At 28.0% G+C, this 125,377-nt stretch overlaps 2 protein-coding genes across 4 annotated transcripts; both read left to right on the forward strand.

The window, feature by feature from the left end:
* The first annotated feature begins 4,589 nt into the window (after window positions 1–4,589).
* On the forward strand, window positions 4,590–82,199 carry Klp31E (kinesin-like protein 31E). 3 transcript variants are annotated; one of them, XM_016075031.4, is made up of 36 exons: window positions 4,590–4,803; window positions 8,176–8,355; window positions 10,213–10,255; window positions 11,489–11,671; window positions 12,541–12,597; window positions 14,573–14,665; window positions 15,598–15,726; window positions 21,010–21,156; window positions 24,811–24,926; window positions 25,016–25,211; window positions 25,404–25,593; window positions 30,519–30,588; window positions 31,523–31,732; window positions 33,666–33,741; window positions 37,786–37,891; window positions 39,341–39,532; window positions 40,193–40,392; window positions 42,205–42,466; window positions 46,829–46,902; window positions 48,118–48,186; window positions 48,982–49,053; window positions 50,564–50,683; window positions 51,146–51,247; window positions 52,640–52,802; window positions 53,406–53,451; window positions 54,753–54,798; window positions 55,995–56,251; window positions 60,542–60,700; window positions 62,065–62,184; window positions 62,988–63,127; window positions 63,204–63,387; window positions 64,925–65,089; window positions 68,857–68,977; window positions 69,728–69,898; window positions 73,422–73,627; window positions 78,635–82,199. In XM_016075031.4, exons 1-36 carry the CDS (start codon window positions 4,775–4,777, stop codon window positions 78,714–78,716), a joined length of 4,776 nt encoding a protein of 1,591 aa, XP_015930517.1. In that variant the 5' UTR covers window positions 4,590–4,774; the 3' UTR covers window positions 78,717–82,199. The 3 variants fall into 3 exon arrangements, with proteins under 3 accessions (XP_015930517.1, XP_015930518.1, XP_015930519.1); XM_016075032.4 differs by having other exon boundaries at window positions 54,756–54,798; XM_016075033.4 differs by lacking the exon at window positions 60,542–60,700.
* An 8,441-nt stretch (window positions 82,200–90,640) lies between these two features.
* Window positions 90,641–117,089, forward strand: LOC107457010 (epithelial sodium channel subunit beta-like). Its single transcript, XM_043041507.3, has 11 exons — window positions 90,641–90,855; window positions 93,215–93,360; window positions 94,763–95,019; window positions 96,628–96,844; window positions 99,408–99,532; window positions 101,234–101,493; window positions 102,762–102,879; window positions 106,952–107,024; window positions 110,044–110,169; window positions 112,422–112,497; window positions 116,772–117,089. The coding sequence occupies exons 1-11, from the start codon at window positions 90,667–90,669 to the stop codon at window positions 116,928–116,930; spliced, it is 1,746 nt and encodes a 581-aa protein (XP_042897441.2). The 5' UTR covers window positions 90,641–90,666; the 3' UTR covers window positions 116,931–117,089.
* The last annotated feature ends 8,288 nt before the right edge of the window (window positions 117,090–125,377 follow it).

Consider the following 125,377-nt stretch of genomic DNA (forward strand, 5'->3'; position numbering starts at 1 on the left):
ATCTGGCTATAAATATCTTTGGTTTCCTTTTTTATCCTATTGAATATATGTATTACTAATAATGATAAGTCAAGAATATACAAATTTATTCCAGTTCGGTAAATTTTAAAAAAAATTTTAGTATATATATTTTTTACATATTTTAGTATTAAAAAAATGTTTAAAAATAGATATTTTTTATAATTTTTTTAATATTATAAAATTATTAATCTTATAATCTGTAAATATAAAGACAAGAATAAAAAACATTTTTAAATTAAGAAGCATACAGATACTTTGCTATTCTTAAAATTCGGTCCTAGAAAGTTTAATAGTTGTAGTTAAGCTGGGCATCCATGAATTAGGAAAGGTCATCAACTTTATATTTTAACATGAATGAGAAAATTATTAAAACTTCATACTTAAGCATATTGATTAAAAAGAAATATACATTTTATAAGATTTAAACCGGGATGAGGTCAGTAGGACTATCAATACTGACATATTTTTAATTCCCCGGGAATCCTCTATGAATAAGCCATTATATACATTCTCCTCAAAGCGGACACTCCTGTAACCAGACACGGACTGTCATCTTTGCCCTGAAACATTATTTTCTATTTCTTAAAACTGGACCCTACTTTTCCCAAATTTGAAAAAAAAAATTCTGCTTTAAATGCAAGGAAAAAAACTATGCAACTTCTCAGCATTTTTAAAGCATATGAATTTTTTGCCTTAGTCATAACTAAAAATATTATTAAGCTATTTCATGATTAAGGAATCAATCTTTCTCCTGTCACCTTGCCTTATAAGAAGATTATATGCAAAGAACGGAGAGAAAATGATACTGTTCTTGTTATATAATTCGAACAGCAGTATTTTTTGATCTTTTGAACAACGCAGATTATGAGACTCCTCAAGTAGAAATTACGTCTTAGTTGATTGACGTGAGATGCTCTCAATGCTTCTTCCCCACTGAAAATTTCCTTCATTTTCTTATCTATTTGAAGACTATACGTAACACAGCAGGAGTAAAAAAAATCCCCCCCTTCTCCAATGTCAGACGAAATGTCGTTCTGTCCATTTTATTGATTTTCTAACAGCTCTATGTCCATCATACCGAGTCCCGCAGTGGACTGATCGTTAAGACACGGTTCCCAGCAAATCACCGAAGTCAAGCATCACTGGCTACGGTCAGTGTGCGGGTGGGTGACCACTTGGATCAGTCTGCGTAGGGACCGAGGGTGTGCGGTATTGGTCCTCGTTAAACTGTGCTACCGTAAAGTGCTCGACTTCACGCGCAGGTCGTCGGGCTACCGAAACGGGGGTGCCATCCCCTCCACAGAGGATCAAAATTGTGATGGCATGTCTTCGGATCATCCTCCGGGATGTTTCCCAGACCGTCGCCAATAGCCCGTTGTGCAGCTCTAGTGCGACGTAAATTAACAAGAATAACAACAACAACCATCATACCGAATGCAGTTTTCTGATTGCTAACTTCGTCATTTAACTGTGGAAAATTCATATCCTTGCCGATATTAGAGCGGAAGCTAAAATGTCGAAATTACGATGGCTCAATTAAGCCAATAAAAATCCTGTATTTTTGTAAACATATCGCATTTTGCAATATCTGAAAATACAGGCTTTTTATTCACCAAGTTTGTCCATGGTAATAGCGAAAATTTTGCTGAATTCCATCCTAGAAAGCCATGGATTTACGAATAGATTGTGTTGATATGATAGATTAATGAAGAAGCTGACGTAAAACTAACGGATTTTACATTGTACTGATAATTTGTTTAAAAAAAATTCATTAAAGAAGGAAATGTAAACTAAATTTTCTATTTGATTTGAGGCCCCTCTGATGTGGGGGCTGAGGCAACTGTCCCGTATGTCCCTGCCTTTGCCAGGCTCTGTTCACTTTCGACCCGGTATTGAAAGGTTGTTACTAAGGGAGGTGAATACAGGGCCGGCTTATGCATGTCGCGGCCCCTAGGCAATGCTCGTCTCGGCCCCCCCCCTACCGTCTTCTAACTTCCTAATATATTTTTTCGCTAACACAACACTTTATTCATAATTACGCTGTTTTTTACTACATAGGTATATTATCACATTATTCAATAAAAATATTGAATCAAACGAAAAGAATATAAGTAATTAATATATGCATTTTAAAAAAATCATACAATAAGCTTAAATATTAACTCTTCTAACTTTTTTTGTTACAAAATCGTTCAAGACATCCTGAAAGTTAACATTTTCCAATACATCATTTTCAATTGCCATTATGGCCAATGAATTTAAACGGTTTTGAGACATAGTTGAACGAAGACAGTTTTTAATTAATTTCAATTTGGAAAAGTTTCGTTTTTCAAGCATGTTGTGTTAAAAAAGCTGCTCTTGCTGTATAGTCATCTGATTAGTCGGCATTAAAATTACCGCGATAAAATTGCTTGCGATTATATAACTGCGTTATATATGAACTAACGACCATAATATTAATATCTAATTTGGAATGTGTTCAGAAATGTACTAAAATAGCGTCGATGTAATGTACAGAGCAAGACAATCGTCATTGAAATTTCGAATTAAATTTTTACTGTTTAAGAAACATTGTCAATTTTTTTCTCTGTAGCACAGGGCCCCTGAACGTGGCGGGGCCCCTAGGCAGTTGCCTACAGTGCCTAATGGATAAAACGGCCCTGGGTGAATACATTATTGATTAAAAATAAAATCCTGATAAAATATCAAATGCACCGAAACGACATTACTCTTCGGCCCCCCTAATATATGTGTATATATACACAACAAAAAATACAATTTAAAACAATATAATTAATAAAAGAAATCCTTAACTTTGCGCCTAATAGCATCTGTTTGGGATAAGAAGCATTCCACTAAACCCAATACCGAAATAAATAAAATAAAAATAAAAAGCCCGTGCCTTAAATATTGAAATCTGGATACTTTAAAGAAAGTCAAATGATTATACTTTATTTACGGTGCAAGAAGAAGAACAAAAAATATAGTAATTCTTTCTTATCGAATATCTATCTGAAAAACCAGTCACAAATTTTTGCCCAATGGCACTCTGCTGTTGAACAAACTTCAACTGAGACAGGCATCGCATAAGAACGTTAATTAAAATATTATTAACACCCCAATTGGAACTATACTAAGTCAGTGATATTTTCATCATGGCATATAAAGTAAGCAAGAGAAGTACAAAGAAATACAAATCGAAACAATTAATAAAGCAACCCTCTTTAACTGCATGAAGTAACAGGGATAAGAAACATTCCAATGAACATAAGACTACTGAAATAAATTAAAACAAAAAAATCTATGCTGCAAATTTTAAAATTTAGTTCCAGTTAATTAGTTTTAGTTAATTAAAATTTGCTCAACAATCATTGTCAATAAATTATTCATTGTTCAAGAAGAAAAAAAAATGGCAATTCTTTCTTACCGATTATCTACGCGTAAAATCAATTACATAATGTTTTGGCCTAATTTCATTCTTCTTGTTAACAAAATTTCACCTGAGAAGGGCTCCAAATTAGAATGTTGATTCAAATATTGTAAACACCCCTGTTGAAGCCATATTAAGTCAGTGATCTTTTCCTCATAGCAGATCATGCAAGCACCTAAGTAGATTATTATCTACAAATACATACATGACAAAAAAGAAGAAAAAACTTGAAAAAATATATTTGATAGAAGCAATAAAAAAATAAATAAATCTCCGGAAATACCACTTTGTTTCATTCATTTGAAATAACAAACATTTCACTGAACATAATACAAATAAAAAAAATCTCATCTTATTAAAACACAACTTCAAACTCAAATAAGTTTGTATGCAACCTTTGCAATATCATATAAGTAAATTTAAAAATAAAGTTAAGCAATCTTAATGTTTTAAACTTCTGAAACGTATTTTTTTTTTTTTTTTTTTTTTGATTTCAATTTATCAAGTTCCACAGTGGGTTGATCGTTAAGACGCGGCTCCCAGCAAATCACCGAAGTCAAGCATCACTGGCTGCGGTGAGTGTGCGGGTGGGATGGATTAGTCTGCGAAGGGACCAAGGGTGTGCGGTATTGAACCTCGTTAAACTGTTCCATCGCAAAATGCTCGACTTCGTATGCAGGTCGTCGGGCTACCGATGCGGAGGGTGCCATCCCCTCCACAGAGGATCAAAATTGTGATGGCATGTCTTCGGATCATCTTCAGGGATGTTTCCCAGACCTTCACCAGTAGCCTATTGTGCAGCTCTAGTGCGACGTAAATGAACTACAACAACAACAATTTATCAAAGCAAACACTATTAAATATAAATACTGTCATAATTTTTTGAATGGAAATTTTAAACATATGAATAACAAGCTTTAGTCAGCAATAACAATCGGCAACATTTGACATCGAAAAGGAGACAAGAGGAAAAAAACTAGTCATCAAATTCCTTAGCATACAAACGAGGCATATGAAGGGTTATTTAAAAGAAATACAAACAAAAGATTCGTGATTAAAATATACAACTGCCGCCAGTGGAATGAAACTCGGCCTGAGAACAGCCTTGGCGCTCCCCGCGCCACAGATTTGTAGGGTTAGTGTAATAGAATCTCTGGTGCTAAGACTGTTCCTTTCCTTTATTCTGATTAATAAAACTGGCAACGTCTGTCAATTGTCAACCAACAAGATTTTGTCGTTTGAAATTTCGATTCTGAAATATATCTTTAAATTATTAGTAATGTTTGCTTGTATTTGAACATTATATTTAAATATATTCGAAACATGGAGTCTTCTGTTCGAGTAGCAGTAAGGTAAGAAAATTTTTTCCTATTTCTTAAGTAATTTTGAAAAAAAAAAAAAAAAATAATATCCTCTGCTTAAAATATACTGTATTAATATTAATCATTTGTGTTTATTTTTCATTATATTTTTATCATATTTTTCTTAATTATAAATTGAAATTTACTTTACATCTGCGTAAATATGTGCATTTGATTACGAAAAAAAGCGAAAATTAGTTGATTCTCTATTTCAATGTTAACCTTAATATTTTTTATTTTATTTTAATGAATGACTAACGAAATGCTAAACTAAATTTCCCTTGAATTTTAATGAACGAAATAATGTTCTTCAGTCCGCGTTTGTATATTTAACTGCCAATCAATCAAATGTGAAAATGAACCATTAAACGTTTTTGTACCATTGACTAAATAGCATTAACTGAGAAGAAAACAAATAGTTTTCTTACGCACATTGAGAATCCATATTTCTGTATATTATGTACATTTTAATACATAGTATTTATATTATGTGTCATATGTGTTTACTACTAGGTAGAGTTGCAAACATTCGGATTATTTCTATTAACCCTTTTCTTCCCAATTATTTGTTCATAATATTTTACTATATTTAAAGTCTTGTTTTCCTGGAAGCCCCCAAATGTACCCATTCAACAATTAAAAAAAATTTAAATAAATGCTGTTTATCTGTTTCAGAATTTCTTTTTTAAAATTTGTTATTTTAATCGTTGGGCAGGCAAATTTATTTATTTCATTTAATTCATAAATTAAAATTGCTATAATTCATTAAAATATTAACATCAACCTTCAAAAAATCAGAAATATATACTAAGTAAACAAAATAGAGTTTTTCAAGTAGGCCTGTTGTAATCCGTTTCACATACACTTGTTTTGTTATTACATTCTACATTTACACATTCTCTTTTTTGTGTCATTCATATTGGCAAATTCGGTCCATTCTTAAAGTACACAAGAAAAAATAAAATAAACGTTTACAAAATAGAACACAGACGTAGGACTGATTCTGAGTGTCGTATAAACTATATATTTTACATTAAAATGAATAGGAATGAATTGGGACCACACTAAAATGTCGTATGAACGATGCTTCATTGTATATATGTATATCTATACACATATTATATATATACTATTCATATATCTATATACATATACACATATATATTATGCATGAATATATATATATATTAGAATGAGAAGAGAAAACTCTTACCAATAGGAAAAATGAGTCATATTATATTGAGGACCACAACTTCACTATAACATGTAAGCCATAATCTCTTATAGCTTTCTAAAAACTTGTTAAATTCACCAACAAAATTCAGCTTGTCTAATTTTTATCTTGTAGCTAATTTTTATTTGCTCTAAAATATACCATGTAATAGTTTTAGTACTTTTCTGATAGTTCGGGTCAGGGTTGGCAGGTTTTTGGCATGTGACAGTTTTTGACAGTTTAAACCATGGTTTAAACCGTCACGTCAAAAACCTCACTGTCAAAAATGTCGAAAATGTCAAAAACCTATATTTATATGTGAAATTTAATTAATACATAAAATTTATATATTTTTTATAAAGGATAGTGTTTCTAAATATGTTCTAGAAAAAATAAATTTAAAATTTTGAAGAAACACTTATATTTTGAATAGTAACCAAAATCTTGTACTTTTGAAAACTCACATCTTTTGTAGTATTATGTATTCATTTTCATGTGTTATTGAAAATCTGCAGTGATATTATTAAGAAATTTATTTATAACCAAATTTAGTGTATAGTATAGATTATACTAAAAATTAGACATTTTTAAAGATAAACATTAGCAGTTTTTTACATTAGACATCTTCTTTTAAAGAAAAATCTTTTTAATATTCTTTTAAATCTTCTTAATAATCTTTTTAACATAAGACAATACAAATTTAAGTGCTTTCTGTTAAATACACAGAGTAGTTAGTGTCGATTTACAGTATATTCAGCCTATTCATTTACTATGCTGAAAATTTAGTTTTTTCAAATACTTGTGAATTTCATTTTGCTGAATACGATATAGTTTTGTTGAATATCTAAATATTCAGCTGTTGATATGCATTATTTGATATATGCATTAGATTTATGCAAGATATGCATTATTTGTATTCTTAATACAAGTGGAGAAAAAAAAATTAAGAGATAAAAATTGTTTTAAAATGATAAGTGTAATAATTATAAATATATATAATAAACAATATGAATTATATTTATCATTATTCATAAATATAACTACTTTTAAATTCAAATGAACACACTGGATAATAAAGATATCCGGTAAAACATTAAAAAAAATTTTTTATACACTTGTATCAAGTTTGTATTTATACAACATAACTTGTAAGTTCCTTATAAATATTAGTTATATGTTCCTTATATGTCAAGAATGCATAGTAATAAACTTTTAATTTTCTTAAGTATCAAAAAAAAATTTTTTAAATATAAATATTTAAGCAATTTTTGTGCAAAATTTTTCTGCACATGCATTTGAATATAAATTTCTGAGATTTTAAATCTGTTATTTTACCTTAATTTTAATTAAAAAATATTTTAAAACCTGCTGATTACCTATAGTATAATTAAATTTCAATGTAATGCATGGCAACTGTTGGTAGTTTTGAAGTTTATATATTTTCTTGGCAAACTTCAGTTTTTGACATTTTTGACGGGTTTTTGACGGTTTAAACCAGTATTATACCCTTGTCATGTGAAAAACCATTTTTTGACGTCAAAAACCCAACCCTGGTTCGGGTCAAGTGCAAGCTAATTCAATTAGGTATTTATTTATTTGTTTGTAAGCGTAAGGCAAATAGGTATTAAAAAAATCATAAATAAAAAGATTTTGCATTGCACCTGCCAGACCAAAAAGCACTAAAGTTAATAGAAATGAAGTGTTAAGCAGTTAATTTTTGATAGTTTTTTTTGCATCATACTCAGGGGTCTGTCCAGGCCGAATTTACTACCGTTTAGCGGCACCTTCACAAATTCAACTTTAGGAAAAACGGTAGTTTCACAAAATACTTTTTCTTAAAATTTTATTTTTGTATCCCTCCAGAAACGATAAAGCCATATTTTTGTGTTGATTTTTTACTATAATTTTTAATTTTTCACAAATTATGTCTAAATTTTCACAAAATAGGTACCTCTCTGAAAAACCTAGACAGACCCCTGATACTTTCTATTCTTGCTTCTAAGTACCTTTCAAAATTTAAACGAGCAAAATGCAATAACATAAAGTTGAAGACTTAAAATGTTGTTTAGGATTTTAGAATATGAGACTTAGGGAGATATTTACTTTTAGTTTTTAAACAACCACTCTAACACGTACTTAATTTTTGCCAGAATCCGTCCGCAGATATCAAGTGAAGTTTTTGATATGTGCCATGTTTGCACATCTGTGACACCAGGGGAGCCACAAGTGTGGTTGGGAAACGATAAAGCCTTTACTTTTGATCATGTCTACAATATGACTACTACCCAAGAAAGTGTGTATCTTACCTGCATTCAAGACTTGATTGAAGGGTTTGTATTCAGATCTTATTATTATTTAATTATTTATTTGCATTTAGGATTGCTTAATTTTTCATGTCAGCTTAAGATATGCGTATTATTAAATTTACATGATTAAAATTTAAAATGTTTTTGTTTTTTTGTAATTAAAATCAGTTTTATAATAGATTGTTCTTCTCAGAAAGCTATGAATTTGAAACATGTTTATCTTTGTTTTTTTTTTTCCTTTGACATTTCGACTTCCCAAAACTTGAACAGTTGCTAAGCTGAATTAGAACTTGTATACAACTTCATACTAAGCTCTGTCTCATGTATTGCTGTACACATATTTTTTAATAAAACTGCACTAACTTTTGAATATCAATGACATAAGAGTGATAATTTTTGCTAATTCTGAAATTTAAAAAAAATACACATAAAGTATGCAAATAGATTGTGCTAAAATTTTGCTTCCTTAAGTTTTTTTACTTTTAATATTCTTCAATATGCTTTTAATTACTCAGATAGAAATATACTTTGTCATGCGTATTTCTAGCCAAAAGTAAATAAAAACCCATGAGCTATAACATCTTGGGTAACTTATATTTTAAAAGTATAAATTTTCATTATTCTCTAACTTCTCCACATTATTTTAATTATTTATGTATTTTTTTGAACAAATGGAAAATGCATGAGCTCTTAAATTTTATTCATGTCTGACCATTAATTATTTAATATTATAAATACAATTCTGTGTAATTTTTTTTACTGAAATTTAATTATAAATTTTTTTTCTCTAATTTATTTGCTATGATTCTCTTACATTGCATGCAAATCACGAACACTTGCAGGGAGATATTGCTTAAAATATAAATTTATTTCATTTTATTTTTAACTCTTATTGATAAAAAGAGATTTTTCTGAAAATAAAAATAAGATAATCAAATGTCAAAATTTTTTATTAAAGTTTATATTTTTTATTAAATCTGCTAGTAGTGGTCCTATTACGTTTGATAGCAAGGCCTTGCTTTATTCTCCGCAATGTACAGAATGAATATGCTTTATACAAGTGCGCTAAATTATTTTTTAAGTCAATAATTATTTTCCTTTGCAGAAATTTCTATTACTTCTAGTTGTATTATTTTTAAAATTAGAACATCTATTTTTCTATGTATACTCAAACATTTGTAGCTTGTTTAAATTAAAAAAAAGGAAAAAAAATTGTGGTTAAAAAGTTTTGTTGCTACCAAATTTCATTGTTTGTAAATCCTGAATTTTTAATTGTGAGGTTTGTGCTAACTAATGAAAATTGCATTTCAATTTTGCATCAGGCAGCATAATTATCTATCCCTGTAAAAATATCCGTTCACACTTCTTGAATGACTTGCAAAATTGATTTTTTTGGGTGAAACTTTCATAGTTTTGAATTAAAGTTTGAATTTGTATGATAATATAAAAAATGGGTATAGATTTCAGAGTTCAGATTTCATGAAATAAAAAAAATTTTGAAAGTGGAAAGTAATGTGATGCATATTAAGACCGTAGTTTGGTCAAGTATTTTTCTTCATACAATAAAATAATAAATAAATAAATCTGCAATACCACATTGTAGTGAAGTTTTCTTTAACAAAACTCATATTTCATTAGAGAGAGCATAAGGTTTTACCAATGTTTTGTTTTCTTAGGTTCTAAAAAGCTTTTGAGTTGGTTTACTGAGCACCCAGTTTTAGTTCATTACGAAAATAGAGTGAATTTTTTTTTCTTCTTAATTTTGTCTTACTTATTCTTTTTGGTTTTGATTACTTATCACTTATCATTTCTTTTAATTTATATATAATTTTAAGTTTGTGTTACAAAGACTTATCTTTTAACTACATTTATCTTTTACAGGTGTTTCCAAGGATATAATGCCACTATTCTCGCATATGGTCAGGTAAATGTCAATATATTATATCTTCAGATTTTTAATTATTTTTAACTGCTTGAAGGGTTTATAGTTTTCTTGGTTTTGGGATAAAAATATTTTTTCCTTATTCGTCCTGATTTTTAGCTTTTTTATGTGTTCAGAACAGAACTTTCACCTTTCCAAAATACAATTGGGGATTTTTTGAAAAATAGATTGTAGAATTGGAAGGTTTGAATCTTCGATCAAACTTCATTTTAAGTAAAGATCACAAAATTTAATTGTTTAAATTTAGGCTCTGTCTACTATACTTTACCTCAAGATTCATTGTTTAAACCTTTTTGATAATTAAGTCATTCTATGAAAAATTATCTCAATTAACAATTTTATTTTATCAAATTATTATGGCTAGGATTTAAAGGGTAGTATTTTCAACAAATGCAGTAACGAATTTTATAGGGTTGAAATCTTTTGTAGTTTCATAATTATTCATTCGTCTCTTTTATTTGACTTTAAAAATGATTGATTCCAATGAACAATATAGTAATTATATTTAGAGGTGTAATATTCTGGGTGAATAATTTAGAAGTTACTTGCAATTGTGACAAACTTTGGATGTTTTGTTGAATTTATTTATTATTTTATGCAATTTAAAAATAAAAATAATTTATTAATGCTTTATGGGAGATAAAAATAAAGCTAATATTTAGCTTAGTTATTTGCTAACTAAATTTCACTGAATAAAAAAGTTCAGAATGGCACTCTAAATAAATTTTAAATGCTTAAAATGGTCCTTAATTACATTTCATTCTAGGCATAAATTATTTTAAAAACTGATTATTCACATTATTTCTTTTTCTAAGAAAAAATAGTATATTTTATTCTCTTGCAGTAGAATTTGCCTTTATTACACTTAAGTGGGACAAATTATCCTCTTTTTAATTTTCCTTTTTTTAAAGTAGTTTACTATATGTATACATGCAAAATGTCCTGATTTATTTTGTTGATCCATTATGAAGCCTGTGCTTACATTTTGATGAATTGCATGGTAAATTTTGCATAGTTAGCAGTTTAGTTAAAATTTTACTTATTGAATGTTGTTCTTAATATACTTGAACATAACATTTTAATATATTTTTTTTTTTTTTGACGGATCTTTTCCCTCCTTGTTAGTCTTGCAAGGAAATTTTTCAAATCAGTTTTATTTTTCCCTTTATGTAATTTTTAATTTTCTGAATTAATTATTTTATTTTTCCTTTTCAGACTGGCTCTGGAAAAACCTATACTATGGGTACAGGTTTTGATGTCTCTACCTCTGAAGATGAAACTGGCGTAATACCTAGAGCTGTTAATCAGTTATTTAGTGGTATAGCCAAGTTACAAAATGATGCTCAAAACAAAAAAATTACTCCTCCAGAATTTAAAGTTACAGCACAGTTTATGGAGGTAGTATTGTTTCCTTCATATTTTTGTGAATTAATTTTTATGCCAGTTTTTTTTTTCTAATTTCAAACTATCCAGTACTTCATGTATAAATTAATGATTTAAAATCTGATAATATTTTCTAAAAAATACAAAATTTATTAAAGACGGAGGAATTTTCTTACCATGTAAGGTAGGGATGAGCAACCTGTTTAGACATTGTTCTTGCAAGGCTAATTTAAATGCTGTCCTTCAATAATAAGTGCAACTGATAGCCTTGCCATCGAAAATTTATTTGAGACACCTATATTTATAGCATAAGAAATAAATAAGTATTTTGTAACAAATTTTAAAAACTTTAAAAAAAAAAACCTTAGACAATAATATTAAAATTCCAAATTGTTGAGGTTCTAATACATGGCATCCAAAAAAAAAAATTATTTTTGTTTCAAGAAAACATTCTTTCACTAAAACAACTGTAGTTCAAATATAATTAAAAAATTATCGAAGTAATTTAAATGTAGTAAAAAATTTTTAGTAGGGAAAGCTTCTATTTAATTTTTTAAGGACAATTCTAAGTATTTTTTTTTAATTCAAATATATACATATTCTTTGTAAATACTTTGCATAGTTTAATTTTTATGGCAAATTCAGTGTTAAAGCTTTTAAATCATAAATCTGAATTTTGTTAATTAACTTATGCTCATAGCAAGAAATGTTTTATCTAGTAGCAAATTAACCTGAGTTAAAATGGATTTTTATTTATTAAGGTGGGATTGGGTTCACATCTAGTGGAAAAATTTGAATGATTAATTTTTATGTTTAGCAAGAGTTTTTTGCATTACGCTTTATTTACATAGAATTTTTTCTAATGATAAAATTTTTTTTATTAGCTCTACAATGAAGAGTTAATTGATCTACTTGATCCAGTTCAAGATAGAGAAGATAAAGTAAGCAAAATCTTATTTTCAATTTCTTCCATTTATTTTCACATGATGTTTTTGAACAAAACATTAACTTGGATTGTATAAAGTTATTTATATCAGTAAAGCTTTTATTGTTTTAACTTCTTCTGCCAGTATTATTTTGCAGTTTAAATTGTATAATAGACCTTTTGTAAAATATTTTGTGTTCTAGCCAAGTTTTTTTTCATTAAAATGTAAATATTATATTCTCTGAAAAAGCTGTTTTTGAAAGACTTTTCAATATGAGCCTTCTTTAAATTATTTAACCTCCTTCCAAAAGTGCCAACATCTATGGAACTCCCATAGTTTCTCTGGAATATGGGCACGTTTTTGTGAAATCTGGCAATTGTTACTGTAATTCGGGATTTTCCTTTTACATTTTTACAAAGTCTGACATTTATCCTTTCTAGGTGAAAATCTTGAAAGATAGCTATGCTACTATATAAGATATGAAGAACCCTACTATTTTGTTTTAGGAGACACTAAAAATAATTTGTGTCATTTCACATGCGAATTACGAAAAAGGCATAGATCACAGATAAAACCTATTTAAATCTGATTTTATTTTCATACGCAGGAGTAAGTAGATGCAGCGAGATTGATGCCTAAGCAGTTTACATTGTTCTCAGCTGTGAGAATTATTCCTGAAAGAGGACATATTTATCGATCGATCATGAATATAATGACATGAACTGATTATTAGTTCTTGTCTTCCTGTAGTAAGGTTTACAAGAGTATAGTGTGTAATTTTGACCATTAGATATGGCAGGAAAGAAGGTTAATAAAAAGTATTCAATTTCTATTAGGGAGAGTTTTTCCGAGTTTTATATCCTCTAAAAAGGTAATTACGCATTTTGAACTTATTGCATGATGAACTATTCAATCCTGCCATGAGGAAGAGTTTTAACAGCATATTTGAAGTTACAAAAAAATGTTGAACTGTAAAAAAAAAATGCTCGAGATGAAATTTTTATATTTTTTAAAGTTGATTATAAAATTATTGGAATAGAGGCATTATTCTCTAATTTTATATCTGGATTCATGTATGTATTGAAAATTGTAAATTAAGTTGTTACAGGGATGAGATTTTTTCGCTTAGTAGTGGATTTCACTTTTTTTTGTTTTTTCTCTTGAATTTCAGCCTTTTTATCAAAAACTCCGATTCTCTAAAAGTTTTGGTTTTCTTTTAAATATTCCGCTTTTTCTGAAAATTCAGTCATTGGAGTAAAATGATCTTTATTTCCAATTTGCAAAGATGAACAGAAAATTCATACTACGTAGCTGCCAACCGTTCCACATTTTTACTTATTTCAGCTATTTTCTCCCCTTTAACTCTCAGAAAAATAGATTTTCCGTATTTTTACCCTCCCACTAGTTGTATTTTCGTAATTCGGACGTTGCTGCTTCTTGTTTGCTGGCGCAAAAGTAGACGAAGTAATAATGAAAGAAAAAAAAACAGCGGTGGACTTGCCAATAAAATATTTATTTGCTCATTTAATTAATCTTGTAAATTTTTATTATTCTGGTTAAACAAAAACAATACAAACAAGTCTTTTAGAAATCCCAAGTCCAGAATCTGCTAACATCTCGATTCTTATTCACGTGATTTTAATATCAAACATCGATCTTCATATTTACCTGATTTAAAAGTTGTGCACTGCAATTCTTATTCGCACAATTTAAATATAGTACATTGCGATTCCTATTTGCGAGATTTAAAATTCCAATATCCCGAATTTAGTATTAAACATTGATTTTCCAAACATCAAACATTGTTTTACACTTAATTTTATCTGCTCCTATTCCTCTTGGCCTAATAGAAATAGTGCCCTAAATCTATAAATTTCTATTTGTTTATTTTCTGCATTCAGAATGCTCATATTGTAATGTGATTTTTAAACTTAATATAAATAAAATGTTAGATCTGTATTTTTTATTTTCTTTACTTGTTTTTAATTAGAACAAAAAATCTGGAGTTAAAATACATGAGGATGCAGATGGGCAAATAATAACTGTTGGTCTGACTTCTCGAGCAGTTTCTACAGCCAGTGAAGTGAGCATTTTTCTCTCTTAATATTTGATAATTCACTTATACAATTATTTAAGATTATTATTAAAACTTATGAAATTTCATATAAAATTGTTTGTCAAAGCTGTTTTACGTATAAAAAACCCAAAAAGAGCTATATTTTAAGCACCCTACGCTTGATGCAAAGTGAACATTTTTAAAAATCATCATTATCCACCAAGGATGAAAATCAATGAATAATTTTCGATTTTTGCAAATTTTTATGAGTCTAGAAAATACACTATTGAAGTAACTTTTTAAATATTTAAAAAAAATAGAGTTCACAAATGCTTTTCATTTTAAAAAATTCGGATTTTTCTTCAAATTAAAAGCATTTTTAGAATCAGCACAGAGGACTTTGACTAAAGATTGGCAAAACTTAACCTAATATACATATATACCTGTTACTAAATAATAACAGTAATGATAATAACACATTATTTTCTAGAATTTTTTTTTTTTAATGAGACTGCTGAGCCTTTGAAAAATAGCTTTAATTATTTGAACCGAAATAGGTTTTATTTATCTGAATTATTATTTTTTTAATGATTATAATGAACTGATTTTATTTTCTCAGATATTTTGTTTAATTTTAATTTTCCTGGCCAACGAAAAAAGGTAGATTGTTCTATATAATACATTGAATAAAGTATTACATTTCTTTTTTCTTTCTATATTAATTGGTTGATTTAAATGTTCTTTTCTTTTAAACAATGTTTCATCAAGCAAATTTGTACTGGGCTTTCTGTTTGAGGGAAGGTGTAAAAAAATTGTAACCTTTTTTTTTTAATCAGTTAAAGTGTTCTATGTAATTTCTTTTTATATATTTCAACTTATTTCTTTCTTTGAACTTCATTTCAAGACAATTTCATTTTACAAATGTGTTTTTTTATTTACTTTTTTATTATTTTTTTTAGACTTTACAGTGCCTCAAAATAGGGGCATTATCCCGTACTACTGCCAGCACTAAGATGAATGTCCAGTCTTCTAGATCACATGCTATATTTACCTTGCACATAAAGCAACAAAGAGTTGTGCAGTTTGAGGTAAACTTTTTTGTTTTCAATGACCTTTCTCTTTATATTAATGAATGATTTAGTACTAAAGTTTTTTTTAATAAAAATATTCATGCCATGCAAATTCCCATTTGTGGACGTCTGTTTATCTATTTTTTAGTCTAGTGATCCGTAACTTTGGTGGGAAAAATAATCTATTACTAAGAGCTAAACATTAATGGTGTTTGAAAAGAATATCGGCTGATATGATTTGTTTCACTTTAAATTACAGATGTTTTCATTTAAAAATCTACTCAATTCTGTTCCTAGTTTTACTTATATATATATATACTTATTTTTTATCGTTAGATTGATATACTTTTGGAGTTTTTAAATAGCTTGCTTTTTAATGTTATTTTATTTTGATCTTCTGTGCTACGAATTCTTTATCATAAGGAAAAAAAAGAGAGGTGTTAATTGAAATAGACTTTGAAAACAGTTAGAAAATTTCTTATAAATTAAGTAGTTTTTTTTTTTTTTGTAATTGATTTTTGATTGTTGAATTGAAGGGCAAGGAATCATGCATTGGCTATTCAACGATATTTGGCCCCATAGACCTCCAGCAATGCATCCTTAGTGTAGCATTATATATATTATAATAGCAAACATATTTATAATAGCTGTTTCGATTGGTAAATCTTTGTTCACAAAATTATCTAATATTCTTTGCTGCTAAAAGAAATATAATTTATTTGAAAAGATTACTCATTTCTGGAGACCCAGGGAAGACACTAGGCTTTCAAAATCCCGGGTCCCTGGGACCCATGACTTTTAAAAAACTGGGTCCTTTTGAAAAAAAAATGGGTCCTTTACATAAATTTTTAAACAAATATAATCTTTCTGAAAAATACTTAATAGATTATTAGTACATGAATTATAACAATTATAATGCTGTAATATGCTAATATTGAAATATAATAGAAAAATAAAATAAAACAAAATCTAAATTTATGTAAAATATTTTTATTAGTGTGCTTCCCTCTCTACTTATTTACACTGCTTCCCCCTCTACGTATTTTACAAGACTGAAATATCTTATGTGCTCTTATAATTACATCTTGGGAATTTGACATATCTGGCCCTTCAAGTGTAATCATCATTAATGTTTTCAGTTTTCCTTCAGATATCCTATTTCGAGCACATGTCTTTATTCTTTTCATGGCTGAAAAGCCTCTCTCAGCATCAGCTGATGAAATTGGCAATACTGAAGCTATCTTTGCTAATTTAGAAAATTCTGGAAATTCATCACTATACTGTTTGATGAAGATTCTAAGAAAGTCTTTCATACTCATAGATTTAAAGTTTAATACGATCTGTTTAAAATACTGAAAGTTATTTTTAAGTTTATCACCAGAAATCAATTCTCCAAATGTTCTAATCAATAAATCAATATCCTCTGACCCATAATTCAGTAATTCCTCTGAATTCGTTGGATAATTAAACGGGTTTAACATCGAATCTAGTGATTTTAATACATCTAATGACTCCGCTGGGAAACAAAACTTTAAATTACCTACAACTTCAGATATAAAATTAGACTTAAAATGTTCATTTAAAGTTTGCTTTCCAAGTTTTATATTCTGATAAACAACATCATCTTCATCATTAGTACAATTTTCAATATAATTATTTTCATGCTCCCCCTTATTACCTTTAAGATTCTCTAAAACACTTATACAACTGGATACCATTACATTCACCTTAGAGAAAATCACATTTTGATGCTGAAATAATACATTTAATTTTTTTACTGGCTCTAAAACGTCCAGTATGATCGCAAGTAAAAATGGGAAATTGGCATTCTTTATTTTTGACAACAAACCTTTTGCTTTTACAGAGTTTAAATCGTTCTTTTTTTCGGCGATATGCTCAAGTGCCTCTACAATGGACCCAAAGCACTGTATTACAGCGCTCACCGCTTCATACAAGCTCAGCCATCGAACATTTTTGGGTTCTTTCAATTTTATTTCCGATATTTCATTTATTTGAAAAATTTGACTTAGCACAGATTCTCTGACAGGACTATCATCGAAAAAATGGTAAAGTTGCTGCAAAGTATTCTCCAGGTCTTTAGTCTGTTTAATATTTTTCGCTGCTTGTGACAAGGCCAAAGAAACCCTGTGAGCAGAACAGTGAATTTGCAGCAAATGCGTTGCACCAGCAGTCTTTAATCGCACACCAACACCTCCTTTACAGCCAGTCATTACTGCTGCACCATCAGTGCCAAGACCAACAATTTTATTTAAATCAATGTTTAATTTTTCCATTGTAGATTTTAAAGAATTGACAATTTTATCAGCCTTTCCATCATTTATGTTTAATATGTCCACAAACGCGGTTTTACCATACCCATCTTCATCTATGTAAGTTAAATACACAATAAGTTTTTTAAAATTTGAAACGTCACACGACTCATCACAAATAATTCCGAAAAAAGATGATGGTTTAAATTTCTGTATCAAAAGTTCCTCAATAGCTTGGGCGGATGCTGATGTCATATCAGAGATAGACTGTTTAGATTGGTAAGTACTAGTCTGAAAATTCACCCCATTCATTTTCTGAAATAAAAAAATATATATGAATATTTAAAAAAAAGGGGGGTTTTAAAATTATTTTATCCAAACATGTGTCGTAATAAATATAAAACAATCAAAATAATAAAAAAATTTTTTAAGTGTAAGTGAAAAAAAAAAATTCTATTAATAAAAAAATTACAATTCTAAAATTGAATTATATATTTTGCAGTGTACAAAAAAATAATTAACTTTAAATTTCTTATTCATTGTAGTCAATTTATTAAAATTTAATCTAATTCATAAGTAGTTGCAAACCAATTATTGACTTTTTTTTAAAAAAACAACTTTTTTTTAATCACAAAAATAAAATGACATAATTCATTTCTTAGAGGAATAAAACTATTATAAGTTTTTTTAATCAATTATTTTATTTAAACTATCATTAAATGATGTAATCTACACAGAATCTATAAGCACTACAACGAAGATAAAAACGGTAAAACCATCAACCTATCAATAAATCCCACGAAACTAAAATTCAAACTTTTTATAGAGAAATCTTAGCTAGAATAATCATACGCATTACAGAGAAGAAAAGATGGTGAGATTCCATTCTTATTTAAGTATTATAAATGATCGGCCCCTTTAATGAATCCCACAAAAATAAAATTCAAAGTTTTTATAGAGAACTTTTAGCGAGAATGAAAATACAAATCACGTGTAAGACAAAATGGCGCAATTCCTTTATTTAATTATTGTAAACGATTTGCCCTTTTTAAAAAATCCCACAAAAAAAAAATCCAAAGTTTTATAGCGAAATCGTAGGGAGAAAACAAATACGCATTACAGCAAAGACAAAATGGCACAATTCGATTCTTATTTATTGTAAACGACCGGCCCAATCAATAAACCGAACAAAAAAAAAACTCAAAAATTAATAAAAATACGCATTACAGAGAAGACAAAATAGTGAAACTATGTTCTTTTATAATTAATTATTTTTGAAAACTATCTTTCTGTTTTTTTTTATAAGGAAACCCTAAAAGAGAAAAAGTGGCGCTTATTTGAATAATTGAAAGCTGAATTCCGTATCACGGCCTGTGGTGCGGAAATACAAAAATAATTAATATTTATAGCATTAAATAAAATATATCCTATTACACTTTTCTAATTTATACTTAAAATGACCATTTAAGTTAATATTTAAAAAAGAAATTTGACATGTGGTCACGACTCAAACCGTATAATACGGCCCTTGCGTAACTGTTATTTAATTACTTGTATAAACATAAAAATTTTTGTAAATTATAATTCTTTAATAATTAAAATAAAAGCAATTCAATTAATGCGGGGAACTTAGCTTCTGCTATTTCTTCTTTAGCCATCCAATAGACCGTTCGCATTTGTGAATAATCTTGAACACAATTAGCAATTTGTTTTTCAGATGACACTTTAAAAGACCGTTGCTGTTCTAATATATTAAGAGCATGTAAATGATGAGCAGAAGAGTCTTTTCCCGATGTGTCAATATGCCGGACTAGTGCGCTACGTTGAAAATTCTCACAGCCAGTGGTGAATGCATTTTTTATTCGTGCCTTGCGGCATATATCACAAAACATTTTACCATTTTCGTAGACTAACCAATTAAATTCAGTTTTCCACCTAATATTAAAGTTACGTACTTTAGGCATCGTTTAATTATTGCACATGTATTAATTATAAAACAAAATTAAAAGTTTGGATGCGTAGGTCAGGTCATTAAAAATGTTTGACTCTAACTGAACTAAAAGTAACATATAGCTTAATATAACGGTGCGTAAGTACCTCCTTCGAAAATAAAGGGTAAGGGGCCACTAAAAATGTGATTGCATGACGTAGGTATTAAATAACCAATCAACCCTAATCTTCTACGTGTGTACTATGATATTTTGAAAATAAACCCCTTCAATTTTTCCCACCCCTTCAACCTCTTTCTTTCTACTTGCTCATTCGAGGTCACTTAAATCCGGTACGGTCATTTCCCCCCCATTCAATAACACCTGCGTCCCTCAGTTCCGATGACGTCACTGTTTTCAGCAGAGAAAAGAAGTTTGGGGGGGAAAGTCTTGTAGGATGTTTCCTGCTATAATGGTCAACATTTTGAGTCATAGAACTGGTTTCCCACCTGTGTGTCTAACATGTGTTGGTCTAACTCTGGAGACAGGTTTTTTTTTTTTTTATACCGAGGATGCATACCGATTTATTTTTTGCGTCCCAATTTTTCGATTTTATTAAAATGTTTCGATATCAAAAATTAAAAAGTCTGGAAATTTATAAACTTTCTTCAAAAATTTACGCGTCCCGCGGGACGCGTAGCGATCATTTTTTTGCGTCCGATTTCAATTTTTTGCTTATTTTACGCGCTATAGCGCGTAAATGTCTTCCATGAGACCAATATCTAGAACTGTGACTTCAGTTGATTTATTTCAGATGGTAAAATTTAATTTTGTTGCACCTTCAATTTCATGTTGACTTTCAATTTATCACTAAATTCAAACTGAAACTTTTAAAATGAGAGAAATATATTATAAAATATTAATGTTAAATCTATTATAAGTTTTGATATTTGCTATTCACATTAACTTTATTTTTCGTAATTTATCTAAAGCGATTTTAATTTATTTCTTTGTCTTTTAAAGAACAAAATTATGTTGTTTATTTTACACAATCACTTTATCTGCCCTTAGACAGTGAAATTTTAATGTTCCAATATTTTTAGTCATCTGAAAATGAGGAGGCAGGTGAAGAGTTTGATACCCTTTATTCGAAGCTTCACTTTGTTGATCTGGCAGGATCAGAACGTTTGAAACGTACAGGAGCCACCGGCGAAAGAGCTAGAGAAGGCATCTCTATTAATTGTGGCTTGGTAAGTTTTTTGTTTTATTATTTTAAAGTTTTATTCTTGTTATGCTAATTATGTCGTGTGTTAGGCTTATGTTAATTGTTCAAATGTTGGCTTGTAAAAATGTTTTTAAAAATATTTATTTCAATGCGTATCAGTGTTTTCTTCCCATTAAATAATTTATTTTGAATTATTTAAATAAAAATATTAGCTAATATAAATCAGCTTATATTGCATTTCTTTAATACTTGACTGCATGTTTTGCTACTAATTTTCGAGTTTTGAGTTGTTTTACTTTAGTAGAAGAAACTCATAATTAGTGTAGTTTCAGTTGAAACAAAAATCATTTTTTCCCCTCCATTTTTTAATATTTTTGGTTAAAAGTTTTTTGAGAAAAAAAGTACAACTTTAATTAGTAACATTAGAATCTCAATAAGTAAGCAAACTGAATATTTATAATTCAAAATGTGCTCTAATTTTTATTTTTATTTTTAAATTTTTTATTTTATTTTACACTTTGAAATGGGCTCCTACCGACAAGAAAGTTGATACTAGCTACTTTTGAATAAGCTTGTGACCATCATGCTGTCTAAATTGTGGCCAAAGTTTCTTTGTATTTTTTCACAATTCATTTAATCAATATTTATTGAAAACATTACATTATTGTTGTTTATAATGAGCAGCTTTACCCCACACTTTTTAGATAAACAAAACTTTTTTATGATTAAGTGCATGCAGCATTAGCAGTATGAAATTCTCTTACATGAGTACTTCATTATTCAGGGTGTGTAGCGTTTGTAAAAAGTACTTAAAGATGCTTTTTGGGAGATTTTGTTTTTAAAAGCTTTTAAAGGTGCTTTTTTCAGCCGGCGTTTTTGAAAAGTGCTTTTTTTTCACGAATATTTTTTTCCCCCTTCAGTGATATCTGGCGGATCCCTTGCATTTCACGAAAAATGGGGCGTTTGCTACGTAATCATTCACCCGGACTTCATGCCATACCCACGTTATGACTTGCGCATGCGCGCACACTCGAAACTGAAACCCGACTGCTCCAATTCGGATAGAGTCAGATCCTTATTAAATGTTTTTCTTTTTAATTTATAATTTTATTCTTGTTTATTTTATTTTACTTCTAACACTTTTTTGATGAAGGGGGTAAGGGTACTTTTGTTCAGAGTCAAGTTGAATTCACTCGGTGATGTGGGAAAGTACTGATCGTTTCGATTTACGTCCGTTTCTTTTTGAGTTTTTTTTTAATGCTAAAACTGTTCATAAAAAGTTTTTGTTTTTCAATAATATCATTGATTCAATATGAATTTTTTGAGTGCTTGAAAAGTTTTTAAAAAGTGCTTATTTTTGATTCAAAGATTTGGCTATGCACCCTGTTATTTTATTAATTTTGCTAAGTAAGCAAATACTGCATAATTTTTTCCTGTTTGCTTTACATGATTATATTTATTTAAAATGGTTTTAGATGTTCAATTCAACAAAGGAGAAGTTAAATATACGCATAGTATTATTCTATTCTGGTTAATCAAAATTTTGAACTTTAATGTTTTAAAAGAGTAAGTGACTTACTTTCATGTTTCTTAATGCTAATTCAGTGATGTGGTTTTTATGCATCTCAAAGTTATCTAAGTTGATTTTACTACTGATGAACTTAGAATAGGCAACTAAAGATAAATAATTAATGAAAACATGCTATAAACACTTTGACTTATTTTTAATGAAAAAGAGCTACAATTTAGCAAAATATTGATACGAAAATATTCACTTAATCTTGTAGAAAACTTATATTACTCCGTTATCAGAAAGAGTTCTAAAGTAGACAACGATGATTTTCAAAAGAATATACTCTAAATTTGGTGTAATTTTGTTTAGAATTGTCGATTTATGTAGGGAACATTCATACTGAGATTTTATATGAATGTTTGTTCTGTAAATATAAGTTACTAAAAATTCAGAAAGATGAGAACACAAGAAGATGAGAAAAGATGATGAAACTTTAGATATTTAATAATATTCAGATGTGTTCTTATATGATCTCTTGCAAAAATACTGCCTCTCTTGAGTTTGTAATACGTTAAGTCTTTTAAGCATCAAATTTAAAAACAAAACGCAATAACTTATTGGTATTTGCTACTTTTTTTTTAATCCCTTTTCATATTTCAGCTTCTTTTACTTGCTAGTCTATATTTAAATTTTTTTATACAGCTTTTGAGGCATTAAAAATATTCATATATTTGAAATATACAGAAATTTTCATTGCTATATGTATTTTATTCATACAGTTCCTCTCTATTAAATGTTTTGTTATTTTTACAAATTTAAATATTTAAACTTTTTTTTTTCTTCCACAAATGTCTTTTTATTGTTTTATGCATTCTGTATTTTGGCATAATATTTAAGACGGTTTAAAATTTCTTACAGTTTAAAATTTTATTTTAAGCTATATTTTGCATGTTTCTGTGTTTGTACTTTTCTGAACTCAGAGTTACTGAATCACATTGCTGCATTTTTATTATGGAAGATGCTGATATGGATGGTTATTTTAGCCTATGTCCTTATAATATTTGTAATTATACTCTTTATTTGTCGAAAAATCCTATAAAAATTGCTGCTTCCTGTAAGCAAATTAATTATGAGCTATTAATTTTCATTTATATTTGGCACTTTTTGGTGAAAATGTTATGTTCTAATTGAATGCATTCTACATAGGTAAGTTTTAATGCCTAAAGACTAAAAAAATTTAGCAACAAAAATCATTATTTTTTAAAGCTATTAGTAAATGATGTAAACAGATTGTTATAACCTTGGTAATGCTAAAAGGTTAGTTTTTCTTCAAGTATAATTTGATACCTTGAATGTTATATAAGCTATTTCTTTTTCAACTTTGAATTTAAGTCATAATATTGGTTTACCAGTCTTTTAGTTTTTTGTCAATTTTCATACTAATATTTGAAGGGAAAAATATGAAAATTTATTACATGATTAAGTAATAAATATATGTTTATTTATATTTTATATTCAGGGGTCTGTCTAGGTTTTTCTGAAAGGTACCTATTTTGTGAAAATTTTGACATAATTTGTGAAAAATTAAAAGTTATATTAAAAAGTCAACACAAAAACATGGTAAAAATATAGATTTATTGTTTCTTAAGGGATACAAAAATAAAATTTTAATAAAAAGTATTTTGTGAAACTGCCGTTTTTCCTAAAGTTGAATTTGTGAAACTACCGTCTTACCTAAAATTGAATTTGTGAAGGTACCGCTAAACGGTAGTAAATTCGACCTGGACAGACCCCTGATATTAAATCTAAAATCAAAGTGTTTTGTATTTAAAATGAAAATGCTTCTTGTGATACCTTATTAATAAAGAATCATTTTATTGTTGATTGTTTTCACAAAATTTCTTGAAAATGGGAAACAAAATTAACAACAAAATGTGTTTTTACCAAAAAAGGCAAGCTTTCAAAATAAATAAATTCTTTATGCATAGCATTTATATTAATAGTGCAGTTTCAAAAGTATAGACATCTTAAGTCTGAAGCATGTTGTTGGTTACTTTTCTCTGTCTATCTGCTAATGTAAATTTTAATTCTTCCTTAATTATTTCTGAGTGTGAAAATTTTATTTATTAATTCAAAAATTTATATTAATCAAAATGTTTTATTTAGTTGGCTCTTGGAAACGTAATATCAGCTTTGGGTGATAAAACTAAAAAAGCTACTCACGTGCCTTACAGAGATTCAAAACTTACCAGGCTATTACAAGATTCTTTGGGTGGTAATAGGTACTTATCATTTGTGATTAGGTAGTCTTATATTCAACTTTATTTTATGTATAAACATGGAAATGATTTTAAACTCCTTCTCTTTCTAGTCAAACACTGATGATTGCTTGCGTGTCCCCGTCAGACAGGGACTTCATGGAAACTTTAAATACTTTAAAATATGCTAATCGAGCTAAAAATATAAGAAATAAAATATCCATAAATCAAGATAAGAGCAGTCAAACTATATCACTGCTAAGAAGAGAAATTCAACAACTGCAGCTTGAATTGATGGACTATAAACAAGTAAATATAAGAAAAATGCTTTTTATAAAATTTATTTTTCTTGGAATTTGTATTCTTTTCCAGCTTTGAATAATTTTTTTGAATTGAAATATTTGTTCTGTATTTTCGGTGTTATTTTAATTTCAAGATAGTGATTTCCAAATTATATTTATTTCTGTTACTTTTACTGAAGTAAAATTATTTCTGTCATAGGGCAAGAGAAAAATTGGCGACGATGGGGAAGAACAGATCAATGACATGTTTCACGAAAATATGTTCCTAGAGTCTGAGAACAATAATCTCCGGTCTCGATTAAAGGCTCTCCAAGACACATTGGACAGGCAAACTCAAAGGGTTACTGAACTCTTGGCTGAAAAAGCTGCTGGTGCATGGATAACTTCAGGTATACAAAATGAGTTTTAGATTGAAATAACACTCCGATTGAAAGTTATGGCTCCTTCAGAATTTTAAATCCATGGCTTCCTTCCATCTATAAACATGCTTCCACCCATGTTGTTTTCAGAGGCATAGCTATGGTTTACAATACCTGGGAGAAGCTTCTGCGCCCCTCCTCTAGCGAGGTGTCATGTTTAAGAAGACTTTTCAATACTTGTTTAAGTTTTATATTATGTAAAAACTGAAATATACGACACTTATTGAATGAATTGTTAAATTTTACATTGAGTAAGATTTTGAACCTTTAAATGATATTTTTTGATACAACATAACTATAACTTTACAAATTTTATTTTGATTCGCCTTAATTTATCTGTGCGTGTTATTATATTTTAAAGTAATTGCAGGCATGTGATTCTTCTGCTAATTTGCGAAGTTCCGCAAATCTCAAGACCGTTGTTTCGCAGAATTCTGGGAATCAATTCTTTATATTTTGACAAAATTTTCTTGGAGCTCTACTAATTTAAAATTTAATTTTTGTTACTTAGTTCATAGTAACAGTTCTCATTTATGCTCAATAACGATTTTTCTTCTTCGCACGTTTGTTAGAGAAAAATGTGATTTCGGATTAACTTGGAGAAAAAAAATATTATTTAATAACTTTAGCTAGAATTAATAAAACTGCTAAGGCAAATGCAGAAGTATAAAATTGTCTTAAAAGTTATTCCTAAAAGGTAAACATTTAAAAGATTTTTCGCTAGGAAATATCAGGGATGAGATTCTTCCGCGGATTCGCGGATTTCCGCTTTTTCTCAGATTTTTCCATTTTCCCCTCTAATTTCCGCTGAAATTTTTTTTTTGCTCAAGTTAAAATATTTTATGAGGAATTAAATTTTCCGCGGAGCGAAATTATTGAAGTCCTCATTCCTCCCTCTGAAGTTTCTCCAAAAATCATTTCCTTGGGATAAAACTGGTTGATCTTTATACAGGGATGAGATTTTTTTCGCTTTTGTCTCTCGAATTTCAGCCTTTTTATCAAAAACTCAGATTCTTTAAAAGTTTCGTTTTTTTTTAAAAAATTCAGTTGTTGAAGTCAAATTATTATATTTATTTACGATTTTCAAAGAAAAACAGAAAATTCAAACTACGTCCTAGCTGCTAATCCTTCCGCATGTTTACTTATATTAGCTATTTCTCCGATTTCACGCACAGAAAATAAGATTTTCCGTATTTTTTATCCGTCGGCGAGATAGCTCGTATTTTCGTAATTTAGACGTCGCTGCCTCTTGTATTCTGGAGAGAAAGCAAACAAAAAAAGCGAAAAAAAAATAGAGGTGGATTTGTGGTGAAAATATTTATTTGCTCATTCAATTAATCTTGTAAATTTTTATTTATTGTGTAAACAAAAAACAATTAAAACAAGCCTTTTAGAAATCCCAAGTCCAGACTCTGCAAATATCTCGATTTTTATTCACGCGATTTTAATATCAATCATCGATTTTCGTATTTACCTGATTTAAAAGTTGTGCATTGCAATTCTTATTTACGCTTTTTAAATATCGCACATTATGACTCGTATTTACGAGATTTAAAAATCTAATATCGTGTTTTGTATTTTTGCATTTTTAAAATCGCGATTTTATTATCAAACATCGATTTTCGTATTTACCTGATTTAAAAGTTGAACGTTGCGATTCTTATTCAGACCATTTAAATATTGTACATTGCGATTCTTATTTACGAGATTTAAAAAACCAATATCACGATTTGTATTTACGAGCTATTAAAACCCTATGTAGCTACGCGTGCTTAAAATCCAATGTCGTGATTTGTTTTTGCGGTTGTAATATCGCGCGATTTTAAAATTATGCATCTTGATCTAAAAATTACGCATCATGATTTGTATTTTCGCATTTTTTAAATTCGATGTAGAGTTTCATATTCACGTGATTTAAAAGCCTCATTCGGAATTTATAATCACATGTATTACAAGTTTAAACAAAAATTTGACAAAAAAAGTGCGATTTTTATATATCTATATATATTCTTGGATTTCCTCTTTTTTACTCTCTGACTACTCTCATCCCTGAAATATAGTGTTTTTTTTATTTATTTTTTTTAACAACTTATATTTGAATGAGTAACAATTTTGTGAAAAATTTCGATTTGCAACAGAAAAATTACTTAATCTATGTTATATATATATGATCCTTTTTTATTTGGCTACAATTAGATCAAATTAATTTGAATTATTTTATAATGACATGGAAATCTCATATTTCAATAATCACTTTTCAACACACTCAATATCATCGTAAATCTGTGTTTCAATCTTATTATTAGATAAAATAAAAAAATTTCTATCTTTAAATTTTGTAAATGTTACTTTTGTGGATAAAAATGGCAGTCTCTTAAAAATCTATGTACAAGAAAAAAAAAAAAAGTATTGAAAAGAAAACTAAAAACTAAAAAAAATTTCAGATAATTTCTTCCAGCAATCCATAATTATGTTTTGAGTATGCTTAAATAGTGTTCACATTTATTGTATTTGATTAATTAATTGATTGATTAAGAATTTTTATTCAGTATATTGCCAATATCTTCAAGATAATTAAAAAACTAAACTATGTTCAAAGCTAGGTATTGTAATAATGGACATCCTGTTCAATTTTTAGATAAATCGGAAAGACATTTGAAGTTGTGAGGCCCTTAATTAGTTTTAGAAACTGTGAAAATTTTAAACGAACATATTATTCTGGATTTCCCTTTTCATGTATTTAGCATCTGTCTGAAGCTTTACCCACAGACAAATATTCTATGAATGATTATTCTATGGGAAACTGGATAATATAGTTTTGTCTGAGATTCAAAATTTTGAGGTTTACATGCATGCAGCATGATTATAAAGCATTTTTTTTTTTTATGATTGTTATCCATTTATTCCTTGCATCTCACACATTTTGTTTGTTTTCAAATTTTAAAATAATAAACTAATTTTGAAATAACAAGCAATTCATTGGATATCTTTCAATGTTTTATAGTTTGTTTAATAATTTTAATGAAAATTTTCTAATTTGTTCCATATAATTTCTAATGTTTGTAAAGTAAGTATTATGATTTTGATCCTAACTACTAACACTTTTATTTATTAATTTTTAATTTTATAACAAGCATAGAGCATTTTATATAACATATTCTTAAATTACAATTCTATGAGTGATTTAGCTCCAAGCTAAACAAAAGTTCCGAACACTAAGTTGCCTGTTCTCTATAATTTTATAATGAATTTAAAGTTGAGTTTTGATGAAAAAATTATTTTAATTGTAAAGGTGTAAAAATTGTGCGAAATAAAGTAACCATAATGAATTATATTTCAATTAAAAGTCATATTTTGTTACCAAATTAAAAGTAGAAACCAAGAAATTCTTGTTATAAAAAACTATGGTACATAAAAAGAAGTATTGTTTTTTTTAGCAATTTAATCCAAAACAATAAATACGTTGCATTTTTCTGATACAGCCTTTTTCAAATTTGGAAAAATAAAAACAAATCAAATGTCTTTGATTTTGTGTACAACAATTAACATACATATTTTTTTTCTTTAAAATAGTTACTATGTGCTCTGTATATTTTTACATAAATGATTCAGCTATAAAATTAAGACGAATTCCAAATATTTTGTTTTATTTGTTGTCAAAATTTATAAGTTTCTATAATTTATTTTAGTAAACTCAGTAAACAGTAACTGTAAACAAGAGTAAACTCGACTGAAAGTTTACTCACAGTCACAGTTATATTTTATCACTATCAGTTCATAACAATCCAGACATCATATAAATATTATAACAATAATTTTTCATTTAGTTATGTGCTTTTTGAAATATCATATATAGCCCAATTTTCAAAGTATTCCTATTCTTAGCATGAATGTGCTCATTGCCACTGAGCAATTTTTTTTAAACATATCATCTAAATTCTCATTTCTTGCCCTACAGAACCTTAAAAAAATATTTTTCTTATGAGGCAGTTTTTTAATCAGAAAATTTAAAACCTTAATCCTTTAAACATATCCATAAATATAAGATCCACTATAATTTTTTTTTATAAAAACGAGTCACTCTCTATTAATGATAAAAGAGATCTAAAAATTATAAATGTAATATCTAAAAATTATAAATTAATCATTTCCATGCTTTTCTTTTCAACTTTAAAATAAACCTTTGATTTTATTTTTGTATATTTATCTGCAACATGTGTATTGATTCTTATTTCAGAGAGACCAGGATTTTTTTTTAATCCAAGATTACAGAGGTTTTTATTTTTATTTAAAACATATTGCTCTTTTTCACATTTTCAATTAATATAAATAAACTAGATTATATTTTCATTTTGAAAATGTGTACTTTATAAATATTTTTTACTTATATAAATATATTAATTACTTTACTTTATAAATATATTTATTACTTTACTTTATAAATATATTTAATTTTCTTTTAAACCTTGACAATATTATCCATTATCTTTTTGACATTGTTTTAACAGTAATTAAAAGCGTTAAATAAGCACAGAAATTTAATTTTATAAAGGTGTTTTTCAATTTATTTAAGCTTACATAATGTAATTTTATAATTTAATTATGTCTTAGTAGATAATGATTATGAGGATGTACTTGTATGAAACTGTGTTATAAATAATCTTAACTTGCACCTGCATTTAAAAAAAAAAAATCTTTATATTTAATACTATTTACAGTATGCTTTCAGTTAAAAAAATACTGATGGATTGCTTGAAAAATAATATTGATTGCTTTTTACTTTTTGTATTATCTTAGTATTTTACTAATCAGTTTTTGCCTGTTATTACTCTAATGTAACTCACTAATTTTAACTGCTTTATAATGCAATATTTTTAATTAAATTGTGCATGCAGGAGAAAATAAACAACAGCCTGATTTAACAGAACTTATACAAGGTTATATGAAGGAAATTGAAGAACTGAGGTAATTTATTTATATTGACAACCTTCTTAATTGCTTCAAAGTTGAATGTTTGAAAATTTGAACAGTTTTCTTACTATTTAATTTGAATAATTAATTTTGATTTTTTAACAAAACTCTTTTACAATTATTGAAAATTGTGTCATGTAATAACCATTTGTGACTGACTAACTCAGTCAAAGATAACTATAGGTTTCTACTGTTTATTTTATTATGCATAAAAAAAAAAAAAAAAAAAAAACTATAAATCATGAACCTGCATTCAAAGCAGTACTTTAATACCTGAACCTCCTTTATGGGAATTATACTCTTAATTAAAATTAAGACAAATGTGTTTTTTCTACATATGCATAGCTATTTTTTCCCCCAATTTCAATAATAATGCTCATTGTACTGCATGAGTGCATGTTTTGTTAGTTAGTGAAGTTAGTTGCTTCAGTTTTGTGAAAGATATATAAAAGTTATCATTCTAGTTCTTTTACATGTATTTTCCTTATTGCTTCAGTAGGCAGGTTTGACTATTGTGGTTTTTACTATTGATGTCATTTTCGAAGAAATTTTGGTCAGCTAATAAACTTTTCGCAAAAAGTTTTTATTGTTGAAATGGAGCATTTCCAAAATATTTTAATATGTGTCTATTTAAATTTATCTAAATTATAAATATAACAGAGGTACTAAGTAACTCTAACCATAACATGGTTTTGTTAAAAAGTGTGAGTAAGTTTTTGATGATCAAAGTTTAAAAAGTCTAAAATAATAATTTATAAATCATGTGCAGATATTGTTTTTTTTATTTAAACTTTATATTATAGATTAAATTTTGACAATTACTTTTATATCTTCTATTGTTCATTCTATCTTTGATTGTTTCTTCTTCTATTGTTCATTTATATTTGTTTCCTTTTTTAAAATTAAGATATTTTTTGCATAATTTCAGAGTACAGCTTGTTGCAGCTGAAGAGATGTGCTCACAGCTTCGTAAGCAAGTCCAAAGAAATCAATCTCAAAGCAGAATGAGCAGCTCTCCTATGTTAAACAGGGACTATCATTTTGAAGAATCTGTTAAATCACCATATGAAATTCTTAGAGAAGCTAAACAAGATGTCAAAGCTTTAACTAAACATGTCCGAGCCCTTGAAAAAGAGGGGTAAATCTTTCATTTTAAGCCTTAAATACAGTGAAATCTATTTAGTCAACCGCTAGTATTCAACAGTTTTAAATCAGTTGGATTGCTAACTTCTAAAATGGTCAATGATATAAGAAATATAGCTGAAACTAAACGTATACCAATAATACATAATCTATTTTTTTACTCTAAAAATAAATAAATAATATAAATGAATGAGTAAATTAAATATCTTTTGATAAAAAATTTTATTTACCATTCTCATCCTTATTCGAATTTTTAATCTTTTTATTCCCTTCATAACATATCGATAACTTAAACCATTAAGAAGAATTTTCTTTTCTTAAAAACTTCAAATGAAATTGTAGAAAATAAACTTCTCAACTCAGATAAGCATAAATCAACTCATTCCTATTATTCAGAAATTATAAATGACAATTATTGTACTGCCATCTGCTGATGATAGAGAGAATCCCCTTCGGGGATATGGTGAATAAGATAAAATTTTTTTTTTAAAGGCGTATGTCATAATCAGAACAAATATTCAAAAACTTTTAAAATTTAAAAAGAAAATCAAAAATTTAATTATTTAAATAATTGTAATTGGAAATATATCAGTTTTATATAAGCCACAGATGACATAAAGTAGCCAGGCCATATATTAAAAAAGACAACTAAAGACGGGTATTTTAACTAGTTTTAACCCACTGGCGGTTAAGGAAATGGGCAAAATTGGGAGAATGTTTCTCCCCTACACACAGTTCCCCTATCAGTTAACATGGGAAAACCGGTTTTGCTATGCAGAGAAGAATGCAGGTTAAAATGTGACTTTTTACGTGCAGAACCGTCAGTGGGTTAAGCAATTAATCTCTTCCAAATGATCCTATTTTTTCCAAATGTTCAGCAGATTATTTTATGGTTATAAAATTCTAAGTTTCCTGATATTAAAAGTTATTTGATGCAGATTATTGTGTAGTTTAAATGTTACCTCAGATCAAAATTTGTATTGATTACATAATATTTATTTCAGCGTAATTTTTAACATATATTTAAAATAATATATATGTTCTTATTAATAATTTTATTTTATGGATAAAAAAAAATTAATTAAAATGCTATTCGTTATCTTCATATCTAAATATTGCACATTATTTTGCCTGTTCATCTCTAAACTATTTTTTTTTTCTGGGTAAGATCTATCATCTTGAAAGATATTATCAAAATCTATAATCATTTTATGGATTGTATTCTTCTTTTTTAAATTTTATATTTTTTCAAGCATCGATTGTTTCTTTTCCTTTAAAAAAATAAATAAAAGTTATCAAAAGTGTTATTTTTAAAAACATAAATAAATAAAAAATTGCCTACTGCTCAACCGCGGTTACTCAAACCAGGAATATCTTCAGGTTAAAGTTAGTTAACTCTGGGTTGCAGCTACGTACATGGTGAAATGAAATTTTGGAATCTAACCTGGAGTTGCACTCATAAAACCTGTTTTGAACTGTGACTGAGGGTTAGGGTCAGTGGTGAATATGGGCTTGATGAGATTGCGTATGATTGACTCTCGGGGCATTGGTAAGCGTGGTAATCTCTTGTACACTTAGTGCAATCAAAATTTTGAGATGGATAGAAATGTTTCTCATAGAAAGAATTATTTAAGAATTATTGACCTATACAGTCAATAATAGCCAGCTAGAGTGTTAAGCAGTTGACATCCAAGGACTAAATTTCTTTTAATGAAGTCATATATTATTTTATTTTCCCGTTTTGATGTAGTTATAGTTATGAAGTTGATTAGTTTTGTCCTTTTATTTTTTTTGTTTCAATTACATTGATTGCTTTGGTTTGGGACTGATAATGTATAACTTTTGCTATAAAAGAAAAATTATCTTAGTGGATGAATATTATTAAATTTTCTTTTAAACTTTAATTTTAAATTTCCATTTATTTTTAGTATTGAAGAAAATGGAAGTAAAGAAGAACTTAAGAAAGACAATGAAAATGAAAAAGAAAAGGACAGTGACACTCAGGTAAAATGCCTGTATAGTAATACTCCTACATTTTCCTAAAAAGATAGATTTTACAAATTATTTTACATTGTAGCAAAAGATTATTATTACTTCATGCTTTGCGTTATTCTTCAAATAAGAGTTTATATAATTAAAAGTAATACCTTTTCCATAGTAAAATTAAAAGTAATTAAATAGTTGAATTTCATCTTGTCGAATGCAGTTTAATTATTTTTATTTTTACGAACTTTAAAAAAACTAACATTTTAATTATGTGTTAGTGTATGCTTCTTTTTAATGTTTAAGTTCATAAAAAATTTTTTTATTTCCTAATGCGAGGAAGGTACCCAAAGTGACACTCATCAAATAACCTGAAATTTTTTTTTTCTAGTCTGATTTTTTAGGTAGAAAATTAAATTTGGAAGAAAGTAGGTTAGAAATTTAGTTTGTTTTCAAGTAATATAAGTTATAAATTATAAAAATACCTTTTTTACAAGATCAGGGGTGCTACGCCTGCGCCATTTGCGACAAACTGAGACAAAACGGCATTACTGCGCCATTTTGCGACATTCAGCTCAGTTTCTGCCAAAGCTGCGCCATTCTGAGACAAACGCCCAAAATTTGACAAACCTGAATTCAGTTTCAAATATTAATCCGCATCGCCGTGAGTCATTAGAGAGCATTTTGCCGTTCACGCCTCCTACATACGTCATTTAAATGTCAGAAATTCCGTTTGGCGAATCAGCTATTGGAATGCATATAGAATATGCGTTTCGTGTCTACAATTGGATTATGCACAACAGTGAGTAGCAATCAGTATCGTATGCCCATGATCTTGTAAAAAAAGGAGGGTATTCTTCCCTTATACTATTGGTTATTATCTTGCTTTTTTTCTTAGAAAACTGTACAGTGCACATAACAATTCAGGGATGAAAGACTTTCGCAAAAAAGCGGAAATCCGCATTTTCCTCCCAATTTTTAAAATTTCTGACCATGTTCCAAAAACTAAAATTTTTAGGGAGTCCAAGTAGAGAAACCCAAGCCGCCGGAACGGTAGTTGGATTACCGCGACTTCCGCTATAGAGTGGAAAGGAGTCTAAGCGTTTCGTTTCGACCGTCGATATTTGATTTTTTTTTGTTTGGCTGATTTTCCGAATTTTAAATATTAGGGAACTGCGCTGGAATATGCTAAAATCGCGATTTTTGATCAGATGATTTTAATATCAATCATCGATTTTCGTATTAACTGATTTAAAACTTGCGTTTTGCTATTTTTTTACGCTATTTAAAAATCGTACTAGCAATTCCTATTCACTCAATTTAAAAATTCAATATCGCGATCTGTATTCTCGCGAGTTTAAAATCCAACGTCGCGATTCGTATTCACGCATTTTTAAATCCAATATTGCGATTCTTTATCACGCAGTTGTAATATCAGATCTCGTTTTTCGTAATTGTACGCTATTTAAAAATTACTCATTGCGATTCGTATTCACGTGATCTAAGAATTAATCATCGTGATTCTTATTTACGCGCGTTAAAAATTCAATATTGCTATTTGTATTTTCGCGTTTTTAAAATCCAACAGAGCGATTCATATTCACGCAATTTTAAAATCCAAAATAGTGATTCATATTCACGCAATTTTATAATCCAATATCGTGATTTGTGTTTTTAAAATTCAGCAGCGCGATTCATATTCACGTGATTTTATAATCCAAAATCGTGATTCATATTCACGCGATTTTAAAATCCAATATCGTGATTTGTATTTTCGTGTTTTTAAAATCCAACAGCGTGATTCATATTCACGTGATTTTAAAATCCGATACCGTGATTCATATTCACTTGATTTTAAAATCAAAAATCGCGATTCATATTCACGCGATTTTAAAATCCAATATTATGATTCATATTCATGTGATTTTGAAATCCAATATCACGATTCATATTCACGCGATTTTAAAATCCAATATCATGATTCATATTCACGCTATTTTAAAATCCAATATCGTGATTCATATTCACACGATTTTGAAATCCAATATCGCGATTCATATTCACGCGATTTTAAAATCCAGTATCACGATTCTAGAAAGAAGTAGAATTAAGTTTTTTCTTGAATTAGTTACTGTAAAGATATGATATATTTTCCTACAGTTGTTGCATTTAAACAATTACTAAGTGCATTCATAATTACATTTTATGATTGTATATTTAGCTACATAAATTAAAAGAACATAGTCAACTAACTGATCTTGTGAATGCAAGAGAGTACAATCTACTAGTCAATGCCAATTAACTAAAAAGTTTACTTTTATACTTAATAAAGGATGCGAATCATTTTAAAAAGAAAAGTATATTTATATGTGTTTTCTTTTAATTGTTTATAATAGTTTTTATATATTTCTGTTTTGATATAAAAATGTATATATTCTAATTTTTGGCTCCCTAAAATTTTCTTGAAAAATTCCTACCTAAAATATTTCAAAATTTCACTGCACCTCCTGAATTCTATCAAAGAGTGGTTTTTTTTGGGTTATTTACATTTTCTTAAACTCTCATTATTTAATTACTGAATTTCTCTTTTAATTATTGAAATCTGTAGACCTTCCATTGTAACTGAATAGTTATATGTTTTGAGATGAAATTTGAGCTCAAAATAAAATGGGTATTTTCCCTTTTGAATTACCAAAACTAAATAGATATTTCTTTTTAGAAAGGTTACACCATTATATTTTAAAAAATAAGAAAGTTAAAATTTACTTTGTAAAATTCTAGAACAGATACTATTCATTGGCATAAATGATAAATGCAATATATATGAAAACAACAGAGTCCACAAAACAATTTTGTGGACTCTTATAATCAATCATATGCAGGTTTTTTAAAATCCTAGAAATAGTGAATGTATGTATAATTGTAGTACTCCTAGTATGCTATTAATGGTTTTATGGATCCTGAAAATTATCTTTATATTGTTATCAAACTGATTAATAGTCATTTTAGCTGAGATAAACTGAGTCAAAAAATAATTTTAGCTGAGACAAACTGAGCCAAAAAGAGATTTTAACTGAGACGAAATGCAATTTCTGGTGAGACAATTTGATATTTTGCGAGTAGCACCCCTGCAAGATCTATTTGTCCTGCGGACGAAAGGCATTGTTGGCTATGAAAGGTTACTTTTAATTAAGACTATTTTTTCTTTATTCAAACACTTCATTTGTGTTTTAAAATAGAGCTTAAACTAAAAGATTAAATTTAAAAATCTATTTTTCTTGGTCTTAAAGTCTAAAGTTCATGCAAATATTTTTTAAGGTAAAACTTATTGGCCATGTTTGAACTTAGAGAAATTGTTTGAATTTCATATTTAAGTGCCTTAAAAAGGATTATTCCAATTCTATTTCTATGGTGCTTTTGGAAAAAATTTCAGCAATTTTTCGTAAATTTTTTTATTTGAATTTTTATACAATAATTTATAACACTGTAACCAAAGCAAATAAGGAAAAAAAAAATTGTATACATTATTTCCTAATCAAGTAAACTAGCTGTATTGTCAGTGACAATTTGATTTTTAAATCAGTTTGTTTGGTGCAACATGTCCTTTTGTGGACTACGTGTTAGTAAAATCTGCATTCATTTCTGTGACACTTTGGATACCATTAAAATAGTACTTTTTTATTTTTTTTCCTCTATCTAGTCATAAAATTGTGTTAGCAAACAAGATTTTCAATTGTGATTATCAAATATTTTAGATATGATATTTAATTACTTGTAGTTTAATTTGCATAATTTTTTTTTAAAAAAGATTCAAATTAAACCATTCATTTGTATAGATCAATCATAAACAAGATTTTTATTTTTCATATGCTTTTGGACTGACTACAATTTTTATAAATCTGAAATAAACTGATGAAAAATTTCTTAAACCTTTAAAATTGAGTAACTTCTGATCTGCCGATCCAAACTGTCTGACCCATCCTAAAACTCCATGTCTAGAGTTAATTTAATAACTTTAATGTAAATGTTTTGATCTTATAATAATTTACTATTGTTATTTTTTAGGATACGAATTGCAATGTAAATGGTGATCTTATGAATGGAGTTAGCTCAGATGACGATGATGATGATAGTTCTGAAGAGTCCGACTCAGATGAGATGAATACTAATGGTATTAATAATTAAATTTGAGATATTATGATGATGCTTGATGAATTATGGTGCTTTTGATGATTAATCATGCTTTATAAGTGGAAATAATAACATTATGTAGTTTAAATACAAAAGTAAATTTTCTTTTGTTCTCATGGTTAGAAAAAAAAAAAAAAACTGGGAGGGACTATTTTCCTATTATAGGATATTTATATTTTGTAATTATAAAAATAGTAAATATTTTCTTACCTTTTCGTACAGTCAGTGTATAAATTTTTATTTTAAATTAATGGTGCTGTGTATATTCATGCCTTGAGTGCTATTCGAGGTTTAATAAAAGAAATAATTTAAAACTTAATAATAAAATGATTTTTTAAAATTTAAGACGAGTCTGTTACAAAATAGTTTAAAGGCCTTTTTATATTCAGGCACTTCAATTTCAGGATAACATGTGAAGTACCATTAAAATGTGTTAGTAGAATTTTCAAAGTTTTATTTATGTATTTTTCTTTTGAACATCAGTAAGGATTCTAATTTTTTTTTTTTTAAACTTTTTCTTCTGAATTATAACAAAGCTACTTCTAAAATAATTATAAATTTCTCCAGTACTAGGAACTCTCTGACAGTACTCGGAGACTTTGATTTCCTACTTTTATGATTGCTTCTCATTATTTTTGTTTCTTGGTGATGAGCAAATTGTTACATGAAAATTATTAAATGAAAAGATCCCAAAAAAATTTATGTAGTGCAAACTTAATATCTACTTAGGTAAAATTCAAACCCAATCATTGTGCTTGGTTACTTATTTTATTTAAATATTAACTATTTTCTTTAAATTTTTTTAAAAATAAATTTGAGAAAAATAAATTTTAAAAAATTTTTATTTACAAAAAAAAAAAAAAAAAAAAAAACATTGCATATTTTTCATTAAATTCTTATATTCTCTTTCACTATAATCTTATTCAATAGATTCTTTAGCAACAGTATGAAAAGTTGATTCTTTATATTGCCTTAAAATTTAATATTATTTTGTAAATTTTGTATGCTGGGTGAAAATTTATTTCCTTAACTTTTTGCTGTAAACCTTTTATTTTAAATAATCAAAAAGTTACAATAGAGACAAGTATTAACACTAATGAATAAATATTACCAGTAAATGCAGTTAAATCAGGTGTAAATATGTAAATAACAGGTAACTACCATTATAAATTTTATTAATTATGTGCCAGTGCCAGCAAAAAATATCTGAATCCTTGATTATTGTATGTGATTCGTTTGTCTAATGAGAATTAAGGAAACATAAAGACATTTTTTTAAGATATATACTTTTATTAGAAACAAACACAAAAAAATTAATGTGATTACATAAATCAAAGGTATTTTTATTCATGTTGCTGAGCAATGACAACTTGTTTTAGATTGCTAAATGGAATTGTTAATGCTTTTTTCTTTCTCCTATTTGCAACAGATACCTGCACTGCTGACTTAGCTCAGATTACTAACGATATCTCAATAAAGCAGAAATTAATTGAAGCTTTAGAACAGAGTCAACAACGTTTACGGATGATGAAACACCACTATGAAGAGAAGCTTTTAACTCTTGAAAACAAAATTAAGGAAACAGAATCTGAAAGAGATCGTGTTCTTGCTAATTTAAGTGGTTTGTATTCATTTTTAGTGAATTTGAATTACCATTTGTTTGATTTTGAATCTTACAGAAAAAAAATAACATTTATGGCTTTATAGTATATTTTGCTTTTTCAATTAATAAATTTAAATTTGTTGCTTTATAATATACTTTGCTTTTTCAGTTATTAAATTTAAATTTGTTGCTTTATAATATACTTTGCTTTTCAGTCAATGAAGGCAATAAATTTAAATGTGTGGCTAAGTAATATATTTTTCTCATACAAAGAATAAAAGCTACAGATATGTTGCTTTATAATTTAATTTAATTATTAAATTTTTGGCTTTATAATTCATCTTACTATTTCTGTCAATGAAAGGAATGAAATTAAATTTTTGTCTTTAAATTTTACTTTTTCAGTAAATAATAGTAATATATTTAAATGTGTCATTTTCTTATACATTTTTCTTTTACAATCAATGAAAGTAATAACTTTTGACTTTTAATATGTTTTGGTGAATAAAAGCAAAAATTTTAAATATACAAAAAAATTTATATTTCTTTAAAAATTAATAAAAGCAATTAATTTTTAGTTTGTAATGTTTGTATTATATTTTGCGTTTTTAATCTATAGTGGAAATAAGTTTAAAATTTATAATAAATTTTTGAATTTTTTATTTTTTGGCTTTTCAGTCAATAAAAACAATAAATCAGAAGAGAAAGTAAAAAAGGCTAAAGAAGAGTTTGCTAAAAAATTGAGTTCTCTCCAAAGTGAACTTCGTAAAATGCAGGTCATTAAAAAAGAACATGTTCAAGCAATGAGACATCAAGCCCAGTCTGAGAGACAAATTCAACAGCTTAAGAATGAAGTTACTGAGATGAAAAAAACAAAAGTGTGTATTTTTTATTAATCTTGTTTCATCTTATAGTCAATATATTTTTTGGAACAAACCTACATAATATTTCATAACATGGGTTCTTGCTCTTATTACCATTTTTCTTTTAAATAAATTCCTTGTATTTAAGTTGAGATATTATTATCAGTGAAAATTTTGTTTTAAATGTTACAATTGTGAGTTCACATTTGTATTTGATTTTATTTTCCTCCTTCTACTTTAGAGTCAACAATCTTTTCCGAAAGAATTTTTGTTTAAAAAAATAGTTTTAAAGGCTATAAGGAATTTTGTTTTTTCATAAGCTTATAAAATCTTAATTTTTAAAGAAACTAGAGGGCTCCGCCCCCTGCTCGCTGACGCTCGCCACGTTTACGTTTTTCCCGCTTTCGATTAGCTTTCGCATTGAGTTGCGACTTTTTAGTAATGTTAGGTCTTTTCTTTTTAGGCATTACTTGCAAATAAACAAATCGAATTAAGATTTAAAACCAGATTAAACTTACGAATTAACGTTTTAGAAAACAAATAATCAGATTAATCAATATATCAATACGAAATAAGTTGAGATGTTGTAAAACTGAAGAATGAAATTCTAACTATTTTGTGATTGGTTGCATCTCTGAAAAAGAAAATTCAGACTTGTAAATCGCTTTTTTAAGCTTGCCGTTTTCAGACATGTGATTGGCTGTTGTGAACGGCGGTTATTCTTCATTATTAACTGCAAAATCGTGCTTTAAAACTAAAATAAATAAAAATTTAAAATTATGTAAAAGATTTGAATGCCCTAAATGTCTTCCCTGAAAGATTCTGAATGAATTGATTCCTTAATCTTAGATTTTCATCACGTAGTTAAAAAGTTTTTCAGGGGACAAAATTAACTGCAAAAACTTTTTTTTAGAATAGAGAGAAATGTCAGCTTGTTTTAAAGTTTAAAAATGAAGTGCATTATTTATAAGGGAAGTGTATTATTTATAAAGGATATTTTCAAATTTAAAAACATTTGAAGTCTTACACACTTGGTCTTTTTTTTTTTTTAAAAAAAAGAAAAAGATCTAAATGATGAGTGGTTTTTAGCTTTGTGGGACAAATTTTTTTTTATTTTTAGTTCTTTTAAGTATTTAAAAAAAATCTTTTAATTTTATTTGTTTTATACTTGTTTTCATTACAGAAAATTTTGAAAAGCATAGGAATGTCCAATTATTGAAATCATTTTAACATCATTTGAAGGAGTTTTAATGTTCTAATTTCAGTATTTTTTTTAAAAGTATTATTTTTAATTTTCTGTATGGGACTAACAAAAATGAACTCTTGTTTTCTATAAAACCCATTTGAAATCCTCATAAAGATTTTGGAAACAAGGCATTTGCCAAAGGCCCTGTATTTCCCCAGAAATACAGGGCAAAGGCCCTGTATTTCTGGAGCTGAATGGAGCACTGCGCCAATGATATTTAATAATGAAACAATCTTTTTAGTATTTAAACGTTTCAAGATGCTTATTTCTACGAGATCCATAAATGCAAAATCCTTCCTTTTCTAAAAGCTCCATGCTTAAAATCTCATCGTAGAAAGAATATTACAATATAAAATTTTAAAAATTAATAAATAAGCACAGAAAAATGTCGAATTATTCATTCTTAGAAATAAATGGTGGAAAAAAAATTGCAAACTTTTTCAATAAATTAATCTTGGAAACCCTGTACAGGAAGAGGATTTTTAAAAGACCCTGCTGAAACTAGTGACTTTTCTAAATCAAATAATTAATCTCATGAAGGTCTGGAATTATCATTTGTTATTTTTATACTTGTTTTATAGGTGCGTTTGATTAATAAAATGAAAGAGGACACTCACAAGCACCAACAGGTTGAACAAAGGCGAACCACAGAAATAGCTCAGCTTAAAAAGCAGAGTAGATTGAAGGAGAATAAGATTCGGAGTTTAGAAGCTGAGAAACGGTTGAAAGAAAATGTTTTGAGACGAAAACAAGAAGAAATTATTGCTCTGAAAAATTCAGCCAAACCCAAAATGTCTGATCGTGTTGCAGGGCGTGTGGGTCAAAGGAGAGAGATCAATAATAGTAAGTGTGATTTTTATTTAAAGGAAGAAAAAAAAAACAGCTAATATTTTATTTAGAAGTGTGTCAATTGTAGAACTTGATTGCCCACTTTTCAAGTTATCCAGTTCACAGTTTTCAGGTAATTCTTGTATCAAAACCATGGAAAAATTCCTTAATTTATCTGCAGAGCATGTGGTAAAATGTATGTTGTATCCAAATGCTGAACTCAATAAATTGCAAGTTTTAAAAAGCAAGAATATCTAGTACTACGATAGATTATTAGCAGTATTATTTAAAAAAAAAAGAACAAACTTCTAATTAATTAATTGAAACCTAATCCCAAAAATGAACAGTAAGTTTTTAACACAGAAAATATAAGTTGTGTTTTAAGTTCTTATTTTTACTCAAATTAGATTCTCAAATTCCCATTGTATAGACAGGGTGTCCGCGCACCTGGAAAGTCATGAATTTTAGTATTGAACAAAATTTGTCATGAAATTTATTATTAATTATTTTAACTATTTTTTAAAAGAAATCACAGAAAGTCATGAATTTAGGTCCCTGAAAAATTATATTATTACAATGGAATTACCCACTCCAATTTTTTGGTGTTCCGAATATCTGAATTTGTGAATTGTGAATATCCGAATATCTGAATTTGAACGTGTTGCAGGGCGTGTGGGTCAAAGGAGAGAGATCAATAATAGTAAGTGTGATTTTTTATTTAAAGGAAGGAAAAAAAAACAGCTAATATTTTATTTAGAAATGTGTCAATTGTGGAACTTGATTGCCCACTTTTCAAGTTATCCAGTTCACAGTTTTCAGGTAATACTTGTATCAAAACCATGGAAAAATTCCTTAATTTATCTGCAGAGCATGTGGTAAAATGTATGTTGTATCCAAATGCTGAACTCAATAAATTGCAAGTTTTAAAAAGCAAGAATATCTAGTACTACGATAGATTATTAGCAGTATTATTTAAAGAAAAAAAAGAACAAACTTCTAATTAATTAATTGAAACCTAATCCCAAAAATGAACAGCAGGGTTGCCACAGACTACTAAAATGCGACTATTTGCTACTATTTTCGGCCTTAGGCGACTATGGCGACTTTTTTTACCTGAAAAGGCTAAAAAAGCAACTATTTTCAGGAATAGGAGACTATTGGGAGACTTTTTTACTCTTAGCGAAGTTATTTTTATACTTATACTTATTGTTCGTAGACCTACTGTTACTTTGCAATTGCTGCCCAATCGCTGTTATCTTGAATTTTCGTTCTGAGCTCAATAGATCAACGAAAAGAAAATATAAATAGAAAAAAGATTCTTCATTGGTTTTTTTCAATTATTGTTTTTAATTTCAAGCGATACAATTTAATAGGGGTATTTTGTATTTAACTTTGTTATAAAAAGTTAGTTTTTTCAAATTTATTTATTGTAGGTAAGTATAATAATTTGATTGTTTTTAAACTAATAAATGTTCAGTTGTTTTTAATTATAAAAAAATTAAAACAAAGCTTACCTTTATTTAATTTGCTTTTATTTTTGAGAAACTGAAAGGAAAGTTTTAAAAAAATTTGATTGTTAAAACGAATTTTTTTTAAAAAATTAAATAAAGAGTTTAGTAATGTTTTGACACTTTTTAATAATTTAACATTAGTACTTGGAGTATTTTTTTTTCAATTTTTATTAAAATTCTTTCAATACTTGTTTGTTTTATAATTTGTTAGATAGTCAGTGTCATTTTTAAACAAAAATCTTAAGTCAATTTTATTTTCAAAAACGAAAATAATAATAAATAAGTAAAAAAATTTTTTACATTTATTAAGTACAGAATAATAGATTTATAGAATAATAGATTTCCCATAGGTAATTTCTAAACATATGCTAAATCGCGATACATCGCGATGTCTAACGGATGATGTATCACGATTTAAAATTTCTGACAGCAACCAGTCCTAATCATAGTATTTGACAATTAAACTACAATTTTAGTTTTTTGGCTACTATTTTTGATAAATTTTTGTTCCTGTTCAGGCAACTATTTTCATAGTTTTAGGCAACTATTTTCATGCTTGAGGCTACTAAAAGCAACTATTTTGGTTCATTTTTTACTGTGGCAACCCTGGAACAGTAAGTTTTTAACACAGAAAATATAAGTTGTGTTTTAAGTTCTTATTTTTATCAGCAATTGTTTTATTTTTATGTTTTATTTGTCTTCTACATATTTTTTTTTTTTATATAAATGTTCGCTAGGCAGAAATAAATCTGCTGTGCCTGCCACTCTGTTCTGCCTTACAAGTTCTGTTATTGAACGCGCGACATTACTATTCTTTAATAATATACGATTCAGGATTTTTGAAACATCCTGACTAGATTTATTTTGACCATTCTGCTTGAATTACTCAAATTAGATTCTCAAATTCCCATTGTATAGACAGGGTGTCCGCGCACCTGGAAAGTCATGAATTTTAGTATTGAACAAAATTTGTCATGAAATTTATTATTAATTATTTTAACTATTTTTTAAAAGAAATCACAGAAAGTCATGAATTTAGGTCCCTGAAAAATTATATTATTACAATGGAATTACCCACTCCAATTTTTTGGTGTTCCGAATATCTGAATTTGTAACAAAATCTCCAATCACAGTCATATTTTATTACAATATAAAATGTTTTTATCATGTTCTTTAAAAATTTTGGTGTTCTTTCAAAAAATGAAAGAAAAACCTTTCTGGAGCAAATTATCTTTTAAACTTCTGTGATTACAGAATTATTATAATTATTTATTTATTTTTTTATTTTATAAATTTAAAATTCTAGCTGAAGCAAGCCTGTAATTGGCGATTTTTTTTAAATTTGAAAATGAGAGCAGAAAAATCAGGATTATTTCTTTTTTTTCGGAGGAACTAAAAAGAGTATCTTTAGAATGTAATTCTGCAGAAAAAAATAAATAATTATTTGCTTTTGTATTTTTTCCCCAGCTATTTTATTGCTTAAACTCTTTCTTTATTCTTTTTTTTTTAAATTTAAAATCTATAAACATAAAGATGCAGAGTGTAATAGTTTTGTTTGTACCTATCATTTCAATTAATGTCATTATAATGCTTTTTTAAATTTATTGTTGTGTTTTTGTTGAAGAAAATAGTAACTTCATTAAGTCATGAAAAATTCTTGGAAAGTCATGAATTTGAAAATCTAAAATGTAGCAGATACCCTGCACATACTGGTCGTCCAACAACTACTGATGACGACAAAATAAAGGCGTTAATCGCAGCTAACCGGCTTATGACAACTCGAGAGATAGTAGAGAAGCTCGACATATCGAATTCAACCTTTTACTTGCATTTACAACAGCTTGGTTACGTAAACAAACTGGATGTTTGGGTTCCTCACAAATTAAAGGAAATCCACCTCACCAAACGCATTAACATGTGCAAATCTTTGCTGAATCGTAACAAAAACGACCCATTTCTAAAAAATGGATTGTTTATGATAACGTAGTCCGAAAACGATCATGGACCAAGCAAGATGAACCCCCACCATCGACATCTAAAGCCAATATAACCAAAATAAGATTATGCTTTCTGTGTGGTGGGATTGCAAGGGTATAGTCTACTTTGAGCTGCTTCCAAGGAATCAATATATTGATTCAAATGTCTGCTGTCGTCAACTATTGAAATTGAACGAAGAAATCAAGAAAAAACGACCTGAACTGGCCAATTGCAAAAGAGTTATGTTTCATCATGATAACGCCAGCCCCACCACACATTTTTGATAACCCGTCAAAAATTAATTTATGTGTATAAATATATATATATATATATATATATATATATATATATATATATATATATATATATATATATATATATATATATATATATATATATATATATATATATATATATATATATATAATTGAGCAATTTTAGTTAGGAGTATTATTTATAATAGCAGTAGTAATTTTTATTAAATTATAACCATATAAGTCAGCACTATTTGTAAAAAAATTTTTTAATTAGATTTAAGCAAAATTTTTATGTACAGTTTTTAAGATAAAAATTTATAGTTAATTTTTTTTCTTTTTTTCGTGCTATAAAAAGTTTTTTTTTAGAAATAGTGGTTGTGTGATTTGTTACATATATGTGTGTGATACTCTTAAGAGATAAAAAAAATTTTGTTGCTATATTTATAATTATTAGTTTCCAATTTTGTTTTAAAGAATGCATTTATTCAAATATCTTATTTATTAGAAGATCAAATTTCTATTTATTATGTTATAAGCATAGTAAAAGAGTTAGATTCTTTATTTTAATATAATGGCATTTTAAGTTTATTTATTTATTTCTTTGCTTTAATGATTTTTCTTACATATTTTAGCATTTATTATTCCAAAAAGACTCCGTGAATCTCCGAAAGTTGCAAAATCACGTTGGCAAAGCCTTGAGAAAAGCGTAAGTTCTAATATTGTACCTATTTTTTTTTTTTTTACGTTATTGTTTTCTCAGCATGTATTATAAACTTAATTCAAGTTACGTGAGTATCTCAAAATTGTTTTTTAATTTGATAACAAAAATTCTTAGTAATCTTTTATTTTGGTTTTGGGTCAAATTATTCAAAATGCAAAATGTTAGATTATTTAATCATTTATCAAGTTGAAGTAAGCTATAATGAAAATGTTGTGTTAAATGCTGCGATTAATTTTTTTTCCAATTTTCTGAAATATTCCAATAACTATCACACATTCTCTATTTTGAATAAAAGTAAAAGAGTCAGGAACGAAACTCCTAAATATAATGTCTAGAATACCACTTTTAAGTTTTTAATAATACTTACTGATAGACATGAAAATTTAAAATTTCAGTTTGTAGCCAGTGGCTGTATATTCGAATAATTTAGTAGTCACTTTTTTCTAAAACCTAATAATTTGGTGATTATCTATAGGTCCTTTTTGCAATCTTTTTTTTTTGTTGTTGCTTGGATTAAATTATATGCCTAAAAAAATACACGTTAGAAATATTCTATGGCAAGTCAATTCAACTATAAACTGCTTTTTTCTGTGTTGATGTACTTTTATCGTTAAACTACTTTTAAAAAAGAATAAATAATATGTAAGCAATGGGAAAAAGTGAACAGTTGCTTATTTAAATAAAGTCGCTAGTTTTATTGTTGACTCGCCATTTGGTGAGTGATTATTTTCAGGTCTACTTAGTGAATAGTCATGAAACACATAATCGTATTAAGCTATTTGAAACATTTCAGGTAGTATAAAATATTTATAATAATTAAAGATTAATAAGGGTTTGCTGACCCCTTACTTATTCCTTTATCCATGCTAATGTGAAATGTTTGTATGAAAAAGAACACAACAATTTTCTAACCTTCTTTTGGGTTAAAGAAGTCTTTAGCCTACAATTCATCCTTTCCATTTATCTTTATCAGGAATTCTACCTTATGTAAAGCTATATTATTTTTAAGCTTTTATAATTTTAAAATTGTACTCATAAAATTTTTTAAAAAGGAAAAATAAAAAAAAGGGTTTGAGTGGTATTGAAACAGACTCCAATTGATATTTTAGAATTAGATAAAATTAAAATATCTATAATTGTATAAAAAAAATATTTCTATTTTTAATGACTCATATCTGTTTTTTTAATTATCATTTTTAGATCAACCAGCTAGTTATCAATCGACAAAGCATAAATAATATGGAGAGAGATATGGAGCGATATCTAAAAGTAAATATTTTAATTTTATCATTATATAAATGAGTATAAAATTATGTGTATGTAAGGATTGAAATTTGAGTCACCAAGTAGGTGCTTAACTTATTCCTTTTCATTTATATATTAAGTAGTAAATTAGTAATAAAGTTATTATTACTATTTAGTACTTTTCAGTTGAAAGTAAGTTTTTAAAAGTTTAAGGGGAAATAAGTGAAAGAAAGAAAAAACTTACTATCGTTTTCCAATGATACCTGCAGCCATTAGTGATAGAAATTAATTTATTACAATTACAGCTAAAATTCTGAAATAAAATCTAGAAGAATCAAATTTGCCAATTTAAGACTTCTTTAGAACAGCTCTTGTTAGGCTGGCTTTAAATCTTATAGTTTTTCATTAGATGCTTAACAAATAACAAAAGCATTAGAAAATCTTAAGTTTTATAGTTTTGTAAAAATTTAATAAATGTACAAGTTATAATTCTGTCTCCTCCAGTTCTCTAGTCTTTACTGATATTTTATTGTTTAATAAAGGCACAGTTCTGACTAGTTTTATTGAGAAATTCTAGATCTGACTAATATATATTATTTTTATTGTGTTAAAAGTGTCTAAAAAATCATCCATTAAATAAATGTACACACATTTTGATAAGTTTTATTTTTTTCTACTATCTAAATTTTATTACCTTTAAAAAGTCCCATTTTGGTTAAAATATTATGTTTTACTATATTTTATTCTTATTTTTTATTCAATTATTCCTATTATCTTCTTTGTGTAAAACAAAGTATTGGTTTGTTTGTGTTTTTGTAGGAACGGGAACATTTAATTCGTAAATTAGAACAGTTTAAGCAGAAAAGAAGTGATGCCATTTTGAAAAAACAGGTACAATTTCTCTTTTGTTTTTTAAAGTGTCTCCATTTTTATGTACTGTAATTTTTCATATATCTTCCACAAACTCGAGCTTCAGAACTATGATACACAATCTTCATCGACGATTAAGTTAGAAAATATTATTTTATAAAATAAGAATAAAGTATATAAAATGAGATGAAATGATAAAAGCAGGTACAAAATGTCCTTTTTTTTAAAACGCTATATTAGACTGCTTTTTTATTTATTTTTTATTCATCTATTTATTTATATCAATCTAACCTTTTTTTTTTCTTTACTTCTAAACCACTCTTTACTTAGTTTTTATGGGAATTTAAAATAACACATTGCTATTTGTGTTCTCAATGAATCAAACATTACAGTTTATATTCCTACAATTATGTATCTCACTTCTATGAGATTTAATAGTTCATTTTCAGGTGATTTAAGAATCATTATTATTACTCATTATGAAGAATCCTAATAGAGGTTGAAGAAAATTAAGAATGTATTTCTGGAGTACTGTTAGATATTTAGGGATCGATTGTACTTTTCTTTACTTTGTATGCACTCTTATTTTCGTGTATTTCTTTTTGGTACTATTTTTTTAAATTTTATGTAAAAATTTTTTTTTTACCTTCAGGTATCAGGGTATCCGCGATACTGGATATCCGCGCACCTGGAAAGTCATGAACTTCAGTATTGAACAAAATTTGTCATGAAATGTCATGATTTTAACTATTTAAAAAAAAAAAAAAAATCATGGAATTAGATTGCTGAAAAATTTAATTTTTAAAATGGAATCCCCCCTCCCATTTCATCTTGTTCCGAATATCTGAATTCATAACAAAATCATCACAGTCATGTTTTATTAGAATATAAAATGTTTTTATCATGTTCTTTAAAAATTATGGTGTTCTTTCAAAAATGAAAGTTAAACATAATTTCTGGAGCGAATTATCTTTTAAACTTCTGTGATTTAAGAATTTTTATTATTTATTTATTATTATTTTATTAATTTAAAATTCTAGCTGAGGCATTGGGGAATTTTTTTTTAATTCCGAAATGAAAGCAGAAAAATCTGGAGTATTTCTTTCCTTTCTGATGAACAAGAAAAGTATCTTTAGAATAAAATTCTGCTGAAAAAGGAGAAATTTTTTTTATATGCTTTTGTATTTTTTTCAGCTATTTCATTGTTTCAACTCTTTCTTTACTCTGTTTTTTAAATTTAATATCTATAAATATGAAGATGCATAGTATATCAGTTTTAGGTATACCTATTATTTAAATTAATGCTTTTCTATAATGCGTTTTAAAATTTATTGTTGTGTTTTTGTCGGAGAAAATAGTAACTTTATAATAGTCATGAAAAATTCTTGGAATTAGTCATGGAAAATCATGAAAAGTCATGAATTTGAAAATCTAAAATGTAGCAGATACCCTGTACCTTTTTATTACAATTTAATAAAAATGTAATTTTAATCTTGTTCCATATTTGCTCAATTAAATTTCATTTGTTTAGAAACCAGAAATTATTCAAGATTATGAAGATCATATTGAAACTTTAAAAGCTAATATTGATTACTGTCAAGCAAACATAACGGAGTGCCAAACAAATATTGTTCAAATGGAACAAGCCGAAGTAAGTTTTCATACTATCATAATTTTAATATCTTGTTAATAATTTTTTAAATAATAGGATTCAGTTATTTTTACCTTTTCTTTATTAGAAATTTTGTTATTATAAGGTTTGTTTTAACAGGTTATCAGGAAATTTTTTTTATTGTCTTCAGCGAATTTCATTGTTTTACACTTAATGACATTTTTATATTTAACTATAATTTCATGCTTAATTTTTTAAAATATATATTTTTATTTAAACTATAAATTTTTTATTTATAAATACTAAGAACTTAACATTTAAAGCAGTACACAGTAGTTCTAATTTTTAGCAATCTAGTATATAATGGGTTATTAAAAAAATTATGTGAAGTGTTCCAAATGGTTGCTCGCAAATTATTTCTTTTACTTTTTAACAAAAAATCTTTTTTTATTTTAACATTATATTTTATTTAGTTGTCATTGTTTTATTGAATTTTTTTAGGATGATATAGACCTACAGGATGTTGAGAACTTTGTTTCGAAACTTGGTGAACAGGAGTCTAAGTATTTATTAGCAAAACTTGTGAATATGGCAATCAACCAGGTATTAACTAATCACTCACTATTCTCGTCATAAACATTTTCAAATGTATTTATTTACTTTTGTTTTTTATTTTTTTAATGTAAAAATTTAGCAAAAGAACCTTTACATGTTAAGCCAAAGCAACTATGTTTTATACATTTTAATAATAAATGTCATAGTTTGTGTAAGATTTTAAATCAACATTGCAATTAAGTGGTAATTTTTTTTCTAATAATTTGTAAAATGACCATTATTTCTTTAAGGTTTTATGAACATGTTTATATCTTTTTTATAAATTTAATTCATTGCAAAAACAGTGGCTTTAAAAAAATTATCTTGATTAACTATCATTCAAATGTAAATTTTTGTTTGTGACTGTTAATGCTATCAGAACCGCAAGATATTAAGTACGTTGTCTTTTATCCTCTGTTTTCTATTTAAAAGAATCTTACCAAAATTGGGGAAAGTGCTGAAATATATGTTTGAAATCTGTTATTCCTCTATACCATAGTAGTGTTAAAATTGTAAAAAAATAAAATAAAATAAATAAATATTAAAATTTTAGTTGTAGTTTATTAATACTAAATGGTAAATTATATATGCTTCCAAATTAATTGAAATCTTTTTAATATATCATCACTCTACTTATACATTGTAGCATATTAAATACGCCGAAAATTGCAGATAGGATGCAAAGGTGAAGTTATGATGAATGAAATTTCCCGCAACAGGAAAAAAAAATTAGCTCCATAGAATTTATTTGGTTTATGCAAAATTAAACTACCTTTGAAAAGGGAAGAAAAAAATTTTTTTTTTCTACTCTTATGTATGAACAAAACTTCAAATATAACTCATTTCTTGATTTGTTTTAAGATGGAATGTCTTTAAATGTGCATATTAGTTAGTGGGATAAAGAGGTAGAAAATTTATTATCTTCTCAATATCACAGATCATTTCTATCTTTTTTTAAAATACATTTCCCCCTTTTTTCTACATTTTAATTTTAAAAAAATATTAATTTTAAAAACATTGTTTAAATTGCAAATTAATTTTATTTCACATGAAATTTGTTATTTAGAAAATTTTAGAAAGTTTTAAACTAACTTTTAGTAAAAATAACATCTTTTGATAAAATTAAAATATTCACTCTTCATGTGGATCTTTAAATTAGTTATAATGTAATTAATTAACACCTGCTTTTGATGAAGACGGATGCAGAAATATAAAAGTCCTGAGGACCCATAGTTTTCAAAAATTTAGCAGAATCATTGTTCAGATAATATAGCCTGTAGGTATAAATGAAAAATAAATTCTTGTAATGTACTTTCAAAACATTACATTATTTTTATGTTTACATTAATGAACATTAATTTTATGACTGAATTTGCTGTTAAAAAGATACAATCATTTCAGACTACTCAAGTGTTCCAAAAAGAAAATTCCATCAAAGAGCTTGAAGTTAAATTAAATCAATCTACTAACAGTAATAATATTTACCTTATGTTTCTGGAGCGTCTTGTTGAAGATGGAAACACAGAGGTACTGGATTTTGCCACTTCAAATTATCTTGATGAAGGTAATGTTACTTATTTAATTATTTTATTTTTGTTTAGTTGTATGTTGCAAATTTTTTATAGCTTATTAAAATTTATGACTGACAAAAGAAATTGTTTTTTTTTGTTTTGTTCTGTAAATTTGTTTTCCAAGAACAAATATTACATTTTAACTACTTAGCAACTTGTCAATTACAAAAGATGTTCAAAACTAAAATGTGTTCCTTGCTTAAAATAACTAAAAACTTTCTTTGTTTTGTGAAAATGAACTATTTTTAAATAATTTTAATTTTATTGAATTTTTCAACTTGATAAGGAAATTAAATTATTATCTTTTTATTTTTGTTCATTTTTTCTTTTACTGTTATAAGATAAGCCATAAAAATGGAACTACGTGCTTGACTATTGTTGGTTGATGATAATGATAAAAATTTTACTGAAGCCTCATGTTTAGCATTTTCAAAAGCTAAATCATTTTTATATAAAAATTTTTAACAAATTAACACTTCTCAAAATAACTCTGCCAAAACAACTGCGCTGAATTTAATATTATTCTAAATATAGTATTTAATCTATCATTATTTTAATGTATTAATTATATATTTAATTTTCTTAAAATTGTTTAGCGCCACGCAGTCAATCTAGTACACGCTCCTCCTCTCCCGTTGATAGGTAAGTATTTCTTGCTTTTTATTAAGAATTACTTCTAATTTTGTCTTTTGCATTTTTTTTCTCACTGGAAAACTATAAACTATAATTTCATTTATATTCAATTCTTAATTTTTATCATTACATAAAATAATACATAAACATAGTTTTTCTATTTAGAATCAAAGACTGAATTATTGCTGAATTATTTAAAGGGGTATCCCACTTTTTAAATATATCAAGTTTATATATATATATATATATATATATATATATATATATATATATATATATATATATATATATATATATATATATATATATATATATATATATATATATATATATATATATATATATATATGTGTGTGTGTGTGTGTGTGGTTGCATAAAAATTGGGATCTTAGTACTGAAAACAAAACACATCTTTATTTTAGCAGAGCTCAAAATGTTGAATACCTTTTTATTTTTTAGTTCTTTGTGTAAAAGTTCTGTCTAATTTCTTTTTGAAAAAAAGTATAAAAAAGAATTATGTTAAACACAATTTAGTTTTTCTTTTCCTTAAAAAACTTTTAAATTTCTATATAGTTAGCAGTTATAATGTTCTTGTATAATTCATGTATTTAATTTTTAAAAATATACACAGATAAGAGAAATAAAGGATCTAAAATGTAATTTGTTTGAGGTAACATTTTTAATATTGTATATAGCTTTCAGTATTGCTCAGTTTATTTTGCTGCTATTTAAAAATAAAAAGGGAAAAACATAATGCTCAGAATTGAATTGCCTTGAGTACCTTTTTATTTGTTTATATGTATTTTTAAAAAACTTTTGCAGTTCATAGAAGTTCCATACATTGCCATTTTTACAGCACTTTGAATTTTAAAAAAAATAGCTTACATTATTTTGCAATTTTATATTAACTGGTAAAAACTAAACCATTTATAGGTTATTTTTTAAAAAACAAAACACTTAAAACATGTAACATTTTAAGGTTTATCATGTTATAGAAAGGTTTTTCTTCCACCTCATTTTAATTGCTTTACAGTATTTTATTAAGATTTATAAAGGTGAAAAACTAGTTTTTGTTATTTTATTGATATATATATATATATTTATTTTTTAATTCAAAATAAAGTGTTTAAAATTACCAAGAAAGAAAATCATATTAAAAAAATTGCAAAATGAATTGAACTAATCGAAAATAATTTTAATGCTGAAAGCCCTTAAGAGAATGGTATTATATTTTGAATGCATTGCTTGCAAAATTTTTTTCTTTCCCTTTAACAAATCTAATTTTAATTTTGGTGTAACTTCTTCTCCAGCAGTGTTTCAGAAGCTCAGCCAGTGTCTGATTCTTCAAAAACTAAAGTAAGTTTTCTTTAAATGGTTAATACTTTTTTTTTTTGAAAAAAATTCATTTGATTTTATTACTATTAAATGCTATGCTTTTTTGTTCTCTCAGACTTCATCTGCCTTAAAGCAAATTTTATTCACTATACAACTAAGTCTTATTAGTTATTAATGTTATTTCAGATTACACATAAGATGCCTCATAAACTGAAAATTTCTATATCTTTATGCTGTTTACTTTAATATGTTTCCACCTTCCTAAGTGATATGGTTTTGAGTAAGAACCAAACAAATTACAACCATATCAATAAGCATGACTGGTTTCAGAATACTATGATATATATTTTAGATCTGTAGAAAAGAAATTTATTCCTATAAATTATTTTTTTTTCTCTTGTGTAATTGTGGCATACAGATTTTTCCTTACCTGCTTAAAGTAACAAATTTTGTTAAATGGGTATTGTTAGAGTTTTATTCTTTTCCATTCCAACACTATGTGTTGATTATTACATCAATTTTCTATAGAAGGTTTTAAAAATTAATTACTTTGAAGGCTGTCTTTAATATTGAGCTGTTAACACAAGCTTAACAATCTTAATAAACCTTGAAGACTTTTCCTATTAGATGTTGTTTTAAGCACAGTTTGAGTAACCTATTTTTTTTACATGATGGCTACACCTATGCATTTTGCGGAAACTTTCCGCTTCTTTGCCCAAATTACTTGAAATGATCATGGTAGGGGTTCTCATTTATAACAAAATAAAGTTAAATTCATTATGTAATCAGTCGTTTCGTATTAAAATAAAATGACAAAATGGAAGGCTCATAGACATTTCATGATTTAATATTTTAATACTTAATTACTGTAAATTTACAATAGATTTGAACTTCATGAAATCTTCTGTACTTTATGTGATTTTTTTTTCCTGCAATTTTAAAAATTGGGATTGGCAGGTATGATGTATAAAGTTCAGGTACACAAGCATCGGTGCATCTGAACCTACAATCGAATTTCGGTGATATTCTGTGTTAGAAGAATTGAGTTGGTTACTGGAAGTATCTAGCAAATTAAAAATGATTTTTATGTTTTTCTGTATAACATTCAGTGAAGGTTTATAATGTTTATCTTATTCTTTTATTAGTTGGCTTCTATTTCAGTTTTAATATGGTGTCATTTCAATACAGCCTTTTTACTCTAAATTAAATTTTCCCAGAAACGTCCCAGGAAGACAGGTCTGCCTTCTGAGTTTATGAGTTTGAGCTTAGATCAGCAACAGCTAACAACACCTGCTGGTTCTTGTCCATCTGTGAATGATCCTCCTGAAAAACCAACATCTTCAAGGTTAGCTTGGTCATTGCATGGAGCTCAACTTCAACAAGAATTAGATTTGGATAAAACTCTAACTAGCTCTTCCAATCACTTGGACCAGCGTGGAATAGTTAGAGTAACCAGTGCTCCAACCTCTCTTCAGTAAGAAATTTCTTTTAAAGTGAATTCATTTTAGTAAAGAATTTAGATATAAGTAAAGTGACCATTTTGAAGCATGAACTAGCGCATTTTGCAAAATAAGAAGCAAAACAGCTTTATAAATTTGGATCTAGTTATCGGGTTTCAATGTCATTACATGCACTAACTCAATATTTTTTAAGTTAGGAAATTGGAACAAAAAGGCTCTTTTGCTTTATCAAAGGTGACCCTCTTCTGCGTTTCCACGGAATTCCACTTTTTTTTTACTCGTTTTTAATTATAAATTAATTATTCTCAAGTGTCAAATATTTGGTATGTTAAATTGGAAAAGCATTCACAAATTGTATAAAGTGATTGAATTGTCTTATTTAGGCATTCTACTTAATTAGTTTCAGTTTTTTTTAAGGGGGCGCTTGAAAAAATAGGAAAAAATTAAAATTAATCATTTAAGTTCTTCTTTAATGACATTTTATAAGGGTGAATTATGGCCATATACATTCTTACTATTTATAGAATGTGAGTTCCTTCTGGTTGATGGAGTTAAATTGTTTTTAAAATTATGATTTGAGCTCTATTTGCATTTTTTATACAATTAAAAATCCAATGATCTCCAGTTTTATTATATAAACCTCTTATAAGATCAATTTTAACATATGCTTGTGAAACCTGGACCATATCTTGTACAGATGAAGCTATGTTGGGTACCTTTGAGAGAAAGGTCTTGTGAAGTATTTTTGGAGGAATTAAAAAAAAAAAAAAGTGGTTTGTGGGTTAGAAGATCAAATCTAGAGCTTTATCACTCATATAATGAACCTGACATTATTAACTTTGTAAAACGACAAAGAATAAAATGAGCAGGCCACATTATCAGAATGAACGAAGACCATACCACAAAAAGAGTTTTCAATGCCAGACCAGTTGGCACACGAAAAAGAGGCAGGTCGAATTTGAGATGGATAGATGGCCTAGAGAAGGACCTTTTGGTCTTAAAACATAAAAATTGGAAAACACTAGCAAAAAAAAAAGTTAGCCTGAAAAAAACTTCTTGAGAAGGCCAAGGCCCACCCTGGGCTGTCGAGCCATTTTGATATTGAAAAATCCAATGACCCCAGAATTTTTAAGAACACTGAACTGAGGGATCATTCTCAAATTATCATTTTCTTAATGTTTTGCAAAATGGACTGCCAATTTTCCCTAGGTTTTTTAAATTTTTTCTTCTTTTAATATTATAAGGACACATGAAAATCTCGCACATTTAATTAGCTAATCTTTTGACACGGTGATACCACTACTTTTTCGATAGACTTTTTCACAGTTATTGTTCCTGATTTCTTCATAGTTTTTAAAATCCTGCTATATTTATTCCATACCATATCATTACAATTTTAAAAAATTCTAATTACACACTTGATTGTTTTGTATTTTACACAATTATTCAATAGATCTTTCAGAATTTATTGTCACTGATTTTATATGATTTTAAAATCCTGATGTTTTTACTAGGATATCATTTATTAAAACACAAAAATTTTTAAACTTGCATTTGATTAATCTCTTTCTGGCATGTCCAATTTGTTTAATTTCATCATGAATATGGATATCATAAATCTCTTTTTAGCAGCAGATTTCACTTATTTTGGAATTAAGTTTTTTTTTTAATGCGATGATGACTTGCAAAATGCGAAAATGGAGGAACATGTAATTTTGTTTTTCTTTGAAATTCAGTAATGTTACCCTTAATATTAGAATGTATATTATTTTCTGAAATTGCTAAGCATAACTTTTATTGGTTAAATCTCCCTTTGAAATTTATAAATAATACTTTTGTGTTACAAAATAGGTAATGAAATTTATTTGAAAGTGAAACTATTTAACCATAAAGTTTCTAAATAATTTCAGATAATTTCTTTTTCCAGCAATCACATATCTGATTAGATTTTCGAAGGATATGTCACTTTTCCTTCATTGAAAAGAGATTCAATGTGATTTATATTTATTGTGTGGTAACATCCTAAAAATAAAATGACTAAATTTCAGTCATTATATTGAGCTAAAAAGGTTCAAGGCGTGCATTCTAACCAACAGTAAAATAACATTGTATATAAACATAAAAAATTATTTAAGCATAGAATTAGGGATAAAACAGTTTTATAATTCAATTGTGATCAAAATGTTTTTGTTTTCTTAAATAGTTCTATGGATATAATGAATTACTCAAAAGCTGAAGCTATTGTTAATTGGCCCTAATTTTAGATCATTCTCCTTTCTAAAATTTTAAGGCCATACTTTCCAAATTTCATTTACCCCATGTATTTGAGGGTTCAAATCCGCATAAATATATATATATATATATATATATATATATATATATATATATATATATATATCTTTATTCAGCATGCTTAGTCATGAAGGTGAGTCATGTTCAGCTAAGCATATTTTCATTTTATTTTCCTTTCCAGTTTACAGAGGGTTTATCATTAATGGTATTTCTAAGAAGCTTCCCCGTTGGAAGTATCATTGCTTTTTGATAACAATTCATAAATTACATAGTAGATATTCAAATATGCATTGCAGTGATAAATCTAACCAGGACTGCTCCTCCCAATTTATTTTTTCTTTTAGTGATTTTCTGGTACTTGCACATTCATAACATAAAATATATGTGTAATTAACCAATTTATGCATTTACATAGTGGTTAGAAATATGATTCAAATGTGCATTATTTTTTAAACCTGCTTTAAAAAATAGTTTCCTTCTTTAATACTTCTGTCCTGTCTTTAGCTAAACTCCACCCTCCTCCTTTGCCATCTATTAATCATATTCTAATAAAACATTTTCCTTCCTGTTGTGTTCAGATGTGTAAAAGAGGGGAATTGTTTTCATTAATGTTATAAACTCAAAAGAAAATTCATGCACCTCACAAAATATAAAAACTTAAGCATAACATTTTAATGTTTTCGAATCAATATGAAGAGGAATTTTAAAAAAGTTGGACAACAGTAATTGTAGCTAATCAAAATTACAGGGGATTAAATTCAGGAAGGAACATGCAGTAGAACTTCTATCGATCTTTTTTAAGGATCATTACGAACGATAAAGTAAAATAATGAATACGGGTCAACATAAATTAATAACTTAAAAGATATAAAAAATAATAATTAGGTAATGAACTCACAAATTAATGCATAAAGTTAAAAAAATTAATTAAAAAAATTACATTTATGTTGCAAAAATGTTTACAAAGCAAAGGCAAATTAATTACATTTTGTAACTAAATCTTATTTTGCACTATAAGTCCTTTATAACGACAATTCATCTTAGCAAACTGTATCATTATAATGAGCTTGTGATTATAATAAATATAAAAGATGCATTTACCTCTTTCTCTTCTATTTTAAACAATTTTGGTATAAATTATAGAATCGAGTGCTTTTGTTCACAGATTGTAGACTGAACTGGGAGTTTTCATTACATATAATGTCATCAATATCGCTGAATATTTATTTCGATAATAAGCTATCAAGAAGAGAAATAAGGGGGCAATTATAAATATATGGTCAACAAAAGACAAATTCTTTTGAAACGTGCAACAGGATTCTTAAAAGTAAGAGAAAATTTTTTTCTTTTGGAAGGAGAAAAATAACTTAGGTGGTGGTCACTATAAAGATAAAAGTGAAGTAGTATCAGTTTTTACCATTTCTGTATTGATATTAGAAATTAATAAAAGTTTCTTTATTTTGACCTTTGTACTATGATATTGCTCACTTAAATAGAAGAAAAACATATTTCCCCCGGAATTTTTTTTTTTTACAATGAATGAAACTAGTAATTTCTGCTCATTATAAACATACAATTTCTGTATTTATAATACTAATATTTTGGCCGGGAACTGGAAACAGCTAACTTCTCCTAATATGCTGTAGTCATTATATTGAGTTGTTACTGTTGTAAATAACAATATAGTGTATTGCTTACTCTCAGGCATTATGCACTTATATATTTTTTTCCGGCTGTTCCCTACATATAGGTAAAAAATCACTGTAATGCTTAACCTGTTTAAAATTGCCATATTCCTAGATTTTTCTTTTTCATGCTCCTGAACCTCTTTCTTTGTTTATTGTAATGCTCTTTCTTCATGTTTATTTAAATGAAACTGCATTATGCTTATTCAAACAAAACTATTTATTTTATTCAAAGGAAGATCTTCCTTATGAACATCTTAAATGTTTGCTTATAATGCTACTAGCCTTTCTATAATATTTCTCTCCTTCTTTTGATGCTTATTATAGAGACATGATTTATAGTAAAAAAATTGAAAGATCTCCTTTATCTAAGAGAAGAAGCAAAGAGAAATCGCATATGGCTGAATTATCACCTGCTTTCCACAGAAAATTTGATTCAAATTCTAGCGTAATACCCTTTCCGTCGTTGTCTCGTCAGAGCTCAACGTAAGTTGTAACATTATTACAAATCTGCTTATAGGTATATTACTTAGCATTTAGGCAATGCATGCACAAAGTTATTTGCACAATTGTATTTGTGGTGATGGGAATTAATAAATTATTGCTTTTATCAGTATATGTGCATAAAAATAAGTTAATACTATAAGTAGAACTTATTAAGGGTGTTTTATTTTTAACAACTTGAGTAATGGGTGTTAAAAAATCATTCTTTTTTATCAATTTGTGTGTGCAAAATTGTCTGGGTTATAAATACAGTTAATATTATTACTCCTCTGCTTGTGGGTGTTTTATTTTTTAGAAATTTATGTAATGCATGCTCTGGATTGCTTGCACAATCATTTATAATGATGGGGATTGAAAACAAAATGTTTTGATCAATTTGTGTGTGTAAAAATGTCTAGGTCATAATTATAGTTAATATTTATACAGCTCTGCTTGTGGGTGTTTTTGTTTATTAACAATTTATGCACTGCATGCCTGGGTTTGTTTGCATAATTGTATTTATGGTGATGGGGATTAAAATATCTTTAATTTTATCAATATGTGTATAAAATGTCTGTTTTAAATCTAGTTAATATCATTTTAAATGATGTTCAAAAAGTTCGCCATCTTCCTCAATTTTTAAAACTTCTTCTTCTTTTTTTTTTTTTTTTAAATATAAGGCCAATATTGAAACTTTAAAATTTATATTATAATTATTACATATTACTTTTTACAGGCTTAATTTTAGGAAAAAGAACATTAAATTATAGCTGTCAGTAGGATAAAATAGTCTTTAAATATAGGTTCTATGTATAATATAAACACAGCAAAAAGGCAAAAGAAAAGAAAAAGAAAGCGTGAAGAAAATCGAAATTTCGAAAGAAAATGAAGAATTATTGGGTTTTAGCAACTGCACATAAGCTACAAATACATAGAACTCATAAAATAGATTTAAAAGAAAAAGAAAAAAAATAACATATATAAAAATATATATTGTTTTTATAGAGATGAAAGTTGATATAAAGTTCAGTTTGATAGAAAAGATTCAACTTCTAGCATATATCCGCATGATTGAAAATGACTGAAATTTGATGATTTTGAATAAAATAAAAATGATAGAAAGACATTTTAAAAATTCTTTTGTATAATTCATTTGTTTATTAATTTATTGTATAGATATGCTTTTTTTTAGTGTTAAATATGTTTACATTTCTGTTCATGTTTCACTGTAACATGTTCTTGTGAAAGTTTTAAAATTATTTGTCTATTCTATGACTCTGTTCTTAATAATCTCTTCAGGGAAAAAGGTAGGGAATATATTTATAAAATTAAAAAACAGTTTGAAATAAATTATTTGTTAATTTCAGTGAAACTACAGTCTCTGATATAAGCCCTCCCGGTTCCCCTTCTTCCATGAGAAAAGGTCGTGAAGATAATGTTTTCAGCCGCTTGACCCATGGATCTTTTAGACTGAATAAACCTGGCAGGTAAAACAATTTATATCTTATTATTTGCTTTATCTAATAATTTATGGGATGTGGGAGAAACAACTAATCAAAATGAGTTGAATGTTGTGTTTATCTAATTTACATTCTGATTTTGTTCGTTTTCTCGGCCACATATTTAACACATTGACTGCTGCGTCACTCATATCATCACGTTTCTGATCGGGTCCCATCACCCGTATTGTGGTGACGCTTATTTGATTACTTGCCAATGATATTTGTATATATTTAAAAAGATATTTCTCAGGAAGTAACAGAACTATTGAATTGTTATAAAAGTAATACAAAAGTGATTTATTAAGAAAACTATTGTGAGCCTCGTAAAAGCTTTCTTGTTCACTGCTATTTGACTCACTAAGGAATAAGTTTTTCATTACGAAATTTCAAGGGATTAGGCTAAATATTTTAAGTTATACTTCTCTTTACTCGGCAAAGATTCAAACTGATCGTGTAAAGTGGCGAGATGAGAAACAGATGGGAAGCAACAGATGCAAATAAACAGACCAAATACCATGGAAACAAACAGAGTGAGATATTATTCTTGTGACCACCTGAGACTCAAATTATTAAAATACTACTGGGAGTACTTAGCAGAATATGCTTCATATAGCAGTACTTGTGGCCTGACGAAGTTTTCACTGTAAATGCTTGTGGCAGTCAATGTGTTAAGAGAAGTGTTTAACAGAAAGGTCTTATAGAAAATCTCCAAATTTTTCACTATTTTTTATTAAATATATTCATTATGCGTTAATTTTAAGTCTTAACAAAGTTTTTTTCTTTTTCAGTGGAGTCATTTATCCTTTTACACTGAAATCAAATCAGGTCAAAAATTCACCTCTTATATGTTCCCATACAGCTGAAGGTCACAGTCGACCTGTTTTGTGCCTTCATGCTACTGATGATGTTTTATTTAGTGGATCTAAAGGTAAACTAAGATATTAAATGGTATTTGAAAGCAGCAATTATCTATCTCTGCATGAATTAATAAATGTTTCTTTCAGATCGTACTGTTAAAATATGGGATCTAGGCACTGGAAAAGAAATACAAAGCCTAAGCGGACATCCAAATAATGTAGTTTCTGTTCGATATAGTGAATACACTCGGCTTGGATTCAGTGTATCATCTGCTTTTGTTAAAGTCTGGGATGTAAGGGAAAATCCTGCGAAGTGTGTTCAAACATTATGGTAAACAAAATCTCATGTAGACTTGTAAAGCATAAACATTAGGAAATATTTTAAATTTGTATTAAAGTATATTATTTTATTCCATTGTTAAATTAAAGGAACTGTAGCAAAACAATGTATAGTTTTTAAGTTGAAATTTAATTTTTTACAGGTGAAAATGCATTTAGTTTTATCATCAGTTTACTACCTAGAGCTACGGTTCAAAAAAGTGTTCCACAGAACCCTTAAGAAGGGTTTTGGGGGGGGGGGGGAGTTCTAAATGTTGGGACTTTTTTTAACCAATTATGATTTTTGAAATCTGTAATTAAATTTATATCCCATCAATTATACTTTATTCAGGGTACAAAATTTCCAACATAAGTAACAAAGTTTGACTCTATAAAAACAGAGTTAGACCCTAGAGTGGAACACTTTGTCACTAGATCTGCAATAGACACGTAGTGTTTTTGTATAAAAAAGTAACAGCATGCAAACATGAAGTGCTAAAAATATGGACACATTCTGATATTTAATAACTTATAATGATATGTTTTTATATTATAATGATGTCATTGAACCTTTTTACCATCTTGACAGTTACATCTTGATTGCAAAGTAACCTATTATTATTTTGCTCAAAATATATTTCAATTTTTCAGTTTCTGCATTCTTTTAGTGTTTCATTCTCCAAAAAGTTCTTTATATCTGTAAAAATTTTATTTATTAATTTTTTTAATTGTCATGATCTAAAATTTTAGTCTGGCTAGTACCTTCAGAAATAAAATTTTATGTCCTGAGCTATTTTTTTTTAACATTTTAGTGTTTTTTTTTATAAAAACATTTAAGCAAAATGCTAGTGAATAAAGAAAAAGCAAAATTTAAAAATCTATATATCTTTTATCTAATAAGATTATATTGTTTAAATATTGAAAAGGATATACATATAAATGATTGTATTAGCATTGCACATTGAACCTTTCTTTTTAAAATGAGAAGTATGTTTCTCTGATAGCCATTCTTATTGTTGATTTTGGCCCTTTTTTGCTTTAATTTGATGAAAACCATAGTTCAGCTTATGCATACACCAAAATCAAATTCAGAGCAAGACTGGATGTCACTCTGTATATTCAAGTGTCATTCATCAAACTTAATTGCAAGACTAATACTAATAAGAAAAAAAAAATGATCTTTTACATGAAATATTTTTAATAGTCTTTCATTGATTAACAAGTTCACAATTGCTAATAAACTTTATTCATAAAGTCTAGTAGTTTCCTCGAAAGGAAAGTTGATTTTTTAGATTTCCATAACTAAAGAAAACCTTAGAATCGCTGAACTTGAGTTATCTCAGCAGTTAGGGAAGGGGTAGTAGTTGACTTTCCGAATATTTGGACTTGTTTTTTACATGTTTTCTTTAGAATTTTTTGTTTGATAACCTGTGTTTTTGGTCATTTTGAGGTAGAAAAATGAAAAGAATGAATACTGATTATGATTCTATAATGATTTCTTTTGATTTATTTATCTTTGTTGAGTAAGTAATGTTTTTTTGTTGTTTTAGTTCCTCTGGTAATTCTAATCCTGGACAGCCTTTTTTAAATACTCCATCCAGGTCATTATTGATGCCTCAGGGAGAACATCAGGTGAATGACATTGCTCTCAATAAATATGGCACAACACTATTTTCTGCAGCACACAACACGGTCAAGATTTGGGATCTCCGCATGTATGTCTTATACCATATTTCCATTCATATGTTCTATGTTTACTGTCAAAATTTTAGTTCTTATTCTTATGTTAAAAAATTCTTATTGGAACCAAACCATGTTTAAACACACCAGGACCAGTAGAATAGAGATGAGACTGGTTTTGGCTCAATTGAGAAACAGTTGAGCTCAGATAGGCTTGGACCCCTGATATAATTTTTATTTACTACTTCCAAACAAATGTTTGGTTCAGTTTTTAAGTATTAAAAAGGTAAAAATTATAAAGTATGAAAAATTGCAGCTGCCTGCTACTTCTGTTTAGTGCTTTGACTTTGATAGGTTAAAATTACATGTCAAGGTACTTTTACTTAGTTTGAGATTTTGTTTTTCTTTATTTGATTTAGTTATAATGGAGTTTCAGTTGGTACTATGTCAGGTGTTAGACGTCATTCCCAGACGGGTCGACTTAAGCAAAATGCAAATTGAGCTAGTGTGACGAATTTCCTGCGTTCAAATGGCACAGTTAGAAATTAAGTCTAGTAGTACAAATAATATTTAATGTTTTGTAATGGTATGTTCTAGTAAAAACAACATTCATGAAATTTTAATTTATCTGACATTCATCTTCCCAAACTTGGGCTCTAAGTAATCCTATGTATCTCAAGCTCAGAATAAAATTCTTTAAACTTGAGCTTTCTTAATCTCCAAAAGAAAGCCTGAACTCAGCTCTACAGTAGAAAGAGAAAAAAGTGCTTCCCAGTTTCACTCACTCCGAAAATATGTGTACTAAAGAGTAAATTTTTTATGTCTTTGTGATCTTGGGCCGCAAGAGCCAGAAATATTTGTTTTAGATATGATGTTCATTTTATGTAGATCCCCCAAAATTGTACAATCATGTATAACTGATTACCGACCTGAAGAATTAAATTATAAAGTGTAAAAATCGTCCTTGCTGTCTTGATTTACCCAAAAAGAAACTATTTTAACTGATTTACTTAAAAAGAAACTATGTGCCTTTGCATAGCAGTTAATTTTGACCATCTTAATTATAACTGCAACTCCTTTTACATTAAATACCCCCTAACTCTGTATAAACGTGTCTTCTCCCCTAATCCAATTCCCACCATCTTCAAAATCATTGTCTTAGGCTGTTCTATTTTTCTTTCTATCCAACACCTTTTTTGACTTCCGTCACCTTTTGCTGTTTCAAACCTTTCTCCTTCTCTCTCTTCAAACTCCTTTCACTTCAATTATTCAAACTCCTAACAAAACATTCAACAAATTCTTTATAATCCTTGCATAAAGCCTCATTTTAAACATAGAATGGTGTATAAGTTGTTCATCCACCATTCAGGTCATACGCAATTTTTGTTCGTCTACCATTTAAACTTCATCTGCAGTTTTCGTTTTTTTAAAAATCATATTTAAAAAAATTTTTGTTGCTGTAAAACCTCGTTAAGCATTATTCTTCAAAGACATTATTTAGCAATAATGTGAAAAGTTAATTCTTAATATTGCTTAAGAATTTTTTTTTATATTGTGTTCTTTGTTTTAATTATATGCATTAACTGAATGCAGTTTTATTTAATTAATAATGAAAGTAACTAGAGCTTACTAAAATGCTACTGTAACCTATTTACTGTTTATTAAATCTAAAACTAAAATTGAATTTCTTTGTAATATAATAAAGAAGCATCAATTTTTGTTTTGAGCCTTTAATAATATTAAATATAATATTAAGAATGTGTGAATAATATTAAATATGTGTGATAATGTCTGAATAATATTAAGAATGTGTGTATCGGTAATTATTGTTATAATTTTTATTTAGTTAACTGGTAACAGCTGAAGATATCTTGATCTTATTGATGATCATATCATATGATTGGAGTCAGCCACTTTGTTATATGGAAAATATTTTGTGGGGAAATTTGCTGCACTGTTGTATTAAATCAGGGGTTTCCAACTGGCGACCCGGGGGCGTATTTACAAAGACTCAAGGATACAACCCACTTGGCGCGATATTAGGGATTGTCGCCAGATTTGTGGTAAACACACACATCCTCTTTCGATTGTTGTAACCCCGTACAGAATGCGTTGTTGTGGAAATCGACGAATTGTGATTAGCATAACAATACTTTAGTATCGAGCTGTAACAAAACGATTTGAGAGAATTATAATATTTCAGCTCAGAACGAATTTTTTTAATAAGATGAGATTAAAGTGTTCGATTGCTTGAAAAAAAAGCATAGATGTTTCAATTTTAAAAATCTGTATGGAGATATTTCTAATATAGCATTTTTGAGATCGCCACTGTGTTTCTACTGCTTACACTGTTGTAGTAAATTGAATATATATTATACAAATATTCAAACTGTTGATTAATGATAAACACTATTGTTATTTTTAAAAAATTGTTACCCTAATAGACGTTATTATAAGAAATTGGATATATGATATACTATCGGTACTTTTGAAAAAAAAAATGGGTTTATGTTTTACATTCTTGAAAAATGCATTTGTTTTGAATTATCATCTGTCATACCTAAGATTAATAAACTACTAAGGTTGAACCTGGTTAAATGTCACAAACTAAAATAGCGAGCGACTAAAAGTGTCAACAACGGAACTAACCCAAACGCAAAGGATTGCTCTATATGCCTTTTCCTTACAGCGCATGCGCAGCTTTCTTTTTTGCACCAAAAATGCTTAGATGCTCTTTATCGCGCCAAGTGGGCTGTATCCTTGAGTCTTTGTAAATACGCGACCCGGGGGGCGCATCCGGCCCGCGAAGCCTTTTTTTGTGGCCCGCATACAACTTTTTTTGTGGCCCGCATATATTAGTTGTAATTTTTTTGGTTAAAATTTTCGTGGAAAATACATATGAGTTTAGAATACTTTTCTCGTTAATAAAAACCTAATTTCTTCGTTTCTGTGAAATTTAACATACCAACGGTGCAAAAAAAAATTTTACTCAGGTTTTGCATCCAAGAAAATATTTATTCAAATACAAAAACAATCGTGTATGTTGCTCTTTTTTATTTAATTTTTTTTGTATTTTGCGAATATAATTTAGCATGTGCGTATCTGAAATTTCCTCCTTTCCTATCCGATTTAGCTTTTTGAAACCACTCATTTTTAATGAAAATATTTACACACACATTTGTAAATTTAAAATATAAATATCTATTCTCTGGTGGTTGCAGCAGACAAACCTCAATTTTCTCATTAAATATTTTGTGTGCTACTATGTAAGTTTTAATACCAACCTTTTTAAAGTTTTATATCTAGCAATGTGATATCTGCTGTACATTAATTGTTTAATACATAGGTGCACATTAAAGTTATTGTAGCCCGAATTTTTATTATTTATTTAATATTTTTAAAAATATTATAAATAACAATTAAATATTTTTAAAAATCTACTTCTTATTTTAATTTGTAATTCAATACTTTTGTTTCGTACAACTTGGTAAAAATCTGACAGTAATATTTAATGTTCCTTCAAACATAAGAGTCCTACATAAAATTTTGATAAAGTTGCGGCCCGCCATTTGATTTGTGTTTTTAATTGTGGCCCCCGACCTCATATAAGTTGGAAATCCCTGTATTAAATGAATAAAAAATAATTTTCCAAATGCATTTATTAATTTATGTATTTGATACCTACCAATTACTTTATTAGTTTGTTAGTTATCATTGGTGATTATGAACCTAAATCCATTGCATCAAATTTTAATAGATTGTTTTCCATACAATCTTTTTAATTTTCTTTCTCAATTATTAGGTTCAAAGCAATAGGTAAATTGAATGGTAGCCATCAAGCAGCAATTATGTGTTTAGCTGTGGACAATGAAGGGCGTGATAAAAATGTTGTAGTGACTGGCTCAAAAGACCATTACATTAAGGCATGTCTAATCAAAAATTTTATTACATTGTCAAATTAACTTTGTACAACTATGCATGTATTTGAAATAATCATTTGATTTTTTTATGTTAAATATACATCCTCTAAAATATTTACTTTGATTTTTTTTATTTATTTTATGTAACAAATCTAACAATGCGTACTATATATATATATATATATATATATATATATATATATATACAGTAGGGAACCGATTATCCGGAACGATCGGGACCATCGCTATTCTGGATAACTGATTTTTCCGGTTTTCTGAATCGCTACAAAAAGCGGTTTTTTTATTGTTAAACCCAACTAAAAATAAACAAATATTTAGAAATAATCTTAAAAAGAAGAAAAAGCGATGAAGTAATACACTAATGATTATTTCTAAAATGATGGTAAAGTAAACATCTTTCAAAAAAGAAAGAAAAATCCTAAAATCTTATGAGGGAAAATTTTTTTAAAAAAATAAGCGGGAAAATTTATTGAATTTCGTTCCGGTTTTTTGGTTTTCCGGTTTTTTGATTTCCGGATAACGGTATAATAATAAAATTTACATAATAAGTTAGCAGGCCACTAAGTGCTGGTGAACACACCCAGATTGCGAGTTGTTAATTTAATTTTAAATAATTGGAAGTCAAATAATTTTTTTAAAAAAAAGTTAGCAATTATTCTATTGTTCTTAACAAAGTTAATAAATTATAATATTCTTTTTCTATAATTATGATAATTAATTTTTGTGTTTTAGGTGTTTGAAGTGAGTGAAGGAGCTGGTGGAGTGATTTCATCTAAAACTAATCTTAAACCTCCACATTATGATGGGATACAAACACTTGCTATTAATGATAATGTTCTGTACTCTGGCTCCAGGGATATGTGTATTAAGAAATGGAATCTGAAGAATGGCAACCATATTCAGGTTGGTTTTATTCTTTACATGTCAGTTAAAATGCTGGATTAAATCTTTCACTTTCTCTTTTTGAATATTTTTTATGTGTAACTATAAATATTTTTTATGTATTTTTTAATTGTAACCTTTTGAGATATTTCCTAATTATTTCAAATGTGAAAATCCTAAATTTGAACAAATAGTGCTTGAGTCACAAAAACTGTAAAAAAATTAGTGTTTAAATTTCATTTTACAAAAACTACTTTGATTTTATTTGCGTTTTGTGTTTTGTCATTTAAAATTACTTGGTTTAACTTGATTTACAAATCTGCATACTTTGCAATTCAAAATTTTTTCTACTATAAATAATGAATAAATGTATATTGAAATTTATTTTTTGAATAAACAAGCTTAAATTTTTGAGATACAGAGAAATATACGAAAAGAGGAATCAACATTAAGGAGCCTAAACATTCAAACTATCTTTTTATTGAACTATTGGAACATATTTTCTCCTGATCATGATTCCCTTTCTTATATTTTGATAATCAAGAATCCAAGTATGATTTCGTGTCTGATTTTATAAGTATTGGAAATATGATTGATAATCATGTCAAAAAGCTGAATCAATGCTCTTTATTTATCTCAGATAGATAATCATATCATAAAACCGAATCAATGCTCTTTATTTATCTCAGATTAATTCACGGAATGAGTACATAAAAGATAGATGTCTGTTTTCATTGGGAGTTTAACAAATTGTGCTCATGAGATAATGTTTTCTTCACAGGAGCAATTACTACTCTATTCTTCACCTATTTGTAAAATAATTTATGCAACATGCTCAGTTGCTGGTAATAAGTCGATGTCGCCGAATCTCTATGTTTAAAAAGCCAAGACTTAGCCATGCTTAAAAGCGTAGACTTAGCTTTTTCTCTCTCCTACTGCACTACTGCAAGGGACTTTATGTGTAACTGTTTAGAATATACCTTCTCTTTTTCATTTAATCATCTGTAAATACTCTCACATGTCACAGTTGTTGAATAAATTTATATTTCTGGAGCTGCATGTTTTTTTCTTGAGTGTTCTCCCACTATGCTAACATCTAGTCCGCTGTCTATTTGTCTGAGGATGCTGTCAGGGGTAAAAGAGGGCTTGTACCAGTGTCCATCAATAAGTTTAGTAATAGTCGGAATTCGTACACGCTGGGAATATCAGGAGAGCCGGAAATTGGAAAATAAGGGAAAACAAGAATCGGAAAATAAGTCGGGGGAGCGAAATTTCACCCCTAAACCGAGAATCGTCAGGGAATTTGATTCCATATGAAATTGCGGGATTAGAGTCTTCTGTTCTCAACTGTAATTTGCACTTGCGGAATAGAAGATTTTAAAAATATATTAGATTTTTTTTCTAGGCCGACCATTATTAAGGATATCCTCAACATTCCTCTGAAGAATTTCTAGAGTGCTATCAAGTCTGAGCTCTGAACTTGAAATTTCTACCTTGAGTGTATTGACATGATAGTTTTTTCTTTACTCTACTTTTGTTTCTCAATTTTTGTTGATTCTTGATTTATTATGACAAATTATTGTTTTATAATTTCTGATCATGCATTAATTATTAAAGAAAATATATTTTTTGATTGAATGAATTTTGATTCCTCAGAGCTTACCATATCATTTGCCTGATTGTGATGTCTGATATGAAATCACATCTGCTTTTGTTAAAAGTCGTCTGCTCTTATAATTAAAAGCAGAAGATAGTTTATACTAAAAGCAGACTATTATTTTATGAAGCAGATTGCAGCTTTCTCTTTTTACAAGTGATATATATCTGATTCCACTTTTTTTTTCCTTCTGTGCCCAATAAATTTCATACTCAATAAATTAGTTTTCATATTCATGAGTTTCAGGATAAAGATTTTTTTAAAATTCAGTTGATCTTATTATTTCCTACCTAGTCCAGGTCCTAGTTCTTTTAATTATCATTTCTGTTTGGTAATTTTTTGGTGTTTTTATTTAATTTGAGAAGTTTTCCTTATACTTTATCATCTTCTTTTCTTTATAACTAAGAATGAAATATATTGTTTTTTTTAATCATTAATTTTGTTTTATATTAGTTAATTTAGTGATTTTAAGAAATCTTTAGATTATCATAATTTGGCTGGACTTCAGTTAAATGATTAATATCAATTGACTTATGTATGTGTTAGTTTCTTTTTGTGATCGTTTGGTATTTATCATTAAAATAAGTTGAATTTTTTTTTAGATATTTTTTTTATTAATTTTGTGGTTTTACCATCGTAATTTATATTTTCTATTTATCCATCCTATTTATGGTTTATATTTTTAAATAGAAAATCTTAACATGATGCATTTTTATCTATATTTTTTTTACTTAGTTATTTTCTCTTCTATTCTTTAAAACTTTCGTCACTTGATTAAATATTATTTAATTTAAGCTAAATACAGATTATTTGTATTTTTTTTATTTAGTTTTCTTTTATTATTTCTTTTAGGATGACTTGTTAAAAACCTGTTTTTTTTTTTATTGATTAGCAATTTCTTTCATTTTTCACCTTCTTGCAACTTTGTTTTATATTTTAGAAAAAATTATTTATTTTTTGAGTGTCTGTAGATAAAAAGTGTAATTTTTTACTTATTTATTCTGTTTGACTTAATTTAATAAATTAAATATAGATTAATTTTATTTAAATATGGATTGTTTATGTATTTGTTAGTTTCTTTAATAATTGGTGTTAAAAATATGTTGTTTTTTTTATTAAAAATTAGTATTGCTCAATTTTGGTAATCTTATTGCTACTTATCTTTCGCTTAACTAATTTTTAATAGATGCTAACTTATTGGGTTTTAATTGTTTATTACGTTTTTGTTTTCAAAAATTTTCTTGCTTTGTTTAAGATTTTACTTCAATTATATATAGGTTATTTAGATATTTTTATTTTTTTTCAACAATTTCTGACTGATAATTTTTTTTCCATCTGAATATTGCCTAATAAATTCCCTTAGTCTTATTTTTCCCTTCAGTCATGTTTATAGTTCTGAAAATTTATTATTTCTAATCTGAGTTGATATTATTTAAATCATCTGATTTTATTAAATAAAAATTGTTTATTAATGCTTTCCTAGAGTTGCAATTTTATTTATAATTTTAAATTACATTTTCATTAAGTATAACTTTAGTTGGATTTTTAAAAGAAAAAAAAATTCTGGAATTTTGCGTAAATATACCTGGAAAAAGTTTCTTGTTTTTTAGTTTGAACCCTGAATAGGTAGCACCAATTAATGAAGATAAGATATTTTTGCTAAATCTTTCAAACCTTTGAAATTAGCACAGAGTTTGTGAAAATGCTATTATTAAAGCAAAAGTCTTCTAGGGTGTTTCCTTTTATTTTTTTTTTAAACTTATTGTTTATACAATAACCACTTTTCATTTACAAACCTACAGTAATGCATATTTGTCTATTTGTTTGTTATGTACATAAGTTACTTATATCTTTATTAATGGTTGAATAAACAATTTAAATTTCTAGTCTTTAAACCAAGCTCATAAGGATTGGATTTGTTCCCTGAGTTTTCTCTCTGGCAATAATACTCGCTATCTGTTAAGTGGTTGTAGAGGAGGTTTTTTGAAAATTTGGACAACCGATGCCACACAACTAAAAGGAGAAATGAAAGCACATAGTGCTCCCATCAACAATATTTCAACCAACAGCAGTTGCACTTTTACTGCCTCCAGGTTTGTTCTATTTTTTAGCTATCCACTATGGAAAATCTAGTGTTTACCATATCTGTGTATTTGTGTTAATTATAAAGTTTTATAATTTCAAATATCCTCTTGTGTAAGGATTCTTTTCTCAATTTCTTTAATAAATTTAATAACATAGCAGGGTTGCCTCCAGCAACTGAAATGACTAAAGGAAAGGTGGCTATTTTTGCTACAATCTAGGCAAAAAAAAAACTTTAAAAAAAAATTCTTACTTTTTTATCATTTAACTAATAAAATGAAGGGGAAAAAAATCCTCTTTTTCTCTTTCTTTCTTTTGCATCGTTTTGCTACTATAAGGAGGGTCATCTTGGTTTATTTTTTCCTTCTGCAAATGAAGATATTATAAGTGATTGATTTAATAGTCTGCCTAAAAGTTACTAAACGGTTTATGTATGTCATAGGTGTTGATAGAAGATGTTGGGAAAAGCAGATGTCCTAACAGGGCCTAGATATATAGGGGATCCTAATAGTAGTCCCTGTAGCAAGATAAAAGGTCAATGATTACTAATTAGGACTTCTATAATATCCATCTTACAAGATCACACCTTTCTCGGAATATACTCGTCTATTAGTTTGGGGTTTCAAATTGAATTTTTTTGAATATTTCATTTAAGTTTTATATTTAATGTATAAAGAGAAAAAACAGTTCTTAAAAGTTCTCTCTTTTTAATGTATTTTTTTAGGAAACTGAAATATTTCTATTTTCTAAATTCCTAAATCTAAATTGCCTTATTGAAATAACTCATTGAATATAATTATAAAACTGAGAACAATTATTAGTTTTCATCATATGAAAAATAAAGTGCAAAATAAAGCATTTGATGTAATTTTACGGCCAGTTTTTAAAATGAAGAAAACTGTGAACAATGTTTAACTTATTTTGTTCATTGGGCAGATCTTATTACATAATACAAAAACAGTAAAATTATATTTCCTATAAAAAAAAAGTTCTTACTCAAATTTGAAAAAAAGTATTTGCTTAGTTTTGTAAACAACGTATACAAGACTAATACAGATTCGAAAAAAGTCATTTGTTTAAATTGTAATTATAGCTACATTAATATATAATTAAAAAGAAACATGTTTTATAATTTAAAACACGTTTTTTTTAAATTTCTCTTATTTAAATGTCATAAATGGCCATTTTTACTGATATATTTGCGTAAGCTTTCTGAAGTGAAACATAAGTTAACAGACGCTTTGAATTCTTAAGTGAAATAAAAAGTTAAATGGTTCTAAAGTGTGTTTGTGTTTTCCAAGTGAAACATGTTATAATTATAAAAAAAAAAAACTTTTTAATTTTCAATTCTTATAAATATAATTTTTTTACTTGTCTTGCTTAAAAGTGTCATGGAATTTCAATGTTACAATGAATAATTAAAGCAATTTATGTACTTAAGTAACATTTACTTAATAATTATGTACTTAAATCTGTTACATAATGCACAGTCATACATAACTTTATAAAAATGAATTTAAAGTTTATATCAGCACGCTGATATAGTGGCTTTCATTTCAATGCATCGTTACTCTGATTTAGTTGCTAACACAAGAAAACGCATGGAATATACGGATTTAACTTTCGGAGATCCTACGCTGCCACTGTTACCTGTTTGTTTTGAAGACTAAGTTCGATTTCACTGAGTTACGATGCTCATTTCATAATTTGTGGAGGAATTTTTATATTAATAGTGTTGAATACTTTTACTGATTTCCATAGTTTCTTAGAAATCGCCTACTATTGAGAGTCTGCGGTTCAATGACAGTTTGTTGAAAGCTATATATCATGTTTAATTTTTCACCTTTTGATTTTTTATTGCGTACCATGCTTAATTTCTTGTAGATTTTTTTCATATCAAATTTGATTTAACAAAGCAATTCTTTACTTTTATAAAAATTCGGTGTGTGAAAGATTGATTTTGGAAAAAATGGCAATGACACAACATTTTATCTGCATTAATATATACGTAAAAATACCATTTAATATCACACTCCTTAACCCAGTAGCAGATTTTACAGAATGAATCTGCCATACCATCTTCAAAAATCCTAGATTTGTCTGTGGCTACAATAAAGAGAAATTATTATTGTAAAAATTCAGCTTTATCTATTATTAAAAATAATTGTGCTTAACATTTGAAAATATGACCTCCTAATAAATTTTACATAAAAACTCTGTTGTTAATATTTAAGTTTAACTTTATGCAAAAATGCTAAAAAAGATGGAATAAATCCCTCCTATACAGTTAAACTTGTAATTAAGTAACTGAAAAAAGAAATTATGCTTTTGTTCCTTACTGTTTTATCTCAACTCAGCCTTTCATTTTTTTTTATAAACAGGCTTAAAAATAATTTTAAAAAAAACTTAAATTAAAAATAATTTGCAAATGCTTTAATGTTTTACACCGCTCACTAGCGTGATGGAGGATTTCTGCTTCTTAGGTTAAAAATGCATTAATGTATGGTGGTACAGGGCTGCCATTTTTGATATACAACATAAAATTGGTCAAATATTTTTTAGCAATGAGTTAATGTATTTACAGTATTTTAGTTTTTATTATAATGGCCTCATGTTATAACTCACATCTTCACCTGTTTCGTGTGGGTCCTTATATCGTACGGCGACTGTATGCAGGGTTCGCCAAGTGGGCCCACTTTGAAAAAACCCGCCCGGATTTTATTGGGTGGGCCCACCTTGAAAAAACCAACTTGGTGGGTTTTTTCACAAATTGCTTTTTTGAAATTTGGTTGAACAAGAAGTATATACTATCACTGGACACATCATGGAAGTTACAAATATTTCAGAAATGTGCATCAAGCACGTGGATGGGCTAATGAAAAAACTGCTTTATACCCCAATTACCAAAAGTTCATATTGTGACCGTGTTAACATTTATACCAATAATTACCATAAATATCAAGAGATTGCTCTTGAACATCAAAATGAAGAATATAATAATATGTCAAAAATATTAAATAATTTTGGGCTTTACCAATAAACTATCAATTAGGAAAAACAGATATCAATTGTTTCTGAAGCTTTAAAAAAGCTTCAATCAGAAAATATTTCAATTTCAGAAGCTGTTGAAATATGAATTAACTTACTATCGTGTGATTAATTAGAACCCCATAAGCATTTTGTAAAAAGATTCCCTCAGGCTGTTCAACCACCTCTTTAATTAGCATATGTATCCTGGATCCCGAAACAAGGTGACAATTTTTAAATGATGAACAAGAGCAATTAGCAAAAAACTATCTTTCTAAGCATCATCCAGAATTTCTGCCAGTTGTTATGGCATTCGAATTTTCCGATCCTGAATGCTTTCCAAAATCAATGATGTTTTGACACTGTTATTCAACAGTTTTCATAAAAAATAGTGGAAAATTATGGCAAAAAAAAAATTCCAAGCTTCCACAAAATTTCTGCCAATTCTTTTTTCTTTACACTTAGCACCCTCTGTCTCTATCGAAAGACACTTTTTAACTTTCGGTTTGGTGTGGAGTAAACTACGAAATAAATTAGGAATATATAAAGCTACAAAACTCGTAAAAGTGTATCATCTAAGAGAGAAATGTAGACACTCTGCTGTATGATAATAATAATAATAAATAAAAAAATTGACTCTTTTTTAAAGTTAACTCTTAACATCTGCTGACAATTTTTAACTATTTGGAGAATTATCACCATTAAAAACAGATAAAAATTAAAATATTACTTTTAAGATTTTTTAAATATTATTTTTAAGATTTCATTTGAATATAATTTATTTTGTTTCTTTTAATCATGTTTAAAAAAGTTGAAAACAAACAAAAAAAATAAATTTTCTATTAAGTGATACATTAAACAATTAATGAATTAAAAGTTTTATTTTCTTGTTTTAAAAAAATAAGCTAAAACTTTTTATGCATGCTTTTTTATAATTTCAAGATTAATTTGTTTTTAGAAATTATAAAAGTAAAATTTATCTAAGAGTGCAGTCTTTTTTCTAAGGTTAAAAACTTGAAAAATGGGACAGGTAACTGATACTCCTTATAATTATACGTAATTTTAATTTCACTTTCTATTAATCGTATTATAAAAACATGGAAGACCATTAAATATTTATTCCAGTTTAATTTTATTAAAGGTAAAAGTCAGATGAAATTTTAGTTATTACTGATTATAAATATTTATTGATTATAAATTTGTAATATATATATATATATATATATATATATATATATATATATATATATATATATATATATATATATATATATATATATATATATATATATATATATATATATATATATAATAAATAAATAAATATTATAGTGTTTCAGTTAAAAATTGTGAAACGTTGTGTTTTTAACAATAAAGATTCAATCATGTATTAGTGATAGTGCATTATTTAAGCTTATTTTAATTTTATTATATATATTTTACATAAATTTTTTGGATTTATTTCTATTTTTAAGCTTATACGACACTATTTAATAAATAAAAATATTTTCACAGTAAAATTTTAAAGTTCATAAGCACTAAATGAAAAAACCCAATTTTCCCCGGGGTTTTTCAAATAAAACCCAATTCCCCCCGGGTTTTTTCAATAAAACCCGGGCGTGTTGGGGTTTTTCAAAAATCTCCGGGTTTTTTCAAACCCTGACTGTATGGTTCTCATATTTTATATTTTGACTGGAAAAATGGCATGCCTTTTGTTAAATGCATAGGTATTCTGCAAAATGCTGCCATTTCATACATTGCATATAAGATATGTATGATCGGCCTACTTGATGGCAATCTTTCATTTTTTAAGAATTACACGGTATTTCATATATTGCTTATAACAAGTCTCACTATGATTTTTTTTTAATATTGCCTGAAGAACATATGAATTTTTTACACTGCATAGCTATTATATGGAATGCTAAGCATCTTATTAAATGCTTAGCCATTCTATTGGATGCCAGTAATATTTTTAATATTTATTTCAGTGATTGTACCATTGGAATATGGAGGTTGAGAAACAACAATGATCTCTCACCGGATAATAGTAATGAATTTCCTGATGTATGAAGAAAGACCCGTTCCAATCAAACATACCAAAGATGTTCTTCCGTTTTTGATTCTTAAAAAAAAATTAGACGGCTTTGAAATCTGTGATTAATAAGAATTCAATAGTTCAGTGAACTTTATTTAAATTTGAGTATTTCAAAAATGCATTTATATCAAATATTAATATATGGCTTATTAGGCCTAGGCTATTTTGAATTATCTTAAGTATCCGGTGATTGGTTGATATGTAATCCATCAATATTCATGCACTCAACAGTATTCTGATTTTGATATGTTATTGAGTTAGTAATTTTTATTGTTAGTAATGCCAGATCACTGTGTGTTTTTAACTCCTTTTATCAATTTGTGTTTTATACACAATTTTATCAATATGTATATTTCGGTAATTTTAGTTTAGACAATTATTGCTTGCTTTTTGTTCAGCATTTTGGTGGTTTTTAATATTTATTTGTAAATACTTTAAAATGCATTTCATTGACAGGTATTTTCATTGAAATATGTAAGCGTATAATATCTGACTCAGCCAATTCAACCTTAATGTACTAGTAATGTATAAATTTAGAAGATATTTTTTGTCATAAAATTTCATCTCAATTTCATGCAACAAGTTGTAGATTTGTTTCACATATTTCTGTTACGCAGAATTCAGCATTGCATATTTATCACCATATTAAAAGCTTTATTACGAGGCCTATATAAAAATCTCTAAAATCAAATTTCTGTCTCAAACGTCCTAGTAAGTAATTTTGCATTTACTTGTTAAATTACATCATCACCTGTTAAATGCAAAGGTTTTTAAAATTATTTGTACATTATTTAATGTTGTTTAAACTTAGAATTTTTTGAAAGATATGTTTCTCTCCTAGTACCTTACATAAGGATACATAAATAGTCTACTTTGAATTTAAAGTTATATGCCCAGTATAAATTCATTTCATTCTTAATTTACAATTTCTTAAAATTATCCAAATTAGTAACTTTATTTTATACTAACATTAATACCAAATAAGCTTTGGACTATAATAAATAAATTTTTTTACCAAGTTAAATTTATTTTCTGCCCTTCACATTTTTTATGTATAAATTGGTTTTGCATTTATAAAAAAAAAAGCAGGAGTATTTAAATTGTAAAATTTTCAAATAAGTTCATAAAAAAAATAATAAAATGTGTTAGACAATTATATCACACTAAATATTCATCTTGTAATGTATCATAGCTTTTCTATCATTCTCACAATGCATATGTAATGAGTTAAAATGAAATCCAGAAAATAGATTGAATATAGAGTGAAGTTGATGATATTAAAAATATTTGCAAATAATGCATAAATTTTCTGTAAAATGCTTAAAAATGTTAGATGAAAAAATATGCTTGAGACTTTATTGAAATCTTAAATTGAATAATATGTAATTATATTATTTAAGAAAATTTCATATTGTTCCTTAAAATATTTTTACTTTGATATTACCTATGTTGTCTATGTGCAACAACTTACTTGTTTCTTAAAGTCTTGCTACACAGTTTATGTGTTGAATTAAACATAAAAAAAATTGCCTTAAAAGTAATGTCAAAAAAGCAAATATCATCAACATTCAAACTCTAATAATGAACGTTCTCAAAACTTATGGTTTTTGTTCTCACTTCAAGATAAAAGTATAGACAAAAAGCTCTTGTTAGTTTTTTTGTTGTAGAAAATAGTAGTTTTTTATTAGTGTAAAAATTTTTTTGCATTTCTTTATAATTAATTTATTTTCAAATAAAAAATACTTCTGTTTTTACAAAAATCAATGAGCTTATTGCAAATTTGCTAGCCTTTTTTTTAATTAGATATCAATTCTAGGTCACTCCAAACACAACCAAAATATTGTCTGAGTTTTGAAATTGCATTTCTCTCCCCCCCCCCTTATTTCTTACTCGTGGATATACATTTTTATTTTCCAACTGTTAACCAGTGGATGATTGTTCAGTGTTATTTTTTTTATAGTGTGCCTCAATGATTTTCCTGGTTTTACGAATTGACTGTGATATTTTTGTATATTCTTTTTCTTTGTTCTAATGCTATTGTCCATTCCATAATAAAAAGTCAATATTTTGTTGCATTTCTTGAAAAATATATGTAAAAATAAAAGTTGCCCTTTTTCTACTGGATGAGTTGCAAATAACTTCAATTTAATTTGTTTGGTGCAATATTCATATTAGGTTTTTTTTTTCTTTTTTTTCTTTCTAAAAAATATATGTTTTAGGGATAAAAATTAAGAAAATTTAGTCATAGTCTTGAAAGACCAGCAACTAAAGCATTTTACTAGTCCATGCACATTTTTAGTGGTCCATTCATAGACTAATAGACTTTTTATAAAAGGTTAAAAATATAATAATCATTTAAATGAAATATGTGTAGTATTTAAAATTATGATAAAATGCAGAGCAACTATTTTATGACAAACTAAAAATGAAAAATTGGCACACGCTTTACAGTTGAATGGTTACTAGTCTGAGAGACCTCTGAATATTATTTTATAGTAGTCTGAGTCAGATTTTCATAGTCTCTGTTAAATGGATCACTGTTGATTTCGAACTCTATTTCTAACGCAATATTTGACAAAAGTGATAAAATAGTTGCAAAAGAAAGAAGGAAAAGCTATTACTTAATCCATCACTATCTATTAGAATCTTATTCCTTCATTTCTAGAATCCTTTCAATATTTTTGTTCCTCTTTCAGTTTATGCTCTGCAAAATTATTAATACATTTAAAGCAATTTTTTTATGAATTGAAGGTATTTGTAACAAAATCCATTTCGAAATCTATAAATATGCTTGCTTATCACTATTCCAGCATCTTTTAGTACAGATTAGTCTACTTTAGCTACTTTCATTTTTTCCCATGCAAACGACTCTACTTTCATTTTCTTTTTATTTAGTTACAGATGTTGCTTTTATTTGGTCTATTTAGGCTACTTGACTTCAGTTGCTTTTATTTTACTTTAATGCTGATACAGCAAAATACTGTAAATTTATTAAATGCATCCATGAATTAAATTGCTCTATTTAGTTTTAATTATTGTTGATAAAATAATACCTTTGATTGAAGTTATGTAGTTTTTTCTTATCAATTTTATTGTAAAATTATTAACTATAAGGTGTGCATTTTATATTTTTTGTTTTATTCCATTTTTACTTCAAATTACTCCTTAACTAGATCTGTTCTGTAAGAAAGCAATTTTGGTTAAAAATACTCATAAAATGTGTTCTTTGAATTCCTACTGTATATATACTAGTTATATTTAAAAGATTTTGTAACGTTGGTTGTATTTTAATGTTAGATGAGAGTCTTGTGGAATGCCAGTATCAAGTATGATGTTATTCGAATGTTAAGTAATTGAGCTGTGTTTGTGACAATCTGGTATGTTTTATAACTCATTCCATTTCTGTGTAAATATATTCCTATAGGGGCTGTAGATAAATAAATTTCTTTTCCATTTTATTTTCATTGTATTTTCTTCAATATTTGTTACTTAACAAAACACAGTTTTAAACTGCATTTATACTTTTTAAATTTAAGGTACTCAAAAATTTAGTTGAATCAAGCTAATAATCATAATGAAATTAAGAATTTATCAATTAGAATACTGGTAAAAAAAAAAAAAAAAAAAAAAAGTTTTTACTGTCAAAACTTGTTTTATAAACCTCACCCTTTCTGAGCATTGCTTGTTCAGGGTTGCCACAGGATACTAAAATGCAACTATTTGCTATTTTCGGCCTTAGGTGACTATGGTGACTTTTTTAGCCTGAAAAGGCAAAAAAAGTAACTATTTCCAGGAATAGGCGACTATTAGATTTTTTTTACTCTTGGCGAAGTTTTTTCGCTAAAATGAATGTTACTTTTCAGAACATTAATAAAAGAAAGCAAACTTTTATACAATCATTTATGTCCAAAGAGCCAAAAATTTAAATTTCCATTGGATTTAATAAAGTACTTGTTATATGCTCTCTCTGAGGGGGCAGTTTTGTTATTTTTAATTGTTTTTTCCTTCTATTAACATTCATATTTTATTGTAATTCGACTTTTATTTAGGTACCTATTTTCTAATATGTATACCTTTTTGTATTTGTACAAAATTTTTTTTAATTGGAGCATAGTTAGGACTGGGCGATAAATCGATGTATCACGAAATATCGATTTAACGCATATATAAGTCGGCCGATGTAGTGACTTTCGTTTTAGGCGATGCATCAGAAATCTGATTTAAGACGCCGGAATTAGATTACATTCGCGGTTTAACGATTTAACATGCAAGGATCCTTGTCTAGGCTAACGCTGTTACCGCACTAACGAAGACGATTTTGATTTCGTCTAGCTGCAGAGATTTTACTTTTAAGATGATAGTTTTGTGATGTTGAATGACGAAGAGTAAATTGAATCAGAACTCCCGGTTTCGTGCGAGGATCAGCGTTGTAATATAGAACGCAATGCATAGTTTCTTTATGTCCATTTTTGTCTTTGGGATTTTGCGTTTTTTGAAGATTATTTTCAATGGGACTTAAGTCATTTTGCGATCGTTGTGCATTTTATTTCGTCGGAAATAATTGACAGGTTTCTTGTAAATTATTTTCAGTGAGACTTTTGCAGCGATCGTTTCGTTCTGCATTATTTTATACCATTTTTTTTTCTGTCTGGGTTTAACGATTCTTGTCAATTATTTTTAGTAGACCTACTGTTACTTTGCGATTGCTGCACAATCGCTGTTATCTTAAATTTTCGTTATGAACTCAATAGATCAAATCATTGATTTTTTTCAATTATTGTTTTTTATTTTAAGTGATAAAATTTAATAGGGGTATTTTGTATTTAACTTTGTTATAAAAAGTTAGTTTTTTTAAATTTATTAAATATAGTTAAGTATAATAATTTGATTGTTTTTCAACTAATAAATGCTCAGTCGTTTTTAATTATAAAAAAAATTAAATCAAAGCTTACCTTTATTTAATTTGCTTTCATTTTTGAGAAAATGAAAACAAAGTTTTAAAAAAATTTGGCTATTAGTTAAAACAAATTTTTTTTAAAATTAAATATAAAGTTTAATAATGTTTTGACGTTTTTAATAATTTAACGTTAGTACTTAAAGCATTTTTTAAAAATTTTTATTAAAATTCTTTCAATACTTGTTTGTTTTATAATTTGTTCAATAGTCAGTATCATTTTTAAACAAATAAATCTTTAGTCGATTTTATTTTCAAAGATGAAAATAATAATAAATAAGTAAAAATATTTTTACATTTATTAAGTACAGAATTTGACCATTAGTTAATACTACTTTTTATTATTTTAAATAAGTAAATAAAAAAGGGTCTAATGATTTTTCAAAAGCATGTTTTTTTTTCAACAAATAATACATAAAAAATTTTCTAAAGTGAACATTTCTTTGGTTTGTTTTCTACTTTTGTTTTTTTTCTTTTAATTTTTAATGCATGTACGTAAAATAATTTGTTACTGTATTATTATTTTTAAACCAATAAATCTTAAATCATTTTTAATTTAAGAAAAATGAAATGAAGCTTGGGTTTGCTTTTACTTTGACTTCTTTATTAATTTAATTGAAAAAATTAAGCAATGATATTGATGTCATTGTAGAATATGTTTAGAATTAATATTTTCTTTTGTACTAGATTTATTCCTTTTTTTATTTATTTTTGATTGAGTTAAAGATTTGCGATACATTACTATATCGTGATGTCTAACTGACGATGTATCACAATTTAAAATTTCTGACATCACCCAGTCCTAATAATAGTATTTGACAATTAAGCTATAATTTTAGTTATTTGGCTACTATTTTTGATAATTTTTGTTCCTGTTCAGGCAACTATTTTCATGCTTGAGGCTACTAAAAGCAACTATTTTTGTTCATTTTTTACTGTGGCAACCCTGCTTGTTGCATAACCCTAACCCATAGGCTGTGAACATGAAAAAATGCAAGGGTAGCCGTGAAAGAAAAGGCTTTACTCATTTTTTTTCCTAAGTAATCACCATTGCTGTCAAATTACTTGTGTGAACATAGTACAAATAATTCAATTCTTATGTCATACTTTTCCAAAAAGATGTCACATTTCATGTCTTCATCATTATTATAGTAGTTACAGGGTTTATACGCCTCAGGGAATTAAAATTTATCTGAAAAAGTCGGGGGGAAATGAAAATTCTTCACAAAAATGGGTGGGGAAGAGAATTTTTTATCCAAAGACAGTATAAACCATAGTTTGCCACTCAAAAATTTCTTTAATACAGGGAACAAATGAAAATCGCTATGCATTAAACCATTGGGCATTAATTTTGCTTTCATTTCGCAACGATTTGGTGGCCATCCCTAATTTCTCAAACAAGAAGCGACATTCCAGCTCAAATCTTTGGCAATATAGCATCAGAATTCATCTTCCTGCATCCTCTTTGTCTAAACTATAATTATCTGACTTAGGCTTGAGCACATTTGGTAAGTATTTGAAGATCACCACTATGATTAAACCTAGAAAAATGCTGGGTTAATTTTATAATGTCAGTCTGGCTGGCAAGCACCCAGCAGTGCGGACACCATTGGTCCAAAAATAAAAGCACCTTAATACTCGATGGATAGACATTTTACTCACATTATTAGCCAGAAGGTGTTAATAAAATTTGTCAGAGGACTAGGCAATATTAAAGACAGGCATAACAGTTATACAGCAGGAAGGCCTGCAGCTTCTCTTCACATTTATTAAAAACATATCAAATGCAAGACAAATACATTTTTAAACATTTAAGCAATAAATAATAATCAGTCACAAACAGAAAAGTTCCACTTAGCTTTAGATTTGACAATCCCTAATAGCTGGTTTCAAGCAACAGCCGCATAAGAGCGCTATGGTTGATGAATAATACGTGACATGATATACTTACCTATTCTCTTCCCGCCAGCTGACACACAAGGCCTCATATCTTTTTTCCAGTTCATTCTTTTTTCCATTTAGTTTTGCCTTGTACAGAGTGAGCAAAAAAAAAAAAGATCACTTTGTATAACTTTCGTTCTAATGATCAGATTTTCACGTACCAAGTGTCAATTTTAATGGTTCCTGGGGGTGACCTTAAATATGCTAATTATGTAATGCTAACTATTAATTAAGTTACGAAATCGGACACAAAAACGTACTTTCTCTGAATAAACATATAATTTTTTTAAACATATTTGGATTTTTAACCTTCAAAATATGGTCCCCACAGTTTGAAAAGGGGAGCGATCCTAAGTTCGAAGTCCTTAATGTTAATTTCGCTTTTTGCATTTAAAATTTTTAAAACTAAGCAATTCAAAAATAAATTGCACCAACTCATAAAATCCGTTTATCCAAGGACAATTTCATGAAAAAATAATTTTTAATAATTATTATTTTATTTAATTGTGGATGAAAAAATTTTGAATTATGAGGTATAAATTTTTTTATACCATGTTAATTGGTATATATTAGTATTGGTATACCATATAATATACGTATTTACCGTATAATATACGTATTTTTCTATTACAAAATCTAAAGTTTCAACAGTTTTTATTTAGACAGTTTTTATGAAGTAGAGAAAAATTAAAATTTATTATTTAAAAAAAAATAATAAATGGGGGAGAAATAATTAAATGGGGCGATTAATATTTAAATGTAGATAACTTACGAGAGATTTGACTTACGTGTGCGTAGCGTAAAATTTCATTCATAATTTTTTCGCAAATAACCAATTGTTAATCCTTTTTATTTAAACTATAAAGTAAGATGTTTCTTTTTTAGTTGTCTAAAAATTTATGCGTAATTTAATAAAGAGATGGGAATAAAAAAACCATTTTATTCAACGAAAGTCAAGTTTTAAAAAGGCATGTTTCTGATAGAATGTGATTATACTTCAACTTTTTTTAATTTTATTTTTTAGTTTGTTCTTTCAATAATTGATACAGTTTCAATAATATACAAACGTATGCATAGATTTTGAATAATATATATTTATCAATATATATTTTATAATTATTAATACGAATTTGTAGTCAACATTTTTAAGCATCTTAAAATTTCTCAACATCTTACATAGTATTGTCTTAATCTTAAAACAAAATTTTGTAATTACCTGTACACGCATGTTTTGTAGAATTATTTTACCAACTAGTTAATTAGCTTTTAACATTTCTCAAAATCTTATTCTTTACGTTACAACGTATATTATTTTTCCATTAATATACTAATCAATTATTTTAGTACTTTAATTTCGGTTTTCTTTTAAAGTAAAATTCCTTTTTAAGTTATTGTCAAGTTTTTATTAAAAGAAAACTTAGATATATTGCCAGCTAGCTGAAAATTAAATTTTGTTAAGAAATTAAAAATATTCTGGTTTTTCTATAAGTGTATCTTAATACTTCAGTTTTATGATAATTCCCTTCATACTTATGCATAATGTATTAGTTTATCAGGCTATCCTAAAAAATTGTGATTTGATTTTCTAGTATTCTAACAGTCAGAGATTTGCTACTTGCAAATCTCAAGTCATCTACAGAAAAATTTGGAAATTTTGGGAGGAAATAGTTATAAGCTGTCATATAAATTTAAAAGAAATTTTTCTTTTTTTAAAAAACCTTAACTTTTCCCCTGGTTTAAATTTTAAAAAAACTGTCCGTATAATTTAAAACACCTTCTAGTAATTATGAGCAAAGCTTCAAGTAATTACTTCAGGCAGGTCGTTTAAAAAGTTGAATGTAATTTCAATTATTAAAATAGCACATTAAAAATTTGATAAGTGAATTTGTTTTAATCTGATTGGCGTAGTAACCTCAATTTTCTTTCAAAAAGTAATCAATACTCTATAAGCATTTCTTTTTTAATGCAAGTTTTAAGAATAAATGCTAAGCAATTCAATAAAAGCTTTCTAAAACTATGCATTTCTTTTACGAAAGTAAGCGTATTGAAATTTCTGAGGTTAGTAATTGAAAGAAACTTTACCCTTGCAAGGGTATATTTTTATTTTCAATGAATTAAAGACATCATATATTTTAGAGCCATCACATAGAAAAACGCCATTAAGAACTTTTCTAAAGTCTAATATTTGTCTTGTGTTTCATAGCAACTGTAAACTTTTAACCAAATATAAATGCCCTCTATTCAATATTTAAAATCAATTATTAGTCTGAAAGTATAGTAATAATCACCACCTACTTTGAAAACAGTCATTCATCTATAAAGAAAAAGAATGAATGCAGAAAGCTTTGGCTTTTAGACGTTGAACATAAAAAGAAGAAAAAAAAGAACATATTTTTGAGAGGCGGAAATTAACGCATTAAACTCCCCTCACGTATTTAATCAAACGGTGTAAATTAGGATAAACTTTGTTACTTTGTCGCCAATAAGAATGCTATTATATTTAAAATAATGGATTCTGACTTAAATATTTTTCTCCATGAAATACAAACATAATAATTTACCATGACCAGATTAAGACGATTTCAGAAAAATGTTGTAAATGATCTACAGAAGACGGGAAAAAGGTGAGCAATAAAAATTTAAAACAAGCAATTTTACTATCGGTTAATAATTCACGTAGTTGAATTTCAAATTTGAAGTAATAAAAATAAATCTTTTATTTTCGTACTTCTGTAACCAACTCAGAAGACAATGATTAAGTTAGAAGATAAAATTAAGTTTGATGAAACTTTTTAAATAAATTCTTATGTACGTGGCAGTGAAACGCTAAAAGAACAATTAAAATGTTGTTTAAATTTAGCCCAGTGTAGCTGTTATCGGGTTTGTAGCCATTACACTCTTGTATTCTATCTAATTCGATAAGAATGCCATTAGCAGAAATCGAACTTGTAATTAAAAACAACAAAATAATTTACTTTTCTGTTAAAAAAAAATATTTTTCATGCAGGAAACTTATTTTTTGTCTTAATGAATGCAATCTAAACACATTTCAATGAAAATAATACCACATTTTATAAAATTTCTATCCTTGGCCTAAAATGGGTTAATATTAACAAACAATTTGCAAAGCTTTTCCAACTTTAATGGAAACTCTGCACTCTGTATAGAAAACGTATCTCTGTACCCTTGCATAACGTGAACAAATATGAAAAAATATTTTGAATTTCGTCAAAAAAAGTTTTTTTTAACAACTTTGTCGCTATTATCTGGTACCTTAGCACTAGACCGACAGAAGTGGTCATTTCAATCGCAAATCAATTTTCAGAGGCGCTTATTCCTAAAATAACAATACCAAATTACTTACCTTTTTCAACTTTTAAGGGTTCTAAAAAGCATTGAAGAAAAATTTTATTAGGTTACATAATAAATGTATAAAATGGAGTTCGACCTAGAATGACCATAGTAGTTGTAATTGACCGCAATATAGATTTAAACATGCTTCTTGGAAATCACACACTCTGTCCCTTTCATTACTTATATTTATTTTAATGGTTCCCGTGCCTGAGTACATCAACATTCTGCGAGTTTTTTCCCCCTTCACGATAGTGATCCTTTTTCTGTTCGCTATCGCTCACTAGACCCTGAAATTACCAATGCAGTTCATTTCAGATCTCTTTGCGATACGAACTCGGAAATCGGATTAGAGGCCACAAATTTGCAATTCTTTGGAGCATTGATAAAATTTTGTACAAAATTCTAGTATTTGTTTAATATCAGTCCATAACCTTATAATAATTGATGAACAGCTTTTGCTTTGTAACACACGCTGCAAATTTATTCAATACGTAGAAATAATTTTGATAAATTTGGATTGAAATTCTATCTGGTTTTGGAACACGAGATCAAATAATGTTTGATTGGTTTTATGCAACTAGAAAATGATAAAGATAGTGACAGGGTGTCAGCACCAGGATGAACATGTCGTTATCGTTGTGAAACTACTGAGTCTGTATCACTGTAAGGGAAGACATGTCCGGCTGAGATATTTTTTATGGCAAAAGGAGTTTGACTTGTTGCTATAATATGGTTAAATCACAAAGAACTCACACTAATTTCACAACTACAATAAAACGCTCTTGTAATATGTTTTAGAAAGAATAAAAAAAAAAGAAAAAAAAAAGAATTACTATAAATCGATATAAACCAAAAAAAGAAAGGAAAAGCTTTATGAGTACCATAATTGATAACCTGAAAATCACATTCTCCTTCATCACCTTCTTTGAATTACCCTCCTTGAATCACTTTCTTTATCAATCTCACCAATTCATCAAATAAGACAATTATGCACGACACAAACAGCCTCTAGAAAATTGCCGAATTTGTAATTTTAAAACGTCCTATGCATTGGAACAATAAATTTATAATTTTTTTTTTAAACCTTTAAACCTTCTGCTTATTTTTCTAAAGTCTTTTTAACTTAATCGACGAATTAAGACTGTCATACTGATTAGCCAATTAGCAAACCTGTATGCTTTTTCAAACTTCAAGTAATAAATGTTCTTCCTGTTGAAACACAACAGAATTAAATGTTCGTCATGCCTAATACTAAGTTGTGGAAAATGTTATGATGTTTAAAATGTTATAAAACTGTTTCACGACGCTGTTATTCTTTCTGAAAATAAGAGTAATTTTTTTTAAATAAGAAATGTTGTTTAAAAACTCCAGAATGTTAAAATTTATAAAAACGACATATTTGAACTTTTTATGGGGATATTTAAGTAAAAAAACAAATACTTAGTAACGATTTCTTATTGCGATTAAAACACCAGAAAAAGGTTATTCTAGGTAGGTGGGTAAAAATGTCTGTTGTTCTACTTGTAGTTTGCTTGTAAAGTCGGAAATACGCTGCTTCATATTTTTTTTCTTTTGCTTGTTTTAATTTTTTTCAAAAATTTTAATAAGTGACTAACAGTTTTTTTTTTCTTCTTATGTATTTCAGAAAGAAAAAAGGAAAGCAGACCACAGATAAAATGAAAATGATAAAATGCTTTTTAAGAGGCATTTCTGCAGCTGGTATCAAACACGTCGTATCAGAAAAAAACTCTAAGAAACGTATTTTTTGGATGCTATCAGTTACCCTCATTGGAATATGTATGATTCTCATGTCCTATAGAGTACTTCTTGAATACTTTAATTATCCCAAAGCACTGCAAACAACGGTACGCAGTATATTTATTTCAAAACAATTCCTGTCCGAACTTCTCGGAAACTAGAATAAAAAACAATTTCAAGTTCACACACATTTTAGACAAAATTTAAATATATAATTAATTAATTTAAACATTCGATACCTAAATAATACTACGTTTGGCTGATACTTTAAAAGTATAGCGTTTCTTTTGAATGTGAAACATATTTTAGTACTTATTTATTAATTTTTTTATTTCAATTTGATTGCAGATGTAATTTTTTTTAGAGATTTCCGATTAGGTTCGACGCAAAAGTAACCGAAACTTAAATCTTAATAATAAATATTCAAAACTTTTTCTCAGTATAGATTTTAATAAGGAGAGTAATTCTATAATATTCTTCGTAAATTGATATTCACTAGTATTCATAACAAATTTATTTTCACTATTGATATTCATAAAAAAAAATTAGAATCTTGACTTTGTTCAGCGAAGTTCATGTGTCAGGATTGTTTAGTTTTTACAATCAAATAGATTAGTTTGTTTTTTTTAAAAAAGAAAAAAAATCGACAGTAGAGCACAATGTTTTGCGTGTTATAACACTTGAAACCATGTGAAACATGCTTTGTAATATTTTTGAAACAATGCAATATTAAACGTTACAATTATTAAAATTTTTCATAAAGTGTTTGAGATCATTATGCTGGGAGGGAGCCTTCCTAAATTGTTGAAACTATGTTTTTGTTTTGCATTTAGATGTTTTTTTTAAAAATTATTTTTTCCATTTTTTTATTTATTTATTAATTATTTTTTTTAAAGAATTCTGTTACTAACCAGTTTTTAAAGCCTAAAAATCCATGCTTCTTACTTACGCAAATAAAAGACTTTAAATTTTGAAAAAAAGCAAATAAGGCTGTAAGTAAACAAAATCTGGATAAGAACAATTTAAACAAAATGACATGGTATGAAATTATAGTAATTTTCTTCTTTTAAAAAACGAATGAAAAATGTGTAGTTTTTTGTTTTAAAGGTACATGCGTATTACACATGCTCTGAAATGGCAATAACTAATATTTTATTTCGGTATAGTTAGTTCAGTTCAGTTACTAAACATAAAAATGGAGACATGAAAATTTTAATACTGTATTTACTTATTTTTATTGTTTCAAACATTATTTTTTCATTTAGTTCTGAATTATTTTTAAATAAAAATCTGTAGTATTTCTTATCCTTAAAATTTAAAATAATATTAGTCTCATTTAACAGCAACTTTTAAAATCAATTCAAACTTTATCTCTGAAATTAGAAAATGTTTGTCTGACAACAATTATAAGGTTCACAGAACAATGAAAATGACTAAAATCGAAAAAATTTCAAATATTCACCGCCAAGTTCCTTAAGTGTGCCAACTCAATTACACAAAATGTTAACTACACCGGGGGGGGGATTTTTATTGCATTTAAAGAAGTACTTGAACTTGTCAACCCCTTGTATATGGATTTTAAATCTGAAATTAGTTTTGCTTCTTAAGTTATAAAATTTTCTTAAAATGGTATTTTTAGTCAAATTTTTGTCGAAATGTTTAAAAACGTTATATGTTACAGAAGATCTCATGAATATTGCGACAAAGTTTGAGGGGAGTTAGAGCACATCATCCAGTTCAAAATTGCATAGGAACCCTTACCCGTAAATGTCATTGTACTCCCCTTTAATGAACGGTTCAGAAGTACAAGAAGAAACAATTCATAATAATGAAGCGCCCCTAGCGACGTATTATGACAAAGACATGTTTCATGCGCAGTTTTAATCCTGATGATACGTCTAAACTCTCCTAGAAGTTTATTGTAACATTTACGTGATCTACTGTTTTATATAGCGTTTCTACTTGTTCATTTTGACAAAAAATAGACTAAAAACGTTCTTAAAAAAACTGTAACTTGGGGAGAGAATCCGACTGCAGATTTGAAATCAGCGATACGAAAATATCTAAGATCAGTTAAAAAATTCTCATGCAACAGAAAGCAACGAAAAATTTGTCCCCCAGTGATATTAACACACTGTGCGTCATAAATATGTTAAGAAACTAAACATTCATAATTTTTTTGAACTCATCAAATACTATGATAACTTATTTTCTTTTAAAACAAATGCGACTTATGATATGATAAAAATTTACAAATTCATATTCTTGAATTTTTTTTTACAATATTAGATTAACTTACAAAAGTAAACTTAAAAGTGTCAAAGCATTTAATGGAAACTTTAAATAATGTACCATTAAAATTTAAATAAAATATGATTTTTATAAAATTTTTTTGATCCATCTTATATGATCTCCACCCAAGACATACTAAATGACGTATTATTTAAATTCCTTTCTTACTTTCAGACAGTATATTTAAAGGAATTGGAATTTCCTGCTGTGACTATTTGCAGCCGCTATTTAGTACCGCGTATCAATGCAAAAGAAGCGAAGTTGGAACATCTGGAAGAACTGACTGAACTCCTCGAATCTGATGACATGCCTGTAAAAGAGTAAACAATTTTTTTTTAATCTTTTTACAATTGTACATTTCTACTTTTTACTGCAATACCGAACAGAATATTGCTAATCAATGAGTTTGACTAAAGTTGAATGGGGTAGCCAAAAAGTTTTCATACAGTATCAAGCAAAATGTTGCGTATCGTATTTTTTAAAATATGTATTATAATTTTATTTACAACGAAACAAATAAAAAATATTTCCATATTTAAAAATCGTAAGTCATCCGTCTCTGTTCTTTGGTGCTAACTTTACGTTACATTTTGATTTGCTGTGCGAATGATAAGATATATATTTCTATATCGTTACATTTCGTTTTACTGTGCGAATGATAAGATATATTTCTATATCGTTACATTTTGTTTTACTGTGTAAACGATAAAATGTATTTATATATTGTTATATTTTAATTGTTAATTTTATATTTTAAGTTATATTTTAATAATTAAACTCCGTGCAAAAATTGTGGAGGACTTCGTGGAGGATTTTTTGATGGAACTAACCAGCATTTACGTTACATTGAAAAGAAAACGACGAAAACCTCCTATGGTTAGCCTGACGGCAAGGGGACTCTAACCCACAATCCGTCTATCACTGAGGATATTTTACGTCAGCACTGTGTTCGGTGCAAGCCGGATACAGTTTTCGTATCGACCAGCCATCGCTGGGATTCGAACCCGGTTCACCTCGTTGGAAGACGAACGCTCTATCACCTGAGACATCACGGCTTATATGTCTTGAATTGATATTTCCCACAATAGGTAGATTAGAATGTTATCAGGTTATTCCAGAACAAAACGTTTCTCATCTGTGTCAACCGTTTCAACTCACCGTTAACGCTCAAGCGTTTTCCAGAACAAAATGTTTCCAATACAAAATGCATGTTGGAGACGACAACCTCCTCTCCAACTTATTCTTCTCTGTCCTTTTATGTTTCGTGACAAGCGATATTCCGTGCATTTTTGTTATTCTAAAAGCTTTCCATTCATTTACATAGATTTCTAATGCTTCATAAAATTCTATGTCATAAATTTATTAGACACTAAAATTTTTATTCCACACATATGTTGCGATATAAATCCAGTATGAGACCATGTTGGACCATCCTTACAGAACACCATGTAAACATAAATTTAGCAGGATTTCATACTGAAATATAAATTAATACTGATAAATATTTTTCAGAATATCATCAAGGTTGAGCTAGAGATCCTTTGTGCAGATGGAACAGGATTCATAAATTTACTAGACACTAGAATTTTTATTCCACACATATGTTGCTATATAAATCCAGTATGAGACCATGTTGGACTATCCTTACAGAACACCATGTAAACATAAATTTAGCAGGATTTCTTATTGAAATATAAATTAATACTGATAAATATTTTTCAGAGTATCATCAAGGTTGAGATATGGTTGTGCTAGAGATCCTTTGTGTAGATGGAACAGGATTTTCGAGGAATGTCAATGCATAAAGAATCCTTGTTTATCACCACTTTGCATTTCGTACAATAGAACGGTTTGTAGCTGTTCAGAATATCTCTGCTTATGGAATCAGACCAAAGTACCAGGAGGTTGTCGAAACTTCAGAAATGATACCCATAATCTATGCTTATGCAATCGTAGTTTAAAATATTCTTATTTTAACGGTATGCACTGTTCTTTTTAATAGTATTTTGAGTCACTGTAATTTATAAAAACCTGTTGTTTTTTTTTTAAATAAACTATTTCTTACCTTTCTATCTTATTAACAGGGCCTTTTCTTTTAAATAAGGAACAAAGTTTCAGACAAGAATTTTAAAAATGGGCGAATGCGTAAAAATTTTTTTTCCCTGCTAAACACATCTTTGTATAACCTTAAATCGTCTGTAGCTGCTCAGCATACCCTTGCTTATGTAGATTACACAAGAGCTTATTGAAATTTCAAAAATAATGTACATGATAATCGCAATCGTTGTTTAAAATATTCTCCTTTTAACTGTTTCCATTAGACATTATTTGCATTTTTATCATTATTTTGAATTATAACAGTATAAAATAATTGTTTAAAGTTTAATTTTTCATTTTCATATTTTGAGGAATTTTTGTTGATCTAAATATGCAGTCATACAACCCATCATTGCAGAATTTATTTTTTTATAGATATTTTTTATGACAACTCTTATTATTATTCCTATTATTATTATACGTCATGATATTAAATGATTTTGATTCGACTGAATTAAATGATATTTTTCTATAGATTTGTTTAAAAATATTTGTTTTACGGTGGAAGGATTTTGAAAGACATCACTGTTTTTAATAAGAAACTTAAATTGCATTTCAGATGAAAACATCGAAATAAATTTCATTCAGTCAGTTCCCTGAGTTGGAGTTTTTGGAGATGATCTCACGACACCGTTCGAAAATACACAAATAAGTTTAATCAGTTTCAATCTTAAGAAAATAGTTATTTCATCTTTCTCTTTTTGTTATCAACAAATGATTTTACGTTGAGTAAAAATTTTTCGAAAACAAACTTTTCATTTTCATATAAAATATTTTCCAAAGCTGCACTGGCAGTATTTTTTATTGTAACTCTTTCATCAAAATAATAATTCATATGAAATATACAATAAGGAAATGAAAATATAATTGGTGCATTTGAAGCCGATTGATCGAACCAGATTCAGTAAGAATATTCTTTTAAGTTTTAATAACCATGAATTGTATTTTATTATTTCTTAAGATCTTAATTGTAGTTTGGTTTGTTGTTGTAGTTGAATTTCAAGATAGAACGTGAATTGAATTGGCTCGTTCGAAAAGTCAACCGTCAAATAATTGTTTATTTTTCAAAGGTTGAATGAATTTGGAGCTTTCTCTTAAAGCACCATATTGCGGAACAGACTCATTCAAGCTATTATATGAAGCTTCCTTCACATTTTTTTAAATAGTGAAGCATATGTAATATAATTCAAGCAGGATAATCATGATTTTACAAATTCTATGTAGAAATAGTTTTAAAATCGAAAAAAAAATCTATTTTGATGCGCAGCAATTTGTAAAAGTGCGCGTTAAAAACCGCAAATGACTTGTAAGATCTCGAAATGACAGATGCTCCTCTAGACACTGCCTTCTTGCTAGTAATTACGCGTAAAAATTAATTTCTACTTTTGACTGTAACATATAAATTAACTTTTCATAAATATGCATAGCGTAACAAAGAAAGTATAACTAATTGTTGTTAATATTCCTATTTTTATTTCATTCTTTCAAAGGATATTCCAATTCAAGGGAATACAACGAATCTCATTTCACGAACAGTTCCCAGAAGCTACTTGAGTTAATGAGAATCTTGAAAAATTCCAAATCAAGTGATTTATCAGATCAGCAGTTCAATATTGTTCCAGAACCCAAGATTCTTGACGACTATGGAATTTCTTATGATACTATAATCCTGTCGTGCAGGTTCGCTGGGAGAAGATGCAATATACAGTTAGTAATATATGCATTGATTTTGCACCATATTACTACAATTTTCAACATTTCCTGTATCTGAAACTTATATAGAAACTGGGTTCGTTGTTTTAAAGCTCGATTCAAAACAACTGATACAAAAAGAAATAATTTATTAAAAAATTTACAAAGCTTTTTAAAATGTAAAATTTTTTTATTTCTTTTTAAAATTTTGAAATTCAGAGTAAGAATATTGCTGGGTTAATAAGTTCAAATTATCAGAATTGCATTAGTAATTGGTGTGCAAAAAATTACAGCACTTTTGAAATAACATTGTAAAAATTGAATAATTCTTTTTAATTTTTCAGAATGCAAACAGAGGGAAAATTTAAAGCAGCATTTTTTTTTAATATTTAAGCACCTATTGTAAAATGTAGTAATTGAATATGTAGTATGTAAATATGTAGTAATTAAATATGTAGTATGTAAATATGTAGTAATTAAATATGTAGTATGTAAATATGTAGTAATTATGCATATAGTAATTAAATATGTAGCAATTAAAAACGCAGTAATAAAACCACCATTTCCTAATTTTAACCTAGGTTTTATAAAATGAAAATTGAATAAATTTGAACTCAGTCTTCAAGCCCACATATATTAATAATATACATTTCTGAATCTTTATATATCTAATATTAAAAGAAATCTTCTTAATATACTATAAAAGTTGTTTAAAAATACATATATTTGTTTTTTTAATATAGAGTGATTTCTGTTAATAAATGGTTAAGTTATTCTGTATAGAAATATTTGTCAACCTGCAGCAAAGGTAAGGTATAAGGCTCCACAATGTATTTTGTTATTTCAAAAGTTTAAAAAGAAAAATGGATGTATGACGCAAATTTTATGATTTGCTTATTTAAGCCTACTTTTTAGTAAATGATGCATTTTTATTCCATTTTCAATTATTTGAATATATTTTGTGTTACTATAAATTTTTTTCTACAGTAATATGGTTTGAAATAGATTGTGATGGTTAATTTTTAATAGAATTCTAATTATGTTTATAAAATTTAACTCATTATAAGTTTTTAGAGTATCTTTAATAAAGAAAACCTGATTTAATCAAATAAAAAACATATTTTAATGAAATAAAATGATTTTTTTAAAAAAAAAAGCATTAAAAAAAACATAAACCCTGTTTAGAAGAAATGATACAAGATTTTTTTACATGCTATATAAATATAAATTCATCTTCTTACTGAGATTTTTAAATTTTAGAAAGTCCAATGGAATCTCTAGAACTCATAATATTTTTATGATTGCAATTTAAAAATAAATTTCCCAAATGCATATAAGTTTAACTGCGCTCTGAGAATAAATATTTTTTATCCTTTAATGAAAATAAAAGAATGACAAGTTATTTTTTTTATAGTACATTAAAGTCGTTAAATTTTTTGATTGTTATTTAGTATGTTTTGATTAAAATACAGGTATTTTTATATTCATGTAAAATTTGTTCCATGCAAATTCTGTTCTATCAATAGATAGAGGAAGAAGTTAGGAACATGCGAATTTTCTTTCAATGAGAATAAATCATTAAGTTTTTTTTCTTCTTTTTTTGATAAAAATAAGCACATGAATATAAGGATATTTTATACTCATTTGTTGAAGTTATACTCAACAATTTTTACTGTTAGTATCTGTATAAACACAAATGATTTTGACATTTCAGCTATTTTTGTTATATTTTCATTAAAATTCAATGTAATCGATGTTACACAAAGTAACAATCTTAAACAAAATCAAAAACTCAATGCTAAAACATGGTGTTCCATTATTATTCTATGATATTACCTTAAACATGTTGAATTACTCTTTCACAGTAATTAAGCGGTTATTAATTTTTCGTGAAACTGTCCATTCAACATATATTAAAATAATGAATACAAAAGTTTTAGAGCTAACTTTATATACGTTGCAAAGATGTAGAAGATGTGGAAAAACCGTATAATTTACAATTGTCCGTATAATTGCAGAATTTTTCTTTTTTCCGAAAAATGTCTTCATTAAACATATATAAACTTATCTTTACGCTTTTTCTCATTAAACCTAAAACTTCTTTTTCAATTTTACGCAGTTCAATTTAACCTAGTTCAATTTTTCGAGAACCCTAATTTTGTAAAATAGCCATAGGCCTCATTGCAGTTGACCGTAGCTTTGAATCAGAATTTACAGTCAACTTATGTATTAATGACTATTGTGTATTAAATAATATCCCAGGAATGAGAAATCAATCTATCTGTAAAACAGAGAATGCTACATACAAAGAAAGCTTTAAAGAATATTTTAACCAGGACTTGATCGCATTCTTAGATTCAGAAGCATTGTCTCTGAGTGATTTCCAGAACTCATAAGAGAAACAAAATGCTACAAAACAAGCATACAATATGTAAGTGCCGTTTCCTGTTGATCCAAATAAAATAAAAAATAACAACAACAGCAAAGATAAAGTTTGTTCACATAATTTTAAAAATATTTCAGCATAATTTACATGATCTTGTTACTATCATACTATGATTGACATTTTTATTTTCAGGAGAGATATAACAACAATATATAGTCCAACATTTGGGAAATGCTACATGTTTAACTACTACCCACCTACCGACAATGAGAAAGATGGCAAACCTAAAATAGTTAAGCAAACTGGAAGGTTACCTGGTGATAATCATTATCTCATTAAATTAACTGTTTTAAAATAATACATGTATTCTGTGGTTTATATGTACAGTCAAAAGAAAAAAAGCGAACACCCGGAGTAACTTTAAATCTAATGCTCTATTAGTATGCAAGGGCACAATCATAATGATTCATTTTCTTAAAAATGCTAAATAATTTGTGCTGGTAATATTTTGAGTTATAAAATAAGACACATAAAACGTACTTTATTTGAAGAAACATGCCTTTAAATTAACATTTTTACCGAGGTTTTTAGATTATTAGTCTTCAAAATATAGGTGAGGGGGATACTTGCAAATAGAGTCCATAGTTCAAGCAAGAATTGTCGAAAATTTTGGGCTATTAATGTTATTTTTTCTTTTTGAGTATTTCGCCACACCTTGTAAACTTTTTATGTGAATAGAAATTTTCTTTCTACTTAACTATAGAGTTTTTTTTCTTCAAATAACACTACCTACAAAAATAATTTTTAATATTTTCTGCTTCTTATTATTCTATTTAATAAAATTTTCACACCATTTTTAAACTATGTAATTTTAAATTGAAAAATACCGAATTTGGACGAAATCAGTTGAACAGTGTTGAAGGGAAATTTTAAAAATACGAATTTCATGACTCAGAAACTGTTTATGGAACAAACTGTAACTTTATTAACTTTATTTCTTGAAATACAGGGTGTCAATAAAGTCCCGGACTCATTTTGATGTTTAATAACTCATAAAATAATAAAGATAGATTAAAATCAATAACATAAATGGTAAGATAGACTCAAAAAGTTTCATGACCCTTGTCAATGAACTTCCACGTGTTCCCCCTTCGTCGCACGGAGAATATCAAGTCGATAGTAATTTCACTCCAGGTAGCTGTAGTATTATCTGAAGAGCATAATGCTCTCCGACGAAGCATCCTTTCATGTTTCTGGCATTGTTAATCACCATAATGTGCGCATATGGGGATCTGAAAACCCCCATAAATACCGTGAGACACAAAGGGATTCCCCAAAGGTTAATGTGTGGTGTAGACTAATGCACGACCGAGACATTGGGCCTTTCTTTTTTACAGAAAAGACGGTATCATCAGTCGTATACTTAGACACGTTGGAAAACTTATTCGTATTTCCAAAACTAGAAGAGCTTCATCCACATGTCTTTTTGCAACAAGATGGCGCACCACCTCATTGGGGTATCATCGTTCGTAGTTCCTTGAATGCACATTTTCCAGGAAGATGGATTGGGCGAGGAGGTCCAATTCCTTGGCCACCCAGATCACCTGATATAACGCCGCTGGACTTTTTTCTTTGGGGATTTATAAAGGACAATGTTTAAAGGAGGATTGTGTCGAACATTGATGACCTAAAAGCCAGAATTACAACCGCAATAGCCTCTGTGGATGCCTACATGCTTGTCGCTACCTGGCGTGAAATTGACTATCGACTTGATATTCTCCGGTGCGACGAAGGGGGCACATGTGAAAGTTCATTGACAAGGGCCATGAAAATTTTTGAGTCTATCTAACCATTTATGTTATTAATTTTAATCTATCTTTATTATTTTATGAGTTATTAAACATCAAAATGGGTCCGGGACTTTATAAACACCCTGTATATACATCTAAATCTAATATACTATCTTAAATAAAATTTTCTTACATATTAATTATTTTGTGTTGTGAAAATTTTTTTAGGTCTCCTCCTTTATTTGCAATCGGAAAAGAAAAATACCTTCCCGCTTCTAATGAGACAAACAGGAGCACGGATTGTAATTCACGACCCTAGAAGTTTGCCATTCACAAGATCCAGTGGTTTCGATATACGACATGGAGCAATAAGCTCAATGAGTGTGAAACTAACACATGTTAAAAGACTTAGTCACCCTTGGGGTAAATGTGCAAAAGATGGAGACAATACTACTTCCAACTACTTGATTGTACCTTATAACCAAATTGTAAGAAATCTTTTGCTATTTTTTTAAAAAATATTTTGTTATTACAATTGAAACAAGATAATTCATTTTCTTTTGACTTAAAAAAATCGCATAAAATGATTCAAGTGTTTATCAATACTTGGAGCTTAATATGAAAGCTTATTTTAGCTTATGCTTACATTTAGAAAACATGGCTGGCCGTTCTTTGGAGGTTACTGTTAATTATAGGTGGTTGAAAATATTCTGGTGGACGTGTAATCCACGAATAACCAATCTATAGTGAGTAAGCTAACTTAATAAAGGATTAAAAAACTAAATGGATGAAACATTAGGAGTTAACAAAACTGCTATGTATTTATTAAGGATTAAGAACAGAAAAAAATGAAGATTAAATTAAAAAAGATTACTAGACAGGCATTGCCTCGCAGCTGCTAGTAATGCACATGACATGAGGTCACAGATTTTTGACTAAAATTAATTGCAATTGTTATTTACGCGTATATTGTTGTCAGATACATAAAATTGAGTACAAAAGTTCAAAACAATTTTTTCTGTTGTTGTTGTTATTGCTTATCCTCTTCCGGCCTGACGAAGACCAGATCCATGAACCCGTTGACCTGAAGAAAATCAAAGACCAAAAGAGCAGTAGAGTAAATGTCCTCCCAGAGAAGACCACGACAGTCCAGGATGTGATCGGCGGAAGCCCGGTGTAGATGGCATTTAGGGCAAGGGAGGCAGGTTTTAGTTGAACCAATGGTGGGCGGAGGGAATCAGCCAGTCTCTGAGAAGCTGGGATTTCATTAGGGAGTAAAGTTCAAGATAGGTAAGATCAGAAGAGATAGGGTACGGTTGGCTGCAACCCTCTTTAGCTAGGCTGTTCGCTAAGTCATTACCATAGAGACCGACGTGAGAAGGAATCTATTGCAGGTGAATATTATGTTGAAGGGACAAGAGTTTTAGTTTGTTTAGGATGGAAATACAGGTTTTGTCGCCAATTTGGATCCAGTAGTTGAGATAAAAAATTTTCTAGAGCCAACAACTGATGGAGGAGTTGGCAAGCTGGCAATGCCATCCACCTCAGCATATATATAATTTTCCAACACTTATTAATTGCCTTAGATTTTGATTTTCCCACAGACTAGACTATTATTTTAATTGGATAGACTAAACATTGGATTAGAAAGTGTGGTTTTTACTATTATCTCTACTATGTTACAGTCAATAAAGTCTTTTTTTAATAGTTAAGATGCTTTTCAGTTTATTTATTTCTTCTTTTATTAATGTTGCAGGCATGTGAGCGTACCTGTTTGAATAATTTCGTATTCAAACGATGCAAATGTTATCATCGATACTTTCTTTCTGCAACAGTCGAACCTGTGGGTACTAAGTTATGCAGATCACGCCAAGGTAAGAAAAAAAAATTCTTGACTCTTTTTAAGACTTGGAATAAAACTATTAGATTTCGAGAGTCTGATTTTTGAACCTTTGCAGAGTTACGGAGCAAAACAATCGATGAGATAGTTGTTTTTTTCGCTATCAAACAGGTTTTAGATTTTCATAAAACAATTTTTCTCAACTGTGTTCTCGTTAAATTTTGACACAGTTTCTGATTTCCAACGCTTAAATATTAGTTTGCGAACCCGAATGAGTGTACTTTTTTAACTTACTGTTAAAAAGAATTCGTAAAATGCATATTAATGGCGGTCTTTGCAGAACATCCTGTATACGAAAATTGAAAAATCAAATTTTAGATTTTCACCCTTTCATCACTATTTTTTAAAAATATTCATAGCTTTTAAGCGCTTATCTAATTATTTCGAATTATCACAGGTTTCTACATATTACACTCATTTAAAATCCCGAGAAAATTTAGGCCTAACAGAAATTGTCAGTTTGATTTGTTTATTATCGATTTTATTCAACAAAGAAAATATTTGGAAAAAAAAGTTAAGGTTTTGATTCAGAGTTTTCCCGTTGGATTGACTAGATTTGATGCGCATTTTGCCATGTTTTGCGTTGTCGAAAGGGAATTACGTTGAAAAATAGTTATAACAATGACAGGCACGTACTAAAGAGAAAGAGATACAGATAATTGTTCAGACAGCGAATTCGTATATAGTGTAAGTGGTTCTTGGTAACTAGCTTTACAGAATACGTGGTTCGAACCTTGGGTCCAACCAAATTAAAAGTCGGCTTATAGAGATTAATTCAAGTTGAAGATACGATGCTCCAAAAAGAATTTAAAAAGGATCTTAAGTGTGCCTACACTGTGCCAAAATTACGTAAACCGCTGTTGATTCTATACAAGCTTGAAGACGAAACTAACAGATGACACAACAGGTTGAAGGATTAAAAAACCGAAATGAAACGATTTAAAGCACAGAAATCGAGGCTTAACTTTTAAAGCATTACATGAAAAGAATACACTGAAGTCCTAAGAGGCTTTAAGAGCTGTTGAATCGGATATATTGCGAACAATTGCTTCTATCACGATGGTCAGCCTGGTTATCAAAAAATCATTGCATTAGTTGTCAACGAACGTTTAAGCACATAGCTTAAACAGAACCATTGCATTCCCATTTAAGCCAACACTGTCCCTGGGTCAAGCAGATGCAATTCCAAATCAAGTGAACCATGATTGCCCTTTGATCTTCCGTCCTAGTACTAATTGTCTTCCTTTTGAGATGTAATTACTTTTCAATATTACATATAAAAAAAGGATTTAATCTGTGAAATAATTTTTCAACATTCTGTATAAATCTGTTTTTAAGAAAGTCTGTTGGACTCGAATAATTTTCAGACGGCCTTCCGGTCGCCAGACAAGTTGGTGATTCAGGGAAATCTCTTTCATTGAAGCTTTCAGCTCAATAACAGGCCTCATCTGTCCATCAGCTTAACTATGGGAACTCAAGGCCTTGTGATGGGAGTCCGTAATTGCTTGGTCTCTTGTGATGTAATTGTTTGGTGGCCTTTGTCACGGCGATGAGTGTTCAGCTGTCTGTGGATAGGCCGAATGTTGAGTTTTTGCAATTTTCCTTTCTTAATGTGGCTGAAAAAATATCCAATTTAACTAAAATGTTCAATTTTGTGTCAAATTACCGTTTCGTATACACTCAGTGGTTCCCAACCTTTTGTGGACCATAGCCCCCCTCTTGGGGTTAGCTGACACATATCGCCCCTTTCTCTTTTTGCTCAAAAAACCATTCACTGTTGCTTGTGAGCAACCAAACACTGAAAATATGCTATGTTATTTGATTTTAATTTAAATTGTAATGTAAATAAGGAGGCACATTTATGCTGTCATTTTTATTAATTAAAAAAAAATTGTGCATCTTTTTTTTTTAAAAAAAGAAATGATATTTAAAACGGAATAATCAAAATAAAAGTACATTTTTTTTAAATTCATATTTTAATGTAATCAAGAAAAAGTTAAAACGTTAACAATTAAAATTTGAGAAAAAAAATGAAGAGGGAGAAAGTACATTTTTACCACTTCAATGACTGTCCTGTGCTTGGTGTATTACAAGTTAAAGCTTGAATGTCAGGTTTTATGCTAGTCAGATTTAAACGCGGATCTCCTTTGAAGCAAATGTCCAACCTATCTCTTTGCTTTGTGAGCAGTTGGAAGACAGAACTAAATCCTTTCTCCACTAAATAGGTTGATGGGAACGAGATGAGAAGCGGCTCAGTTTGTTTCCACAATTGTGGATAAGTGTCCATAAGCTTTACCCAAGCTAACTCGTAACCGTATTTTTTGAAGACGACTTAAGCCTCACAGTCATTCTTCAAATCTAAAATCTCAGTTTTCAAAGAGGAAGTGAGCTTATCCACAACTTCAAAAGAGAAAGGATCGAAAATCCAATCCGGAATTTCTAATTTCATCAAATCTTTAAATCTTGATTCCATAACTGATCAAGGTGATCAATAAAAATTAAGATTTTATTATCGAGAATCTCGATATCTGCCTTTGAACACTTTTTAAGAGTTGGAAATTGCATTAGCTCTTTGCGACTGTTGAAGTATCAGCAGCCTACAACTCAACTTAATCATAGTTGTGTATTTTGATTTAGATATGCTGTTATTCGAATTTGTAATTAGGCTTCCAAAATTATTGTAAATATCGTAATATAAAGCGTTTTCATTTTATAAAATTCCATAGTGTTTATTTCGAATCTTTAAACAGCGACCAATGTTTGACTTGTAGTATCAAAATTGGCGATGAATGAAGATAAGCCTTGATAATGTTCATTTTATTTCCTTGAAATTTTACGCCGATTTCCTTCATTTTTTCAAAACTATGAGTGAGGTACGCAGTTTCCAACTTGAGTTGCTTCAAACTCTCACTTAAAGCAGGATCAGTGGTGTCGAGAAACTTAGTAACCGAATCCAGTAATTCGAAGAAACGGCTCAGTTTCCTTTCGAAAGCCATCTCACAGCTGTATGTAGGAGCATGAATTCGAAATCTTCATCATTTTTATGGCAAAGTTCTCGGAACAAACGGTTATTAGGAGAATTAGCTTTTATTTTATTGATGCCAGAAATAACCAATTTTTCGCAGCCAAAAGTTGACGATGAATGACATAATGAATGGTGAGATAACTTCCGGTACTTCTTTTTTAAAGTGACCCAGAAACCCAGTATGACAACCAGACATGGTTGGAGCACCATCTGTTGCACAAGCACTTACATTTGTGAGGGGAATTTCTTTTACCTCAAAATAATCTTTGACCAATTTAAAAATCGTCGATCCTTTTGTATCTGTGTTCAAATTTCTTGTAAACAACATTTCCTCGTTAATCTCCTTACTCTCATTTATGAATCTCAAGTAAGCTAAAACAGCTTTGTTATCTATCACAGTTGATTCATCAATCTGCAACGCAAATTTACCTTCTTTCAGAAATTTGATGAGTTTTGATTCAACGTCGGTGGCAATCTCATCAATACTCCTGGAAACAGTATTATTGCTCAGAGGAACAGAGTGACTTATCAGATTTCCGCCTGCGATACCGACACTTATGACGAAAACGATCCTGCACTTGAATTTTTTTTTTAATTTTTAACTATCATAATTCTTTGTCTACACCAGAACCATAGGTTTCATACATATTTTCTATTTCAATCTCAAATAGCTTTTATTATTAATATTATTAGCAATTTTTATCTTTTGAGTACTCGTCGCCCCCTGATCGCCCCCCTAAGGATTATCGCCCTCCTGAGAAGCTATAACGCCCCCTTTGGGGCGATCGCCCCCAGGTTGGGAACCACTGGTATACACTCTTGCACAAGTTAAAAAATAATAATAGAGGAGAAAAATATTTTTCTTTCTTTTTAGAAAATTTCAATAAAATAAGGTAGTATTCATTAAAATTTAAAAAATTCTGTAAAATGTAGTAAAATTTTGTTACCATATTAATTTATATAAAATATCATTTCATGATTAATGATGTAATAATTGAATTAGAATTACTTTCTTTTACAGATAAATGTTTTGCAGATGTTATGAGAGAAATAAATTCAAATGAAGTACAATGTAACTGCCCACCAGCATGCCGGTAAATTTCAAATGTTTAAAGTAATCTAAGAACAATTTTTTTAAAATCAGTTCTCTTACTAATTCTTAAAGAAGAAAAACTTCATAAAATCTAAAAATTTTTTATAATATTATTAGCCGGCATTTTTTTTTTCAAAACGATTCAATTTCTTAAAAAAAAAAAATGCCGAATTTCAATCAATAGTAGATATTACTCTATTTTTCAAAATACTCGTTCAGAATATTACGTTCCTATGCAAATATATATTGTAATAAAATTAATAACTCCAAAATTATCTACATATCTGCATAGAAATAATCCCGTGTTTAATACATTCTTTAGAAACATACGTAATCTTCTGTAATCACATCACAACCTTTAATCAATATCTATCTATATATATATTAGAATTCCAGTCACGAGCATATATGGCAACGTTATTTTTAAAAAGTAACGAGTAAAAGTACAAGTATTTTTAAAAAAAGTAACGAGTAAAAAGTAAAAAGTTCTTATTTTAAAAAGTAACGAGTAAAAAGTACAAGTAAAAGTACAAGTACTAAACAAAAAAAGTAACGATTTAAAAGTACATTTCTAGGAAATCGAGAATTCAAAGTAACCTAAAATTTTATTGAATAATATTCTTGTGTTCTTCAATGTTTTTGCAAAATTGGTTTTATTTATTTAATTATTTTTAATTTTGAAAGTTATGGACATTAATTTACTTTTAAATTCGGAGGAATGTTATAATATAATTTTGTGATATAATCGTATAATATAATTTTAAGATCAAATATAATTTTAATATCAAACTTTTTATGGATTTGCACTAAAAAGAAATTTTATCTATTGATTTTAATTTTTAGTTTATTATTTTTATTTATTTAAATTACCATTGATTTAAAATTGTTTTACTCTATAGAAACGCGTTTTAAAAGCACAAAAATAAACAAAGCAAACATGGGGTTTCAGATAGCTTTGTGATCTTTGAGCTGGTAAAAAATAATTGAATGTGCAGTATAAGTTGAAACAGAACAGTCTACAGTTTTATTTGTAACATTGGCTAATGCTGAAGTCATACGAGAAAATCATTTTCCGAACATTTTTGCCAAACGGAATGATTAAAATTTGTAAACGAATTTTAGTATCAGCGGCTAAATTAATACCTTCGAGTTTTCAAGAGTTAAAATAGTAAAATAGTTTTCAGAAGCACAAATAGTTCCGAAGTTCTTAGAGATTTGACTGGGCGTTGTTTGACTAGGTCGGGCATAAACATAATTTTAGTAAAAAATGTACTAGGTAAAAATGTATTTAGTGAAAAATGTATTAAGACAAAAATGTATTATTAGTGAGATCAAAAAGAAAATTGAAAAACGTAATAACAAAATCCAACAATTTTCATTTGAAATGTATTAAACAAATGCATAAAACTCGAAAATGAATGAAAATAACTTCCTAATTAATATTTTTATTCATTTTGCAAAATAATTACATTTTGACAGCATTTTTTTTTATTTGTTTTTTTAGAAAGCTTACCGAGTTTTAGAAAAAAGTAACGATTTCATTCGACATTTCCGTTACAAATACTTGTACTTTTTCCCAAAAAAAGTAGCGAAAGTACAAGTAAAAGTACTAAATTTAAAAAGTAACGAAGTACAAGTAAAAGTACGTACTTTTTACTTGTACCGGCGGTACAAGTAACGAAAGTAAAAGTACTGCCATATATAGTCACGAGTAAAGTTAAGCAAAATGCACATATTTTAAATATCAAGTTTCAGTTAAGTGAAAAAAATAAAAATAAAAGTTTATCAAATACAAAGAATTATTATGGGTGGGCTTAAAAATATCAAAATCAGTTCGATTACTGGAAGCAATCAAAAGAAGCTCAAAAATTATTATTAGAAACACAACTTTTATTAGAATTCTATAAATATATTTTGCAGTTGATCGCAAAAACTCTTGAACAATAGAACAATATCAAAATTAAGTAATTAAAATTCCAAAGAAATTATCTTTCAATCAATAAATTATTAGTTCTCGTTAAAATTTCTGGGAAGTTATGGTTTGATCATCAAATCTTTTGCTGCTTTTCATGTTGTGGGTTTCGATTTCTAATAACAAATGCCTTATAGTTCACGCACAGACACTTTGCTCTCGAACACGGCCCACTTGCATTTGAGGAAATTGTCTGCTCACTTGCCTAATCTGAACTCCTGTATAGTTTGGCATCGATGACATAATAATCTAGGGTTAGTTAATGAAAACGATGTAAAGGTAGTGAACCAATAGCTCAACGTGGTGGGGGAGTTTCTGAGACTATCTTGCATTCAAACTGGTGTTTGGGTGACGAATGCTTTGTACCTGCTGTTGCACTAAGCATTCCGTACCGGTCATAGCAATAATGGTTGACACTTTACATGAAGTCAGCAGGGAATGTATACACTGCTATCAGCAGCAACTGATTGATGCGTTTGATCAAATCCTCACTTGCTTAATCTGGACTCCCGTATACTTCGGCACGTTAAGGGAATAACTAGGATGGCCTAATTGAAAACGATGCAAATAGATAGTGAACCGTTAACTCAACATGGTGGGGAGTCTCTGAGACAATCTTGCATTGAAACTGGTGTTTGGGTACCGAATACTAGTTCTGGTACTAAGCATTCGGTACGGGTCATAGCAATAATGGCTGGCACTTTAGCAGCACTGCATGAAGTCAGGAGAGATTGTCTTTTGCTACCAGCAGTAACTGACCTGGAAAATTTCTGTTGAGTATCACTGGTTAAAAAATTAATACATAAAATTATTTAGTTTTTTGAATTCTGAAAAGTAATTGCGAAAAAAAATCCGTTTTGATAAAAACTTTTAAAACTTTTGACCAATGAGTTTTCTTTTGAAATTCGTTTGAAAATAGCGAAAGAAAAACTCAAAATATGAACTGACTTCTCTACGTTGTTTTTCAGTTTTTCTTTAACTATTTAATAAAGTTTCTTTAAAGGGTTTAAGAAATTGCATCTTAACGACATTGTTCTTTTCAATATAGTGAAAAAGCATACAAAGTGCGGATTTCTGCTTGTAATCTTAATAAAGAATTTTTTCGAGTACTAAAGAAAGCGAGGTCTCTAAAAATCGTGAATGGAACTCCGTCAGTTGTAAATCCAAATTTTAGGTAAGAACACAATTTCTATAACTGTAGTAAAAATCAGTAAATTAATTATTATATATAATCCGAAAAAGAGATTGGAACCGAAATTATCTCTTATGCTTTATTATTAAATATATCAATGCTTAAGTTGAATTTGATCTTCGAATGAACTACATGAATGTTCACTCGATAAAGGACAAACTTAGTTACGTTTCAAAATTTATTAAGATGAATGAAGTCATCGTTTTGAGTTTACGAAAACAAAGCGTTCATTAAGACACAACATATGTGAATGAGAAAACATTTCTAAGCGGAATGAAGACGTGTCGTAAAAGTGATATCTTTAAGTGGACCGTGGCCGTCGCCCTATCATCTATCAAAATTTTTCTGGTTTTATTTTTCAGATTTAATTTATAAGTCAAAACTCTTGATGGTCTCATCAAAAAATTTTGATGGTTTATGTTGATTTCAGTGCGATTCATGATGGTCAGACATCATTTGATGGTCACCATCATCCAGTATTTTTCATTACGTGTTTATGGGTTTTGATGCCAACAAACTTCCATTATTACATGATGGAAAATGCTATTTTAATGCTATGATGATTAGCCATCAAGAGAAGTTTGGTTCTCATGGACCAACAATCCATGATGGTTTCAACCATGGATTTTCATGATGGTTTAATTGAAATTCTTGTTGGTTCTCAGGAATATACAATCCGAACAATTTGGGTTTTTTTTAAGTTGGACCATCATAAATCAGTCTGAATTTCTCCATTGGGATGATGGTTGTTCATGATGGTTCCAACATTTGATTTCTAAGATACTATGATGGAAATTCATGAGGGTTCAATATTAACAAACCATCAAAACAAGTTGCTATTCTTATGTTGGACCATGATAAATCACTCCGAATTCCTACATTGAGGTGATGGTTACTTATGTTGGTTACTATCAGAAAATATAATGGTTCATGATGGAATTACTGATAGTTACCATCAAGATTATGCTAATCCATCAATGGAAAACCATCAAAAATTTTGACTTGGGTTTTATTTTACCATGCACAAGGATTCGTTTCGATTGGAGATGAATGAAACTGTCCTTAAGACTCCAAAAATTTATCAGCAGAATCTTTCAGAAAATACAGCTATTTCTAGCACCCAATTGCAGCACAAATAACAGTATAGTACACAAAACACAGGCTTCACAATCTCAGACGGATCTATGAACTCACTAGAAACTCGCAGATCAGAACATTATTGCAGTCACAAGCAGACTAGTATTCTCTAGTCTAATCTCTAAACAGACTAATACTCTCTCTGTGCGGCACACTCCTATTTATATACGCTTGATGAGGAAACCCCGGAACTTCCGACATGATTCTAGACGATTCTCGCATCTCCACAAATATTGGTCCTATCGCTTTGAAAAATCGATATTTTCGGAACAATCATCGCCAAACCACTAAGATTATCTCCAAGTCAGTTAAAATGTCGATAAACCGAGTCTTTCATAAGAAATATGTTAGACATTATTTTCTCTCTAAACTATATTAGAATTACTCGACATTCTTCAAGTTCTAATTGAACTTTATTTAGAGTTCGTCAGAGATATTTAGCCTCATAACCAAAGAGTATTCACAAAATTACCAACACAATTGAAAATTCGTTACATTGTTTTCCATTTTATGATTAGAAAATCTAGAATGCATGCATCGTATACAATCTATGAAATCTATGATGTATATACATTTCAATCCTACTTGAAAATTCTATTTGGACCAAATAATTCATGAAATTTTTCTATAAACGCGATTTAAAATTCAATGTTTGAATAGTTTATAGTTTTAATCCTTTACTTGATCATGAACTAGTAAAATGTCTAAAAGTTGAAGAAACAACATAAATGTTACGCTTCTGTGCGTAAATTATAAGTACTTACACTATTAAAGATCTCTAAAGCAATAACATAATTATTAACCTACTTAAATTTATGGATTTAATTTATTAGCATACGTAAATTTATAAGCAATAAGTTTATAATATAATATAATTACGTTTTGATTTATAAGTATTTCACAGTCTAATTCTGTTTGATTTTATGAACAGTTCTAGTTTAACATCTTATTTTCGTTTAACTTATAATTGTTCATATTCGTTTAAATTCCTTAGTGCCATTCATTTATTCCAGTGCGTTCATTCATAGGTTAGATTACTTAAATTGTTTCCAATCTGTCTATTTAAATTTCTTTCTGAATATTTTATTTTATTTTAGAATCGATATGCTGGGAATTGAAGTCTTTTACAATTCACTGAGCATTACGAACAGAACAGAAACATCTATATATAGCGTAAGTTTTTAAATTAAAAAAAATAATAGTTTAACGTGAATCGAAGATTAAGTTATTTAAACGAAGAATAAATCAACAAATTTAAATTTAGCAGGAGGAAACATCTTCTCCATCAGAGTTAGTTGATTTATTTTATTTTATAACCGGCATTGAACAGCCCACCCAATTTTAAGTTTTTGTTGAATTCCATAGCCTTGTAATTTTGAACCCAATTCAGAATACAAGGGAACTCTTGGATCAAATAGGGGAAATTTGCCTTCGTGGAGTACCTTTTGCTGAAACTAGTCCACGTATTCATAACATGGAGAGGAAAACCACGAAAGCCATCCATGGTTAGCCTGATGGAAAGGGAACTTTAATCCATGATCAGTCTGCCACTGAGGATATTTCAAATCGGTACTGTTGTCGGTGCGAGCCGGGTGCGGAATTCGTATCGACCAGCCATCGCTGGGATTCGAACCCGGCTAATCTCACTGGAAAGGAAGTGCTCTATCCAGTGAACCACCACGGCTCTAGAGTTAGTTATTGCATAATTTTTGTTTGCTATTATACTTTATGGTATGAATCATACATTCATAAAGTGGACTATTTCTTCACACTTTTCCCATTTAGTGTTGAAGATTTCTAGAGGTATTTCATCCAAGTAAAATTTTTTGCCATGTTTTTTGCCATGCGATATTTTATCTAAGCAATAATTTGCGCAATTATTATTTTATTTTGGAAACCAAATGGTGCGTTATTCATTCGACATCAAATTAAATTTTCATTAAGGACGAAGTAGTCTTATAACTTTCTCTCATAGTGTATATGGGTCATTCTCACGAAAACTGTCATTTTTCAGTTCATAAAATCCTAAAAAAGTAAAGTGAATAAAAAGCTCTGAAACTTTTTATATTAATAGAAATATGTAATGGCATTATAAAGAAAGTATATATCCTATAAATTATACTTAATATTTAAAATAATTAATTTTTTAAATAATTAATTTATAATTAATTAATTTATAATTAATTAATTTATAATAATTAATAATTAATTAATTAATTTAATAAATAAATTAACTAATTTAATAAACTAATTTATTAATTTTTTAATTTATTTTTCAAATTAATTAATAAGTAAATTAATTATTTTCACTATTTAAAAAGTGAGGGAATGACACTAATAGTGAGGGAATGATATTTTATTTTAATACATGTTCTTATCTAAGTTACATCTACCTAAGGTTTGAAAATGATAACATACTAAGTATATCTAATATTTATTATAATTTAGTCTTATATATTTAATAGTTTTTACAGGTTTGGGAAATAAAATTGGCTGGCACGATTGAACAAAAAAAAATTGATAATATACTCATCTTGAATCATTCCCTCACTTCAGCGTCATTCCCTCACTTTATACACTAGTGAGGGAATGACGAATTCAACAAAATTTAAAAATAACAGATAGGCCTAATTAATTTCTGAAGTCAATCACATACAATTATATTCATACAAGAAAGCAACATATAATTATCCACTTTCTCGATGAAGTTGTATTTTATTTTACTCTAAAAAATGACATGAGGGAATGACAAATGTAAAAAATTTTACCTGGTTTGATTCATTCAAATTTATTCCACAGCAAAGCTTCTTTAAGTTGAGAATGGAAACATACTGCAATTTTGTTCTATGATGCCAGTTGTTAACTTCTGAAGTTTTTATTAAAATATTTTTATTCTAAGAAGATTGCAGGTGATAAGAACATTGTTGTGAGGGAATGACGCGAAACACTGGGGACAAAGTTTAAAATAGTGCTGTGTTAATATTTTTATCAGAAATTAAATTTCAAATTGATTTTCTGAATTCTATATTTCAGTATTCTGAAATAAAAAACACGAATTTGTAAAAAAAAAAATTTATTTCTGAAACAATTATTTTCTTTTTTTAAATCAACAGTGGGGACAAGTGAGGGAATGACATATTGGTATATTTTAATTACCTAAAATAAATAAAAAAATAAAAATTGATAATTTTATTTTTATTCTTTTGTTAGCTTGCATCCCGAAGGACACTTTCCCTGAATTTATTTTTTTCGTAAGCTGTAAAACAAACATAAAATATACTGGGGACATGAAAATGACTGTTTTTGTGAGAATGACCCATATAATCAATGTCCAAATTATTAGACGCACTATAAGAGTCCATGTAAAATCTTAATTATCAAGTGATACTATGCAGCTTTATTGTTTCTACGTGACTGAAACCGGTTTGCACTTGCTTGCGTATATCAATTGGTTCAATTTGATGATATAGAATATAAATTTGACGATTGGATTAATTAGACAATATATTATATAAATATAGAAAATTTATTATATCAGGTATTACATTAGTTTATCGTAATAATTAGACAAAATTATTAGACGCACTGTAAATTTTTAATAATTATACATTTTGCTCGAGTTTGTAAGCAATACTTTTATATTTAAACATACATGTAATATATTTTTATTGAGGTGAATTTTTATATACATCCTATTTGTATTTATTTTTAATATATTCCTTTACAATGTTAACCAATTGATATACAAACATAAGCAAATGCAAACAGGTTTCAGCTCCGTAAAAACAATAAAGCTGTTATAGTATCAGCTGATTATTAAGATTTCACATAGAATCTTATAGTACGTCTAATAATTTGGCCAACGACTGTATAATTAAAAATAATGTATGGTATGATATTATACTCTATGTATGACTCATACGTTTCTAAAATGGACTCATTGGGTGCTGAAGATTACTGAGGATATTTCAACCAAATAAAATTTTGTTTCGGTGATATTTTATTTAAGCGATATTTTGTGTAATTATTATTTGATTTTTGAGACCGTATGAAAAGTAAGTCATTCAATATCAAATTAAATTTTCATTAAGTCTGCAGTTTTACGACTTTCTCTCATATAATATGTAATTAAAAAATTTTTTTTTTTGACCTGTTCTTTCTATTTGTTTCGGTCTGAAAGTTTCTGTTATTTGTATATTTATATATTTTTAAAAAGTGAAGCCAAAAGAGTATGCACAGTAGGGTTCAAAAGTTAATACTTACGCGAGAGAAAAAGAACGATTTCAAAAGTGTGAGCAAAAGTAATGACGTCAAGTTCTACTTCGAGTCCGCTTAAATAAATAAAAAAAAGAGAGAAAGAAAATAAAAAATTAAAAATCAATCGTAGCAAAGTGTTTTATTGATTTATCTTGCAAAAGCATGACAGTTCTCCCCGATTTAATGTATTAATAATATAAATATTTATATTTGGATGTATCACCATAGCACATTGCTTTTTTAAACATTAAACCGCAGGTAAGAACAAATGATCTTCACTAGGTATAAACAAATGGTAAAAATGGTACTAAATGGAAAAAAATTCCAGTAAAAGACTTTAAATTACCAAAAATTATTAAAATACCATGAATCAGAGTAGAAACTATTTTTAAGCCTAAAAATGCGGATGTCTTGTTTGGGAAAAATACTTAATGAAAATAAATAACGCATATTTAATGTTGGGCCAAAGTAACATTCAAAGGATCAAAGTAAATTGATGATATAGGTGTTTTACATACATCAAAAAAATACTTTGTATCCGGCAATTTATGGTTTATTTTGTTTGAGCAAAGGAAGAATAAAATAATGCAGAATTGTTTTATTTTGAGATTATTTAAAGGCGGATCAAAATGCATTCAAAGCCTCGAGACAAATAAAATAATTTTCATGATATTATTCTATTTATGCTTACTACCTTCCTCTATAAGGATTGATCAGTGAGTCGCGGTGGCTCAGGCGATAGAGTGCTTGCCTCCCAATGAGGCAGCCCAGCAATGGCTGGTTGATACAAATTCCTTAAAGTATCCTCGGGACGGATCCTAGGTGGCGGATCATAGGTTAGAATCCCCTTCCCTTCGAACTTTCAATGTTTTCCTCTCTATGAAGCGCAAATGAAGGTCAGTTTTATCAAAAGTCCTGCATAGTTCGTCCCACTGCTTGAATCAGGAGTTCCCCTGTGTTTTGGGAAGGATTCGAAATTATAAGGTCTTGTAGTTAAACATTAATAGTCGAAAACTCAGCATCGGGTCGGTAGTTTAACAATAGTTATAAAATAAAATAAAATGATTGGTCAATACTTGAAAAAGTTTTCATTCACTTTTACTTGAATATTTTTTAACAAAGGTTTCAAAATCTTATAAAAATAATAAATATTATGCAATGCAATGTTTATAAAACTGTTTTCATTTTAGTGGGAGTTTTTAATTGCTAATATTGGTGGCAACATGGGTCTTTTCCTTGGTTTATCTTTAGTAACATTTGTGGAAATTGCTGAATTCCTCTTTGATTTTCTTCTGGCGAACATCAGAAAAATATATAAGAGCAGACGGGTGAAGACTATGACTTCATGACTACTTGATGAGTATGTCTTAAAAGACGATACCACGTCGAAATTCCTCTAAGAATGCTACTTATTTCGAGGAAAGTGTTATAATAAGAATGTTATTTTCCTCTTAATAATTTTTAATAATTCGTGTATTTTTATCACTTAATTACAACGTTGTTTATTAATAAAGTATTTTTTGTCTCTACTTTTATTAATATAATATTCTTATATTTTATTTTATTTAAATTGCGACATTCTTACGTCATACCATTTGTGATCATTAAAAAATTGCATTTTCTAAAATAGACTGCAAAACTAATAAAAACATAAGCATTTTAAGTATAAACTTTTATAAGCAAAATTAAAATAGTACGCTGTTAGAAATATTAGAATGTGTTGAACTAATTTAAGGTTCATTTTTGTTGCAACTTTAATATGGTGGCAGTTTGAACAATTGAACATTTTTACTAGATAATCTCAATTTGCATGAAAACATGGTTAAATTAACCACCTTATTAATATTGCAGCAATTTTGAGGGATATTATGGTTCAAGGTTTTTATATTAAAGTTCAGTTTTAAACCGATTTTTTTGAGAGTGTAAAAATAGGATTTAAAGTTTATCCAATGCTTGCATCAAGCAATTCATGTAAATTTATTATTTAATTACATTGTTGTTACCATTATCATTTAAATTTCGACATTTTTATGCAATATCATTTGATATGATTGAAGAATTGCATCTTAAGTTGATTCTAAGACGTATTTAAATATGAACATTTTCCGAAATAACATGTATGGTGTTATGCTTATAATAATACTATTTAAACTTTGTATTGATTCACTTAACGTATTTTGATAGAGAATGGGTTTTGAAAAGGCCATATTGATTTCAGTTACAATAACAATGAATATAAAGAAGCTTGTTGACACAATATAAAAAGTCCGATGCAAACATAATTTTATCTATTAAAAGGAAGAAAAAAAGAATTTATCGGAAAATATCACTAAAATTCATGATTGGAAGACAGCATAGAACAGTTTAAATCTTGAAAGTTGCTTTTAAACAAGAATTATTACATGTAATAAGAATAATAAAAAAATGAACTGATTTAGATTTGTAAATTAAAGATTTAAAAAAAAATCATACAGATTATGAATAAAATTTTTTATTGTGTGTTTATTTTCTTAAGTGCATTTTTTTCGGCGTGAATAAGTAAAAACAGCATGTATATACAGCGTGAATATGTAAAAAAGGTATTATTTCTACTTTTGATGCTTTCCAGAAACACATAGTTCTAGTATACTTTAATAAAATACTGTTTAAAGCATTGAAGGAAAATTTTTGTATATTTATTATCTTCAGAGTAAATCGAAAACCTAGCATGTTTTGTAAAAAAATATTATGTTTTAATAGAGGACACCAAATCTGCTCACTTCAAACGTCAAACCTCTCCCGATTGCTTCGAATTCATTTTTGATTGATGATAATAAACATATTGTAATATCAAAATTAAAAATTATTCATTTAAATATTGAAATTTTTGTTTTAACTATACATATTTGGCTCTACAGTTTTTGCTTCTAATAAGATAAAACTAGTAACCTTATTATTTTGTTTGGTAACCATGGATAATACATGCACAAACTTAGTTTTAAATTTTTTTATTTTATTTTTAGGATAGTGAAAAAAACTTTGTTTTTCGTCAAATATGTTATTGACCATCAGGGATATAATTATTTCTTAATATGACTTTATTTATATTTATTATTTTGATTGCGTTACCATGTAAACCACAATGTGTAAAATATTTTATTAAACACTTGCCGCCTCCAGTGATCAGCTGAACCACCTTTTTAAATGAGCAAAATTCTACAGTATTTCTATATTTGAAATCAAACAGTATAAAATTAAGTCTGTATAATAAACTCATATTTGCTCGAGTAAGAGTGGATTTATTTTTGTCTCCTACATGTTCTAATGAAATCGTGATGAATTTGTCATTAAAGTGTTTAGTACAGCGTATGCTAATATTAAAAAAATATGCTAATTATCTCAATGGAGCCTTTGATGGACAATATATCAAGTTAGAAACTTTTTCAAAATCTAATCGTGCTCTTATTTGCTGTTATTAATTATGCGAGTCAATGGAACTTCATAAGGTTTTTTTCCCCCGAACTTTAACTGTTATAAATTTCTGTAAGTTAAACGCATACACAGATATAAAACAGTAAACAATGCATTTTAAAGCAAAATAAATAAACTTTAAAAAAATAATTTAGTTTAATGGCGCTGTTCAAGAACTAAAAGACAGCTCGAAGTAAAAGACTTTCCAAATAAATGACTATTTACGTTAAGAAACTAAAATCAGTCTTTACAGTTATTTGACACGTTTAATTATTAATTAAAATGGACTTTTGTTTGCCAACCGTTGTATTTATCTTTTTTAAGCCAAGACGAATAGAATAGAATTGGAATAGAATAGAAAAGGATATCTGCGAACGACTTCATTGTAGGTAAATAGTGGCATTTGTGCATTCAGAAGTAAATAAGGTTCGACCCACACATGTGACGTCGCTTACAAGTATGCAATTAAATCTTATTTAAATCACATTCTTAGGCATTGTTTTAATCTCATTGTTAGACTTAACTTCTTCTCGAGTTGCAAGTGCCCAAATAACTGATATACGTTCTAAATGTGTGGTCTCATTATATAATTTATGTACGTCTAGGGCTTCTTTCCGCTTTTGGTACCTAACATTTCATCTTCTACTTATCTTTTATAAGGACCATGTGTTGGCTTTATCAGACCGTCCAGTTAGAATTGTCTGAAGTGACACATTAGCTAGGGTAGACTATATTTGAGGGTGCCCCTTGATTCTCGCCAAGTTGTGATAGCGGTTGATCGCCTAGCTGGGCGATGTTGAAACCCCATCGTGATTCTAATAGGCTTAGATTTCAGCTTTATTTTTAAATGTTCAACAGTATATGTAATTTCAGAGGTCCGTTAGTTCTACGTTGGATACCGGCTGGTAAGGTTACTTTTGCTTATGGTCAATAAGATCGAAGGTATGTGGGCAGTCATAAAAACGGACTATAAAAAAATGTCACCGCCAGTCCGGTACCACGGATGCCATTTTTGATTCGTATTTCGCCGAATTTATGTGGCGATGGAGGTACACAGATTTTATTCATGATAAATTTAGACAGTATCTATCTGCTATTAGAGAATTCTGTGCACCTAAATCTGAGGATATTCAAGCTTAATGAAGAAGTGAGTTCTTTTCTTTTCCTTTTCTTTCTGTGCCTACTCCATTAGTTTTTGTTTCGATTAAAAATTCATTTTATTGTGTTAATTAATTTTGCTTATATTGGGTTCATTACAATTTTATAAAGTTTTGGCCGCCATTCCTGTTACCACAGTGTTCCGCGCAAACAGGAATGGTGCCAAAATTAAGTCGCCAATTTCGCCAAGGGGCACCCTCAAGTATATTTTAATCCAAATACAGGCACGAAGCCATATAGAACATAAACAAACTAATTATGCATCGTAATTGCCAGATACACAAAGCAAAAATATATCATGGTTACAATAAAATGCATTAACAAATAATAAATTTATGTTCAGCAAAAGACAGAGGCGAGAAAGAATTACAACAAATTCGATGAGTGGTACGGTGCTGTATTTAATTAACTTCACGTTAATTAACATTCTAACTTTGTGGAAAAGCTTAGCTCAACTTTAAAATGTCCTTTTGCTCATAATCAATCAGTTGGCGCTGACATCATAGGTTACATGTGTGAGTATCCATGTTCTTCTGCTTCTTGAAGTGCAAGTACCCGATTGAAAAGCTGTTTAGTCGAATGCGAATAATCATATTTATGCTTAACATTACCACTGACGGTGAAATATAATATTTTTAAAGTTTTTGATGACTTATGTTAACTTGCCTGTTTGCTTCTGGCAAGTTTTACTTCTGTATAGCAAGTTTTAAGGATATTTAATTTTTTCATCTGGTTTCGTCTGCTACTATATTTTGAATATTTAGTGAAAATGTTGTTTCCACAACAGTATAGATTTTAATATATAAACAGTGGTTTTCATGAAAATGAAATGAAATTTCAGATGAAATTTCAGATTATTGATGCTGTGCCCGATCCCAATAACGCCGGAAGGAAGTGATTGCTTACAAATCACCCCTTGCTAAATTTAAAACTGCTGGAAAGAAAACACGGTCTAAATCGGGGCTTCCATTCTCGAGTTGCTATTGAACTACATCCAGACAGAATTTCGCTTTTATATAAGTAAAGATAAACGTCCAAAGACTGTATGCTAAATTCTTACTTAAATTCATGAATTTTTGATAGATTATTTTATGCAGTCTGTACCCATTTTTATACGCTATGAACTAGTTGATTCAATTTTAAATTTTCTTAATTTCTGCAATTAATTGTTATTTTAAAAAGCACATATATGAATAAATATGGATGAATCAAATATGGCCTGATTTCTTTTTTTTCTTCTTTTTTTTGAGCAGAATATTTAATTTTAACTAAATATAATATCCGTATTTAGAAATTTAATCATGATTATTTTTCCATTTCGTAACTTTTTTTATCTCTCCGTTGATGACAATGCAATCTATTTGCTATTTTATAGTGGCAATTTTAAATTAATTATATTTTTTTAACTTAACAAGATTTATATTTTTTTCTTCTAAAAATTATAATTCAAAATTCAAAAATATTGTTAACAGTTTCAATCAAGGAAATAAAAAATTGTTTTCAACAAAAACTTTAATTACGAAATATTAAATTATCAATCTCTCTTTCCAATCTAGGTTAATAAATTATAAATAGAACGTGTTTATTTTATTATAGTTCATATTAAGCAAATTTATATATAATTATTAATTTAATAGCAATTTTATAATGTAAATTTATAATTATGTATAGCAAATTTCCATAATAATGAAATTTATACGAAATTTTATTCATTCAATTGAAAATATAAAAGGCCAAAGTGCCATGTGGACAAAATATGGCGAAATGGAACATGGAGTGAGTATTGACAGTTCATTATTAAATAATTATAAGTTTGATACCTTAAAGATAAAGAAAGGTACACAATTAATCGATTGCAGTTCATAAATATGAGGACAGTTTGTGTATTTAACAAACAAACGATAACTTAATGTTTAAACATTGTATAGATTTTTATGTAAGCAATCGTGATTGAATCATATGATTAAATAGACAACATAGAAAATATTTCTTAAAAACAGGAACACTATAACTTTTACTATAATTTCCTAAATAATATTTAATTTTCAGCAGATTTAGATTTATTTCTTTAAAAAAAATTGTTTTAATTTATTTTTACATCCACATGCATTAGTTTTTAAAATGCTGTATCGAACTAAACTAAAGGAAATTTAAATTCGAAAAGTACGGAATTTTCATAGTAATGGTTTGTTGTTTGATATTCAATATAATTCGATTTTGTTTAACAAGCTTCATATTTTATAGGTTATAATAATTCTAATGAAAAATATAAAATCTTGCAAATAGTTTTAAAACACAAGAACCTTAATTAAAAAATATTAAATCAACAATCTATCGTTCTGGTCTAAGTTATTAGGTCATAAAAATATCGTTTTTATTTTATTACACCTTATCTTTACCATATTTATACAATACTCCCTTATTTTCTTCGGAAAAAAACTTTTTTTACAAATCAATAAAAATGTTTCAAAAAATATGGTCGATGATGAAAGAGAAAATAAGTAGGAACAATATTCTGAAGTGTCTGAAACGAATATTTAGTGACTTTGTTTGTTAAATTATCTAATAAGATGATATTCACTGAAAACATACAAATCATAGACTCGTGTTTCTTGCGTGATCCTAATTCTTTTCTCTCGTGCTATTGTTTTCCTTTTAAGTTAAAAACATTTACGTATTGATCAAAAAGTTCTTGTGAGGAAACTAGATCAAGAACGGTCATTCATGTTAATTATTTTTCTGTATGGAAGCTTTATTGTCTAATAAAAAAATAAGCGCTGTTACTAAAAGCCGTCATTTTGGGAAATCGTTTTGAAAGTAGCTGCTACACGTCGTCTTTTTTCCATAATTAAATGAGAAAGAGTTGGAAATGCTAAAATACAGCATATTTTATTATGGTAAGTTATTAAGAAATTTTCAAATTTTTTTTTCTAAGGTGTTAAATTAGAATGTGAATTGCGTTTATTAACATGTTATATTTATGAAAAGTTATGTATAAGTGCTGCATTTTATAAGAAATTGAGTTAATCCCTAAGAATAAAAAAAATTGTTAAAATGGCAAGCTTTATGACAAAGGTTACAAGCTTTAATGTGAGTATAATACATTTTCTGCAAACTGGGAAATAGGGCAAAATGGTATGCTTTTAAAACTTTCAAACTGAGAAGTTACTGTAAAATTTGTTAAATCTTAGAATGGTTATTTTTCCTTCAATGATTGGGCCTATTCCTTTATTAAAAAACGTTTTAAGGAATTGAAAAAAAAAACGATTTAATGAATTTTCTATACTTAAAGACTTTATTCAGAAACAGTGCCATATTTTAACTAAAATTTGGTTTTGACATCTTCCCAGCGGATCTAAGCTACCTCATTTTCGAGCAGTATTAGTCGTCAATCGGTTACTAACAGCTACAATACGTCTTTTTAAACTTTTTCGCTAATTAGAAGGAAACATTAGTAGTCGTAAACCCAAAAATTGGGTCGGCTGTTCAACGGCGGTCATAAAATGAAATAAAATTAGAAGGAAAAAAATAAAGCTGCTATTAGTAACTAGAACTTTAGCAAACTAATCATTTACTGATGACGGTCAACTGATTTAGTTTAAGTCAACTGATTTAGCTGTTTTCATATTTAACTTGCAACATCGAAAGGAGAAATATAGGGCTTTACAATTAGTAACTAATTGGATACTTGCACTTCAAGAAGAAGAAGAAGATCACGAGTTCCCACACATATGACCTATGACTTCAGCGCCCAGTTGATCGTTTATAAGCAAAACGAATTTTTGAAGGGGAGCTAAGCTTTTCCATATAAGTTAGAATGTTAATTAGCGTGAAGTATAAAATATAAAACACAGCAAATTTATTGAAATATAATTATTTTTCGTCTACGTTTTCTACTTAACTTAGATTTATTATTTGCTTATGTATTTTATTTTAACCATTATATATATTTGTTTTGTGTACCTGGCAACTTCGAAGTATAATTAGTTTGTTTATGTTCTACATGGCATCGTGCTTGTCTTTAAGTAAGAAATATATAGTGAAAAATTTGAACTCTTTGTGAAAGAATATAGAATGTGTCACTTCAGAAAATTGGTGCTTCACGGGCTTGGTTTATTTGAAGTAGAATGGACAGAACAGTTGCTGACGTAAACAAATGCCGCGTTTCAACAACCAATCAGAATCGAGATGCCCATACTGCTTAACTTGGTATACCATTGGTGAACTCATATAGATGTGAAGGTAAGGTTAGTTTCAGAGACGCCGGTTTGGACTGAATTGAGGAAAATTAGTTGTAGATGAAATTAGGAATTGATGAAAAATAGTGAAAAATAGCTCTGTAGGCAAAAATTTCAATTTATTTAATCTCCGACTAACTACTTCTATTTCCCCTCCATTCTTCTCTTATTTTCTAAAATTCAACTCTTTTCATTCTAATCTTCTTCCACACTCCAAGAATAATTTTTTTACTGTCCTACAAACCCCCTTTCCTTTAAAGTTAAAACCCAATCATCTTAGGTTAAAAGTCAAGATTTCATCACAAATGGAATATCTTTTATCAATCCTGGATAAAGATTGACAGCTGAATGATCCACCTTCATTAAACCCCACTGGTCAGTGGTTATCCTCAACCACTTAATTGAGATTTTTCTCACAGTGTGGCGGTAAACATCAAATCAAACAGATGTTCCAAAAATAGGATAAACCCGGAAAAGCATTCAATCTTTATTCTCTACTTTAAGCAAAGAAAAGGCTATTGGCTAAACAGTAGAATTAAAATAAATATTAAATTAAAAAAGTTAAATTAATTAATTATAATTTATGTTATAATATAATCAAAGATGTCTTGACCAAAAGATTGCAATTACACCGTAAAAGTAAGATGTCATAAGTAGAACACCCTATTTAAAAATGTAATTCTTTTATTCTGAATCATTCATTATAACCGTGAATTCTCTCAAATTGAAGCATTGCTCCACAGACCAATAAGAGTACCATTATTAATGTGCATTTTATGTGTTGGAAAGTTTTAAAGAACTGTAACTGCTTAGTTTAAATGTAGGTTTGTTTGTTCAATGCATTTCATATACTTTAATTTATTTTATATTTCAAAAAAATAAGTCATTTTAATACACATGTTTTGAGTAAATTTAACACGCGTGTTGAGTTTTGATTTTTTTTCTCTCTT

Source organism: Parasteatoda tepidariorum, chromosome 1, assembly GCF_982258835.1.
Source record: "Parasteatoda tepidariorum strain Cologne lab strain chromosome 1, Ptep-v5.0, whole genome shotgun sequence".
In the NCBI taxonomy this organism is placed as follows: Eukaryota; Metazoa; Arthropoda; class Arachnida; order Araneae; family Theridiidae; genus Parasteatoda; species Parasteatoda tepidariorum.

Excerpts from the sequence above, each read along its gene's own strand:
- Klp31E (XM_016075031.4), top strand. The coding sequence starts at position 4,775 with ATGGAGTCTTCTGTTCGAGTAGCAGTAAG. Across the intron at positions 31,733-33,665 it reads CGAGCCCTTGAAAAAGAGGG|TATTGAAGAAAATGGAAGTA; the intron begins GTAAATCTTTCA and ends ATTTATTTTTAG. Across the intron at positions 40,393-42,204 it reads CTGAGATGAAAAAAACAAAA|GTGCGTTTGATTAATAAAAT; the intron begins GTGTGTATTTTT and ends CTTGTTTTATAG.
- LOC107457010 (XM_043041507.3), top strand. The coding sequence starts at position 90,667 with ATGAAAATGATAAAATGCTTTTTAAGAGGCATTTCTGCAGCTGGTATC. Across the intron at positions 93,361-94,762 it reads GATGACATGCCTGTAAAAGA|AGTATCATCAAGGTTGAGAT; the intron begins GTAAACAATTTT and ends AATATTTTTCAG. Across the intron at positions 110,170-112,421 it reads GTTGTAAATCCAAATTTTAG|AATCGATATGCTGGGAATTG; the intron begins GTAAGAACACAA and ends ATTTTATTTTAG.